Source organism: Mustela nivalis, assembly GCF_964662115.1.
Source record: "Mustela nivalis genome assembly, chromosome: 8".
NCBI classification, from domain to species: domain Eukaryota; kingdom Metazoa; phylum Chordata; class Mammalia; order Carnivora; family Mustelidae; genus Mustela; species Mustela nivalis.
Window position 1 is genome coordinate 57330467 of NC_139027.1, and position 128212 is coordinate 57458678.

At 41.2% G+C, this 128212-nt stretch overlaps 3 protein-coding genes across 11 annotated transcripts in view; 2 read left to right on the forward strand and 1 right to left on the reverse strand.

Moving 5' to 3' along the window:
- The window catches only part of SERTAD2 (SERTA domain containing 2), a 117902-nt gene extending 89534 nt beyond the window's left edge, over positions 1 to 28368 (forward strand). The window contains exons 1-2 of one of the 3 annotated variants that reach the window (XM_082746701.1): positions 5862 to 6195; positions 23112 to 28368. In XM_082746701.1, the coding sequence (XP_082602827.1) occupies positions 23116 to 24045 (930 nt within the window). In that variant the 5' untranslated portion in view covers positions 5862 to 6195; positions 23112 to 23115 and the 3' untranslated portion in view covers positions 24046 to 28368. Of the gene's footprint in view, positions 1 to 5861; positions 6196 to 20163; positions 20319 to 23111 lie in introns of those variants that run through there. The other 2 variants (XM_082746703.1, XM_082746702.1) reach the window with 2 other exon arrangements.
- A 2232-nt stretch (positions 28369 to 30600) lies between these two features.
- LOC309872475 (uncharacterized protein) lies at positions 30601 to 73296 on the forward strand. 4 transcript variants are annotated; one of them, XM_082746711.1, is made up of 5 exons: positions 51287 to 51359; positions 54042 to 54165; positions 56246 to 56441; positions 71946 to 72058; positions 72907 to 73296. In XM_082746711.1, the coding sequence occupies exons 1-4, from the start codon at positions 51312 to 51314 to the stop codon at positions 71968 to 71970; spliced, it is 393 nt and encodes a 130-aa protein (XP_082602837.1). In that variant the 5' UTR covers positions 51287 to 51311; the 3' UTR covers positions 71971 to 72058; positions 72907 to 73296. The 4 variants fall into 4 exon arrangements, 2 of the variants coding, with proteins under 2 accessions (XP_082602837.1, XP_082602836.1); XR_014315879.1 differs by lacking the exons at positions 51287 to 51359; positions 71946 to 72058; positions 72907 to 73296 and adding exons at positions 30601 to 30806; positions 57018 to 57105; XM_082746710.1 differs by lacking the exons at positions 71946 to 72058; positions 72907 to 73296 and adding an exon at positions 57018 to 57105.
- On the reverse strand, positions 57688 to 121481 carry AFTPH (aftiphilin). Of its 4 annotated transcripts, none has more exons than XM_082746644.1 (10): positions 119504 to 121481; positions 93894 to 95857; positions 83249 to 83400; positions 81379 to 81505; positions 80908 to 80964; positions 77569 to 77691; positions 70934 to 70994; positions 69307 to 69390; positions 65110 to 65233; positions 57688 to 58825 (listed from the first exon to the last, which is right to left on the reverse strand). In XM_082746644.1, the coding sequence occupies exons 2-10, from the start codon at positions 95823 to 95825 to the stop codon at positions 58681 to 58683; spliced, it is 2805 nt and encodes a 934-aa protein (XP_082602770.1). In that variant the 5' UTR covers positions 95826 to 95857; positions 119504 to 121481; the 3' UTR covers positions 57688 to 58680. The 4 variants fall into 4 exon arrangements, with proteins under 4 accessions (XP_082602770.1, XP_082602769.1, XP_082602772.1 ...); XM_082746643.1 differs by lacking the exon at positions 119504 to 121481 and adding an exon at positions 119096 to 119438; XM_082746646.1 differs by lacking the exon at positions 69307 to 69390.
- Between the last annotated feature and the right edge of the window lie 6731 nt (positions 121482 to 128212).

Here is a 128212-nt window from a genome sequence, read left to right on the forward strand (position 1 = left end):
TGTACACACACACACACACACAGAGCTTAGTGAAAGGGTAGTGAGAGGAAAACATTAGCAGGAAAGATTAACCCCTTGAGTTTATGAAGCTGGTACAAACTTTTCAGCATTCTTTAAATTATTCATTCAGTGAAAACTCACAAATACCAACTGTGTCAGGTGCTGTTCTAGAGGTTAAAGACAAAGTGATAAACAAGAATGCCAGTTTTGTGAACCATATCAGAAATGAGTGAGGGGTCTGAAGGGCATATTGAGTTTTCTTTTTTATTGTATGGGTTATTAATTCTGTGGGCTAAAATAGGATGCTAACAAAGCCAAGGACAGGCAGATTTGGAGTTCTTTGTGTAAGAAACAGAATTGTTATTTCAGAACCCTAGTATAAGGTCAAAGCAAAATGGTGTCAGGACCCTGGCCCAGCACTACCCTCCTGGTGGCCTCTACATGTCAGCTTTGTACCTCCTGCCTATAAACCGTCCTCCCTGCTTAAGAAGTTCATACTCTTCTCAAGACCCTCAGTTTCATCTTCTCTGGCTTCCACAATTTCCCTGAATGTTAGAAATCTCACAGCCTCCAGACCTTCTCTGTCTCTGAGAGTCAGCTTGATAAAGGAGTTCAGTTGGCAGGTCCATCTCCAAGCCTTTGTTTCCTCTTCTATAAGATGTGAGGAGTCCCTGTCCTGCCTTCAGCACAGGGAAGGTGCTATGAAGAGTGAACCTGTAAATTTACACAAAAATGCCTTGTAAACCATCCTGCTTCTCTCCAAACATTGGGGGAGGGATGGGGTGGGCTTCAGATTTCCCAGATAGGTTACTTGAACCATAATGGGTAACAGATCCAGGAGAATATGGATCGCTGGCTCAAATCTGTCTTCTGGATACGAAAATAATTCCAAGAACATATCCTACTGAATAGAGTATATTATCATTATTTGCATTTCTCTTTTCTCTTGGAAATGTGTGAACGTGAAGTTGGTTTTATATTATTCCAGTTTGAGCCGATTATTTCATTTGAGCCCCAAACTCCAAGTTCTACATTGGAATCACTTTTTTATAGACTCCTAGCTCTGGTAAGGGGCTATGGAAATCTCTGAGCCCGAGTGTCTCCTTTTGAAGGCGAAAGTAGACCCTGTGATGCCAGGGGCCTGATTCAGCCTCACTACTGGCTCTGGCTGAGAAACTAGACCCAAAATCTCCTGACCAAGCTGCTTTTTCCCCCAGAACCAGAGCTGATCCTAAATCTGTGACATAGAGGATTAAGAAACCAAAAAGTCAACAGTTAATCATAGTTGAGTGATTTATTTGTACAAGATCTTTGTACTCCTACTCCAGGAATCATCATCTCCTCAGGCTGGTTCCCCAGGACAAGGAAGGCCTGGAGGCCATGCAATTTCTAACATTTATGGATGTTTTCGGTAGATGCCAGTAGTGCCAAGTATCTGGAGAAGAGTATGAACTCCTCAAGAAGGGAGGCTGGTTTATATGCAAGTAGTGCAGAGTCCACGTGCAGGGGCCCCTGGGAAGGCAGTGCTGTGAGGGGAACTGGGGATAAGGAGATAGGCTTGCAAGAAGCCACCGCCAGTCTCTAGCGGAGCAGCAGCCAGCAAGAAGGGAACACTGGAGCTGTTACCAGGAAGGGCCTCCACTTTCCAGCTGAGAAAAGGGGGAGACCAAAAGCTGGAGTCTTTTGGGCTGCTTCAAATTGGACCTCACGGTTTATCTGAAGATGTTAATGGAGAAGAGTGGCAAATGGAATAGGAAGGACACTGATGCCCAACAGAAGCTATCTTTTCTAGTGATGGTTAGAAAGGACTAATCAACAATGTTAGAGTGAAAAATGTTTTTATTTTTTATTTTCTTAAAGATTTTATTTTATTTATTTATTTGACAGACAGAGATCACAGGTAGGCAGAGAGGCAGGCGGAGAGAGAGGAAGGGAAGCAGGCTCCCAGCCAAGCAGAGAGCCCGATGTGGGGCTCGATCCCAGGACCCTGGGATCACAACTTGAGCCAAAGGCAGAGGCTTCAACCCACTGAGCCACCCAGGTGCCCCCCAAAATGTTTTTAAAAGCATTTTCTTCAAATATTATCCGTATGATCTTGTCCCAAATTAGGACTTAAATATTGTCAGATTTTTAAAAGAGAAGAAGGCGTATCTCTCACAGAACAGCCCCCTAAGGGGCTGTCGAGGCAAAGCCGGCCAATAATAATTAGGGAAGCTGTGCAAAAGCAGCCCTTCCCTGGAGTTGAAGTTCTGCTTGTGTGAACTATGACCTCAGGGAGAAAGAGGGGGAAAACCTGACAAAGTAGGTAGAGGAACAGCTGGAGAGCAGTCTGCAGAAGATGTGTTAGCATGCTCCAGTGCTACAAGGAAGTTTTCGGTTGCCCGTGGCTGCAAATACCATTTGTGCCATCTTCGTGAGAGAGTTGCGTTGTCCCAATCATGTGTCCAGTATCAACTCCTTGGGAATCAGTTAGGTGATGTGACTTCCAGAACTTTATTTTGAAGTTAATGGTTTTAAGTTATCAGCGAATGGGAAGTCCAGGTTCAGTAAGGATGTCTGTATTTTCCATGAAAAGATGATTGAGCCCAGCTGGCTGCCTACAATATGTTTCAAGAACTGAAATATTTTTTGTTTTAGTTTTTTTTTAAAGATTTTATTTATTTGGCAGGCAGAGATCACAAGTAGGCAGAGAGGCAGGCAGAGAGAGAGGGAGTGGGAAGCAGGCTCCCTGCCTAGCAGAGAGGCCGATGCGGGGCTCAGGACCTGAGCCACAGGCAGAGGCTTTAACCAACTGAGCCACCCAGGTGCCCCTAAAATGTTTATTTTATCTGATTTTATTTTTTTTGCTGTTAAGACCAGTATTTCCAGGGGGCACCTGGGTGGCTCAGTGGGTTAAGCTGCTGCCTTCAGCTCAGGTCATGATCTCAGGGTCCTGGGATCGAGTCCCACATCGGGTTCTCTGCTCAGCAGGGAGCCTGCTTTCCTTCCTCTCTCTCTGCCTGCCTCTCTGCTTACTTGTGATCTCTCTCTGTCAAATAAATAAATAAAATCTTAAAAAAAAAAGAAAGAAAAAGAAAAAGTGATATTTAAAACTGTTTCAAAGTCTTTGTTTCTCAGTTTATATGGCCAGCTTGTCCTGGTGTCATTTCTTGGGTATATGCTAATTTAAGTGCTAAAAGTGGCCTTCAGTTAGCAAAGTTGTCTAGTAGTTTGCAAGATGTGAAGGCCCAGAAACTTTCAAAGAGAAGCAGTGAAATACAAACTAGTATCCAGAATACAATGTTGAGAAGTACTTCTCTGAAACTAAACTAATGAGTATTTTTGCAAATTACCATCACCATTCTATACTTTAAAAAACCATGTTTGTTTTCTCCCTAAACAGATAATGTGCCCAATAGTTAAATGTGGATGCCTGGCCTGATTTCTTATATGTGAAAGTGAGAAGGAGAAACTCTAAACTCTAAATCCTGAGGGTAGGATTATTTTAAATGGGCTTTTAAATGTCCCAAGGAGTGAAATGAAAACCACACTTATATTTTCACAAAACATTTCTTGTTCATTTGCTAGGAATGAACAATGATATATATATATATTTTTAATCATGCCACTGCATACCAAAGGGGGTGGACTTCAAAAGCTCACGGAGGGCTTTTCCTTATCTTTGTGGAGTTGGGTTCCCAGTGACAGGCAGGGGTTGCTGGCCGGCTTATGGGGGCTCAGCCTGGGGGAGGGGTGGTTAACCACCTTGTGTGGGACCACATTATGAACTGCCACTTCATGCTTTGATGAAAGATACCAGAATCTAAAAGTGGGGGAAGAGGAACTCTTATATACTTGTGCACTCTTAAGAGGCTACTACCTTCAAAAGTGTGGAAAGGTAAAAAAAACCTTTTCCCTCGAAAACTCAGGTTGCTCTCCTAAGAAGTCCGACCTTTCCTGAACAACCGGCCTTAGCAGAATCTCAGGTCCACTCTGGAGACACAAAAGTTGTCACTTTTGTGCAGGAACACTGCATTTGGTAATCCATTTGCTCGAAAATATCCAAGTGTCACAAAAATCCTTTAAGTCTAACTCATTGCTAACTTCAATTCATGAATAACAGTTTAAATTCACTTTAGATTCAACAGAGCCTCTGGCCTTTGCTACAAAGATATCACAGGAAGAGATTATTGCAGCTTCTATTTCAATGGCTTTTCCTTAAAGTGAGCGCTGAAAGTATAAGTGAGTGGGTGGTTAGGAAACTGTTAGTAGTTAATGTTGTCTCTAAAAGGCAGAACTCTGGAAATGAAAAATATCTTGGCTTTGCAGCAAAATGTTTGAATGCTGTGCCACCCAGGCGCAGATAGCAGGACCTGCAGAGGGCCCTGAGCACTACTTCCATGATGTGTAATTTGGAGCGCCACTATAATGAAACTTTCCAGAGATATCCACAAATAATTAGCTTTTGGCATCGGTTATACTTAAAGAAAAATCTATAAGATTTTAATTATACTGAGGGTGAAGTACATACCTTTTTTATTCTCCTTCAAGATAAAACAAGAAACACAGTCTTCTCTAGCAACATTTTACCCCAGCTTTAATTTCAATAAGATCATCAGTTTGATTGATAACAAATCATTACAGAAGAGTTGAATAGGTCTAAACTTGTCTTGATGTTAACGACTTATAATCACCTTTATGTTCGGTCTTAAAGCTTTATTATCCTTAAATATAACCAGTACAGTGAACCATTAAATGCCAGATATCTGAGATATTGATTGGGGTGGCAGCCAAAATTTTATGGTGCCTGAATTACTTTTTTAACATCTTTACACTGAACGTGCATGTAATTTTTAAAATAATCATTAATTTTCCAGGGGAGCTGTCTTCTTTTCTCTCACCACTTAGGCATACACACCTCTCCCAATTAGTATGAATTTCCCTGCTACCTGTAAGTAGTTCGAAGCCGATGCCTTTCTAAGGAGAGGGGAAAGGTTATCCGCAGGAAGCTTCTGGGCAGAGGACGGGGCCTCTGACCCTCCTGCGTCTCCAAGCTTGGCTTCCCTACCTGCGTGGGCTCTGCCAGCGCGGGAGGCCGGCTGCCGGCTCTGCACCGCGTCGCGGCGGGCCACGAAGAATGCAACTCGGCTCCGTCCTACTCCGAAAGTACTGTTGACTTGGTGACCCATTTCGAGTGTTGGGCCGAGGTCGCCGCGCCCAAGGGGCATTTTCTGGGCCCGGTTCCTGCTGGAGCCCCCGTCCTGCCATTGGAACATCTCTGCAGGCCACTGGTGCGTCCGGAGACGGGGGCGTCTGGGAGTGTCCCAGCTGTGGACGCTGCTGGCCCCCGCTCTCCCGGGACTCCAGTCTCGAAAGCCGCGCAGGCAGCGTGGACGCGGTGCCTCGGGGTCGAATTTTTGCCCCTCACCTCCTATCTTCCCCCTCCCCCGCGGGACCCTGCCCGCCCTGCTGACCGGCCCCAAGTTGCCGAATAGCTTAGATGCTTGTCATATTTGCGGTCGCGCGACTCAGCGGGCTGTGCGCGCGCTGCACTCGCCGCCGCCTTTGTCACTAGCCGCCCGGTCATTTGCATGAGTATTTTCTGGAGTGTGAGGGATTATTGGTGGTTAGTTGTGGTCCCCTGGCCGGAGTGTCTCTTCCCCTCTCGCCATCTCCTTAAGCCTTTCCTTAAGAGAAAATAAAGGGCGCGCCGGCTGGAGAGGGAGCCGTGGGCGGCGCTGCCACCCGACGTCTCCCGTGCTCTGCCTGCCCCTTCCTGCTCCTGCGGCGGCCGGGGCCCGGCTCGGCATTTATCTCGCCTCCCGGGACCGCCGGGGGAGGGGGCGGGGCCGGGGAGGGGCGGGGCCTGCTGAGCCCGGGGCCCGGAGCTCGCGGGAGGCTCGCTGGCCGCACGTCACTCCTGCACAGCGAGTGCTGGAGGACGAGCTGCCGCTCGCTCGGTCAGGGCGCCCCCTCCGCCCGCCTCCCGCTTCCTCCTCCGCTGCCTGCCGCCGCCGCCGCCGCCTCCACCATTGTATAATGCTCCGAGCGCGCCGGCAGAGGACTGCGGAGTCTTAGCTTGGGTCTCGCCTCCTGCCCGCTCCCCGGCGCCACCCTCGGGCCCCCGGAGCGGGGACTCCGCATGGAGAGGGAGTAGCTTGAGGAGTGGGCAGAAACCCCTCCTGATGCGTTAGTTCCCAGGTGGAGCTGCATGTGGTAAGTTCTCCCGGCGCCAGGCTGGAGGGGATCCTCGGATGCGCCGGGCTCCCGATGGGTGGTGGGCGGCCCTGGGACCCGGCCAGGGCCGGGAGAGCCCGGAGGGCGGAGGAGGGGCCCGGGCGGCCGCAAGGGTCGGGGGCGCCTCGGCTAGACGGACCTGGCCTGGTGCAGGTACCTGGAGGAGCGCTCCCTTCCACTGCTTTCCGGCCCTGCACCCTTAGACCCCCGGGGCGAGGGCCGGGAACCCCCCCCGCCCCCCTCCAGCCACCAGCGTACGCGGGCAGACCTGCTGGGGGAAGGGCAGGGGACGGGCAGTCACGGACCCGGGTCAGGAGGGGGTCGGGAGCTAACCGGAGCCCAGCAATGGGGCGGAGGGAGCTTGGAGCTGTCGCTTTTACAGCTGAGATGTGTGTTTGTGTTGTGGCCGTTGTGTTGTTGTGAACGTAAGAGACTTCTTTTTTTAAGGCTCGGATTGCTGGAGTAAAGGCTGCTTCACTTTTGGGTTCCGTGACCGAGTCTGCATCCAACTTGCTATAGTGTGTTTCTGTGAGTTTCTCTGTGTTTTCAGCTTGAAAACATCCCTCTCTACCCTCCTCTCACCCGTGACAAGTGAATTGATTTTGAATATATGTGTGTATTAAACTTAACGTCCAATTGGCTTTTAAGTTAGAAATCTACAAGTCATCTTGGTGGTAACAGCCTATGACCGAAAGGGAGGGGGCCGAGGGGAGCCAGCTGTCCCTGGCCCTGGACTTTGTACCATTAAGACAGAGGGTGCCTCAGAGGGCCATTGGATCTAAAGAAAATCATAAGTTCTAATTTTTATTCTTGGCCATCAGTTAGCTTACCTTTAGCAGAAGTTGCGGTAATAGATTGAGATGGGAGAAGTTCACAAAAAGATTAGATATAGTTTGTCTTAGAATAACTTTCTGCTTTCAAACTGGGGAGTTTCAGGATGTTTTGAGTGGTAGAAAGTAAGTTTTTAGAGGCACTAAATGGGGAAGGGCAACCCGCAGGGTGAGACACACAGCCTCCGGAGATAGCAGTTTTTATTTTAATTGAATTGGGCAGCCCCAGTCAGTCTTAAGGAAGACAGTAAGTGTTTTCAAGCTTTGTTCTTGAAATATGCTTTTTGATTTCCCAATATATGTTAAGAAATGTCCATAATGTGTGTAAGGAACCTAGAAGTTGTAGTAGCAGCCAATAGGATCCCTGAGGCCTCAAGTGTTCAAAGTAGCATTTTATAATTGGGGTCTAGTCTCTGACAAGATTGAAGTGGGCTCTTGGCCCCACTCAACCCCTGGAAGACAGTCCACCTGAGAGCCTCTTCATTGTTTTGCTTTGGGGGGGTGGTGAAGGGGATAGTTGCTCAGCTAACCAGAAGGCATGCCTCACTCTAGGAGCTCCTCCCATTGCTCCCACTTTTTATAGCAGTCTATTCTGATTTGAGCAAGGGAGGGTGTGCTGCGAGGGTGAAAATACTCATCGCAAGACCCAGCTTCTGGCCTGAGCAAGAATAGCTTGTTCATGGATCTCTGCTTTCCTGTTAAGTTTATCAGTTTCTTTGCAGGAGAAAAAGAGAGACCTGTATTAGAAAGTTTTCCTTTAGCCTCATTGATCTACTTAGAGGAATTATATGTTAATGTAAAGTTGTTTATGTTGTTTACCAAGTTTGGGAGCCCTGAAAATAATTTTTGCCCCCCACCCATAACCATGTTGCTGTCAGGTGAGAAATCTGATAAAATGGATTTGATATATTTTTTTCTTTTTTGACACTCAGTCTGTTCCTTGCTTTATTACAACAGGTAGGAGAGAGGATTCACATTTTATAAAACCAACTAAGTATACAAGAGGTGTCCTAAGGAACTGTGTTATTGTCAGGCAAGTGTCACAGCTTCTTAGGTAATAGCTGCTCAGGCTTGTTTCCCTTTAGGAACCAAGAGAAGGATATTAATTCAGATTTTGAAATTCTTTAGGCTCCTGTTTACTGAATTGTCCCCGTTGGGAGTGTTTTTAGTGAGAAATTGAAATCTAAATTTTATCCAGTTGCCACACACTGAATTATTAATAATGAGCATAGAAAAGAGTAAAAATTTTGCTAATTTAAAACTCACTCAAATTTATGTAGCAACTGACATTTTTGGCATCCACTATTTTAAATAATGCTCCAGTGGCAGAATAAAAGTAGTTTACTTTAGAAAGACATACACAAAACATAAAAAAGGTAGGGGGGAGGTAAAAAATATAGACAGATGCATAAAGGTTTTTTTTTTTTTTCTTTTTCTGAAGTGGCATACTACAAATGATCAGTATAAAATTATATTACAAGGCTACTCTGTCAAAATATTTTACACTTTAACTCAGAAAGGTAAAAGCTACAACAGAAACTTTTTGAGTTTGTTTTTTTGCTGCCGTTTCTTGTTAAAGAACAATAGTAAGAGCATGGCACTTTATTTTATATTTCATTTACATCAGAAAAATCAAGATCACTGTCAATATTATATGTAGATTAAAAACATGGTATTTAGTAATATGAACTTTAATTCACTTGTAGAATTGTTTTAAAATTTTGTTGCTACAGAAATTTCATATTTATTGTGATGGCATATCCTGTAGGAGATGGCTCTGGTTGAAGTAGTTTATTGGCTAAGGACAGAAAGAGAAAGAGGTCTCTTTGATCACTGAGTCCAAAGATCACATATATGCTAAAGGCACCAAAGAGCAAGCTTCAGTTTTAAGTGAAAAGTGGCCTTACGGGAAGGGTAATGCCTACCTTCATAGGTTTTTCCATTAATTAATACAGACCAACAGAACATACAATATTCTCCAGCCACTTGCGTATGCGTAAACCATAATTTTCTACCTACTGTTGATATCGTTACTTAAACCAATGATAGAAACCCATAAGCTAGGACTCCTGATTAGAAAGTATGTGTATATTTAATTTAGTTTTAATATTCTCGAAGGAAACAGCTACTAACCAAAGGTGGCGTGTCTTTAAAAAAAAAAAAAAATGTCTCCAATGGCCAGTGCAGTTGGTATGAAAAGCAAACTTCTGCCCTCTGTGCAGATGCTGGGAAACCCTGTGAACAGAACTGTCCCCTGGAGCGCCCATCACTCATTGTGTGGAGCAGTGTCTTTCTCCATGAGCACTGTGTGGCAGTTCATTCTTTGTATGAATCTGTGAATGGCATATGTCAGGCCAATAAGACGACATTCCTATTCTGGGTAATAAATAGATGCCTTGTGTTTTTTTTTCTTTTTCTTTCTTTCTTTCTTTTTTTTTTTCCTTGAAGATCATGAGACAAACAAAACATGCTTGGCTGTCTAAAAATTTTCATTGAAACACAAATAAAAATTTCAAAATAAAAACATCCCAAAATTTTTTGAAAATGTATGACTTTTAACAGGGCAAAACAACTGCTTATCATCTAAACGAAGCACTTCAGACAGACAATGCAAACTCCCTTTTGGAAATCTGCTCTCTTCGTGGTCAGAGGGCTCCAAAAGCTGGAAAAGCTCATTTGTCTCCTCTCAAGGTCTTCTGTCCCCCATCTGCACTTAATTGGAAATACCTGCCGGGATTCACTGACACAAATATCACAGTTTGATTTATTTTCGAAACCCGGGATCATGGAAGCTGTGTTCTGTACCCATGGCCGCTCTCAGTTCAGAATGGAGTCAGCATCTGCTGGCCTGGCTAGCCTCCCCTTACCCTTGCACGCTGGCTGTGTGTGCAGCTCGGGCCCTGCCTCTGAGCAGGGATGGCAGAACGGGGGGGGGGGGGGGGGGGGGGTGAGTGTGCCGGGCGTGGCACCGCCTGAGTGGAGTGAGCTGTGCTGATGCGTGGGGTGGGGGCTGGAGGGAGGGGAGTGGAGGGCAGAGCTGGAGCCACCTCGCAACTGCTACAGCAGGTCTGACTAGTTTAGGTGCCCAGAGGCAGCTTTGTTTCTCTAGTGACTCCAGGTAGCAGCAAACCTAAGTTCTTAAAACTAATTCATGTCTAAATTACTATCTTTCTGTCTCTTTGCAGAAACTATAACTTTGCAGAATGCCTGGTTCAGAGGCTTTTGCTTTAACCGTCTTCATAGGTGGTTAACTGACCAGAAGCCCCTAAACCAAGCATTTTTTGTGGTTCTAGGGAGTTCCATGTAGAAGAGTGAAGGGGAAGGGATTCGGGCGCATCTTACATATGAACACGCATGTTTGTAGTGGGCTGTGTGAATCTGTGGAACAAAAGGAAAAAGAACGACCTGAATGTGGCTTGGTCAGAAAGTTACATGCGGATATGCTCCTTGCTGCAAACGAACCTTTAACTCCTCGCTCTCCTCTCCTGGCTGGCTGCTTATCAACCCATGGCACGCTGCAGCTCCTGGGGCTTCCAGCAGAGCTGCCAGAGCACCCCACCCTGGTGTTTAGACGTGTTGCCCGAGTTAAAGTCAGGGAATCTGAAAGTCCCAAGGTCATCTCTCCACCAGAACAGGTTTGCATAAAATTCTAGCCACACAAGTGAGATAATGACGTGGCAACTGTTTTAAACTGATCCTCTCTGCGTGGTTATCCCATTTTATAATAACACATGATACAGATTTGCTTTTCAGATTTGTCTCTTTTTTGGAGGAGGGAACCTCCATATACATGTATGTGTACTTCTCTGCCTTTCCTGCTGCCAGAGAGAAGTGAACCAGCAGAGGGATTTGAATTCTGTGGTTTGCAGCTGAAGAAGACATTTTTGGCTGCCTCTCTGCTTGTCATGAACTTGGTGATGGTCTCTTCTGAGTAGTTTTTAAAACAAGCTGTTTTTTTTTTAAATTTTTTATTTTTTATAAACATATATTTTTATCCCCAGGGGTACAGGTCTGTGAATCACCAGGTTTACACACTTTACAGCACTCACCAAAGCACATACCCTCCCCAATGTCCATAATCCCACCCCCTTCTCCCAAACCCCCTCCCCCCAGCAACCCTCAGTTTGTTTTGTGAGATTAAGAGTCACTTATGGTTTGTCTAAAACAGGCTGTTTTTTTAAAAAATATTTTTTACCACACCCAGAAATGGAAAATAAGATAGATTTCATCTGATGATGATTGTTAGTGGTCTAATGGTAGCTGACTTACAAAGTCAAAGTGTGGATTCTTCAGGTGGCACCTGCCTTCTTGCTTCTGAGACTCCTGAAGATAGGCAGGGCGAATGGAATGTTAGGGGTAGCAAATGTGGTAGGCTGGAGGCAGGCTCTCCTTAGGGATCATCGAAGAGCTTTGAAATGTTGAGAGGTTGGTTCCTTAGAAAATAAATATTTATCACATTCAGTGAGGTACTCTATTTTTATTGTCTTTGACTAAGTGACTTTGTGTTCCATGGGTCACTAATTGCCAATATGCAGAGGTTCTCAGAAAGAAATACATTTTATCTCAAAGTAGCCCCAAAGTAATTATTTTTAAATATGAATGGCTGGCATATTTTACAAAGTATTATTCACTGCTCTCAAGTTTAGTGTGTTTCCTCATTTTCTTTTTTCTACTTTGTGAGTTATTCAAGTATATGATATGAAGTTTAAATTGTCTTTGTAAAACTTTATCACTAGCCTACCTAATTCTTAGGAGTAACTAAAATAAGATGTTGATTCTGAGTATGGATGGACTGCGATGCACACAGTTGAATAGTTTCCTCCCATTTATGTGTCTCTTAAGTCTATTTCTGTTATCTTGTACCTTCAGTTTTTATCCTCTCATGTATGTCATGTAGAAATTTCTTTTAAGGAATCCAGATTTAGACCATACAGTACAATGTTCGGTTTTACTCATTAAGTAAATTAAAATAAAATAATAACTAGACTGCATGTAGAAGTTAAGATGAAATGTTTGTTATTTTATAACACGTCTTCTTTAAAATGACTTTTCACAGTATTAAAGCGTTCTGCATTCGACTCAAAGATGAAAAACTACTCATTGCCTTTAATAAACACTTCTATAAAAATGCTTCCTGATGTAGTATACATACTTAGTTTCCTAGTTTCATTCAGTGGCAGGTAGTTGGCTAAGAATACCTGAAAGGCAACCGCTTGTTTAATTAAAGTTTATTTAATTTTATACATATTCATTCTAACAAATTACATTTGCCTGTTTTAGTGTGACTGTTTTATAGATCTGATGATCCTCTTTGAAAAAAATACAAAGAACTGTCACTTACTCTTGGCAAAGCATTGGGTTTCTGCCCTAAGCCTTTTATTCCCCCTGCCATTGTTTATTACGGGTCTCTAATGTGAGGGGAAAAACAAGGTATCTTTGGGGAAAAGATGCTACAGGAGGGTTGAAACCAGAGTCCCATCCAAGCAATTATAAATACAGGAGAAAAAAATATTTTCATTATGCACGGGAATGGGGGTGGGGCAAGCAAGGCTGGCTATCCTTTACAGGCACATTCTCTGAAGGGAAAGAAAGAAATTAAAATCTAAGAATGTTTTTCTGTAATTGATTTTAAGTCTTTGGATTCAGCATGTTAAAGATGTTCCTGACACCAAGTTAGTATGAATTAGCGTCATAATTTAAATGATTATAAATTATCATAAATAATATGTTTATATTTACAGAGTTTCAAATGGAAAGATTGGTGTTAATAGTTAATTGCTTATGGACATTAGTATATAGAACCTCAACATGGAACCTCAATTTATAATTTGAGTAGAAAAAGTTTCAGCAAGTAGTTACATAGTAACTGGTTTCATTATCTAAGGTTAACTTTGTTACATTTTACAATTAAATGGCTCCTCCCTAGTATCCTTTATGAAGTTTTCCCAAATAACTGCCTGAAGCCATAGCTGTTCAGTCTAGAAGTAGTTTCTTGTTCTTAAGAGGCAGTAGGATTATTGAAGGCTTTTCAATACTGGTAAAATTCTTAATGCTACCATTGAGACTAACTCACTGTGTGGTTGGGAGTCTACTTTAGGACCCTTGCTGGCAATGTTGAACTGTTGGCTTTTCCAGGTCCTCACCTTATGACTTGGGTTTGTATGTTTGTCGTTGTTGTATGTTCTCACTTCAGGAACCCTCCAGGGGCTTTAACCATGGTTTTGGAAACATCAGTGTCACCTATATACAGGCAGCAAACTTTTCTACGTACAGTATTTTTAGAGCCTGCACCATAGCATAACATAATTCACTTTGGTCTTGGCAAAGCCCTTGGCTTGCTTAGCACTGTTCTGTGTAGACTGGAATTTGGGAAGAATCTCGGAAGTTTGTATACTTTGAGAGATGAATAGGTAGAATTGCAGTAATAATCAGACTTCAGGGGTGCCTTATTGCTCTTCTGCTCCCCCTTGTGGCTGGATGTGATGTGCTGTCTTTCAGAGTTTGAAAGGAGTTGACTTGTACTGGGCATGCTTGTTTACATGGAGCGTTAATATTAGCTTTCTTCTGTGTAAACTAACCTATCAAGTTAATAGAATAGTTCTCGCTGAGGGTGTAAATAATTTATTGTGCTTATTTGATTTTTTGAATTCGTAGCATTTTAAACATATGTGTGTGTTTTTAACTTTTTATTACGGAAAATTCCAAACACTTAAAAGTAAAAGAACAGTGTAATGTATCCCCTCATACTTATTATCCAGTTTCAGTAATTGTCAACATTGTGTCAGTTTTGTTTTATCTACAGGGCTAGGTTTTTTCCTAGAGGATTTAAACGTAAATCCAGGCATCATGTATTGATTGTGATTTTGCTAACTTACGTTCAGAATCTGTATATTTCTGTTCAATCTTTTCCTTTAAGGGTGTGGTGCTTTTAGCCAGAATCCTTAGGTAAAATAAAATAATTGTTAGAATTTCCATTGTCTTTGGAAGAAGGGGACTGGTCTCTCACCACCGACACCCCCCCACCAAGCTTCTTAAGACTTAGACTTAAAATCTAAAATTCCGAGCTGGTAGAGGATCCAGTAAGACAGGATGTTAGAAACATTTTATACTACTTAACAGTTACATTCTAAAAAGCCCCTTTTTCTTTCCAGCTGTTTATTAACAAGGCCATGGTATAGTCCAAAGAAATATTCACCCGAAACATTCTCTCCCAGAATTTAAGTCTGGTTTGCCAACTAAATGCAGTTAGTTGTCCGCGTTTACATTTTCCTTTCCTTTTTCCAAGAGAAAAGACGGTATTTGACAAACCAACAGTGTCTGAAAGGGTCTTCAATTTAATGGAAGCATAGAGGTGAAAATCCTGAGAGGGGAGAGCTAGAGTTTCTTGAAACGTGGACTTTAGAAGACATTCCCAAACAGTGAAAGTTTTTGTTTTTCTTTATTTATATTTTTGGTTGAGTGAGAGGTGGACTTCCTGGCGGGATTTCGGTTTTATCTCTAGGCTTTGGGGCGCTCTCTGGAAGACAGGGAGGATTGTTCCCTGGGTCTTCGTGGCAATGCGGTGTGTGACCAGCGGTGAGCAGCCGGTGCCCCACGGCCCCAAGCCCCCCGCGCAGCGGGCAGAGCCAGGAGGAGGCACTGCCGCCAACAGTGGTGTCGGGTTACAGCTGCAGACTAGCGCCCGAGTGCGCCTAACTGGCTTCATCTAGTGACTGGCTTCATAATTACATTGCTGATTTGTTAAGGAAGGCTTTGTCTTACTTACCAATTAGCATGGATGTTACTGCAGGGACTTCATCCTGGATGAGCTTTGCTTGGGTTTTGTTTGTTTGTTTGTTTGTTTTATTTTGCTGTTTAAAAAAAATAACCTTTCCCGAGGCACGCAGCTTTAGGGGTTCTGTTACTAACATTCCCCCCCTCCAAGTGTCTTCTGGGAGTCCTTACCCTGTCTGTAAATAAGCAGAGAGGCTTTCTCCCTGTTGGAATTTTGTCCCTGTTTCCGCCATTCCCTGAGGCCAGAGGCAGTCACTTTGGGGTCTGAAGGCAGCCTTTGGGAGGGCTGATTCCATAGCCCCCACCCCTTTCTACACCCTCCTGTTCTCCCCCCCCCACCCCCCATGTCACCACCCATCCCTGCACTCGGGTTTCTGGCCCTTCTGCGAGGAGCAGTGAGGCACAGGGCACAGCCGTAGATAGTGAGCCCTTGAAGGACCGGGTTTGTTTCTGTTTGCTGTTTCTATGATTCTGCCCCCTCTCCCCTCACCTACCATGTCCTTTTCAGGGTGGCCTTTTTGTTCTCCCGGTGTGTTTTGTTGTTACTTGTAGGAGGGAGGGTGTTAGAAGGGTAGACATTATCAGAGTTCTGAGTCCTGTGTGTTTTTTAAGGTGTAACATTTTAACAGCATAGAAAGTTGTCTAAGCAAATGTGGCTTCCTCCCATTAAAGTTGGATCAGGCTTTTCCTTCCTGCCTGGGAGTTGCTGTGTGACAATCTGACAGACAGTGGAAGAACCATTTCTCAGAGTTGTGCCCTGTGGCTCTTGGGAGGTGTCCTCTCATGCACAGAAGCTCTCTGTTTGAACCACCTCAAAATACAGGATCCAGAATACATCTTTTTTTTTTTTTAAAGATTTTTATTTATTTATTTGACAGACATAGATCACAAGTAGGCAGAGAGGCAGGCAGAGAGAGAGAGGAGGAAGCAGGTTCCCTGCTGAGCAGAGAGCCCGATGCGGGGCTCGATCCCAGGACCCTGGGATCATGACCCGAGCTGAAGGCAGAGGCTTTAACCCACTGAGCCACCCAGGCGCCCCCAGAATGCATCTTAAGGCAAGTATATATGGGGTGCGGAGAAGAGAAATGAGAATATTCCGTGTCTCAGAAGTTGTCTCAGAGCCAGTTCTCTGGCTGGCCTCTCTTTGGGTCTTGGAAGTCTGTCACACACACAATAATTGTGCCAGGGACACTCCTTCTTTCTACCACTCCCCCCAAAAGAAACTGAAAGTGTTTTTCCACTTAAAGGGCGGTGGGTTTTGGCAGCACAGGATGTCAAATGGGGAAATAGCCCCTGCTAGCCTTTTCGAAGACACTTGTCACACATTTTCTCTTAGCTTCTTTTTTCTTCAAATAAGCTTGATCCTTGAGGACAAACCATTGTTCTGAATTGTTGGTATCACTGTAAATATCTCATTTTTATGATTTTTAGTGTCAGCATGGGTACTTCTGTGCCCTTCAGCAACCGGTCACATTGGAGGTCACTCTGGAGGATGCAGATGAAAAGATTAGGGATGTGGCTTCTAAAAGCTCCCCTTTGAACGGGGAGCCTTTTTTTGGAGAGCTATTAACTAGTGTTTTTAAAGCATTTTTACTAAAGTACAGTATTATTACAGATATGTACATAGACCCTAAGTATCCAGGCTGGTGACCAGCTCCAGCCGTGCCCACCTCTTAGCCACCCTTCCCTGACTGCAGATACCATGGCTTACCTCTGCCTCGTTAACTGACTTTTAAAACAACATGTCACTTAATTGTGAAGCCTGCTACAATTCCGAGAAGGGAAAACAGTGGATTTCTAGGTGGTTTTTTTTTTTGTTTTTTTTTAAGATTTTATTTATTTATTTGTCAGAGACAGAGAGAGAGAGAACGAGTGAGCATAGGCAGACAGAGAGGCAGGCAGAGGCAGAGGGAGAAGCAGGCTCCCTGCCGAGCAAGGAGCCCGATGCGGGACTCGATCCCAGGACCCTGGGATCATGACCTGAGCCGAAGGCAGCTGCTTAGCCAACTGAGCGACCCAGGCATCCCGGATTTCTAGTTTTTATTTACTAGTACAAAAGGAAATTGGAACAGGCTCTTGAAAATGTACACAAGGTATGAACCAGTTGGGCCTTGAGGTGTTTTGAAGTAATGATTTACATCCTTTTTTGACCTATACATAGAAAGCGAGAAAGTCAGCCCTTATGGTGGGCTGAGGAGGCTTCCCATTCAGACCACCACAGGACGTGGTGGTGATGCTGGGTCAGCAGCACTGCCATCCGTGGACCTGTCTGTGGGAGGCCCCAGAGGGCTGTGGAGAAGCCTGCAGGTTTAAGCAATGGGTTGTTGGGGGGAGAATGACGGAAGTAGTATTTAGCGAAAGCAGATTTAATAATCTTAATTTAAATGTAACACTTATTTTTGACAGTTCAAATAGCATCAAAGGAGAGGGTTTTTTTTTTTTATTTAAAACATAGCTTTTAAAAAGTTGAAAAACACCGAGTTAAAGAGAACTTTTGATTTTTTTTTTAAGTTTGCATTTTTCCCTTAATGCCTTAACAATATAAAAGCTATGAAATGTTAGCCTTTTAATATATGGGTAACACATAGGTAACATGTAGGTACTGTTTCAGTTCCTTTTTGGTTGCTGTGCTTGAGGCTTCACTACCTTGCACTCTAAGATCACAGCAAGAAGAATTTGGGTCCCACTGAGCTAGTGAGATCTGGTGTATCAGGCTGAGAAGCTGGACTTTACCATTAAATTGAGCCAAAGACACCTTAATTCTGCAAAGAGTTGGGTTTGTTTTATTTTTTTAAATGCCATTTGCCAATTGCCTTTGCAAAAACTCTGTTCATTTCTCTTTTTTCCCTTACTTGCTTAGACACAAATAGGGAAGACCTTTGGACTCAAGATTAATTGGGTAAAAATATCCACAGGCTTAAATATGAAGACGTTGGAGGGGGAAAAGAGGAAGTTGTGGTTCACGAAATAGGGTCCCCAGACCACCATTACCTGGAGACCTGGAAATGCCTTCTTGGGTCCCACACTTGACCTGTTGAATGAGAATCTTGGGGGCAGGGGGGCAGCATTCTGTGTTACTCACCTCAAGGTGAGTGTAATACTTGCCCAAATTTGAGGAGTGTGACAGGCATTTGTGAGACAGCCTTCTGAGCTGAGGCTTCCCTGCCCACCGGATGTGCCTCTATCTCACCGCTTTGACTTACCGACATCCCATCCTGTACGGCTGCCTCCCCTGAGGTCTGTTCAGTTCTCCTCTTTCTCAGACCCTCCCGCCCATGCACTGTTCACAGTCAGGGACAAAGACACACACATCTCTATGTTTTTCAGTTCCCGGGCTGTCCCTCAGACTCTTTACTCATTCTTTCCATTCACCATTCATTTAGTCGGGGGGGGGGGGGGCGGTTATGGGGCGTCTTCTGTGTGTCCGAGACTGCCCTGTCCTGAGGATACAGAAATGAATGAGACAGAGTCTGCCCTCATGGTGCTTACTGTCAGGATTAGGAAACAGGCCTTAAGAGACAATCCCGCCTTAAATTTAAATCTCAAATCCTATCTCCAAAAGTTTCTCCTCATCACCCCAGCCCATAATAACCTCTCACATGCCTTGCTCTGGGCAGTCACTCAGAATCTGGAAATACAGGGGCGACTAGGTGGCTCAGTTGGGTAAGCCGCCAACTCTTGATTTCAGCTCAGGTCATGATCTCAGGGTCCTGAGATTAGCCCCACATCCAGCTCCAGGCTCAGCAGGGAGTCTGCTTGAAGATTCTCTCTCCTTGCCTGTCTGCACCCACCCCTACCCCTGCTCATGCTCTCTCCTCTCAAATAAATAAATCTAAAAAAAGGAGAAAAAAAGAATCTGGAAGTGCAAACTCCGCCATAGTGAGGTAATAATAGGCTCCTATGTTTCTGCTCCTTTTTCTTCCGAGGAATGTTTTAGTGACCCTTTGTGACTTTTGATCATTTGCCCACGCAGATTGTAGCCTTTGAGGGCAAGGTCCTTTCTGATGAAAGTTGTGCAATTGAAAGCTGGGTTTGGTATATAGAGTTGTATCAGTGTTAAGTTTACTAGAAAACTCTGGAAGAGAAGTTTTCATTATATTGCTACCCATGGGTTGCTCTTTATCTTCAAAGCTCAGTTTGCCGTAGTAAATACTTGCTAAAATTTATGTTAAGAAAATCAGGATGCTAGGCATTTGTTTCCTAACAGGTTTATTGGAAAGAAGGGTGTTTTATCATGAACCTTATATTAAAAGCCACCAAATATCCAAGAGAAGTGTTTGTGGTTGGCTTCAGGCTCCTTTTTGGAGGGGCAGAAAGGGGAGGAAGCAACCCCCTCCTTCCTCCATTGTGGAGGATGGGGTTGTCTCTTACCAACCCTGAAATTCAGGGTCCTTTTTGGATTTTTTACTGAAAAATGGGTAGACAACCTGTGGTTTGGGCTAAAGTCATCCCAAGCCAAGAGAGGAGACAAAGACTGGTGTCAGGTCTCTGGGTGGCCTAGAAGCAACACTTGTCACAAGCTCCTCCTTTCGGTGAACTTCGGGTCCGTCGTCCCGGTGTCGGTTGTCGGTGTCAGTGCTGCACAGCTAGGGTCTGGGAGTCAGGAACAGCAGAATAGCCTCTCCTCCAGTGTTAACCTTGAAGCACTTAATGAGCCCCAGCTGGGAGGCCTTTTCAAAGGTCACATGCTTCTCCAATCTCGGGCTTTAAAGAGCTATTGTTATTTTCTTAGTTTGCCTGAGAAAGAGGCTTCTGAGGAGCTGCTGACCCTGGATTTGGCTAGCCCAGCTCCAGGCCGAGGGACACCATTTGCCCTCAGGTTCTTGAGTGGCTGGTCTTTCCTTCTCTGAACCTTGCCCTGCTCCAGGAGGTGGGCATTAACACCTGCCCTGAGAGAGAGAGAGAGTTCTCAAAACCTCCCACCCCAGGAGTTGGAGGCCTCTTCTGAATGTGGTCAGTGGCAACACTTGACTCAATGTTTTACTCAAACTCTGGAAAAACTTTAATCTTTAAAAAAAATTTTAAATCTAAAGCCTCTAAGCAAAAAGGTGGACTGGATTTTATCATGTTGCATGTTATTCCTTTCTATAAAAATCTCAATAGAATCAGGATTACAAATCAGTATTGTGTGCGTTTTGCAGTCTCGATGGGTGTGTGGAGCCAGCCTGGCCTCATAAAATGCCATAGTGAAATGAAGGCTAACCTGCTTGGAGACACTCTGTCATGGGCTCTTATTTACACTTTTGAAAAGCATCCAAGCTTTGATTTGTCTGTCCTGCCCTCAGATTTTGCTTACAAGGGTCCTCCTCCTTCCTTTTCCAGCATTACAACATCTTATCAGGCTGTTCCTAAATCATTAGGATTATCACACAGCTATGACCAGCTGGATCATTCTAATTGGAAATTAAGTGCTTCTCACATTGCAGTCTCTTTGAAAACATCACCACCGATCTCCTTCAGCTATGGGAATTCTGCTAAATGCCTAGTACTGCATGCTTGGTAAATATTCGAGTTTTATCAATTCATTGATAATTTCTAGAGAAGTAATCCTTATTGAGAAAGTTATTGAGAAAGCCCTATTGTTTATTCTGGCAACCAGTATTTAAAAGACAATCCTATATTGATGACTAGAAGACAAAGAAAAGCCTACACTGTTTTAGCTATTCCCTCTCCTCCAGAAAACCAATAAAAATTCCAAGTGGCATTGAGCTTACTAATTTGTTTTTAGTTGTTTGGTATTTGATTTTGGTTTACATTTAAGGACAGTGCTTCTCAAACTTTTTGTGATGAAGAACCGTCTTGTTTGTTTTTTCTTTCATAGATGAATACTTATGTAAAATATAAAAATACTTAATAGAGAAATGAAATTTAAGTACAAAGACAAAAACAGAAGCCTCATTTTAGAAATTAGACATATAGTTACTCTGTAAATATGCTGTTAAACATTTCTAAATAATATAGTATCTCTGTTTAACTCCTCATGGGCCAGTAACAATTCACAGATTGGCACCTTCTGCAGACCACACTTTGAGCAACACTGTTTGGGAGTATATTTCTCTGCATTTGTGTCGTCTCACACAGATTTACATGTATTGGGTACTATTACATTATAACCTATAACACAGACCATCTACCAGCTTTATAATGAGAATTAAATGCACTTGGTGAGCTCTTTGGCAAAACTGAAGTTTTCCTAGAAATGAATATTTAAATGCTTAAATTTTAGGCAGATAACAAACAGTATAACTGTTTGAAAACATAGTCGTCCAGTAACACTTCTAAGGCATAAAGGAGAAAGTGTTTTGTAATGTGAAATGAAATCACCTCCTCTCTGATTCACACTCAAGTTAAAATGAGTGCAGATACTTTAGGTGGGAAATGTTCTATGCAAAGTATATACACAAATGAGACTTTCTAGCACTAAACAATAGGAAATGTTTTGTCATGTGAAGTAGTAGATACAAGAGTTATTACCACCGTATCTTCCTTGCCTCATAGAAGATTATGGGACTGGTCTTTGGTCCTTGTGATCGACATCCATTGTCTTAATGTTTCCTTGAGGGAGAGCATTCCATACAAGTAACTTAGATTCTTTATGAACATTAACAAATCCTCAAGCTGACTGACATTGCTGGGTTGTGGCTGTTCTCTCCCAGGGACTGAGGCGTGAGGAGGCAGTCACTGCAGGTGGAAAAGTGTGCCCCGTGACCACCCGCATGTTTGTCTGCTTGGGAGGCAGTGGGGGTGGGCAGCGAGGTCTTCCTCAACAAATTGTCTCAAGGAAGATCTGTGAGTTTTATTATGGTTAGCCTTATTCCTTTAGGATGAGACTCAACTCAAAAAATGAGAATGAGGTGTAGGAGATGATTTTCACCCCCTTGAAGACCAGGCTTTATTCATCGGCCGACTACCCTTTTTCTGGCAGAGTGCCCAGGATAGCATAGATGCAGAATGAGTAAAATATAAAGGATTCAGCGAGGCTGCACGTGAATCAGCTGAAGCAATTCAGTAAAGGCAAGTCGCTTTTAGAAGAAAAGTCAGATAAGTACAAACTGCTTGTATATGAAGAGATCAATGAGTGAGTGGCACTGAGGGGAGGATTAATACTCCTCTGTGGGTAAGTGCTGCAGAGGTTGGGGGTGTGGGTAGGAATCACAGGCCTGAAGTAATGAGAACCATGTCTCCTGGTCTGGATGGCAGAAGAACAACTTCCGTGATTAATGGTTAGCAGGTGAGGTCTATGAGGCGAAGGCCAGTGGTCTTGATGGTGGAAGTTCTGAAAGGAAGGACCACTCTCCAGAAGGTGCAGCCCCCTTGAGGGGGTCTTCACTGAGGCAAGAGCAGGCAAGGAGGCGGCCTAGGTTGGGAGCAGCACGTGAGGTGGGGCAGGAGTTAAAACTCAAGCCATTCGTACATACTCAAGGTCTGAGATAGGAGGTGGTGGTTTTTTTTGAAATAGTATGTATCTCTGGAATCACAGTAGGTATTTGTTATGAAATGTCTCCCGTACTCAAACAGCAGTGCTTATAATCAGAACAAATTACTTTTGAATTTGTCCAGTGCGTTCAGAGGTAACTGTATGTAGTCAAATTGAACCATTGGCACTCGGGCTGGGAAAGCCACATTCCTCCACTTTATTCTAGGCTGAAAAGCGGTGGCAGCTCCATCACTGTGGTCATTTGACACAGGCCAAGAGCTTCACCACATGTCACCAAACAGGCAGAAAAGCTCTGTGCATAATGAGGAAGGAAAAGGCATTTTGAAAGCACACGGGGTTCTACGAAAATTGTCCATGCCCTTCTCCCCACTTCTCCACCTAGGTTCTTTTAATCATTCAAGATGTGTTCAAGTTATAATCTTTGACACCTTTATCTGTTAGGTCATAGCATTGCTAGTGTTTTCTTGGGCGTTAAAAATAAATCTGTTTGGGGGAGGGAAATGGAACCTGCATGGTAATGTTAGGCAAGCCAACGCAAGCGCACGAGTGGAGCAAGTCAAAATCATGGTTTCCATGGTAACGTTTAACTTGCCTGTGTCGTACACATTTCTCAAGAAATACATTCACCAGACTACCTAGTGATAAAAATTGCTCCACCAGCATACAAAGGTAGATTTCCCAATGCTCTCACATTCCAAAAGATTTCCCCCAATTAATTCATCTCTTCTAACCAACCTTGGGTAAGGAACTCAAGTCCCAACTCCTGACCGCCGAGTCAGCGCCTTTTTTTTTTTTTTAGGGGAGAAATTCGTTTTCATGTGATTAATTCCACTTCCTTCCTTTCCCCTTTGCAGATATATGTTGGGTAAAGGAGAAAAACGGAAGTTTGATGAGCATGAAGATGGGCTGGAAGGCAAAATCGCGTCTCCCTCCGATGGTCCATCCAAGGTGTCTTACACCTTACAGCGCCAGACTATCTTCAACATTTCCCTTATGAAACTCTATAACCACAGGCCCCTCACCGAGCCCAGCTTGCAAAAGACCGTTCTGATCAACAACATGTTGCGGCGGATCCAGGAGGAGCTCAAACAGGAAGGCAGCCTGAGGCCGGTGTTGGCCGCCGCTGCCTCACCCCCGCCCGACTCGCTGAGCGCCAGCTACCGGGAGGCGCCGGCCGCGCTCAGCGCCCCCGCGCCGCCTCCGCCCGCGCTGGCCTGCGACCTCGGAAGCACTACGCCCCTGGAGGCCTGCCTCACGCCTGCCTCGCTGCTCGAGGACGACGACGATGCCCCGTTTTGCACTTCCCCGGCTGCGCCGCCCGCGGCTCCCGCCAGACTCCCGGCTCCAGCGCCCCCGCCGGAGAAGGACAGCTTCTCCTCCGCCCTGGACGAGATCGAGGAGCTCTGTCCCACATCTACCTCCCCAGGGGCCGCCGCGGCTGCGCCCGACACCTCCCGAGGGGGCTCTGGTGCGCCGAGCGTCCCGAGGCCCGACGACCCCAAGCTGATGGACTCTCTGCCCGGGAACTTTGAAATCACGACGTCCACGGGCTTTCTGACAGACTTGACCTTGGACGACATCCTGTTTGCAGACATCGACACGTCCATGTATGACTTCGACCCCTGCACGTCCGCGGCAGGGACGGCCTCCAAGATGGCCCCGGTGTCGGCCGACGATCTCCTCAAGACTCTGGCCCCGTACAGCAGCCAGCCGGTGGCCCCGAGTCAGCCTTTCAAAATGGACCTCACGGAGCTGGACCACATCATGGAGGTGCTGGTCGGCTCCTAAGAGCCCCAGACCGGTGCCTGCGCCGCCCAGACCCTGCGAGTGTCCCCGCACCCCCCAGCTCTCCGCACTGTGCATGCACCCTTGCTTGCCTTTTTCAGAGAAAAAGATCGTTTTACACAAGGATCACACTAGTTTTTGCTTTGAGCAGAGTTGGAGTGCCTTCATCCACGTATGACCACTTTTAATATGCTTTTTTGAGTGGTTCTCAGAGACCTACTGCCCTGGAATAGGAAAGACTACATTGGAAGACAATGTTGCTATGCTGAATGACAAAAATAAACAGTTCAAGTGAAGCACAAGGAATAAGTTGGAAAAGCTGTAAATTGCATGTGCATATTTGTCTATTTTTTCTATAAGTTTTATTGCAAGAGGTAAAAAGAGAATATATATATATATATATATTATTTAGATAATCTCAGTACCTTTTCTGGCATTTTCGCCCTGTATAGGTTGACTTGGCAATTCAGCCTTTTTAGAGGCATTAACTACTCCTCCTAAGTGTTGCATTTACATGGCTGTTTAGAAACTGCTGCCCAAATTTATTTTATATTTTTGTACAGATTCTGCAGTTTATGATATTGTTTTTCTAAAAACAAATGCTGTTTATACATATGAGATAGCTATTTTGATAGGATTTGCTCACATAGTTCCTGCAAACTTCAGATGTACAAGTTGCACTTGTACTTTTATAGAGTTGTAATGTTTTATATGTGTTTGGTGCAAAGAGAAAATTGGATCAAATTAACCCGCAGTCGATGTCCCCAAATGCAACACACACACACACACACACACACACACACACACTGCTTTAAGAAAGGGCCAGGCGATATCACACCCAAATTTCACAGGCACCGACCCCCTGGCACGAACACCCGCCAGCACTGTGACTTCCAAAGCCAGAGCCACGTCTGCTCATCAAACTTGCATTAAGCAGTTGGCGGGAGATGGCCCATGGAGCTGGAGTGGGGGGAGGTTTGAAGTGATGGTTCTCTTTAGCTCCCTCTCTTGATATCGAATACTCACTGTATTTATGCCAAGTTTGTGCTTTTAATTGTTCTTATTTTTTTTAAACAAAAACCCAGATCTTTCCCTTTTGGCATAATTTTTATGATGACCTGAAATTTTACATGAGAACAAAATTTTCTGAAAAGTAACTGACCTCTTTGTGGAACTAAACCCTGTTTGCAATGCTTAGAGCTCACAAGGAAGAAACTACCCCAGAAGGCATCCACTGTGTTGCTCAGTTGTCTTTTCCAGCTTCCCTTCCCTAGAGCTTTTGTTCCCTCTGTTGCTAAGTGCTGAAAATGGCATCTTCGTGATCACCACAGTGAGCATAGCTCACCTCGGCCCAGCCTGGGGTGCTGTCTTGTAACATCCATTGGCTCTTGAACCTGGAGTTGGTACCATTATGTCACAGCTTCCAGTCTTGTTGCTTTCTCGATTCAACTGCTTTAACTACACTTTACAAGGCTGTTTTACCCAAATACACAGACAGGACTCTCTATGCATGTTCCTCTTCCTTCCCCCTGCTTCCCCTACACCCCACCCCCACACCCCACCCCCAGGACACTTGAGAAGTAGCTTCTTATTCCTAGTGGTGTATATTTAATTTAAAAAAAAAAACATTTGCAATGTATCATGCTTGTTGCCGAAATTGTTGATGGCCTTTTCGTTTCAGTTTTTTTTTCTTTCTTCCAATGGTACTTTAGCTGGTTACAACCTATATTGTTGAAATGCAGATGGCTTCTTTAGGAATAACTTTTATATTTATTTAAGAATTTTTAAATTATGGGATTTGTGTTATTGTTGTTGTCTTTGTTGTTGGTCATTTGTCAATATCCAGTCACCAATTCTGCTCACTTCTTGCCATGGATAAAATTGAGTCTTTCTGGCCAATTAAAAAAGACAGCTTTATAAAATGGCACTTTAAACAAGCCATAGATAGTTTTATTTTTATAATGCACATGGCAGAGCAAATACATTTGTGATGAAGGAACTGCTCATTTAAGCAAAAGATTTGTGTATGGTATGATTGAATTCTTCTATATTCGAATTTACATTTTTCCCCACTTGAATGTGTTTTCAAAGGCTAATCGGCCCCTCAGTAGAGCAGTGAGAGATCAAATTGCACTTGTTCTCCTACAAGCAGCCTCCACCTGGACACCTCTCCCTGCTGCAGATGGGGCATTTCCTTTGACAGGACCAGGGACCATCTAGCTGAGGTGAGGCCTGTTGTAGATGCTTCCGGTGTCACTGTGCCTGTCCATTTTAAGAGCTTCCTCTTCCTGTGGAGAACAAGGCAGCCCAGGCGCCGCACTTCTGATAACCGGAGGCCCTGGCGAACTCCCCACATGCCGCATGCACATACATACGTGTACAGACACAATAGTGTTGATTATTCTGAACAATACCAGGGTAAGGCAGTTGATTTGCCATTGTTAAAAACTGATTTACAGTAACTTAGAACAACTGTACTTTGGTTGGATTAGCAAATCGTGTGTTTAAACAAATCCCATATGTTGGGCAACAGTTCAAATAAGCGTAACAAAGTGTTGCCCAAACATGGTTCTCTGACTCTCTCGTATTTGTAAGGCTGGGCTTCCAAATCAAAACAAAAAACCCCCAACAACAGCAGGCAAATAAATGCTTTTTAATGCTGGACCCTCACCATAAATGCTTGCTATTCCAGGTCTGTTGAGGAAGATGTGGGAAATTAGGGGCCCATTTTTCAAAGAGCAAAAACATCCAAGTGTCCAAGTGACTGCTGTCTTATTTTCACAAAGTGAGGTCCCAACAGGGAAGAACGCGGGCCTGGGTGTGATCTCCAAGCCCCAGGTTGAGTGTGGGAGTGCTTCCAGATGCCACCTGGCTATTGTGCCTTTCCCCTTCCTAAAGGACATTGCGTGGCATCCGGACTCAGCCTGGCAGTTGGAGGTGCCTTTCTGAGAAAGACATGCTGGGTGGGGCTGGGAGAGGAAAAATTGACAGTGATGTGCAATGAAATGACAAGATGAGAGCAGAATCATAAGAGCTTTGAATTTGAAGTGATTTTTTTTCATAAGTTATTTATTCCTTTTTTTTTTTTCTGTGTAAATATATTTATTTGACTGTGGAGCTCTAACAACATCTGGATCGTACCATGTGCAAGAATGTATGGTAGGAATGTATTCTCTTGTAGGAATGTCAGTTTGTGTTCCAAGGGGGTCTGACCAGGCCCCTGGATCTTCTCTCGTATGCACGGTCCACATCCAGTTTTCGCCTCTTCTCTAATGTAGGTCTATTTGAAATATGCAAAGGGTATGGATGAGGAATGTTTCAATACCTCCAAATTTTTAAGAAAATCAAGCATCAAAGGGTTGATATTTTTAAACTTTTTTTAGTAACACTTTCTCTTGATGACAGAAGGGGCAGCCACACTGACACCCTCGTTCACACCAAAGGGTGAGAACTAGCCAGAACCTCCGCTATACCTCGAGTGTCTTTATCAATTGAGCTTTTTATTGCCATATCCCCGTGGAGAATCCCAACTGCCCTGAGGTCAATCAAGGAAAATTTCTTAAATAAATAAGCTCCAAAGAGCCAAAGTATCATCTTACAGATCGTTTTTAAAGCTTAAATTTATTAACCACCTTTGTGGTAAACAATGAATTATGAATACCACAGGGCAGCCTTCTTAAATGACAGATGTAAAAAAATAGACAACAAAACTCTACTTTGTGCAGCAGTTGTACCCTCTATATGAATTGTCTTAATTTCAAAACCTTGCTGTTACAAATTGGACCTTTATACCTTTTCTGAAAATATTGAAAAGAGCATATTTAACCAGTTCTGGCCGTGAATGGTTAACTTCCTGTCATTGCCGAAGGCAGCGAACTGTGTGTGTCCTGCTTGTGTACAGTTGTCCTCAGTGCTTCTAAGAATGAGTCTGATGGTTCTTGAAAATTAGCCAGGATCAAATGCTGTGGCAGACAAAGCCAACAAAAATTGCAGACGTGTTTTGGGGATAACAAGTTTGGAAGAGAAATACAGTCCAGACAAGCAAACAAATACAAGATTTTGGAAAATATGTACATAGTGAGATGTTTGGTGCATGGTTTTTGAAGAAGGCTTTTGTCAAAAAGGAGGTGTAACCTTTCCCCCCACAGACCTGAGAGCTGTGCCTTTTCTATGCAATATTACAGACGTTACATCGGAACCCAGATAGCTGTATTCACATGTAGGTTTGGGCTGTAATCTAAACAAATTGGACAGATTAAATGTACATGGAAATGAGCAGTCTTACTTTTGTAGTTTTATATTATACAATAAACAGTTAAAAGATGAGCGAGGCGTGTTTGCAGTTTGCTTCTGACTGGAGCACAACCAGCTCCGATGTCACAGTTCGCTGGTGTGAAGGAACGGCCCACCCTCAGCCTGTACTGGGGTTGGTGCAGTTGACCTTCTCACCCTGTCTTGGCCTCAGGAGCACATTTCCCTCCTGGTTCTCTCCCGTGCCTCTTGGACCCTTCTCGATCTCCTGGTGCTCACTTATCTTCCCCAGCTCTCTCTTTCCCGGTGGGATCCAATCCACTCAGGACAACAAAGACCTGTTTGCCGCTCCTGCCTCTCTCTCAAGCTCTGGAGTTAAGTTTATCTGCCAAGCTCGGCCACCCCACACTCACCATGCTTCCCCTCAGGGCGGATCCTTCTCCTTTGGTCCTCCCTCTTGTCCCACACTCTGTTCCCCAATGTCCACGCTCCCTGGCTGCCTCCTTTCCATCCCTGCCACAGCTTCCCCAACCCCGGCCCTCTTTCCCTCCTGCAACTGCTTCCTATCTACTGTCAATGCCACAGCGGTTTCTTTAACATCCTTGATGCTAGAGTTGACAGAGTGCCAGTGGTCCAGGCATTTCTGGCCCATCATACCAGCTGGCGAGGGAATGGAGCTACATGTGAAGGTCCTGTAAAATGAGGGTTCCATTCAACCACCAGTGGGATATTTGGGGGTTGGTGTTAGGGAGAGGTTAGGGGTTGAATTCTGTGCTCCAAAATAGATGTTGACGTCCTAACCCCCAGTATCTCAGAACGAGACCTTAATCCACAAATAGGGTCTTCACAGAGATAATCAAATCAAAATGAGGTTATTAGGGGGAGCCCTAATGCAATATGACTAATGGCCTTATAAGACGCGGAGGTGTTGACGCACAAGTACCCAGGGAGTACACCAGGTAAAGATGAGGGCAGAGAACAGGGTGATATGCCTCTAGGCCAACAAACACCAAGGACTGCCAGCCAACCCAGAGAAGCTAGGGGATAGGCGTGGAGCAGGTCTGCCCCTCCCCACCTCCCCCAGCCCTCAACAGAAACCAACTCTGCTGACACCTGGATCTCTGACTTCCAGCCTCCAGAACCACACATTTCTGTTTAAGCCACTCAGTTTGTCGTATGTTGTTACAGCAGCTGTAGCAAACTAATCTAGGGGAGGAGAACAGGCAGGAGGAGCTCTTTCCAGACATTGTGGTGGAAGATACTCATTAGGCAGCTAGAAATAAGAATCTGCTGCTCAGTAGAGAGGTTTGTCTCCGGAATATGAGCAGCTGCTATTAATTAGAGATAGAACTTTGGGAAATTATTCACTCTGTGCTTGTGAGGGCAAGATAAAGTCACAGCTCCTAAATCTTTTCGAAAATGTTCACAATGCAATGAAGATGCAAAATTGGAATATTGTCTTTCCTCGTGCCCCCAGCAGTGCCTACCACAAAGTATGCACCCGAAATATCTGTTGAATTAAAAGAAGGAAAAAGGGCTATAGTTCTCTTTACCATATGGGAGAAGCCCAGAGCTCAGCCTTCCTTGTCTGGGTCCCTAGCCAGCTCCTATCCCAACCTCTGGATGCCCCAGTCCCAGCACACATATCCTTGCTCACACCCCTCTCTCTGCTTGTAGAAATTTACCCATCACTCCAAGGCCAAGTTCAAGTGCCTAGCATGAGCTTTCTCTACCCATACCCCCCAGTCAGAACTGACATCTTCCTCTGCTAGAGGGCTCTGGAAACGCCTGGAAATGCTCTCAGCAAGTTCTGCCAGGTCTTAGGTGAGCTGTGCACCCTTTGTTTCCTCCACTCCCTTCTGCTCTGTGACCTCCTGATGTTCACCTTTGCCAGAGGTCTGCAAACTATGGCCCTTGGGCCAAATCCTGTGGACTGCCTATTTGTTTAAGTAGAGTTTCGTTGGAATACAGCCACATTCGGTCATCTGTGCAGCTGTCCTACTGCAATGGCACCGAGACCCTAAGTCTCCCAAGATCTAAAATATCTGGCCCTTCTCAGAAAAAATCTGCCAGACCCTGATGTTTGCAAACCACATAAAGCCTCAGTTGGTGTCTGATCCTAGCTGGGGCCCCAAAGTGCCACAGGGCCCGGCCCCTGTGCCCAAAGGCACTTGTGAACTGAATACAGTAGGCATTCGGGACAGGCATCTCCGGGTGCTGGAGGAGGGGCTGCAAGGGCCAAAGGAGACAGAGCGGTCCGCGTTGTCTCCCGAGAGCGGCCATCTTCTAGAGCTAAAGATGGCGGAGGAGGCGGAGACACAACGCTCGCCCTGAAAAGGCCCCATTTTACAGAGATGAAAGCCGACACGCGCAGCGAGAAAGTAATGACTGTCTGATGCAAGCCACAGTTCACGGTATCCAGGTTCGGAGTTTGGCTCTGCAGCCGGACCGCCTGAGCTTGAATCCCGGCTCCACAAGCTTCCGAATCTCTCCGTGCCGCAGCTTCCTCACAGGTAAGACGAGGGTGACAGCCGGGCTTATTTCACACAATGGTGGGGATTCGATGAGTCCATATGTGTAAAGCACTTAGTTCTGGGACCTTAAAGAGAAGAAGTCCAGAAATGGCAGCTGCAGCTTTAACACAACCGTGGGCAAGGCTCATACCCGCGTCTCGGCTCGCTGTGGTGTTTTAGTGTTTCAGGTCGAGCCATAAAGCAAAGCTGGGGCGTCTTAATGCTGAAGGCGTGTTTTGTGGGGACACCACCATTTCCCAACACCGTACTTGTCGTCATGGTGGTCAGCTGTTTGTTTACCGAGGACTGTGCTCCCAGCCTGTGTGGCAGTCTGGGGGCTCAGAGTGCCTGTTGCCTTTTTCCTCTTGCTCCGCTTGGAAAGGAAGCTTTGACTGAATCTCCATCACAGTCTCCAGGGTTACCACTTACTGAGCACTCGCGTGTGCCAGACACCCATGAGTACCGGCATGTGTGACCTCATGGTCGCTGCCCCAGCCCTTGGCGGTTTATCCTACCTCCTCAGCTTTGCAGAGGAAGGAGGCCAGGCTTCGAGAGGCTAAGAAACTTCCCAGAGCTCACACAGCCAGTAAGCGGCAGAGCTGGGATTGTGATTCATCTCCATAACCCCATTCGGCAGCCTCTCCTGGGGCCCATCTGGTGTCATGGGGGATGTGGGGCCAGGCCGAGGCCTGGAGCCTGGGCAGGGGGGAAGGAGTCAGGAGATCTCATCCCAATCTGAGCTTTACCTCTTTCACTTGCCTGACCTCCAACAAGCCCTTCAGCTCTCCTCTTCTTCGCTGGGGTGTGTATCCCACTGGCACACTGAGGCATCCCCTGGAGGGACAAGAGGAAGATGGCCCCATGAGGGGCAGGGAACCAGGAGTTAGGGCTGCTCTCCAGGGCTGAATCCCCCTACCCTTTCTCATCCTGGCTCTGTGTGACCCTGGACCAGGCACTCCCCATTTCAGAGACTCAGTTGGCTCAGTGGCAATGAAAGGGGACAGGCCTACGTATACTCTGGGGACCATGGTTCTCCCTGGCTGCAAGTTAGAAGCCTGGGGGCTCCAGCAGCATCACTGGGTGCTGGGGCCAGGCCTGGGGGATTTTACAGAAACACTGGGTGGGAGGAGCCCACTGTTCTGAGGGCACCAGTGCCAGCCTTTGGGGCATCAAGGAAGAGGGCACAGTGTGTACATGACCGGGGAGGAACACACGCCAGCATTGTCCCTGGAGCTGGGAAGCCCCTCAGAGCCTCCGGCTGCCCCAGCCCCACAGCCTACGGCAGTCTCCACGCCCCCCCCCCCCCCCCACAGGGCCGAGCTACCAGCTGCTAGCAGGGCCTATTGTTCAGCACTGACAAGCGATGGCTGGAGGAGCAAAGGCTCCGGAGGCTGGTGAGGGAAGGGGGAAGGGTGGGGCGCAAGGGAAATGTCTCCCAACAGCGCTGTCGCCCCAGCACAAACACACCCAACCCATGGCTGGCTTTGCTTGTCTTCTCAGGTTGGGATCCTCGCTGGACGTGTGTGTCACTGGTGCTGTGGGTTAAAGTACAGAGTCAGGCTGCCTCTAGGAAAGGAGTTTCAGTCACTTTTCTCCCAGCCAAGAGCCTGAAAACAGGGCCAGGTGGCTGAGGGCTTTTGAAATAGTGTTGTTGGAAGGCAGTGTAATCCGTACGCTTGTCGTGGAGACCGCGTCCTGGGGTCTGGACAGGTTCCAGCTACGGTAATAATCAGCCCGACACTTGTGTGCAGCTTGGTCCCGTCGTTCAGTCACTCTTTGTGATTTTCATGACGATTCTGATGGGGTTGGCAATGGGGGAGGCTGAGCAGACCTGAGGAAACTGAGGTACCCAGAGGCACCCAAGGCTGCCAGGTGCAATGTATGTGTGGAGGGGGAGGGATGCTGTGTCAAACTCTGGACTCCAACCTTTATTACCCTCAGACATTTCAAAGAAACTGGCCAGAAACTTAGTTATGAAAGAATAGTGATCCACAGCAAGGCAGGGAGCTCAAAGTCACCCCTTGTCTTGGAGCAGACTCAGGGGTAATTGAAGTCATTCACAGCTTCCAGACATCCTTTCCTCTGAAAGCCTCCCTCCTCTTTCCCCAAACTCACACATTCCCCAGAGCTGAGGGGGGCAGAAGCAGAGAAGGGGACAGCCAGTGGTCTACCTCAGTTCAGCTTGTCAGACCTGATTGGGACCCCCAGTGCCATCCCAAACATCAACTTAAAACAGAGTGAGCCACTTGCTGAACTGTTCGAGTTTAGAGACAAATCGCAAGCCCAGCACCCCCACCCCGCCACCCCAGATGCTGCCCCAAAGCCTTGCTGGTGCCGAGCTCCTGCTGTCACCTGCCCAAGGACTGGATCTTAGTCTTTCTGTCTCCGTCTCTCTCTCTCTCCTACTCTCTCTCTCTCTCTCTCTCGGTCTCGCTCCCTCCTTCAATCTCTTGACTCTCAGTCTCTTGGTCTCCCTCCTTGCCCCTTCTGTCTCAGCCAGTCTGTCTGCCTCCGTCTGTCTGTCTCCTACATTTGTACTTACAAGCCAGCTTTGCTGCCCCCGAGTCTGTGGATAGCACAGTCTCTTCGCCCTAGGATTTGGGGAACTGGGTAGACCCTTGAGTGATCCTGGTCGGATTGGGAGGAGGAGGGGGAGCTCTGAGTGGGGCTCACCTGCTCATCAAGGGCCTTGGTGCTGCCTTTGAGTCCCCAGCTTCCTACCTGGGGGCCCCTGGCCACCTGGCTGTGGGGCCAATTAGAGTAAGAGATTTTTTTAGCTTTGTTTTCCAGGTTGGCCTGAGCAGCTCTGACTGGACTGAGTGCAGTTGGCCTACAGACAGGGGGAGAGATTCTAAGCAGAGGGGAGGCCTGGCTGAGCTGGTGGGGGGTCAGTGCTGGGTAAGGTGGGCTCTGAGGAGCGGGGTCTACCTGGCAGAGGACAGGAGCCAGTGGTGCTGGCAGGGAATGGACATTGGATGATTCTTGGGTCATTCTGTTCTAAGTGATCTGAAAATAGACTATGTAATGTGGGCAAGAGCCTGCTTGGTACCCCAAGTGAGGGCTGGCTTAGGGGTCAGGCCGAGAGCCCATGTTCAGGGTGATAAGGGGGGGAGACTACCTTCTTTAAAGCAACTTCTTTCTGCTAGACACTGGACTCATTGGTCCCACTCTCACTAATCCGCCTAGGGAAACTGAGGTCCCCAAAAGTTAGGCAAGTTGTCCAAGGTGGTATAGCTGGTAATGAGGGTCTCAGAATAGAGTTCTATGTGTGCCTGTAAAACTCTGTTCTGCAGTGGGGACATAGCCCACTACTGTCCAGACGGTGCAGGCCATCCTGTGGGTGATTGTGGAGATGCTGCCAGGTGAGGCTTGGACATGGTCTGTAGCTGCCTTGGGGGAATGTGGGGCCAGGAGGAGGTTCAAATCCCCAAATCATAGCAGCTTGCCTCCCTGGTCTGCCAACAACCTCTGCTGGGCTCCAAGGAAGAATAGGATGGATAAGAGAGGAACTTCAGAGGCCAGAAGGGGTCCCACCCCATGAGATTGATCCCCGTGGGTCATAACAGACCAGGGGACAGATCCTTCACCAGTCAGAAACAACCTGTGAGCTTGTCTGAGGGCCGGTAGCAGCAGGAAGTCTTTGGGGGCAGCTCAGGCCAGCCAGCCTGCGGGGCTCATTTGTTCTTTCATTCAGCTAGCCTTTATTGGCTCACCCCCAGTGTCCCCAGTGCAATAGATGCTGCCACCAACCCCTAACTGATGGGGCCCGAGTCCTCAGAGTCCTTCTTGAGCCCCTCCTTGCCCCACCTCCACCCCGTATATGCTCTGCCCTCCACATAGTTGCTGCCCAGTGGCTCCGCCTCCTAGCTTGTCTTCCTGCCCCCACCCTCGTCTGGATCCTCTGTCTTCAGCAGAGCCTCAGAATGACCCTTTAGAAATAGAAATCATCATTTTGCTCCCCAAAATGTACACGTGGATCACCTGGGGGCAGGCCTGGAGTGCAGGCTGAGCACCTGTGTTTCTAACAGGCTTCTGGGAGACAGCAGTCCATGAACCACACATGGAGGTGCCAAGTGTGGGGTTGAGGACAGGCATGGGGTTGAGTCACCAAACGGTTGTGGTCGGTCAGTACTCAAGTCTCTTCTTGGGTCAGCTCTGGGTGAAACGTTTTCTGTGAAATATCTCATTTAACCCCACTACAGCACAGTAAGGTAGGTGTCATTACCACTGACTTCCCATTTCAGGGCGGCCTCCTGTTCACCCTTTCGGGATGTGCTTTCTCCCCCCCCCCCCCCCACCGCCTCCCCACGTTGGTGACCTGACTTCCTCACCCTTCATCCCTCATGGGCAAAGCTGGGGCATCCTTCAGAGAGGAGAAGGGGCTATACCTGCTCCCTCTCCGTGGCCCTGTGCTCTTGGGCCAGGGGACCAGTTTCAGGTACCAGGCACCAGGCACTTGTCCAGTCTCCCCCACCCCCATCCTACCCCCACCACCTGTGCTGCTGAGGGATGGCATGGTGGGGTTCCAGTGGCTCCAGCCTGGAGGGAGCAGGCCCAAGGGCCATCACCCTTGGGCAGGTAACTGATTGGGAGAATGATGTATGTGCTGGGCTTGTTTCCAGGTAGGCAATTTCCCTTTCCCAGCCAGGGAAGTTTTATGCACTTCGCCCCAGCCCTCCTCCCCTGAAGGGCTTTGGCTAGGGCGGGGGTGGGGGGATGGCACTGCTGCTGCCACTGAGGGAGGTGGGTGGGCCAACCCTGCCCTGAAGGAGAGAGAAGTGGGTAGCAGAAATATTTTTTAAACTACTTTTAAAGACTTTTTATTAATAAAGTTTACTTTTTTAGAGCATCTTTAACATTTATAGAAAAATTGTAACCAAAGTACAGAGTTCCTAGGGGCTTTGGTGGCTCAGTCAGTTTAGTGGCTGACTCTTGATTTCTGCTCAGGTCTTGAGATGGAGCCTGGCATCTGGGTCCGTGCTGGGCATGGAGCCTGCTTGAGACTCTCTCTCTCTCTCTCTCTCTCCCCCTCTCCCTCTGCCCCTGACCTTCTCAAAAAAAAAAAAAAAAAAAAGTACAGAGTTCCCATATATCCCCTCTCCTTACCCCCCTAAAATTTCCCCCATTTTATAATTTTGTATTAGAGTATTACATTTGTTAAAATTGACGAGCCAATATTAATGCATTACTGTTACCACCTAAAGTCCACAGTTTATATTAGGGCTCACTTCTTGTGTCGTACACTTCTATGGATTTTGACAAAATCCTAATGTAGTGTCCACAATTACAGTGTCATACAGAATACAGAATAGCTTTTCTATTTTTCTGTCATACAGAATAGCTTTTCTACCCTAAAATCTGCCCTCCTTCACCTGTTCCTCCCTTCTTTCCCCACTGGGCCCCTGGCAACCCCTAATCTTTTTTCTGTATCCATAGTTTTGCCTATTCCAGATGCCGTGTAATTGGAACATTATAATATGTAGCCTTCTCAGACGGAATTCTTCTTCTTCTTCTTCTTCTTCTTTTTTTTTTAAGACTGTATTTATTTATTTGGCAGAGAGAGAGAGAAAGAGAGCACAAGCAGTGGGAGTGACAGGCAGAGGGAGAGGGAGAAGCAGGCTCCCCACTAAGCAGGCAACCTGATGTGGGACTTGATCCCAGGACCCTGGGATCATGACCTGAACTGAAGGCAGATTCTTAACCAACTGAGCCACTCAGGCTCCCTGAGAGTATTCTTTGTAAGAAACTGCCAAACTGGTCTTCCCAAGTGGCTGTGCCACCAGCAGTAAAGGAGAGTCACTGTTGCTTCACATTCTCATCAGCATTTGGTGGTGTCAGCATTTTGGGCTTCAGCCATTCTAATAGGTGTGTAGTGATACCCCCTTCATTTGCAGTTTGGTAATGACAAATGATGTTGATGATCTTTTTGTATGCTTATCTGTCATCTGTTATATTTGTTTATTCAGATCTTTTGCCCATTTTTAATTAGGTTGTTTCTTTTCTTATTGTTGAAAAGTTCTTTGTATATTTGAGATACTAGTTCTTTATCAGATATGTGCTTTGCTAAAATTTTCTTCCCTCTGTGACTTCCTTTTGTTCTCTTAGTAGTATCTTTTGCAGAGCAGAAATGCTAAATTTTAATGAAGTCCATCTTTTCTAATTTTTTCTTTCATAGATCACACTTTTGGTGTTTTCTCTAAAAAGTAATCACCAAACCCAATGTCACCTAGATTGTCCCCAGTGTTATCTTATAGAAGTTTCACGTAGTTTTGCATTTTATATTTAAGTCTATAATCTGTTTTGAGTTGATTTTTGCGAAGAATCCAAGGTCTGTGCTTGGATTCGTTTTGTGTGTTGTGAATGCTCAGTTGTTCTAGGATCTTTTGTTGAAAGGACTATCATTTGTCCATTGAATTGCCTTTGCTCTTTTATCAAAGATTAGTTACTATATTGGGGTGGTCTGTTTCCAGGTACTGTGTTCTCTTCCACTCATCTGTGTTTCTTCTTCCCTTTATAGCGCTGTCTTGATCACCGTAGCTTTATTGTAAATCAGGAGGTCGAGTGGTCAGATTCTAAATTTTTTTTTTTTCTCCCTCAATATTCCCAATTCCTTTCCTGACCAGTCCTCCCCTCCAACCTCATTCTTCCTAAGTCTTCCCCTTGCTTGGTGCCCCATGGCTCTATTAACCTTTCTGAAGTTGGACCACCACTCCAAGCTTGGTTTTGCCTCAGGACCTTGGCATTTGCTGTGCCTTTCCTCTCTATCCTTGTATTTTCTTAAACCCTATAAATTAGTATTTTTGTAGACCCTCCCACTCCCAAAAGGTTAAATCTCCGTAATTACATGGGGATCAACCTAATACATTCCGTTGTTTCTCATCTTCCAAGATTCAGCTCTTAATGTCACCTCCTCAGAGTGGCCCATCCCTGACCACCCTACCCCACCCTCCGCCAGGCACATAGCTTTGTTTTATTTTCTTCATAACATTTATCGGCATGTGAGGTCATCACATTCATTTATTTATTTCCTTGTTTGTTACCCATTTATTTCCTTTGGCATATAAACCTCCTAGCAATAGTCTTCAGAGACCTAGATATTTGTACCATTCTGGGAAGGGGGTTGCCTCCTCCCACCCCACTCCAAAACTTGACTGATGTCATATTTCCGACCAGCAATCCTGTTGGGCAGGCAGCCCGATTTATCTGACAGAACAACAGAGAAATATGTCTTCCCCTTAAGTATTAAGGACCAAGTTCAAAATCTCTACAACCATGTAGTTGGACAGTAGCATGGATTGTTCAAGAAAGGTATTCTACTGCAGGCAGAGGGCACTGAATCAGAACCATCTCTGTACCAGCAACACCTGCCTGTTTCCTTGGCTACCACCTCTATCTACCTGTCCTCCACTGAACAACAGAATAGCTTTCCTTACACCCCACCATGTTCCTCCAGATCTATAACTTTTGGTGGTTCCTTATGGCCAGACCCTGCTGTCTCCTGCCCCATGGACTCTTTCTGGAATCCTTTCTCCCTGGGTACCTAACCAGACCCAGCCTGTCCTTTGGAGCTCCGAGTAAGCTCTGTCTCCTCCGAGAGCCTTCCCTGCCTCTCTGACATTGCATGTCTCCTGGCAGTGACCTGTTATCTCGGGAAGCTCACAGGGTTTCTTTGAGATTTGCTGGGGTCTGTTTCAGAGGTCAGGCTCCAGAAGAACAGGGACTGAGTCCAGAGACTGAGTGCCAGCTGGCCATGCTGCCCTGTTGCTGAGGAGTGTGACTTGCTAGAAAGGGAAGGAGGAGAGACTGAGGGGCCTCCCAGCAAGGGGGGACTTTTGTCTCCTCCTTGGTGGAGTCAGACCCCCAAGAACACACCAGCTTAGAAAGGTGGGGCATGGTTCCCCCCACCCTCGCAGAGGGCCTCCGCCCTCCTGCCTTGTGGAGCTGGGTTGACTCAAGTGGCAGGAAAATACGCCCCCCCTTCCAAGCTGCTGCACATCTGTGCCCAGACAAAGCCAGCTATTAATCCTAGCTTTTGTGTGAGTGTTTGGGTGTTGAATTCCACTTGGATCTGCTGGCTTTTGGAAAGGGAGATTGGAGGGGATTTAGTGACAACAAAAGGAACCCACTGAGGGGAATGGGAGGGGGCCAGGGGAGCTAAGAAACCCAAGTGCATTCACTCTGAGCCTGGTGGGGGCTCCTGGGAGCCCAGCTTCAGTGAGAGCCTAGCAAGGCTCCCAAATTCCCAGAGTCTGAGTCACAAAAAGGGGCCACTCCCCAAGAAAAAAACACCAGCTTCCTGGGCCTGCCTTGTACTCCAGATGCTGTCTGGTGCTGAGGCTAGGCCTAGCTTGACCTGGCCTGGGCACTGCCCCTGATACTGCCCCTTTCAGACTGGAGCAGCCCATTGCTAGGGGAGTCCAAGGATGGGAGACAGGAGATCGGGACCAGGCAGAAGGCTGGAGCCCCTGGGACAAAGCCAGATTGGGGAAAACCTCAAAGCCACCCCAGCTGAGTCAACAGAGCAATAAGGCCAGAGGCTCTGAGGCAATACGTTGCCCAGTGGCTTGTGTTGGGTTCTCCCTAGAAATTCTTGGGCACTTGGTCCCATCCAGGAGCTCCACCTCCAGGGAATCTAGTCTACACAAATCCTAACTCTGGCTCCAGCATCCAACACTCAGAACAGCCCAGGACAGAGTCAGAATGTCAGGGACAGGGTCAGAGTGTCTATGTGGAGAGGGGTGGGCTGTGTGTCTTAGAGTGTCAGGCAGTTATGAGGGTGGAGGGGCGGGTAGTGACTCATGGCCCAGACAGGTGTTACTGGATTCTCTTACTCAGCAGGATTCTCTTACTCTCTTACTCTTACTCTGGGCTGGTTACTAGTGGGTCAGGAGAGTGGCCTGTGGGGCCAGTGGAAATCCCCTGACCTGCCCCGCCCCTCCTGCTTTGTTAATTTCACCTTTTTAAAGGAGCTTCCCATCTGCGGGTGCTTGACTCCAAATGTTCACCACCTTTTCAGGTCATACCAGCAAGTGCAAGTAGTTTTAACTCTGGAGGGTGTGAAGACACACCCAGAACTTCCTCCCCTTTTCCCTGCCTTATCTCAGAGGTCTGGTAAAGTCATTCGTTTTTCCATTCAGTAGCTGGTTGAACTTCTGTTCTGATTTAGCTGCTGAGCAGCAAATGCAACATGTAACTCCTGACTGACATTTGTGTGTTCAACCAAGCTTCTGAGTTTATTTAACTATTTGCTTTTTTTAAAAAAAAAGATTTTATTTGTTTACTTGAGAGAGAGAGAGCGAGAGCGAGGGAGAGTGAGAGATAGAGAATCTCAAGCCAACTCCACGATGAGTGAGGAGCCTGTCATAGGGCTCTATCTCACGACCCTGAGGTCATGACCTGAGCCTAATGAAAAGTCGGCTACTTAACCAATGGAGCCACCCAGGTGCCCTTGTTTAACTATTTTCTAATGGTTAGCACACTTACAGATTTTTTTAAAAACAGTTTTTATTTGAGTATAGTTGGCCCACACCGGGACATTATTTCCAGGTGAACAACATAGTGATTCAACATCTGTCAAGCTGTGCTCCCCACAAGTGTAGCTGCCTTCTGTCACCATACAATGCTATTATGATATCATTGACTGTATTCCCTATGCTGTCCCTTTCATTCCCATGACTTATTTATTTCATACCTGGAAGACTACGTCTCCCATTCCCCATCCCCCATTTTGCCCATCCCTCACCTCCCTACTAGAAACCATCAGTGTGTTGTCTGTACTTACAGGTTTTAGATTCCACATATGGTACTTGTCTTTCTCAATCTGACTTATTTCACCTAACATAAAACCCTCCAGGTCTGTCCATGTTGTTGTAAATGGCAAGAGCTTGTGGTTTTTTATGGCTGAATAATATTCCTCTGGAGATATATACATATATATATATATATATATATATATATATACAACATCTTATTTGTATGAGTCTTTTGTTCTATGTTAATTAGCTCTAGAAATATAAAAAATAATCTCCAATAATTCATTTATTCATTCCCTCACTCATTCAGGATAGATGAAGTCAGGCTGGCCTACCAGGTCCTTTATACTAAAAACCCTAGTTGTTTCCCCAACTCTTTCCTGGTCTTCAGGGAAGAGGCTTTCACAGGTCCTCTGTGTGGTGCTATAAAAGCTCTCTCCTCCCAACTGTTTCCGAGGCCCTGTTTGGACAACCCTGCTCTGGATAGGGGTGAAGAATGGGTGGGCCAGTTGCTGCCTCCAGGGACTGTGGCTTCCTCTGTGTCAGGGAGTGAGCATAGCTTCTCTCTCTCCTAGATGGAACCTTTTAGAAGACCAGAGAGTCACTCTGTTCCCACTTTTTTCAGAGGGTGGCTGTGCTATTGTTGAGAAAACTCTTGAGCCTGGGGGACAGGTCCCAGCTGCTGCACTGACTGCTCTAGACTGCAGAGCTGGGTCAACTCCGTGAGAACTTTCTTCTGGGTGGATAGCATGGGCTTGGCAGCACGGAGATGGTCATGGGGGTTTGAGAGGATGAGCAGGGGAGGTTTTTTTGAATCCCTTAGTCCCACGTTGGGTGGTGAACAAGATAAGTTCACAAGCCTTGGGTGGTTCTGAGGCATCCCCAAGTAGACTGTGATGGATGGAGGTACTGTGGAAGAAGGGTCAAGATGGTGACCCCGGCTCTGTGGGCAATTACAGGAAGGAGGGATAGAGCATGTGGGGAAAGGGCTACAGTTAATAGCCCTCACCATGAGCAGCCTCCTAGGTGATAGGTCCAGCCCAGAGTCTAGAAGGCCCTTCTGGAGTCTGTGGGTCAGGGATTTGGCTTCTCTTCCAGTTTCCTTCCCAAGATGGCTAGAAAGGCCTCAGTAAATGAATGTCAGCACTGTCAGAGGCTCCCTGTGTGGCTCTCTCACCTCTTGGGCAGGAAAGAGTCTGCCTTCCCAAATCCGAAATGATCCAAAGTGCCATTTACTGAGTGCTTTGTGCCAGGCAATGTGCTAAACCCTTTACGTGCCATTATCTCAGTAAAGCCTTATTGTCACCAATGAGGTCAGCACTATTATTACTCCCACTTGATAGCAGCAATGCACACTGAGGCTTAGAGAGGTTAAGGATTTCACCCAAGGTCACATAGATAAATAGAGGTAGATCCAGAACTTCAAACCCTGGGTTCTTCTCCATGCTGGTGGGGGTTCCTCAGACCTCTGGATCCTCTTCTTTCCCAGTGCCAACTCCCTAGCCAGTTCTCACAGCTCAACAATGTGGGAAAGGCCTGGAAGGAGAGGAAAAATCCATTTGAGCCTCTCTTTTGGCTTCTTGGTCAAAGATGAGATTCTAGAGGAAGATGAGTAGTCAGGGGATTATCTGGAGATTTCCTGGCTCCAAGACATTGACCCTGCCCCTCCCAGAAGAAAACAGATTAGCAAATTTTGCTCTGGTAAGTAAGTTTTAAAATTAATTTTTTTTTCCTCTTGACAAAAACAAGTATGTCTTTTCTAGGGCAAAGCTAGAAAATACAAAGAAGCAAAAATGAAAATGTAAAATACTCATTTTTGTGTTAGAGGTGATGACTGCTGAAACCTTACATAAATTTTTGTTAAGTGCCTTTGGAAGTAGGGACACATAACACTGTTTCATACTCTATTTTTCTAACAAAGCAAAACTGTTACCATTATTATTTGGAAACTTTTTGCATTCAGTGTATCTAAGCATTGTCCCAAGAAGGGACATAGTTATTCATCTACTATATCATATTCAGTGGCTGTGTGGCATTCTGTTCTGTGGCTACACTGTAATTCATTGAACTAATTTCCTAATGTCAAATATTTAGGAATTTCTGATTTTTTTATTCTTGCTATGATTAACAACTTTAGTTAAAAATCTCAGGACATCCTTATCTAGAATCTTGAAGTGAAGTTGATGAGTCAAAAGATGTGTACCTATTGCCAAGTTCCCTCTGCCCGCTTAAACAGTGCTTGAAACCCGCCCCCCCCCACTCACTCACAAGGCACTGTTGCCATTCCTAGGAATATTCTTCCATTAAAAAAAAAAAGGTTGATAATTTGATACATGAAATGCTATCTCATCATTGTTTTATTTAGCATTTCTTTAATTATTAATTGGGGTCAACAGTTTTTCATGTGCCTATTCGCCATTTTTATTTCTTCTCTGAATTACCCATTCACATCCTGGGTCCATTTTTCTATTGGATCATCTTCTTTTTAACACAGTTGTCTTATTTATGTGAGTAGTTCTTGCCCCTGGTGTATGAGAATCACCTGGAAGTCTTTTTAAAGAAAGGAAGAGAGGGAGGATGGCAGGAAGGAAGGGAGGGAGAGAGAGAGAGAAGGGAAAAGTCCTCATCCTTGAGTAAATATTTGTTGGAGCCTGGCTATCAGTATGTTTTAAAGTGTCCTCGTGCTTCTAATTTGCAGCTATGGTTGAGAACCCTTGTTATAAATTAGATTTCTCCCTGTCTGGCTCCAAAGGTTTTATTGCAGAATCTATTCTCCTTTCTTTGACACCCAGTTTTCTCTTGTGAAAAATGGGCAGCAGAACTGGGAAACAACACAGCACCCCCCCCCCTTAAATTCTATAAATCCCATCAAGGAGGCCAGAGTTTCAGGAGAAAGGGTGAGGCAGATGCTGTGGTCAGGCTCTCTGCCAGGTGGATTGGAAAAAATTAAAAATGCTCACTCAGGCAACAAGGCTTTCCCTGAAGACAGGCTGAGCTCTAAGCCAGGGGTTGGGGTGGGGGCAGGGGGTAGTAAAAGGTTGGGTTTCTGTGGAACATATTTGCTTCTCTGTTGCATCCTCCCCTTCAGATGCACAGCAGTCTTGCCCTCTCTGGGGCCTCAAGTTTTCGAATGAAAGTCTTCTCTGAGGCATTTGATCTCCTTTCAGTTGTCAGCGTGAGAGAGGAGTGCAGGCCCAAGGAATCAGGCCATCCAGGAGGGAACCATTCCCTGGCTCCTACTGCTGCCCCGAGGGTGGGAGAGGTCGCATGGGTAATGGGAGGGCTACCTCCACTACGGTCTGGTCCTCTCAAGGGGCTGAAGACATTGTCAAAGCAAACTTACTTAATTCTGTTAAAACCCACAGGACTGCCGTGGTATGGACTGTGTAGGTCCTACCCGGTGGACAGGATGAGGGTGAAAGGGTCTTTCTGGTGAGGCACTCAGGAAGTTCCCTGGAAAGCCCCAGGCTGGCTTGGTGCCATGCAAGGTGGTGTGGCTGAGGCATTGCAGAGTACCTCCAGAGTGGGTCTTCCAGGTGCTACTGCTCCCAGAGGAAGGGGGAAGCCACATGTGGATCCTAGTCCCCCTTGTGCTGGTAGGCGACCCTGAGCCTCAATGTGTTCATCTGTAAAATGGAGGTTGTAATGCTGATGCTCAGGATCACTGAAAAGACCAGAAAAACAGTATGTAGCACACTGTGGATTCTGAGTATAAGCCAGGGGTGTTCCGTGCACGCCCCTCCATGCCCTTTCCCTACATTCGCTGGTCAAAGCCAAACTGAAGGCTCCGAGTCCAGCTTGAGTCCCCACCCTCCTTTTCATCCTTGGGACGGAGGAGGCAGCCCCCCAGAGTCCCTCCCCCACCCCTGCACTGAGCCTCTCCCACACCAGAAACTGGACCCCTCTGCCTGCACTCAGCCCCCTGCCTAATTCCTCCTCCCCCAAGAATCCCATACTCTCCCATCCATTCCCCATAGCCCTAGTGCTTCCCACCCAGACTGGACTAAAGTTTTTACTGTAAATCTAATTTTTATTGAGCTTACTTTGTGCCAGGCACTGTGCTTCATTTCCCTGACCTTAGGAACTATTCACAGGAACATTTTTATTATCCCATTTTACAGATGAGGAAAGTTAGACTAGTTCTGCATAGCTTGCCTAAAATCACAGGGGATTAGGGAGCAGGATTGAATTCTCACGCCACTGTGCTCTGTGTTCCAAGCCATATACGCTGACCTTCTCCTATTCTCCTATGTGCCTGGCCCCAAGGAGCTTCAACTCCAGTAGGTGTTCCCTTTCTCTCTCCTGTGCTCCCACTCTGTCATGCTCATTTCTTCAGGATTCATCTTACCCTGCCTTGAATTGGTATTTTGGGGGTACCTCTGTCTCCTTGGACCATGAGTTTCCCCCAGGGCAGAAAATATGCTTTTGCTATCTTATGCATCTTTGAGTCTGGTGCAATGCTTAGAACATTGTAGTCTCTTAAATTATGTTTTCTAATTCTAAGGAAGGTCTCATTCTAGAAAGAGGAAAACACAGAAGAAGTGAAATAGAAAATAAATATCGCCTGTGATCCCACCACCCAGAGAAAACCTTTGTTACTACTTTGGTGAATTTCCTTTTAGTCCTTTGTTTCCTTTATAAATAAATAAATAAATAAAATAATCTGCATCTTTAGACAAATAATATGTATTTCAGATAGAACAACATATAATACCATTTAAAAAATATTTTATTTCCAAGTAATCTCTACCAGTATGGGACTCGAACCCACAACCTTGAGATTAAGAGTCACACACTCCACCGACTAAGGCAGCCAGGCGCTCCAATGATACTCTTTTACACTGCTTTTCAACCTTATATTATGAGCTTATATTATATAATTCCCAGATCATTAGGAATGATTTGAAATGGAATGTTTGATGGCTGTAGATTGTTCTTCTATGTGGCAGTGCTCCTCCTATTTAAACCACTCCCACCTTGTTATGGTCCATTTAAGGCTTCTCTGATATCTCCATGAAGAGCACCTGAAGTGGAATCATCGCTGGGACAAAGAGAAAGGCTCTTTGCAAGGCTTTTGACATATCATAGTTGTCTCTGAACAAACCCCTGCTCTCTCAAACCCTCTCTTGCCTCACCTAGCCAGGTGCACGCATTGACCAGCTAGAGGCCCAGTTCTCTAGGGCCTCCTCTTATTCCAAAAGCCCTCTGACCTTTCAAATGCTCAGAAGCAAGTGGGAGGGTCACCTGGAAGATGGGACTGAAGGCCGTGGCCAATCCCTGCTCAAATCTACCCCTCTCTGGTCTGGATTCCATCATCAGAATTATTACTTGGATGAAGGGCAGTGTGGTTCAAAGGTTGCTGGTTGTAAACTGGTTGTAAAATGTCAAATGTCTCCAGTTGGAGACCTTCCCTCTAAATCACAGCTACTAGGTTACCCGTCTCTGTCACTAGGTTAATAGCCAAGATTTGGGTCTCGGGGAATGGGACATCTTAGAGTTATGCATGTTTAAAATTTTATTGAAAACATTTATATAAAAATATTGAAGATGATTCTGGAAAAAAGCTATCTTTTTCATCCTTCCACATTATTCTAGGTTAGTGAAGTAGTCTCTTCTTGTGGAATGGGAATGACCTTTAGTGAGCTTTTAGATCAGTATCTTTAAATGTATTCAGAACTCCTCTTGGGGAGATTTTCATCCCGCCTATGAAGGACCTCCATAAAGCAACGGCCCCGGCCCCCAGCAAAGGCTGGATAGACAGTCACGCCGGGTGTTTCGAGCTCCTCAGAGGCCCGGACAACAAGAATCAGAGTGCTCTTCCAGCTCTGTTGTGAACAATTTGGGGTTTAATCTAGGGAAATGCTATGTGGATCCATTCTTTGAGGAAATTTGGGTCAGTTTCCAAGTCCCTCCTGGTCATCATCCAGGAAAGACGATTTTCATTAAAGAAGCCAGGGCTGCTCTGAGGAACACTTCTCCCGCAGTCATTCAAGCCGCAGAGGTGAATGGCTGCGCCTAACAGTCCGCTAACCGAGAGGGAACAAAGACGGGACCGGCATCCTCCCGCAGACCGAGGGGCACGGCGGGGTCCGTGCCCCGGAGCCGCGCTTCTCAAACTTCCGCCGACGTGCCGGTGTCCTGCGGGCCTGCGGAGCGCGGCTGCCGCGCCGCCGACACTCGGCTGCTGTTGGGGGCTGGGGGGGTGGTTTGTGGTCCGGGCGGGCCCGAGAGCTGGCACGTCCCGCGGTCCGGGGTCTGGCAAGGGCGGGGGACGAGGGCGGCCTGGGAGTGCATGGGGCCAAAGCGGGGTTGGGGAGGCAGGCAGCGTCGCCCCCGGGCGACGAGCGGGAGCGCGCTAGTGGGCGGCAGCTGCGGCTGGGGAAGGGTTGGTGGGGTGGGGCCCATCGAGGCGAGCAGTGGGGGCGGGCAAGCCGGAGCCCAGCGTGCGGGATTCAGGCGAGCGCAGGGGCCAGCGGCTGAGGCTTCCCTGCTGACTGTCCCTCCTGAGCTTTTCGCCGCCTCTGCTGCCTGTGTCTGGAGAGTGGGGCTCGCCCTCTGGCCCACAGGACCAGACCGAGGCATCAAGCACCCTCCAGCCCCAGACCACGGGTCTAGCCACTTGGATCCTATCTCCGGGGTGGTCCCTCACAGCCATGTGGCCTTCTACGGCTCCCTTCATCTCTCTGGCCTCAGTTTCTCCTGTGTAAAGCAACTGGGTTGGAGGAACATGGTCTCTGAGGTCCCCTCCAGCTGTCCAAGGCTCTGATTGCCCACCTGGACCGTGTAAGTGGGTGAAGGTGGGCTCAGGTCCCAAAGAGGGCAGAGGACAGGGGTGAGGCTAGGTGGGGAGCCATGCAGTGGGGGAGGGAAGTAGGATGAGGCAGAAGGCAGGCATCCTGGCCTCCAAAAGGGGAGGTCCCTGTGGGAATCCCCTCACTATCTGGGTGCCTGGTTTAGTCACGTGTTTGCCTGGGGATGAGGGAAGGAACAGGAAGGAACGCGCACACTTGACTGGAAAATCCAGCTGGACAGGAGACAGCTCCTGGCTGTACCTCCTGCTGAGGCTGAAGCCTGGCCTGGTCTTGCCCCAGTGCCACAGGAAGGCCCTAAGGGCCCGAGCCCCCATGAGGGCTGCAGGCAGCTGCTACCAGACTGGGAGCTCCTGGACACAGTATCTAGGAGCCTTTAGCTTTGAGGCTTTGCACCTGCTCCCGAGACTGGGTGGAAATGACATTATTTTCAACTTAAATCCATTTTCCTATAGATTTACTGAATGAGTTTAAAGACACTACTTCTTAACTTATAAGCTTGGCAGCAGTTTCCAACAGATTAATCCAGAGGCCTTCATGTGCTCCCCAGCCCATCCCTACCCCCATATGCAAGAAGGGAATCTTCTACAAAATGTCCAGATGGCTCAGAGAATTATAGAACACAGTCTGGTTGCAAGTGGCAAAAAGGCCCTGGCAAGTAGCTTAACGATACACAAAAATATAGAATGTATAAATATGTGTACTATTTTGTTTGTATATTTGTTTCACAAAATCTAGATAAAGGTTAAATACCAGCAGGAAGGGCAGGAATGTGAGGGGTCTTGAATGCAGTGGGACTTGGCTGGCATCTCCCAAGCTTTGAGACTTGAGGTCTCACTGTAACTTTTGTCCAAACATCTAGAGCAAGGGAATCCTTAGCAAACCACAGAGGACATTTGAGAAAGGTCTGCTGAAGACCCTGCTGTCTTCTGCCAGGCCTCTCCTGCAGAACTGTAAATAGGTACCTGGTCAGCAAAAGTGGGACAGCAGCCTGAGGAGGAGGGTTGAGGTGGGATGCAAGCCAGCTGAGGAGGCTTGTGCATCTCTCTCTCCCCATGGAAGGCACTCCTCAGAAGACCCTGTGACTTGTGCGCAGAAGAGAGAGTGAGAGGAGATCTTAACCTTGATGCCAGGGCCCCACCTCATAAGCCATCTCTTCCAGGCTGGGGTCTCTGGAAGGAGGCAAAGTGATGGGACCGGGATGAGGAGCCCTGCTTGGTGGCCCCCAAGAACTGTCCTAGAGGCCCCCTGCAACCAAGCTGGACGGCCTTCCAGTGTCCATTACTCCGTGCCCAATCTTCCCCTCGTCACGCCTGCCCCGAGTGACCTCTTGCCCCTCAGAATTCCTCTGACTTTCTTTTTGGCTCTCAGCCCTCCCAGCAGGAGGTCTTGAAAGCCCAGGGTGACGTCTGGCAAGTTACCCAACCTTAGTGTCACCACCTGTGGAATGGAAATCATCATCGGAGATACTTCAGCAGGGTGGTGGGGATGCTCCCAAGAGATCAGAGCTGGAGCAGTGGTGCCTGCACTGTAAACTCCAGGATTCAATCCAGTCTTCTCGGTGCTTTGGGCAAGTTACTTGAGCTTTCTGGGCCTCAGTTTTATGGTCTGTAAGGTGAGGAATTCCCAAGGAGCAGTTCCCAGGACTGCTGGGAGAATAAGTGAGCAAATGCACGGAGGGCACTTTGAGCTGAGCCTGGCCCTTACCGCGGGCTAGGTGGGTGCCCACTGCCAGAGAGCTGTGTGCATGGTAGCCCTTGCAGGGAAGGAGCCCCAGCACCCCAATCCCACTTCTCACTTCAGGCCTCCGCTCCCCATTAGCTTACGCTCCTGGGTGGGAGGGACACAAGGCAGGAGTTTGATGCAGCTTCGTTGATTCACCATCCAACAAGCTGCCAGATGCCCTCTCTGTGTTTTCTTACTTTTATTCCCCCGTCTTTAGTGGGAGTAGAGGTTGGAACCGTGTCACAGAGTCTGCTGGGAAACTGATGAAAGCTCTGGACCGTCTCCCCATAAATGCACTCAGAGGCAAGTGTTCACAGTATGTTGCACAGGGTTTCTGGGGATTCCCGGACCCCTTGAGGGCCAGGGTGAGAAGCCCCTCTTTATTTATTTATTTTTTAAAAGATTTTATTTATTTAGTAAATAAATAGCAGGGAGAGCAGAAGAAGGAGAGGGAGAACCAGGTTCTCTGCCAAGTAGAGAGGCTGATGCGGGGCTCAATCCCAGGACCTTGGGATCATGACCTGAGCTGAAAGCAGACATTTAACTGACTGAGCCACCCAGGCATCCTCAGTAGCCCCTCTTTAGATGAAATACCTGCATGTGTTATTTGTTGGTTTCACTCCAACAAAACAAAAGCTGCCCCTTTTCCTTTACTCATCAGTGGGTGGCTGCTTGGCTTCTACACTGGCTCCCACAGCCCCCCATTTCTTCTCCACAGGCCCCCTGGCCCACTGAGTACATACTCCAGGCCACGACCCTTGGCTTGGAGTTAACAATAGCACCTACTCAACGTTTGAGGGTGAAGAAGAAAAAAAAGGAGGAGAAGACGACAACGCCAAAAAAAAAAAAAAAAAAAGGCATCATCCTCTAAGCCCAATGCCATAATTCATCGGCATTTATTCGCTGAGTGGGACTAAATGATATTTATGACCAACAGGCCCTGGGCTCACCCTGAGTTGAGTGATTCAGGAGTTACCCAAACTCTGGCAGCAGGGAGGAAAGACATGGGGCTGGGGAGATCAGACAGCTTGCAGGGGAGATTTTATTCACAATTGGTGTGATTTTTTTGATCCACTTAATGTTAAGTGTAGTTTCAGAATTTTCATATGAGTTTCTGGGAAGACAATAACCTCAGTATCTGTTCGCTTGAGGTCAGTTGCGGGCTTGGAATTGGGCTGTATGCTGTGGGGCCCAATTCATTCATTCATTCGAGATTTATTAGGTACCTTCCTTACACACAAGGAGCTGTTCTAGGCACTGGAGATAGAGCAGTGCACAAGGCGGCAAAGCTCCCTATCCTAATGAAGTTTACAGTCTTGGCAGGAGAGACAGATAACCAAATAAACAGTAACTATATGTCGGATGGTAATTACTGAGTAGATGGTAAGTGCTGAGAAGAAAAACATGGCCCCTAGTGGCTAGACAAGGTCATGGGACACTATTTTAGCTAGTACTCAGGAAAGCTTCTTTGGGCTGAGGCCTAAAGGAAAAGACCTGGAGCCATGCGGAGGTCTGGGGAGGTCCCCAGGAGGAAGGAAGGCCATCTACCAGGTGGCCAGTCCTGGTTGGGTTGGACAGCCCAGCATGACTGAGGACCCAAGGGCCAGTTCCCACAGCTGGGGGTTTCTGGATAGCCAGGTGGCTGGATGATCCGCCCCCACCTTTGCTAGAACCTTCCTGGGGCACATAGGTCCTTCCTGGCTATGTGCTCAGTCCTCTCTGCCATGCTGAGAGCACATTTCTTCTAGAGCCTTACCCTTCCCTATTGTACCTACACTTCGCAGAGCCCAAAGATTTCTGCTGAAAGTTGGATGGAGTAAGATGCTGACCTTAGGGAAGGCTATATTGTTTGCTACAGACTGAATGTTTGTGGTTTGTGACCTCTCAAAACTCCTGTGTTGAAATTCTAAGCCACAGTGTGATGGTATTCAGAGGTGGGATCTTTGGGAGATGATTAGGCCTTTGGGATGAGATTAGTGCTTCCCTGTGACACCCCAGAGAGCTCCCTCACCCCTTTTGCCATGTGAGGATGAGGTAAAAGACAGCTGTCTATGAAATAGGACACGGGCTCTCACCAGAACCTAGCCAAGCGGTTGTCTTGTCCTTGGACTTTTCAGCCTTCAGAACTGTGAGAAATAATTCCTGATGTTACAAACCACCCTATCTATGGTACAGTTGTTTAAACAGGCTGAAGGGACTCAGACGCTGTTAGAGGATGTATGGGGGAGAGAGAAATGAACAAGCTGCGTGACACCAGGAGGAAGCAGGTACATCCAGAATGTGGGACATTCTGCAACACAGCTGGCCTGGCCTCTTAAAAATGACAGCAGTGTAATAAAAAATAAGGATGGGAGAACTGTTCTAGATTTAAAGGAATAGATAGTCAAAAGGGATGCATCCACATTGAGCAGACCCTGGTTGGAACAGGGAAGCTATGACAGACATTTTAGGGATGCTTTGGGGAATTGAAATAGACTGGTTTTCAAATATTATTGTTTATTTTGTAGGTGTAATAATAGTATTGCAGTTCGATGAGAATATCTCTGTATTTTGATGATGGTGGTGTGGGGGGAGGGACATGGGATGACAGCCCATGTCCTAGTCGGCTGAAGCCGGTATTAGATAAATACCAGTTGTCACCGGTGGGCTCTACCCAGATTTGCTACCCTTGAATGCATCCTTTCAATAGGTGTTTGGTGACACAGGGCCCATGAGGTCCTGCCTGCCTCACAGATGTTAGGTTCTAGCCACAAAACCAAAAAAAAAAAAAAAAAATTAAAAAAAAGAAAGAAAAAATCTGGGGTGGAAAGAAGAGTCCAGATTTCACTGCAAATGAAGCTTTGCAGAGCTGCTGAGTAAGGGTTTTTTTTTCCCAAACATCTGAAACAGCATACAGACTGTAAATTAAGAGGGAGTTACAAGATAGTAGCTGCAGGGAAACAACGCCTCCCTGTTCTCTGGATCTGAGCTGTGGCTGCACTGTGGGCACAGGCCACCAGGGAAGGTGACGCGCCAGGCTCAGGAACAGGGGTTGGAGTCCAGGATGGCCTGCCACAGGTAGGAGGTGGCTTCAGAGAGAGTTCTGGGCTCTCTTTGAGCCAGGGAGGGCTATTTTCTTCTGACAAGAGGTGGAACACTGTTCTATGTCGTTCTCTTGAGCCAATAAATTAGTGACTCCCACCCAGATCAAAGTTCAGGCTCCCAAGGCAACTCAGCAAAAATAAGTGAAATAAATTGTAAGCTCCTCAGATGGATGTTTCCCTGAGCAGAGCCTGAAGTGGGGGGGGGGGGGGCGGGGCGGGGCAGGGAGTTGGATAGGCCTTGGGCCTCACTTCTCCTACAGAGAAAAAAATACTGATTTCAGTAAAATGTCTGCATTCCATGGAGGCTTGAGTTCCTAACGGAAGGCGAGCCCCTGGGGTAGCTTGCTCTGGCGGCAGTCCTGCTGGATTTGGGGTCCTGCGGCCACGATGGGAACCTGGGCCCAGAACCACACAGTCAGAAGCAGTGCTCCCCACCAGGCAGGCCTGCACCACCGCAGCTCCGGAATGGAAGCCTGCTTTGGAGAACAGAAGAAAAGGGGTTGAGTAAGTGGGAAAGCCAAGGCCCGAGAGGCAGTTTTCGTCTTGGAACATGCCTTCAGGCATCCTCATTGTGTCCCTGGAAGGTAATGACAATCAGCGTATCCGCTTTCAGGGCTATCCAGCTTTGTCTGAGGACCCAATGGCATGGTCATGTGAGCCCCTCTGAGTCATGTCAGGTCTTGCTCGAGACTGAGGCATCTTTACTGATTTCCCATTTCCCAGATAACCATCTGCTCAGGGAACCCTCTGGGAAATGGTCAGGATCATTCTAGGTTTGGGAGTCTCCTAGAGAGCCATGTACTTCTCAGCCAGGGGCTGCTGGGGGTGTGTGTAGGCTGCAGAGTTGTGCCCCAGGAGTGGCCCAGATCCCTGTGTGTTCAGCCCCTACTTGCTGCTCACCCAAGGCAGGGATTGATGCAAAACCAAACCCAAACAAATAGCTTTTGGCAAAATGGAGCCCCAGTGGTTTGGGGTGGTGTTTGGGGGTTGCTTCAGAGCTTGAAGGGTTGAGTCAGTGATCAATAGAATAGGGTATGTTTTGGAAAAAATTCAGATGGGCCTTGAGGTGGGGTTTAGAATATTTGCAGATAAAGGTGAAACACAGATTCTGGAAGGATCCCCATCCATTTCACTGGGAGGCTTATGCATAAACTGGTTTAGGAAGCAAACCAGGTGAGAGTTCGCCTACGTGTCTGGCACTGTGCCAGGGGCCAGGGGGACAAATCTGGGCCAGACACTGATCCTGCCCTCAAGGACCTCACAGCCTAGAGGAGAAAGAAGAGCAAATCGGTCATCATAAAGCAAGGTGACGGGTGCTGTAGGGGCCCTCATCATGCCAAGAGGCTGATACCCTGCGGGGGAAGCGTTCAGCCTTTGGGATCAGACAGACTTGGGTTCTAGACTTCCTCTTCCTGGCTGAGTGACCTTGGGAGCGTGACATCCTGTTCCTAGTCTTGGTTTCCTCACCAGTAAACTGGAGCTAGGTAAAGGTCAGGTGCCTCTTAGGGGTTGTGGGAGGATTCGGGGAGAGAATGTGTGCGAAGCCCCAGTGTCTGGCACTCAGGAATGCTTGTTATGAGTGCACACTGGGTTTATTACGAGTGTTACATTATCAGAGCGGCTTGCTGAGCACTCTGGGAGAGCAGAGAGCGGCTGTGTGGGGTGAGGTGGGACCCGGGGTGGGAGACGTCCAGAAAGGCTCCCAGAGGGAGGGGTGTGCTGGGCAGCTGGTGAGGAAGGGCATTCCCTGAAGAGGTGCTAGCCAGGATCAGTCTCCAGGAGCCCGGGCAGGGGCAGAGAGGATGAAGATCTCAGGACCTCACACATATTGTGCCAAGTGATTGGAAATGTTCTTCTCCTTGATAGGCCAGGCCCAAAGGACCAGCTACAACATTGGCTAACCGACACGGAAGGCTGTGGATTCAGGCTGACTTACCCATCAGGACACAACTGCAGGAGGATGTGGGAACCCTGGGTGTCTGCTCTACCAGTAGGTGCTGGCAGCTGTCTTGTGAGATTCGGAGCTCATTTGAGGTCCCTGCGAGTGTTCACAGGTGGGCCTGGCCACCCCTTCAAAGGGAAGATGCAGGAGAGTCAGGAAAACCGGGTTCAGGTTGTGCCTCTCTGGTTATGGATGCATAAGGCTGTGCAAGTCTGTTTTCTGTGTAGACTTCCCATCACTGCAGCTTGCAGAAGGGAATAGCCTTGGCTTTTTCAGATTTGGAATCTGCTGCATGCCTGTCCCTCATCAAAGAGTCCCATAGAGTTAGTAGCCTGTGCCTCCCACTTCCCTGCCCTGGTCACTGCAGGGCCGGCACTGCAGGGCTCCCTGGGGGTGGTTTCCAGGCACCCAACTGGCTCATCTTCCAGCCCTGGAATTCTGTGATTCTCCTTCCTACCTTAGTTTTCAATTCTGTAGACGCCGAAGTACCAGAGACTTAGAAAAGGGATTTATTTGGCATCTTCCAGCTGATTAGTGGAGATCTGTATTTAGAGGGCACAACTCCCAGCCTAATCCAGGGTCTCTTCTACCTCCCCAAGCTGCTCCTTACCACCACCAACGATTTATCTTAGCATGAGTTCCTTCCAGGGCCCAGGAAACCGGTGTTGCCCTGTATAGATTCCTTCCCCTCTGACAAGAAAACACCAGAGAGCCAACAGATCCAGCTCTGAGATGATTCTGGAATTCATTTCTCTAGGTATGACTTGAGCTCAGTGAAATTGTGTATGAAATGTGAAGTGAAAAATGAGGCCCAGCTTTGCAGTGGTCCTACAGTATCCTCCCCTTTTTGCCACGTGCGCACTGTTCACATGGCTGCCTAGAATACGGGAACTTCCCTGTCTCTTTTGTAACCAGATAGGGTGCTGCAACGAAGTTCTGGCCATGAAGTAATAATTAGAAATATTTTGTATACCTTATGGAAAGTGTTTTTTTTTTTTTTTTTTAAAGATTTTATTTATTTGACAGAGATCACAAGTAGGCAGAGAGGCAGGCAGAGAGAGAGAGAGAGAGAGGAGGAAGCAGGCTCCCCGCTAAGCAGAGAGCCCGATGTGGGACTCGGTCCCAGGACCCTGAGATCATGACCTGAGCCGAAGGCAGCGGCTTAACCCACTGAGCCACCCAGGTGCCCGGAAAGTGGTTTTTTAAAAAAAATATTTTATTTTCTTGATAGAGACACAGTAAGAGAGGGAACACAAGCAGGGGGTATGGGAGAGGGAGAAAGCAGTCTTCCTGCTGAGCAGGAAGCCCAATGTGGGGCTCAATCCCAGGATCCTGGGATCACGACCTGAGCTGAAGGCAGATGCCCAATGACTGAGCCACCCAGGCGTCCCATGGAAAGTGCTGGAGAATGTTCTTCTTTGCTATTCCTTCACTGATGGCTGGAACAGAGGGACAGTGGCTGATCTGTCAGCAGCCACCTTGGACCATGAAGCAGACACCGTATGTGGGTTGTGGGTCATGGTAGAACAACAGGGTAGTCAAGAGCTTCAGTCACTGATGATCTTCTGAAGCCCCCTCGCCAGCCCTAGACTGTGAGAGAAATGAACTTCTATGGTTTAAGCCACCATTACCACAGTTCAGCAACTCTGGCCATCAGCTCTAAGACAGCATTATTTTGTACATCACTAACAAGAAAACCACTGCCAGTGAAATGGGATGCCTCTCTGATTGTAGGGCACATTCCAATCTCAGAAGTTCAGATGTGACAGAAGTATGAGTCTTATTACATGGAATGCAGTATTTTGGGTTTTTGTTACTCACAGCCAAACCTAATCCTAACTGATTCAAGAAACATGAGGGAACAAAAAGTGGCAAGTTCTAAATAAAGAACATGATTATCACGTAGAGGGAGGAACAAGTTTCTATATAAAAGAATGACTCATAAAAATAGTAGTGACACATGACTCAATTTAGGGACATTTCTCCTTTACTTCCCAGTCTGGCTTGGAATAAATGGAGACTTAGGTATGGCTACTTGGATTTGGCTGTGAGTTGAGCTACCTTTAAGGTGTCAAGGACACAAAACTGATTGCTAAAGCAGTTTCCACTGTGTGTGATTGGCTTTTAGGGTCTCTGCCTCTTCAAAGCCTTCACCCTGACTCTGCAGTGTCCACCTGGTTGACTTTGAGAAAGGACCAGTGGCCAGCAGCTGTGTGCTGCCAACGGGCTTGGTTAGCCGAGAGGCTCCTCCCTCAGCAGCCACTGCTACTGCTTTTTGGTGCAGCCGGAGCCCTGGTTTGGGGCGAACACTTCCTGTCCTCAAGGTGAGTCCTGACTTTAACCTGTGATAATCCAGTACTGATGTGCCTGTTGTGATTAAAACATCAAAGGCCAATAGGACAAACAAAAGGGCAATCTTGCTTATCTGAATGTCGCTCTTAGATGAAATATCCATTCTGTGTATCATTAAAGCAGGGTCATGTTCATGAGGAAGACCCACTTGACTTCGTCTAAGTAATACTGCAATCACTTGTTACTTTATGGGATCCTTTCTCCCGGGATTGCTTCTTGAATCTACTGGGACTCCGGAGGCCATCACAGGTTTTGCTGACTCTACATTCTGACTACCATTTATTGATGCTTTCCTCACGTGACAAGTGTTTTACATTTATTATTTAGTACATCAACCCTACAGAAAGGCAGGTTCATTCCCATTTTCAAATTAAGGCTCTGAGAAGTTGATTAACTTTCTCACAGTAACGCAACTAATAAATGGGCTCTGGACTTATGTTGGTAAAGGCCACCATTATAGTGCAGTTGTACTGAGAAGCAGCACTTTCAGCTTCACTTACTGAAATGTGTAAAATTCCGCTAAGGAATACTTTTATCCTTCCATTCAGAAGGGTCACTGGACAAGAGGACTTGGGACTATTCTGAAAGAGACTCTTCTCTGAAATGACAATGACGATGACAACAAAAACGTTAGGTAAGTGGCGGGAATGGACCAGACAGGCACCGTTACTCTAGGCCAGACTCCCAGTACACTCACCAGAGGTTCCCACAGCCCGTGTGATAACCTGCAGCGCAGGAATCTGTCAGTGAGGGAGCAGCACAGGTTCCCCTGGCAGAAGGTGGACTACCCGTCAGGCGGACTACCTATTCCTAATGAAATGTCATGTGACTCTGCTGATGCAACAGCTACTTAACAATATTTAAAAATTACCTTGGAGAAATTTCCTGCTCACCTTAATATCATGCATGTGTTTACTGGAAAAGAAAAAATTCCCTAGAAATGCTTATTTAACCTTGCCAGTTCTGATGAAGATATAGTATAGCGAATCATGGGAATTTCTTTTATGATTTCATGTTCTACATAAAAACGGCTCTGCCTTAGTACTGATCCATTTCCTATGGGGCCTCAGCCTAAACCCGTCCGCTTTCAAAAAAGTAGAAGCCCGACTTACCAAATGATTTCCTCTGGATTGAAATACATTAAGATAGAATAAACCTTCGCATCCAAACTCATCATGTTTTCCCTCAGATACCAAAGTACAAAAAGGCCAGGCTGAATTTCTTTTAAATTATTTTATTTTTGTGTAAGCTAAAAGGAAATTTACACACTGAAATCTCAAAAGACCTTAGGCATGCATATTAACCCTGTCAGAGGTTCTTCTACATGTCTTTCTTTTTTCCATAGGAATTTCCCCAAACATTTAAAACCCATAGTTTTTACTGTATATACAGCCTAAACCATAGCAATCTATGATTATGTCATTTTACACTGTGCAAAATCCTCAAAAAATAGTGGTACGATAGAACAAAAAATCATTAACAAGTAAATTTCATTGTAAGACATGTAATTTGGTCCTTCTCCAAACCAAACTGATTGAAAACAGACACAACCTCTTTAAACCCCTCCAATCAAGTTCTGACAATGATCCACACCCTGTGACAAAACAGCAATCGATAAAGTACCTTGCAAAAGGTCAAGCAGCAATATGCCAGATTGGAAAGATTAAAAAAAGAGCGCAAAAATGTTAACAAAAGCCGGATCTGAAACAAACCCATCACACATGAAATTGAAAAAAACCAACAAACAAAAAAACGGGGACTTTGGAGCTTATTTATGATTGCAAAAGTAATTCAACATATGATATGAAAAATTAATAGAACATTCAATGCAATCTGGAAAGACTGAAGGGGATTTCAGACAGTGGAGATTTGAATTTTTAATTTTCTTTTTTTTATTTCAAAAGTTTTGTAAGAAGGACACCACCAGTGTATTTCACAAAGACATAAATGTATACACCCCAGCAACACAAAAAGAATAAATCTTCAAAAATGTTCACCCCCAATTATTTACATTTTTTTCTAATATAAATTTAGGACTTCAGTATGTAAATAAATATACATTACTATGTATACCTTTCTAGTGCGGCTTACCAACAAATCAGCTGAACTTTTTTTTTTTTTTTTAATTAGAGCAGGTATGCTTTTGATGGGAGGGAGGGATGGGCGGGAGGGAAGGAAAAGCAATTGAAATTGTCCAATTCACATCAGTTATCAGTCTGCTTTCTCTTGGGACCTTGTGGAAGGTGTTAACGTGGCTGGGAACATCAACACCTTGGCATGCATGAATGTTAAGTCCGGAAGGCTCGCGATCACCTTGATGGCTTCTTCACTCAGGTGCTCTTCTCTTTTTGGTTTCCTATTGACAAATGAAAAAAACGTGTTAATGTGGCTTTGCTGTAGGACAAATGGGAGAAAATCCTTTCTCAGGGTAGACAGCGATCTGTGGGGCTTCTCTGCCAGGTCCTGAACCTTATAACGTGTGTGTGCATGCACATGTGCGTGTGCTTCCAGTGCCAGAGGCCGAATCCCTTACAGAGCTGCATGCCCATGTTATGTGTGCTTGTTATAGCTGGGCACAGACATACAGACATTCCCATGTACCTATGGACAGCTCAAAGATTTGCTGAAGGCTCAAAGCATCTACCCGGGCCCACTTTTAAAATGTTCTAAGCAGAAATAGAATGCTGGAGCCCTAATAAAACTTCACCCAACCAGATTTTCCTCTGGCCCCTGTGAAATTACTTCAACATAAAGTATATAAACATATATGTTTATATATATATAATATACATAATATACATACATAATTATATATTACATATATTATGCTTATATGTAAACATAAACATAAACAAGACCCTGTAAGTCATTTTAACCTCAGTCTCTCTCAATCTCCTAAGGGGAATTCCAGGAGAAAGCCCTTGGCTCAAACACCCAGGCTTGACCCTGCTGGGACACAGACAGCAGGTCCAACAGGAGCAGCGCGGGAGCTGGTTGCAGATGCTGAGAAGGACATGGGCAGGAAGTGCGCGGGGAGAGGGGAAATCTTGAAATCCTAGAGGTTCTGGAGACAAAGTACATTTCACTCACTGCCCCTGGTATTAAAGGTGAGCATGTTAGTGCCTACCATAGATAGGAACAACTCCTTTTCATCCAGGGCTTTCCAGATGGTAAGCTGCAGAAATGTCAAGAGAGCCTCAAATGTGGCTCAAATTGAACATATGACTGTAAGCCAACCTTGATTTTTTTCCAGAATGTTAAAAATATTCAAAGAATAGATGTGGTCATACAGATACTAATTTTAGACTAAAGTTCATTTAAAACTGTTCATTCTAAAAAGCTCAATTCTCTTCTATGGTAAAATAGCTGGTACTATATTAGGTGTGGTCCAAGTTATTTCTTCCACCTAATTATTTTCTTTGTTGTTGGGATGGGGAACAGGACATCATGAGATGAGGCAAGAAGGGAAAGATAGATACGGGTCTTTACTTCATACCTAGACTTTGCTGTTAATCACTTTCCAATTCAGGCTGAAATGAAATGATTTATTAGAATGACGGAAAAATCAGACATCAGAATTTTAGGACCAGAGTTCTTCAAAAAGGGGTGGGCTTTAAGCACACCAAAACCATCAGATCAACCAATATTCAGGTCTGCGGTTTCTCAGAAGAATGGAATAGCAATCCAGTATTTTCTACTTAAAATCTACAATTTTCATTGCATTTCATTGCATTTAAATGGTGGCAAAATTACTAGGTGGATGTTTGATGAAGAAAACCCAGAGAGTAAAGTGAAAGACTGGAAGTGTCTGCATAATGAAAAAGGCCAGCCTCTCACCAGTGGTCCATCTTAGCATCACTAACAATGGAGTCAACCAGGTTATTATGCAACTTCTGACACAGTACAACACCTGTGCTGTCGTCCAGCCACAATGTTTCACCCAAGCTCATTAAACTTGTGGATATAATTTCTAGCTTACAGGAAGTAAGGGGAAATGAGAAACATTAACTACTACTTGAGGAAGCCGACAGATAAATCCTGAGGTTTGGGACATTCTGCAGGACATCTGGGCTGATCTTTTCAATATGCTACTGCTAAAACTGAAAACAAACACAAGGGTTAGGGGTGGATAAGCTAGGTTAAAGGAGGTTGAAGAGCCATAACAGCCAGGTACAACAGTTCTCTGCTGAGAACTGCTGAGTCCCCTCAACTCAACCAATATTGAGTTGAGGGGACATCTGAATATAGCTTTGGTATGAGATGGACTAAAAATGCACTGAAGGTGATAGATGGAGATCACAGGCTGCAGAGGTTGAATTTCGTATGAACTATAAAATCTCATTTTGGTTAAAACAACACACATACATATGTATTTGCATAGAAAATGATCTGAAAGGAATTATACTGATCTGAGAGGTAAGAATGTGAAACTAAGTTTTAATTTTTGTATTTTCTAACTTTCTATATATATATATCTTACTGCTTCTGTAATGACAGAAAGTTAATTAAAAACAGTAACAAGGAGAGAGACTCCTGACTCCAGGAAACACACTAAGGGCTGTGGAAGGGGCGGCGGGTAGGGGGATGGGTTAACTGGGTGATGGGCACTAAGGAGGGAATGTGATGTGATAAGCACTGGATATGATATGCAACTAATGAATCATCGAACATTATATCAAATACTAATGTACTGTATGTTGGTTATTGAATTAAAAAGAAACAAAAAAACCAGTAACAAATAGGGGCACCTGTGTGGCTAAGTTAAGCATCTGTCTTTGGCTGAGGTCATGATCCTGGGATCCTGGGATGGAGCCCTGTGTCAGGCTCCCTGCTCAGCGGAGAGTCTGTTTGTCCCTCCCCACCGACTTGTACTCTCTCTAATAAATCTTAAAAAAAAAAAAAAACAAAAACAGTAAAAAATAAAAACTGCACCTAAAGCAACTTTCTCATTTGTGAAATGCAGTTGGAGTATGGGGAAGGAGAGCAAGGTAGAAACTTTTAGCCAAGAAATGGTTGGTAAAGAGAACTCTAGACTTTCTACTTAATGGTCTTGTTTCAGAGGCACTACTTAGAGGCAATAGTAAATTGAAATAATAGTTTACAGAGCCGATAGTCTGTATATTTATCTATAGTCACTGTGCACTATGTGTTCTAGAGGAGGATTTGAAAATAAAAAGTTGTATCATGAACTTTTCTCAAATCCCAAAGCAGTGATCTAATGCTGATTTATATTCTCATTAGCCAAGATTTATCCTTTTTGTCAGTGGAATACAACTGACAGTCCAGAAACAAACCTATATATTAATGGAAAGTTGATTTTCAGTAAGGGTGCCACGACCACTGATGGGGAAAAAAGTCTTTTCAAATAGTGTGGGATATAGACATGTAAAAGAATGAAGCTGGACCCCTATCTCAGAACATATTCAAATATTAAATCAATGGATCAAAGACCTAAATGTAAAAGTTGAATCTATAGAACTATGGAGAAAAAAACCTAGGTGCAAATCTTCCTAACCATGAAGTAGGCAATGGTTTCTGGGATGGCTGTAACCAAAAAGACAAAAACAAGCCTCAGTGAGAATGTGGAGAAACAAGAATCCTTGACATATGTAAGAATATATAATGAGTATGTATGAATGTAAAATGGTGGCACTACTTTGAAAAACAGTTCAGCAGTTGTTCAAAAAGTTCAACACTGTTACCATATGACCTGGTGGTTTCACTCCCAAGAAAATGGAAAGCATTTGTCCACACAAGAACCTGTACATGAATGCTCATAGCAGCATTAGTCATAATAGTCAAAAAGTGAATACAACCCAAGTATCCATCAACTGATTAATGGATAAGTAAAACGTGGTATAATCACACAAAGGAATATTATACAGTTGTAAAAAGGAATGAATAAAACTGATACACACAATAACATGGCCAAACTTGAAAACACACTAAGAGAAAGAAGCCAGGGACAAATGATTCCATTTACAGGAAATAGCCAGAACAGACAAATTCCTAGAGACAGAAGGCAGATTAGTAGATGTCAGGATGCCTGGGAAAACTGACAGAAAAGGGAGTAACTGCTAATTAATGAGTATGGAGTTTCCACTGAGGGTGATAAAAATGTTCTGGAAATTAGTGGTAATGGTTGTGCAATGCTATCAATGTACTAAAAATCACCCAACTGTACACTTGAGAAGGGTGGATTTTACATTATGTGGACTATGTATGTTAGCCAATTAAAAGGTCAAAGGTCAAAATTAAAAGGTTAAAAAAAAAAAGACAAAAAACATATGTATCTCTTTTGGCAACTAGTCCTTAGGCTTGTATAAACTTGAGTTCAAGATCTACCACTACTAACTAGGTGGTCACCCACTGATTAAGGAAGTTATTTTTCTCTATACTAGAAAAGGTAAAGCAAGTAGAAGGAACTATTTTAAAACTAAGAACGTGCATTTCTTTAAAAAGTGAGAAGTTACTTTTAACAGGCTGTGTACGGAAAGAGATGAGCTCATGCATGTCTTCCTACATATGCAGCAAAGGCACTTGGAAAAGAGTATGCTATTACCCGTCAACTTCCTCTACTTACACCTTGGTTTCTTAACCTTGCAGTACCCTACATCACTCTACCTTCTGTGTGTTGTCAGTTGTCAAGAAGATTTTGCTGAGCTTTACTTTCTGTAGTTTATTCCATTCAAAACCAAAAACAGAACGATGTAAAAAACAAACAAACAAACAAAGACACTGACATTTTCTGAAACGATGCCTGCCATCTGCCTTTCTCTTACCGGTGCAACTGAGAATCATTCATGGGTACACTTTACAGTAATTGTAAAGGCTTGTGAAAATTTGCATTTCTTACCATTTTCAAATAATTGAAATGAGTTGGCAACTCATCCCCCCCCCCCATTTGTTATGTTTTAAACACGAAGCTGGACAGATACTAGAGAGCAATTTGGTGCAGTTATAACACTCACCTTAGGATACACACAATGGTTCTAGTTCATTCTGTAGTAGTATGGAATAAGGGAAACAATGAAAATAATTTCTTAAAGTGATAGGAGTTGTTCAAGTTCCCTGGTGTACTTGGGATGTTTCAAGGATGAGTTACAGTTGGGAGAGCAAGCAAGCTAACAATGCGGTATAGAGCTCCTCCTAATGGCACAAAGACTGAATTCTCATCATGGGACTTTGGAAACTCTACCATAGTTCATTCAGTGACACTGCAGAAGGACAAGGGTAATGAAACAGTAGTACTGTCCTTAGAGAAGGCTGCCCTAAAAATGACAGGGGAAAAAAGCCCAAACAATAAAAGCATCAGTATTTTTTAAGTCAAATGTTAGCTTTTGGCTAACATATATAGAACAAATGGACGAGAACTTTGAGAACTTCAATTTGAGAAAAAATTTGAGAGAAAAAATTATAAAGTGAGCAAAGAGAATCCACAGAGGATTCATTTACAAATAGGTTCACTTAAGAGGAGGCTTTACCCCAAAGACATGGGAGCAATGAAAATAAGAGAATCTGTGGTGTGTGCATTCTGTAAATTATTCTAGGGAGAAGTTAAGAGTATCCACAATTGTAAAATACATAAAATGCCTCTTTTATAATTATAAATATTATTAATAATACATATATGTTGAATGAATGGATATTTAAGCACACAATACAGTTTGAAAGGCAATGGGATAATTCAAACTACAGTTTGAAGCCTGGTAAGCATTTATAATTTATAAGGAAAAAAGTTTTTTTGTTTTTTTTAAAATGGTTGTTTTTCTACAGAAGAACTGCTTCAAAAGATAAATCTGAATCTGACATAGAGTTTATTTGTTGAGGAGTAAGGGCTATAATACTTCTGCCAAAGTGGGCCACTAGCAGGTAAATATGTCCACTTGAAAATGCTGATGAACAATGCATTTGGAACAGCGAAGCTGGTGCTCCTATCAGCCAGTATTTGCTCCAACAGTAGTGGTCTCCGGTTCCCAATGACTACTTCTTCTGAGGAACTGGCCTATTCTTATAGCTAACATGTCTAAGCAATGGCTTACTGTTCGGTGCTAAATTACGTAAAACTAAAGGCTTCCTGAATCCTGAGCACAGGGCCCAAGTGACATTCCTTCCGTTTGGTTCCAATACTGCTTTTCTAAAGGCCATGTCCCTGAGGGGCCTCCCAGAAAGCTTGGCTAAGCAAGGCTTCACATCCCAGAGGTGCTGCACATCAGCAAAAATGCAGAAAATAAGAGTGGCCATTGCCTCACCTACTCCAGCTTAGCTCAGGGGTAGAAAGTTTAGCCTAAGTGATCGGGAGTGTGAAAGTGATCATCATCTCAGTGGTTAGGAAGGGAAAGAGGGACAGTTTCTAAAATGGCTTATGATCTCAATACTTCATCAGAATTCTTCTCAACAAACTTTGGCCGAGGGTGGGAGGGTAAAAAGAAAAAACCACATCTGCAGCCCTTTCCAGCTTCTTACGAAATAGCTCTGCTCTAATAAAGTCCATAATTAAACATAATTTGATAACTTTTTTGGAATTAGGGATCATCTGATAAATAGAAAGTGCGTTTTAATACACTATATTGAAATACTGTCAACTTACTTGCTTTCCTAAATTCAAAATTTAGGGTATAATGAACACTAGCTGTTTACCTGGTAGATGTGCTTGTCTTCTCTACTGTGGACATGAGTCTTGCAAATGCATCAGTCACTTTGAGGCTTGAGGTGGAGATTTCCAGCTTAGAAGTTGTTAACTCATACAACTCTGGATCCACACCTTATAGTATAAAACGACAGTCAGTGAGGGCAAGCTGCACTGCGTTACTCATCAGCCACGATCCAAGATGCAAAAGGCACTCATTCTGTAAACATCTGAGTCTTTTAGGAGCATGACATGTCTTTAGACTAATGTTGCATTTATTTTTTAAATTATAGATTCCAACTTTCAGAATATTTAAAAAGTAGGAAAATACTTTAAAAATCTCACTTAGGTATTAAATACAGCCTTAATTCATCTAACATTTATGTAGTAGATATGCAAATACTTCTACAATTTCTACCTGCTGTAGAAAACTGAATTTGGGATTATTAGTGATATGAAAGTTATCAGTGTTTTATAGAAAGCACACATGATTTGTTACAGGTACCTCAAGGTTTAAATGGACTGATTAACTTCATTTTTGGAATTTTCTCCCCTTCTACACCTCTTTAACAATTTTACATCCATTATACTTTTTTCCATACTGAAAGATTTAGGAGCTAGTCTGAAGTCTCAAATACAGTAAATGACTTGGTTAAATATATTCTGACCACCGGAGGACATAAACTATTACTCAGTGTCAAAATTATTACTAAAGATAAATTACGTACCACATTGTTCTTTCTTCAGGTCAGAAGTAGGGAGGGTAAAATATTCCCAGAAAAACTAATAAAAAGCACTACTTTTAGACAAAATGAAAACTGTCTCAAAGGTTTATTTCTTTGATTTCATATTTGACCTGGTTTTAAGGAATTCAAAATGAAGCTGAGTCTCTTAGATCTGACTTCACTAAAATATACATTTTTACATTTCCAAAGAATATAGATTTATATTAAATAACTGACTACAAAAACAGTCAAAAGAACAATAAATATTTTCAACTCAAGCTCAAGTTTGGATAATAGAGACTCAGATTAAAAAAAAAAAAATCCCTTGGGGCACCTGGGTGGCTCAGTGGGTTAAGCTGCTGCCTTCGGCTCAGGTCATGATCTCAGGGTCCCGGGATCGAGTCCTGCATCGGGCTCTCTGCTCAGCAGGGAGCCTGCTTCCTCCTCTCTCTCTCTCTGCCTGCCTCTCTGCCTACTTGTGATCTCTCTCTGTCAAATAAATAAATAAAATTAAAAAAAAATTAAAAAAAAAAACACCTTACTCTCTATGGTACCAGCAAATTACCTGAGGTAAAACGTTTAGTAGTTTCAGATTATAGCAGAAATGCAGATTATAAGAGGAGAATGTCTTATTAGTTTAATTAATTTTTACTTATTATTTCTAAAAAAGTTCTGAAAATCAGCAGAGAAAATTATAAATGTAAATACTAGTGTTATTAATTTTCCTCCTTTTAAGATATTTTAAGGTTAAGAAAAAAAAATCACGAACTGCCTTCTATTAACCAGCTTTGCAGATGAGTGGCAGATGTAAATGCAGATCTCAGATGTTTACAGAAATCAAACAAGCAAAAGCAGCTTCCACAGTTATCATGTCCAACAAGGGGAGGAAGGCTATAGAAAATGTTTGTTGACTCTCCCAAGTTCTTAATATTTCATTAAGGTACGGTTTCAAAAAATACTTAATGAGGCCCTTTCTTTGTATCTCTGTAAGGATGTAAGTTTCAATTAAAACCTAAAAAAATTGTAGATACCTGTAGGGGACCAAATGAACCCAAAGTACCTCCTTCCTCCACTGCGAAAAAGATTAGATTCCAAGTAACCACAATATTGAAGCTGATGTCTAATACATAATGCAGAATAAACAACTGTATTCTGACTGCCAACAGAAAAGTGGTAGTAAAAATTTGGTCGGGTTTGTAAAATACTGGCCACTTGGCTGTCAAAGAATAAAGTGGGAGATTAAAAAAAAAAAGAGAAAAAAGACAACAAAAAACCCAATCCCCCCTTGCCCAAAACAAAACCACCACCATCACACAAAAACCAAGTCAAACCAAACCAAGACAAAAAACCCAGGAAAGTGCCATGACTATATTTTTCAAAAAGGGATAACTACTTAGTCTACACTAATAATTGGAGAGTAATTTTTTTTTTAATGGAAGAGTCTGCTTGTTTTTGTTTTTTACAGAACCTTAATGAGGTATAGTTTAGTTACATAACTAAAGCTAGCCAACCAAGTTCTATGCCAACCTCCTAAGTCTCACACACAAAATAAATAAATAACCGCAAGCTAAGACAAAATGACTTTCCCAGAAACAAGTCGGAAAAAGTGCAAGCAAGTGGTAAAATGGAATACTGAGAAAGGTGTTGATACCTGTAGGTTGATGGTAAGTTTTAACAAAACCCAATAGCAATAAAAAGAAGCCAAAGCAAATTTATAGTAATCAAGTTTATACAGCAGCTAGAGCATATTAATGAAAATATGGAACAAAAATACTTAAAGGTTTCAAAGTAATGAGGACTGCATTTCAGCATGCTAATTTCACTTCCATTACAGCTCTAAGTTTCTGAAACCACTTGCTCTTCTTGAAGCTGTGTATACTGAGCCTAGTTATCATGTAATTTCTGTATTTCTTTATGTTCTTAACTGAGTTTGAAATGTAATCAAGAATTAAATTTAAACCAGGTTTTAGGTGTCCAAAAGCAGTGAACTCATGTAAATTATAATACAGTTCATGACAAAACAAATCTGAGAGCAAATTAAAAATGGAGTTTGGTAATTCATTCTTGGGAATAAGGTAATAAGGAAACTGATACATAAACTTTTGTTGTCTTTTCCCCCCACTTTAGAATTAAAAGCAGCTAATTAGGCTCACCCTGGTCATTCCATAGCTCAAATGTATTTAAAGGTAATTTGAATAAACAGTAAAATATCATTTTGAAGTCAAAACCAGACATAAGATTGTTTTTTTTCATATGCTTGCAAAATCCTCGAAGTAATGAAAATTATTCAGGGGATTAGATTTGAGAAAGCCAGTCATTCTACCTAAAGGCCTTGGAACTTCCTTAGAGTAGGAACAGATTTCCATGACCAGATTTTAGAGAAGGATGTTCTGGGTTCCAGGCTCACCCTTATCTGACTCTCTTGGTCTCCCCCATTTCCCACCATGGCTCCTGAACTGCTGGAAGTGAGTGGTAGGATATCAAACGGAATAGACAAAACCAGCAAATTCTCAGGAACAAGGCTGGCTGTGTAACTGGCTGCTAGTGGGGCTAAACGGATCCTTGCTACGCATTCTGGGGATCAGTATCTATACAGCACCCCAATAGCTGTCTGGTGATCAATGGGCATGATTACCAGATCACAAGGAGGGATGACAGGGATTCATTAAAATCATATCAAATAAAATGTAAACATAAAAATGCCATTATATTTTAATCTTTTATTCAGTTAAAAAAACGACAAAGTACATTAGTCCTTTGGTCAATAAACTGAATTTCGCAGGGCTGAACATTAACAGGCACGCCAGTAAGTTTTAATTTCTAGCTTTTAATATCTCATAGCAATGATTTTTTATTAACTTCTGTAACATTTCTTTTTTCTCCATGGAAAACTAACAATACTTTCTATTTAAAAGCTACATAAAAACTACAGAAGTTCTATGTGGGATCTATATAGAACTAAGTGCTAGACTCTTAACATTTTGGAACCTAATTATACACTTAGCATTAATAAACAACTAACTGAATGCTAGAATTTTAGAGGTTCTGTTACCACAGGCACTACAATGTAAAGTCATCTTTGTATACTAAAATATTCTTGTATCTCTAAACCTGTATTTTTTTCAAATGGCTTTATATAATATGCTTTCAAAAATAAGCATATAAAATACACATTTTCCATTTACAGGAGCCCCTTGCCCCCAAACAAAACCCTGCCTTTAACTGTCTAAGGACATTAGGGCTACTTTACTCCTAGAAACTCCTCTCAGCTCTGACTGGTACACTGAGAAAGCTTTCCTTAAAACACATTTCACAGAAGTCATTTGTTATAGTCAGATACTAGAAAATAACAATAGATAGATAAAGGAAAAGTATTAGATATAGAGAATACAACTACTTGTTTCCTTGTTTATAGGAAAGTCAAGTGATGTGGTCATGCTTTTAGTAATTAAACCAGAATTGTGGTTTTAACACTCTGCTGACCTGGGATTGTGGTGCTGCTGCTAGAGCTACTGTCATCCACGGGCCCAAAGAAATCAAGGTTCAGAAGAGTGGAACCTCCACTAGCTTGAAATTCAGTGACCGTGTTGGTAGGCAGCCACACAGAAGGTAAGCCAAGGGAGGAGGGGTTATGTGTAAAAAGGGGTAAGACACACACTTGAACATGCAGGTTATAATTAGTAGTCATTACATATTTTAAAATCAACATTAAAACAATGTGTACAGTATTAGTTTTTCATTACTAAGGACATTTCTAAAGTAACAATTTAATAATTCAATGTACATTTTCTCATGTACAAAGTAAAAAATTTAACACTTAGCAAGGTTTTAGTTAGGAGTTCAGTTCTTTCAATCAAAACTCAAAGCCATACCAGAAAGACCAAGGGGAAAGTGTACCCGTTAAAGGGAAACAATACTTTAATCTCAGCCCAACAGTAAATTACTGTACATGCCCAAATCAGTCTTCCATGTTAGTAATGTTGGTTCTGAATTAATGATTTTTAAAAAGTGACAAAGTTGTCAGTTTCAGGACACGCACCAATACATTAACTTCGTTTAAAGTAACATTCGTAAGGACTGTCATAACTGCCCTACCCTGATGTGCAACCTCAAGCTGTACTGTTCCCCTTTAACTCTGAAACAGTAATCAGAAATAGTGTACAGTTTTAAAGAAGTTGTTTGTTAATAAAAAGCATGATGATTTGACTGAATATTCAAGACACCAGACAACAGCAAAAGGTGCATCCAGGCTTTCCTTCAGCACTCTTATTCAATTGGATGCTTTTCAGAAGTCCTAGGACCCCTCATCTAAGGCAAAGCTGATAGAATGACAGGTGTTTTAGACAATGGCTCAAATAACTTATGAAGTATAAGGAGTAAGAATAATTGTATTTTAGGGTCCAATTAAAATTTGTGGTGTCAACGCACTGGAAAAGTACTATTTTGTGTCATTTATTTTAAAGACCCACATTACTAGGATGTTATTCCTTTTTTAGGATTTTCTCTTAAAGCCATGAGAGAAACCAATTATTTCTGGAACTACCTACTAGTATTTTGAGATAAGTTTTAGAAAAGGATCATGAAAATCATTCATTTTCCATTTGTATAATAAGTGCACTATAAAATATTATTAAATCTGAAAACTACTTTTAGTCAGTAAATATGGATCTATTTGCACATTGTTTTTGGTTATATAATTGTGCTTTGTGCTTTTTTTAAGCAGCCTCTAGCCACAAGACTTTGCATCCAAGAAAATTCCATAAATTAAAACTACAGAAACAAATTTCAAGTAAACTGGTCCTACCTAAAATATCATTTCGCCTACTTAGATACCTGTAAAAAATAAAGATGTTTTTTTTTTTGACTTAAGATAAATTAAAATTTTACCTAGCTATTGCTACCTACTTATTATGGACATTATTACTGTTAATAATAGTAACAGCTGTTTTTTTTGAGCAATTACTATTCAGAAAGAAAGCCTGAATTTCCAAAGATAAGAATAAGAAGTTATGTTCAAACAAAAAAGGAAATCAGCAGAGAGAAGTTTGTCTGAACTTTGTAGCTTTCTTAACTCTAGCTCTGGTGCTAGAGGCTCTACGGAGAGACGTACCATCTAAAGGGTTAGTAAGGCCACTGCTACTCCAGTCAAACTGGACGGGTGGTAGAGACTCCTAGAGTTGGAAACCAAAAAATCAAAATTAATCAGTACAGGCTGTAGCAACATAAAGAATTCTTAAAAAAACAAAACAAAACAAAAAACCAAAAAACCCCCCAAAAACTATTATAGCAAGATCATTAGGCAATAAAGTACCTAAAGACAAAATAGGGATAATTTACAATTTCAGAAGATTACCTAAAAATATGAACACAAACTGAAACTGAAAAACTGACAAACAATATAGCTTATTGATATCAAAAAACTATCTTTGAGAAATGGAATTCACTTTACATTTTCAGATTTTTATGGACTGATTCTATATCAAGATTTCAAACTATTCTCAAGTTATGATTTAAACTATTGGCTAGATTATAATTCAAATATTTAAAAAAAATCAGACTTTTATCACTAAAGAGTGATCTACTCTATATTAAATGACTAGCCACTTAAAATTTCTCCGTGGACAGTCTAATGGAATAGATAAAGTACCACACTGAAAATAAGATTTGAGTTATTCAAGACCAGGTAATTGCTAAATAACTAGTTGCATGACCATGTGTAGCTTAACTTAGTTGGTCTCTTTGAAAATAAAACGAGAAGGTTTAAAAGACCAAGGTCTCTGGTTCTTCACAATTTCCCAAATTACAAAGAAAATTATGGGCCAGTAAATAGGAACTAAATTTGAAATTAAAAAAAAAAAATGTAAATCAACTTCTTTAGCAATTACTTATAATCAGTATCAGAACTTAGTTTTTAAAATAATGTATTTAAAAAGTATACTCAGAGCTCATTTGAATATTCTAGGTTTTTAAATTTTGTTGACTGCCAGACACATAAGGATAAATTGAGCAAACGATACATATAAGATGGAAAATACAAAACATTTAAAAAATGACCATTACTTTAAGAACAATCTTAATAAGAAAAATTTGGAATTCTGATTTTCTTTCTTCTTTTATTTTAGGGTGGTGCTGACAACACTGAAATAGCCTGTGTTCTGACAGACTCTCAATACCAACATGTTGCTGCTGTCTTCTTTTTTTTCTGATATCGCTTACCACTATGCTTTATTTTAAGGTAGGTACTATTAAAACTTTACATTCATTTTTTTGGTGTGTAGATAAAGACTTGTTCCCTGTAGGAAAGGAGCATGAATTGGTTATTTTTTGAAGTCTAATCCCATGACATTATAATATAGTTGTCTTGATAACTGGGATACCAATGACAGGCATGTTACTTTTATGCATTCAGTTTTCCTAAATCAGGTCAGGCCTGGAGGTTGAAGAGGGAGGTATAAACAAAGCAAAATCCTCACATTAGTGGTTGCCAGGGCATTAGGGATAGTTGGGGATGGAGACAGCTGTTAAGACAGTTCTTTATGGTGGTGAAGAGTCATGTATCTTGCTTGTGGTGGTGGTTATACAAATCTATCCACATGATAAAATGACACAGAGCTATATACACATTGTAATCAAGTCATATCCCTTGTTTTGATATTATGCTATAATTAATTTAAGATGTAATTAAGGGGAGAAACTAGTGAAGACTACAAAGCATCTCCTCTGTACTATCTTTGCAAGTTCCTGTGACTCTATAATTATTTCAAATAAAATCAGAAATAATGCTGGTGAAAATCTAGTTTATAACCTACCTACAAGACTAATAAACATTTAGAAAAGATCTTCTTTAGCTGATCTCAAAAACAAACAAAAATCTCTTAAGTATTCCCACAGATTCAACTCCTATTATTCTCCTTAGAGATTAGTGAAACCTTCAGTCCTACTGACTGGATGGTAACACCCAGGTTTATGCAATAGCAAAATTTCTGGCTAAATGGAGCAAATCTCTTTCATTAACATGTTTTACCTAAACGATGTCAAGTAGCTGGTTGCTTAGAAACATTTCATGATTTGCTGAAATTTTAGATTCTTATACAGGTGTATGGCATTTTGAAGACATAGCCAATATTATAATAATGAGGTGCTAAAACACGAATCAACATTTAATGGAAATAAGACAGAAGTAAAACAGAAGACCTGAGCAATTATAAGCTAACAAATGGCACTGGTGAGGAAGGCTACTTAAAGAGAAAGCACTGAATGAAGCATTTTAAAACAACTTCAGACTGCCTGGGTAGCTCAGTTGGTCAAGTGACTGCCTTCAGGCTCAGGTCATGATCCCGGAGTCCTGGGATCCGACCCAGGCCCACATCAGGCTCCCAGCTCCATGGGAAGTCTACTTCTCCCTCTGACCTCCCCTCTCATGCTCTCTCTCTCTCTCAAATAAATAAATAAAATCTTTAAAACAACTTCAAACAGTGTGGTATGAATGATTACTACAGCAACTAAAAGCACTAAAGGAAGAAAAGGTCTTAATAAAAAAGAGCAAAAACACTTTATGTTAACTAACTGGAGTTTAAATAAAAACTTGAAATAAAAAAGAATGAAATGAGAAAAATTAAGTACATTTAGATTTATTCCTAAGTATTTCATGGTTTTGTTGCTTTGGTAAATAATGTGCTTTTTATTTTAATTTCCAATCCTGGTTTTTAATATATATAGAAATAGAGGTTCATTTTTTAATATTGATCTGAGACCCTGAAATTTCGCTAAATTCACTAACTGGCATTACTGTTGTTTTTTCTTGTAAATTCATTGGTATTTTCTGTGTAGATGATCAGATCATTTGTGAATAAAGACAAAGAATGGTTATTAAAAAAAAAAAAAAAGCCCCCCCCATGGGGACTAGAGATCACAGACTTGGGTTCTAGTCCTAGCTGTACTACTGATTAATGATTTTAGGTCTACTATTTAGCCTTTCCAAATATGTTCCCTTGATGTAAAAAAGAGCACAATGCCACATAATCATTTTTTTCTTTCTTCTAACTTTAAAATTCTGATTCACAAATGAAAGAGTCACATCAAGAGGAAATTTGCTAAGTAGTGACTAGCTGGGTAACTGCTAGCCAGAGAGCTGACTACTCAGCAGTGGCTGAAGTGTGGCTAGCACACTGATCTTACCAGGGAGGTCAGTAATAGCACTGTGAGTGATGTGACCCTGAAATTCAGCGAATAAAGCTTTCTGAAAAACAAAACAAAAGAAGTATCACTACTGCTTTTTGCCCAAAAGCTCTCTTTTCAGGTGAAAGTATCCTGAAAAAAACACCAGGAGCAGTGGTTAGTAAGTCATCCAGCTCCTAAACATGAGATGTACTGGTTATTAGAGTAATGAGTATAAACTAATTTGGAAGAAATAATAAAAATCCAGTGGGTACCCAAACTGAAACAGAACAGACAGATTAGAAAACAGGCAGTCATAATGAGAATTAAACAATGATGCTAAGTTTGAAAGTCACTGTTAGTGGTGGCAATATAAAAACATAAAAGCAAGGTTTGGTGTATGGTTGACAAAACAACAAAAGAAACCAGATCTTTCTTGATACATTTTGCTGAACTTCAGCACTAAAGTCTATGGCCGTTTCCTCGAGATATTATGACTAGTGGAAAGACTTAAGAGTATTACTGCATGGCCAAAATGTAAAGTAAAAATAATATACACACTGACTGCCAAAGAATAGTGGTAAGAAATACTGCTTTATATAAAGAGAATCTTACAATTCATTTGAGATGTTTTAAAAATAATTTAACTTGACTCAGAGGTAAGGAGTCAAGCAAAGATCATATAATTTAGTGAAGGTGAGGCATCTCAGCACAAAATTCTGATGTAAATACTGAAATGTTCAGTTTAATTGTATGTTAGAATGAAGACTGAGAGAAGAAGCTCAAGGTGATTCACAACTAAGTTTGAATAACAACTTCCACAGGGACGTGCTCGCTTCGGCAGCACATATACAACTTCCACAGGGAAATATTATTTTCATTGGCTCCCAAAAAAGCCTAAAAGTGAAAGCTAGTAAGGATCATGAACTACCACAAAAAAGTACAGAATAAACTTTTTAAAAATTACACCTAGGGGCGCCTGGGTGGCTCAGTGGGTTAAACTGCTGCCTTCAGCTCAGGTCATGATCTCAGGGTCCTGGGATTGAGTCCTACATCGGGCTCTCTGCTCAGCAGGGAGCCTGCTTCCCGCCCCCCCTCTCTGCCTGCCTCTCCATCTACTTGTGATCTCTGTCAAATAAATAAATAAAATCTTAAAAAAAAGAAATTACACCTAAGTGTATTAACAAGAGAGATGTGGGGACGCCTGGGTGGCTCAGTTGGTTAAGCAGCTGCCTTCGGCTCAGGTCATGATCCCAGCGTCCTGGGATCGAGTCCCACATCGGGCTCCTTGCTCGGCAGGGAGCCTGCTTCTCCCTCTGCCTCTGCCTGCCATTCTGTCTGCCTGTGCTCGCTCTCCCCCCCCCCTCTGATAAATAAATAAAATATAAAAAAAAAAACAAACCAAGAGAGATGTGTTCACTAAACGGAACAAAAGGATGTGATTAAGAGGTTTTTTTTTTTTTTAATATAATTAGCAAGAGATCAAAGTTCCATGTTCCAGCAAAAAAAGTAAGATATACTTAAATGCTGTTGAAAACTTCTATACTTGCCTATGACTAGGGGGACAGTAGTCCTTTGATTACAAATGTAGAGGTGGGTGTGTACATGTAAAAGGATAGCAGCAGCTAAACACCTACCATGGAGCTATGACTGACCTCCATTAAATTAATACACATTAATTTCCATTAAATGTTCCATTAAATTAACACACTTTTAAAATCATCTAGACTTCTAGTCATTTATAATTAAATTCTGTAAGAAAGGTAATAAATATGAGGTGTGACTAGAATGAAATATTATGAGATTGCATAAGCCAGCTAGGGGCAAAAATGACAGGTGAGAGCTAACTCTGACAAAATAAGCAAGTTTATGGGGCTGTAACACAGAGAAGTGCTTGGATGGGGGAGAAAAGGAGGAGGTGGCGTCGGCAAGCAAAACTACCAACAAGTGGCTTCATTTTCAGTAAACAGAGCAGGCAGTTTGAACCAGGTAGTTCAAATTATTATCCTAACAACCCAGCACTGCTGGAAGAAAAACCTTGCTTAAGGCCGAAGTGAGAAGGTGCTGTGGAAGAAGTAATTTTGGAATCTGCTTATGCAGGGCACACCTGGGAGGGAAGCTGATAGCCAGAGAACAATATACCGGCAATTAAAGAAAGATAACTAAGGACAGAGACTACCTGCTGAGACATATGTGCCCAAACCTCCTTGCCTGTTGCCCAACCATCAACAAGGCCAGGCATTTTATGCCTCAGGCCTCCTTGCCCACTGTTTCAGGGCTAGTAATAAATCGACTTCAAAGGGATGTTTAAGCTATGCTCAAGTATAAACCACAGTGGCACACAGTAATTTTAGATGTTCCCTGAAACACATGTGAAAGGGTAGGACTTTGCTTTGTATTATTATTTTCTAAAGCATATTCTTTAAAATACTAATTCTTTGGGTGTCATGACTCTTTTCCTCTGGTCCCTGCAGAGACGGGTCCTGTGGCCAAGTAAATTTAAGAAATAATTAAAATTAAATAAGGTTATTCACTGCAGGATTCTCCAGAGTCCTTAACTGTGTGCTGAGAATTTCCAAGGGTGGTTAAAGAATATGATATGAAAAATTTTCCAAACTTACTTCCCCTTGGAACCCTCCTTTAGTGGAGCATCTCTGGGGATTAATGTTCAATGGAACACACATTTTGGGAAAGACTGTCCAAATACACATTTTTGTGTTAGGTAAAACTGAAGATGATATTGAAGGTAAGGAGTGACAAACATGGCAATGTTCACATATTAATATTTTAACTTTTATTATTAATCAATAAATATTAATACAAATATTAGTGGTTAATATTAATATAAATATTAATATAAAATATTAATCTTCTAAAAACCTGAGTTTTCTAATTTGATGTGGGAAGAGTAAGCAAATTTTTTCCCAGATAAAAAAGTGAGGGGGGGTGGCTTTCATAATAAACTGAAAAAAAAAATTGTGCTTAATGGTGCCAAGGTGGTAAAAGAAAGACAGATTTTTTTCTTAATTCAAATAATGTTTTGTAAAGGCCACATCATTTTTACCTTAAGTAATATTTTTATTCAAACTCTCAAAACAATAGTTTTTGATGTAATAAACACACCTAATTTTATTACTTTACAAAATTTCCAGGCTTCCAGAAAAACACACATTAGCAGATTTGAAGAGCTGGTGTAAATGCAGTGTTTCCCAATTATTTTGAAAATCAGTACTTAACCAGATTGGTGTGTCAGTAATTATGATCATACAGTGTTCAGGCTGTAAGGGATTTTTATAGACACCTGCTTCAAACTCTTCATTTTACAGGTAAGGAAATTAGGGCCTAGAAAGGTTTAAAGAACTTACCCAAAACCAGCCAGTTCTCAAATTGTGCCTTTTTTGAAAATTAAAGATAGCTTGTTTATTGTATTGCAAGGGATGTTAAGTAATCAAAATCATGTCCATCTCTAAATCAATTTTTAAAATATTTTAAACTAAAAGTTATATATTATGGGAAACACTGTGTCTTTCTGGACATATGTGTGTGTATACATGCATAAATGTTCAATACACGTACAGATATTTTTACCTGGAACTGGTCAGATGTACATGTGTTCATTTCTGGTGACACGGTGTTTGTCTGACCAATGGAAGCAATTTTTTCTGCAGCAGAGAGTGGTTTCAGTGGTTCCTTGGTGGGCTCTAACATACCCTGAAAAAGGCATTTAGCCATTAGAGGAAGACGGAGAGAACTCAACTCAAACTTTATGAGAAAGTCAGTCTAGCAGAAAGTAAAAAACCAAGTCATTTGGAAAGTACTAAAGACAAAGAGGAACTGGAACTATACTTAAATTTTGTTTAGAGATGATCTTCTAGTACTGTAATGGAAGATGTTTTACAATAGAACTTTTGGAATCCCAACTGTATTTGTTTGGATTTGTATAGTTATCTCTGCTACACAAAAGCATAAGCAATTTGGGATGGCGGGGGAAGGGGAGGGCAAGCACCACAGATTATATCAAGGCTCTAAGACTCCCAACAATATTGTGATGTTTCAGTCACTGAAACTGCAGAAGAGGACACCCTTTGTACCCTTTATACCATGATGGTGCTTGGAGAAGCGAGAATTCTAGAACATGCCATCTAATGTGATGATGTCTACATGCTTCAATGTAAACTTAGTATTTGATCCTATCTACACTAAAGGATGGGAGTCTTAATACTTAGCTTCTGGGATTAGCAAAGCAGAGACACAACCATTTCAGAGGGGAAAACATGTTACATGTTCCTCTAGATGTGTTATAAATCTAACAGAAGGCATTGTGTTAGGGAAGGCATTCAGGAAGGTGGAGGTAGAAATAAAGAAGGAAAAAAAAACCACCCCAACATTCTGTATCAATACTTTACCAAACTAATAATACTAATAATAATGCGTAATCATCAGTTAATGGCCTGAAAAAAAGCTAAGCTTTAATACATTTTAAAATAATATTCAAGGTGTGTTTGGGTGGCCCAGTTGGTTAAGCGTCTGCCTTTGGCTCAGGTCATGATCCCAGGGTCCTGAGATCAAGCCCCACATCAGGCGCTCTGCTCAGCAGGGAGCCCGCTTCTCCCTCTGCCTGCCACTCTGCCTACTTGCAGTCTCTCTCTGTCAAATAAATAAAATCTTAAAAAAATAATACTCGATAAACTCTTGAATATTTATCAACCAAACTAAACTAAAGTCTTCCTTTACTGTGGGAAAAATATCAAAGCAGTTACGACAGTAAGGTCAGAATCTGTAAATTTTTAAGGACAAGTTTTCAGAACAATCCCCCTTCTCAAAAAATAGGGCAAATGCTAACTAAAGCAATTTACAGATTCAATTCTTAACAATGGCATTTGTGAAAGGCTTTACTCCAGCAGCTTGAACGAAAATAAATTACGAACTTAAGAGCTTATACATCATACAGGCTTTCTATCAAGTGCATCCTTATATAAAGACGATGCAATTCCCAGCCTGAGCCGACTTTTCTAACATGAACTACCCCTTCTATCAGTGGTTCTCAAAGTGGTCCCCAATCAGTAGTTTTTGTACCACCTGGGAACTTGTCAGTTGTGCAGCCTCACCCCTACTGTATAAGAAACTTGGGCGGGGTAGTGCCCAGCATTCTGTTTTAACACGTCTTCCAAGCAGTTATGATGCATATTAAGGTCTAAGAATGAGTGACTTAAGCCATCATTTCAGGTCTTAGTCCTCCAGATGAGAACAAAAGACACTGAATACTTCATCTGTGTGAAGCACCATGGAAAAAATTCTGTTACAATTAAAATTTGAAACCAGATATGAAAAAGAGTAAGTCTCTAAGTGTAAGTTATCATAAAGATGGAGTAGGAGAGGTGTATTTACTAAAACTTTGGTATTAAAAGCTTATAAAAATGGTAAAATTATTACTAATCAAGATTGTAATTAAAGTAGGAAAATAAAGCAAAAATATTAGTCTCAAACTCCTCACAAAATTCAAAGGACTGGCTAATGTGCTGAGCCTACACATAAGGATTAAGTAGGTTACTGCTCCCAATGTGCTGAATGAAAACTTGTACAAACTGAATTCATAGTTTCTACTCAGAAGTGACAGTAACACCAACAATCTCTAGAATGCTGCTACTTGAGGAAAAAAGAGATACAAATAACCAAAAAGTTGAAGAATGTTCTCCATTATATTTACCACAACAGAAGTAAGTATAAGGATAATTATGGTGTTTTGAAAATATCAGATAAGTTACATTTATATTTATAAAGGAGCGGAAACTGATTAAAAGGCTGAAGCACAGAAAAGTTTTTGTCTTGGGCACCGGGGCAGCTCTTTGGCTCAGGTCATGATCTCGGAATCCTGAGATGGAGCCCCATATCAGGCTCTCTGCTCAGTGGAGAGCCTATTTTCCCTCTCCCTCTGCCTACCGCTGCCTACTTGTGGTCTCTATCTCTCTGTCAAATAAGATCTTAAAAAAAAAAAAAAAGTTTTTGTCTAATTCTTTAAAAGAAAACTACAAAAATAGAAATGAAGTAAAACATTCCAATTCATTATCAATAATCAGAACTTATTCAGGGGGAAAGTCTATACATTAAAGAAGGTCAAGTTTCACAGTAAATTCATTTTTGCATGCACATAAAGGGTTGTATAATTTAAATCCCATACCAAATTAGTTATTTTTTCTTAAACATGTATTTTTACCTTATTTTCAAGTTATTGATAAAAAAATATAAAAATATCTTGTCTAATAGACAGAACATTTTTTTCACCAATAACTCAAAGACATGCCAAAAACACAAACACATCTAAAGTGTGAGTCTTGATAAGGTACGGAAAGAAAATTCCTCAGTTATCCTGGACTACCTGGCCTCCGTGAAAAAACAAAACTGAACACATTTAAAAATTTAAGGGAAAAACTAAGAACCAGTTATGGGTCCTGGCTCATTTTCAATTACTATCATATGGTATTCCCAAACTTTTATATACATCCATAGCTTCACTAATGCATCATTTAAAATTTATCACAACTGGACTCAAACACACGATATCTAAGCCCACAGGTATTTCAGCTACCACTTTTAAGCAAATTTAGAAAGAAAAAAAAAAAAAAAAGGAAGAAAGAGAGAAAGAGCAAGACCTCCAAAGGTACATTTATAGTTATGAGCACCATTACTACTAGGATAAAAATAATCTTCAAACTAAAACAAAACAGAATCTTTAATTAAGAAATATGGAAAAATGTCCTTAAACCAAGACTTGAAGGGATTTATGACATCAAAAAGGAAATTAATAGTTAATCATTTAATGTTCTCACACCAAGTGCCCCATAAAATACACTTTCCATGTTATGCCAGGTAAGATAATTTTACAGAATGTAGCAATGATAAATTTGTGGAGACATTTTTTGTACTTACCAATCCTGCTGCATACATGGGCACTATTACAGGCTGCTTCTTATTACCCGTGAAGAGCTACATACATGTGTTAGAGAAAAAGAACACATAGTTAGAGAATGCTATGGCATACAATGAAACAGTTAAAATATGCTTGGAATGCTTTATTATATACACTGTGAAAAATAAATGCAATAAATTATTAAATTCCCATATGGGATTATATTTTTGATCTCTTAGTCCAATCCCTTCATTTTATAAATAACAGAAAAACACTAAACGACCTTTTCTTAAAATAAGAAATACTGACTGGAGAAAAATTTAGACTTATGTTTAGAGGTTAGCATAGTCAAAATACCTGAGCATTTAAGACAACTAATAATTAATTTTTCTGAACAACTAGCTTATCGCAACTTAATCAGAAGTTGTAACAGAATTCAAAAACACGCACAGGCCCACTAAAGGATTTCCCAAGGTATTAACAAAACTCACAATGTTTCGAGTATCTATTCCTAAGGAGCACAAAAGCTTCTTGTTGCTATGGGAGCCGCCCCACTGATATCTCAAGCCATGTGCATCGTGGATATCCTGGAGCTCGGTCCACACATCCAGCAGTTCCCTGCAAAGGTCATGACAAAGCCACCATGAATTCATCATGGATTCTAGTTTAATGTGATAATGAAATGTTACACATTCCAATCAATCTTGGATTTAACATGAGTATACAACTACTATTTGAATAAAATCAACAACTACCACTTAGTCATTAGAGTAGCTAAGTTAAACTCATTTGGAACAATATGCCAGTAAACAACCAAGATTTAGCCTTTTCTTTTTTAATCTGTAAAACAAAAACATTTAAAAGAAGAAATCACTCAACCTTCCACCAAATTACTAGAGCCATTTAATATTGGTGCTTTTTTTCTCTTTGAATCCTGACCCACAAACACAGCTGCAATTATAATATATAGAGAATTTTATAATCTTTCTCAGATTTTAAGCATTTCTTCATCTACATGTATAGCTTTTTCAATAGCGGTGTAGTATTCTACTAGACAGAATGTATCATTATTTATTTGGCCACAACCATATAGTTTAAGTAAGTTGTTTTTAATGTTCAGCTCCTATTGTTAGTTTAGGCAAATATCATCCTGTATTTTATGGTGTGTTTTATTGTAGAGTTGTGTTATATCCCAAAAATGAATCTCCTGGAGAGATTCCTGGGTCTATTTGGACAACTAGCATATTTTAAAATAACACATCTAAATGGTTTTAAGATGGTAAAGCATAAACCTTTTTGTCTCCTTTTCTTCTCAGAAATCACCCTCCAAAACATCAAGAAGCAAATCATAATCTTCATCTTTAAAGAAATTAAGAGGTACTTAAAACCCTGAACCACAAGCACCGAGGTTACAAAAAGAGATGGAGAGACTTGCACAGAGGGAGAGAATGCGTCCAGAGGTGGAGAGTAATGAAATGCAAGAGAAGAGTACAGGAATAAGAATAATTCTGAAATTAAAATTAGAAAATCAATCTAGATCCTCTAACATCTAATAATTAATAGGAGTTCCAGAAAGAAAACAATCATCAAGGAATTTTCAGAATACCAATAACAAAAAATCCTAAATTATAAATTTAATGTGAGGGCAGAATAAAGTAAATATTTACCACCCCTGTACTTCATTTCTCAGGAGGCTATTAGAGGATGTGTTCCACCAAAATGGGCTATAAGTGAAGGGAAGTCCCAAGACAACATGTGTTTAAGAAGCCTAGATTGAATCCATTCCAGATTGGAATAGGAGGATGGAGGACTCAGGAAAAAAAAGGAATGGCTAGCCTGACAGGTTTGATCACAAGTATTAACAGGCTGCTGGAGGGTAGGAAAAGACTTAGTAAATGAGAAAGAGAGGTGATTATATATCCAGGAAGAAGCTCTAATAGTGGACAATGAACACGATTTACATGATTATAATAATGAAAATACTAAACACCAGCTGAATGAAAAACTATGATATAAATATAATGACATACTATGTGTTGGGTAACTGAATTTAAAAAATAAAAAAATATATATAGGGACCATGAAGGGAGCAGATGTAAAGTCTAAATTCTCATCTATCACACCAGAAGTCAAAAGATAATATATAAAATTGATGAGAATATTGATCTAGAAATATTTTAAAAAGCATTCAAAAATGGAGCAGGGAGTTTTTTGAATTTTAATAGCACAATCTGACTTTTAAAAATTCACAATGTTACAAGAATATTTCAGAACCCTGATGCTTTAAGATAAGCTTCTAAGTTAAAAAAACAGTTGAAACTAACAAATAGACATGCTGTCTAAAAACTGTCTACTACTTACCCACTTTCAGCTAAGGCCTCTTTTGATTTTATTGGGAAGGTGCTTGTTTCCAGCAAGTGCTTCAGGGAAGTAACTTCTTCTTCAGTACCAGGGATAAATATTGAAGGAAAACATGCTTCGAAAATTCGCTCCAGGCGGTTTAGTAAAGCTGTCTGCATCAAAACACCCCAAAAAGTTTATTTTCATTTCTCTAATTTCAATGATGTCAGTTTAATCATCAACACACACATATACCTCTAACCCCACACCCTCTCCACTACTATGAGAGGTTAACTACCACTCAGGTAAAGGAAACACTAAGTGAAAGGAGCAAAACTTACTCACAGAACAACTGTTCTAAATGATTACATTAAGTAACCATGATGATATAGTGGTGACTAACGTAGTTAAAGGCCAAGCAACATATCTGGTACTTTATAAACATTACCTTATTTAATCTATTACAGAATTCACAAAGAAGAAATTATTACTCAATTGTACAGTGAGAAAGCAACCTCAAAGTGTGCATAATCTACCCAACACAAAAATAAAAACAGACACATTCAGAAAAACACACAAGCAGCATTCATATTCCTTCGATCACTAGATGTTCCAACTACCACTCATGTACATTAGATTTAAGAATGATTAACATGAATGTTTATGAAAAGCATTATGCTATTATAGTTGAACAGAACTTTTTTCTTGAATATAAACATCTGAATTCTAAAAGCCTTTTAGAAATATCTCTGCTGCTAATAGAAACCAAAGTAGGAAAGAATGCCTCAATCTTTACTAAGAAATTCAATAGTACATTTAGCATTTTGATGATCTATGTTATCTTTTAAAAATTCTCTACTCTTCTATCTATGGTGTGTTTGAATGTATTTTTGAATAGAACACTGCCTTTCCTCCAAGCAAAGACGGAATATTCCTTAGAGTATTTTCACTGAAAACACTGGCATTTTGGAGTATGTTCATTAATTAAAACTTAATAAATTAGATTAATTTACATTTTTGGGGGTACTACTAGGTTGTTCTACACGTGTAGCCTATGAAAACATTTATTCCCACTTTCCCAACTGTATGTCAGATACATGTAAAATATTTTCAACTTAGCTCAATTTACTACTTAAATATCAAACAAGAATACAAACTATTAAGTTAAAGATTGTTGTTAGTGTACTCCTGAAAAGATACTGAGTGTACAAGAAAACGCCACATCATGGTGGTATTTCCTGCCAAGTAACAAAAATAAGTTAACGCTTGATTTCCATTGTTTAGCATAGTCAGCAAACAGGAAAATGAAAAACAAAAGGAAAAATCTTCACAAACATGTTTTCCAAACCAAAATCTCTCTTCTGAAAGCAGTATCAGAGCAAAAAACTTAACACTGAATAATTAGTCTCAGGGTACTCTTCTGCTATCTCTACAAAAGTTACTCGAACACCTTCATTATATTCCTGTGTGTGATATGGGAAAAGCTTCTCAGTATCAATTATGAAACCTACAGTAAAGAGTAGACTCAAGATCCCCAGGCTTGTGAAACCTGAGTGTGTCAAGGGGACCTGCACTTACTTGCTTCAACAGAGGGAATGGACAGACACTACTTTTAAAGGGATCAGATAACCATCTAATTGGAAACATGATGAGCCCTGGCTCCTTCTGGGCAGGGAAGGTAAACAAAAACTCACATATGACTAAATTTTACTTCTCTGTAAATTAAAACTGAATCTCTCTCATATCCTCTTTGTTATCCTTTTAATGGGAAAGAAAAAATATTTATCAAAGGAAGGAAGAAATAACCCTAAAACACCTCAGTTAATTGGGCAATATTATACCTAACTATCAGTCTTATGTACACCAGTGAGCAAATTGTCAAATCAGTGGAATGTACATGAACAAACATCATCACATCACCTCACCTTTTCTCATACAGAATGTAAATTACATGAAAAGCTTAAAAGAAAGTTCCATTTATCTTTGCGGTTAGATATTACACCCAATTGCTTCAAATATTTTGTTGAATGAAGAGCAGGGATCAGCAATTCTTTCTTTTCTTTTAGCTATTCTCTCTTTTTTTTTTTTTTTTAAAGATTTTATTTATTTATTTGACAGAGAGAAATCACAAGTAGAGAGGCAGGCAGAGAGAGAGGGAAGCAGGCTCCCTGCTGAGCAGAGAACCCGACGTGGGACTCAATACCAGGACCCTGAGATCATGACCGGAGCCGAAGGCAGCGGCCCAACCCACTGAGCCACCGAGGCGCCCCTTAGCTATTCTTTTTAATATAGGGCCAGATAGTAAGTATTTTCAGCTTTGTGCCATCTATAAACAAATAAGTGAGGTGTGTTCCAATGAAACTTTATTTACTAAAACAGGGAGCAGGATAGATTTGTCTCATAGGCCACAGTTTGCTGACCCCTGAGGTAGAGCAATAAATAACAAAGATTCAAATATCAGAATCCACTAACTACACCACTAACAGCACCACCCACACCACAAGGAGGAACTCTTAACAATTCAAAAAGAAAGCAGCTAACAAAATTAACAAAGATTGTGATGAAAATTAAATTTCCTGACATTTTCCTTTAAAAATACAATTCCCAGCTATGCACAAGACTAGTCTGATGGTAAAAAGGAATCCTCTAAAAAGAGTTTCTTACTAATATGTTGTTCATGATAATACATGCCAAATTTCATTTGCTACTAGTTAATTCCAGGAAGTTAAATGGCTGATTAACTATAATACTTCAATCGAGGGCTGTGGACCTAGAGAGGAGACTCAGCTTCTGGACTTATCAACTGGAAATAGCAGGGGCACTCTCACAGGGCAGGTGATGAATTACAGGATTAAATGTCTGGCACCAGTGTGTGCCTAAGAAGTAACTTTTATCACTACTATTGTTGTTATACAGATGGTACACAAAACACAGTACCCTACCAAGGAATAAAATAAATGTCAAAACTAGGTTCAAATCTCACTAGGGATGTTTCTCTACCACTATTTAGCATTCTAAATCATTATGGAAATACCTGTTTCGATCAATTTCTACCATAAGAAGAAATTAAATAATCCAAATTTCTGTACCCTCCTTAAGATCCTCTTACTGAATTGGAAAATAAGTACCAATTTAAAAATGTCTATCATTAAGAGCCACTTATATAAATAAAACCTCTTACTGTTACTCCTTGTGGATTTTATTTTTTATGAAAAAAAAATTTTGGGTGGGGGGACGCCTGGGTGGCTCAGTGGGTTAAGCCTCTGCCTTTGGCTCAGGTCATGATCCCAGGGTCCTGGGATCGAGCCCCACATCAGGCACTCTGCTCGGCAGGGAACCTGCTTCCTCCCCTCTCTCTGCCTGCCTCTTTGCCTACGGGTGATCTCTCTCTCTCTCTCTCTGTCAAATAAAGAAATAAAACCTTTAAAAAATTATTATTTTTTTTTTTGAGAGAGAGAAAAGAGGGGGGTGCAGAGCAGAGAGAGATGGAGAATCTTAAGCAGTGCCCAGTTTAATATCTACAACAGCCTTAAACCAAATGAGTAATAAAATATTATATCAACACTAGGGTCAACAAAGTGAAGTATTATTTAAACTTGGACTTACTCTTCTGTGTATAAGTGAAAAGGAACTTAATATTACCCTGCTTATAAGAATTCTTATTTCTGTATAGAGTATATCTAGCCATAAGAGGCAATCAACTCCTGGTTTTGATTAAATGGAGACACTACATACTTTTAAACTCCTTGTAGCTGATTAACTCAGAAAAAGATGTGAATTAAATAGTAATATTTATTAATATGTTACAATACATGTGGACTTGTATTAGATATAAAATTCTAAACGACTGTATTTTATTATTTGGCATTAGAGGTAAAGTCAGACTGTGTAAATGAGTTTCCCTAGGCAGACAATGCAGTATGTATAAATCAAACAATATCAGTATAACCCTAAACAGTTCAAGAAAGCGAGCACCTAAATTCAGTAAAATATCAAAAGATGTTCTCTGAAACATAGTTAGAAACTGCAACAGCCTGATATAGCTCATTATGTTTTTTATTTAATGCTTACACAGTGCTCACCACATGCCAGGCATTATTCTAAATGCTTTACAAATATTAACTCGAAGAACACAGAGGAACCACAGGTGGAAGGTGACAGTCATACTATTATCCCCATTTTCTAGAGGAGAAAAATGGAGCACTAAGAGGTTAACTCGCCCACAGTCAGATGAGTATTAAACTCTGAATCCTAATCTAGGGAGTATAGTTTCAGAGTCTGTGTTCTTACATGCAGTATTAAAGCTGTCATCAAAGCAGTTTTTTTTTTTTTAAGATTTTTATTAAAGATTTTACTTATTTATTTGACAGAGATCACAAATAGGCAGAGAAGCAGGCAGAGAGAGAGGAGGAAGCAGGGTCCCTGCTGAGCTCAATCCCAGGACCCTGGGATCATGACCTGAGCCGAAGGCAGAGGCTTTAACCCACTGAGCCATCCAGGAGCCCCCATCAAAGCAGTTTTAAGCTCAATCTCTAAAAATTATAGGAGCTTTGAGGGCAGGGAATGTGTCTCATTTTGAATGTCCAGTACTTAGGTTTCTGTACCAGCCGATACAGAAATGTTAGCGAGATCAGTGTGCACTAGATTTAAAATACAAAACAAAATACACTTCACTTTTATTTAAGACTGCAGGGGGCATATTTGTTCTACTTATGAAAGTATATCTTTTTATAAGCCATCTAAACCATTTTTGTACATAGGTTAGATATATTTATATAATTTAACAAGTATAAATAATAACTGAATCCCTTACATACTAGGTACTATTGCTTGATACTTACATATATTACTTTATGTATCTTTTTTTAAAAAATCCCCAAAGCTAAGTATCATTGTTTCCAATATTAGAGATGAAATGAAAGCTCAGGGAGTAAATTTTTGGTTTGTTACCAGAAAGTCAGCATTCAGGATTTGGGGGAGACTTGTAACCTGTTTGTGACTGGGGCCTACCAACTGGGAAACTCTTCATTCAATAATATGGCTTGTTTGCATCAGTGGGTGAAATGAAATGGCTGCTTATATACCTCCTACCCTAAACATGGAGATATGACAGAACTCAGAATGAGTATAAATGAAAGCTATACAGAGACAAACGTGCTCCCTCTTCTGATGGTTAATTTTTTTTTTTTAAAGACTTAATTTATTTGACAGACAGAGATCACAAGTAGGCAGAGAGGCAGGCAGAGAGAGAGAGGAAGGAAGCAGGCTCCCTGCTGAGCAGAGAGCCCGATGGGGGGCTCAATCCCACAACCCTGGGATCATGACCTGAGCCAAAGGCAGAGGCTTTAACCCACTGAGCCACCCAGGTGCCCCAATAAATAAAATCAACAAACAACAACAAAAAAGAAAATCTCATTCAGTTTTCCAAAGGGGTGTATAAGACCAGCACCTATGATCCTAGACTCTGGTTCTTATGCCACTCAAATGTGTGTCTTCTTTAAAGTATCTTGTATTTTTAAGGTAGTTCCTAAGGTTCTTTCAACATATTTCTAGTTTTCTTTCTTTCTTCTGAACAAAAGTTGATTAACATTAATAGTTTTAACATTGATAGCAATAGATCTTACTCTTAAGTGGAAATTTAGAAGAAATATAAAATCCACTGGGTAATTTTATCTTCCATTTAAGAGGTTACTTTATGCCTTGCCACCATTAAATATTAAGTAAGATATCAAGTACAATCTACAGTCGTACACTTTACCGATTCCCAATTTCAAGCTATAACATAAGAAAAGTGACTAACTGTAATATTCACCATGCTCTAAAAAGATGGTTTGGCCCTTCTGCACAGTTTGTGGATAAATCTAATAAGATATTTCTACCTATTTTTGCAATTAAAGATGAGAATCTTCCAAGGGAAAAATAACAAAAGAAATTGCTATCCAGATACTTCAAGTAAGCAAAGAGCTATAAGGCCAAAATCTCAATTTCTTAAAAAAAAAAAAAAAACAACGGAACTGAGATATAATTGACATACATTACATTAGTTTCAGGAGTACAGCATAATGATTTATATGTATATATTGCAAAATGATCACAGTAAGTCTATCACCACACATAGTTACAAATTTTTTATTTCTTGTGATGAGAGTTTTTAAGATCTATTTTCTTAGAGATTTTCAAATATACAACGGTATTATTAACTAAAGTCACCATGCTACACATCTCCAGGACTTATTTATTTTATAACTGGAAGTCTGTATCTTTTGACCACTTAATTTATTTGGTTGCTTATGTTTTCAGTAGTAAGTTCAGGTGTTCATCCACAGAAAGGAAAACATGCACAAATCTTATGCAGATGATTAAATAAACAAACTAACCCCACATTTTTGTGGTGTGGGTTAGAGTCAGTTTGAGAATGCTGACTTTCTGGTAAAAAACGCAAAATTTACTTTCAAAGTAAAATAGGCCAAATTATTCATAATTTTCTTCCTTTTTCTTTTTGTGATACTCTTAATTTTTAAGGCTCTCTAAACAAATCTTCATCTAGTAACACTTTCCCAGGAACATTATCAAGTAGATGGCTAATAAGGAAAACTTGCTCATAGCTTCCATTAATATAAAGAGATTATTTACCAATTACCTAAACTTTCAAGTAACATCCACAGCAATATTTTAAAAATTTTATAAAAGTTCAGCGTTAAATGCAGTACTTACAATAAATCTAAGAAAAGTAATCTTGGTTATTTCAATCAAATTTCCTTTCTGGAATATTAATAGGTTAAAGAAAGAAAGAAAGGGAGGCAGAAAGTAAGGGAGAAAGGAAGAAAGAAAGAAATCTGGAAAAAAGGACTGCTTTGAAATTAAGGAGAATTTTTTTTTGGTTATCATCATTTTGCTTTGAATCTTAGCCCAAAAACCAAAGAACCGTTTAAACCTCTTTTCCAATTTGTACAACAGAGATACCACTACTTGTTTTCTACAATTTATAAGAATGTTAACAAGAAAATGAAATATATTGAGCTCTGGGTTCTCAGAAAAAAATATTCAGTGAGAGGGAAGAATATTTCTCAATAAATGGTCATGTATGGCTTTTATATCAAGGCTTGAACCTCTAAGGCTCACCAGACCCACATTTATGAATTAATTTGACTAAAACCATTTTATAAGTTTCTTTTTTTTTTTATTTTTTAAAGATTTTATTCATTTTATTTGACAGAGGTCACAAGTAGGCAGAGAGGCAGGCAGAGAGAGAGGAGGAAGCAGGCTCCCCGCTGAGCAGAGAGCCCGATGCGGGGCTCGATCCCAGGACCCCGAGATCATGACCTGAGCCGAAGGCAGCGGCTTAATCCACTGAGCCACCCAGGAGCCCCCCATTTTATAAGTTTCAAAGATGTCTTCTTGGTTGATTTTTCCCTAAGTAATAAATTATTATAATAAAGCTGCAATAACTGACAGTCTCTTGACCCAAGGAAGATATATTTTATTAAAATATTAAGATATCTATGGGTAGCCTGAAAAAAGGAAATTACTAAAAAATAGGGACCCAGAAGATGTCACAGTGAAAAGTAAAAATTTGAAAGGACAACTGCACCATTTGTCTCATTTCTTAAAACCAAGATTTGTTCCCCATGTTTGTTTAACTGAATTAACTGAGCTATGAATTCTAAAAGACTCACAACATTCTGTCAAGGCAGAATTTGGACAAAATGACTTGAAGGCATTCTATTCTGTCCAGGACAGAATTACTGCATCCAGGTAAGATTCAAGAGGAATAAGTCATTCTAAATTTTACCATTAAAATCCTAATGTTTACTGTCATTTGAGGCTCCTGGGTAGCTCAGTCAGTTAAGTGCCCAACTCTTGATTTCAGCCCAGGTCACGATCTTAGAGTCCTGAGATCAAGCGCCACGTCAGGCTCTTACATTCAGTGGGGAGTCTGCTTTTCTCTCTCCCTCTCTCTCTGCCTCTTTCCCTCTGCTCCTCCCCATGCTTGTGCATGCTCTCTAAAATAAATAAATCTTAAAAAAAAAAAAAAGAACCCGACATTCACTGTCATTAATAAGTGAGGATTCCTGTTCTGTCCCCAACACTGTAGCAAGTAGGAGAAACATTTTAGGAAAAATACCAGTAAATCTAATCCTCTCCTAAGGGACTTACTCACATTAATGTACTTTTCCAGCATATTCTGGGAGAGGAAGAAACTGCAGGCCACAAGCTGCCTTCACAAAAGCAGGGTAAGAATGAAAATCACTTCCAATTCAGTCATTTACTCAGCAGGGCTTACCCAATTCCCTACCTCAATTTCCTTCTAAACTTCTCTTCCAGTCCCTTCCACCAATTTCTCCTTTCCAAAATCCATCTCTAAATTCTATTCATTTTCCAAACCTATCAGCAAAAATAAAAGTCTGATGAGTGAGCCAAACAAATCTCAGGAAGTCTTAAAGGTATCTTGCCACATCTACACAGTTTTTGCTCTATCTTTACAAAACACAATCATACTACAAAATTTTTATTTTTCAGTGGATTTTTTTCATTCACTTCAGAATTTACTGTCATTTTATCTTCACAAAAATCCTCTGAAGTGGATTATCTGTCTCTCTTTTTTTTAACAAGCAACTGATCTCAGAAGTAACTTGTCCAAAATCAGAAAGCTTGTAAGAGGCTGAGTCAAGACTCAAACTCAGATTTGTAAATTATATAAAGTTTATATACTTTATTACCTCTTATATCTAGTTATCAAGTTATAAACAACTTTAATCAACTAGTGTAATGCAAAAAATTCCTTTTGAAGTGGTCATAGTTTAAAAAATTCATTATCTCATGATGTTGTAAGTTCTAGAGCTATAAAGATCATTTAATACCAGTGTCACCTTATAGTAAGATGAAACTAAATAGGAAAGGATTAGGTCAAAGTCAACAGTCTTGGCTTTGTATAATTAGTTTACTCATTGTTTAAAATGGAAACCTTCTACTTCAATAATAAATTCATCAACAGGAATAATACACACGAGCCAAATCATATAATAACTGAATTAGGGAATTAAGCTCTTCAGACTCTCAAAGTCAAATGAAAAGTGATTAGCTATTTCCACCACCTGGTAATACCATAATAATATCTTCATGTATCAAAGCAATGATGTATAACCATTTCAATTAACACTCAGACTTTGGAAATACTTCTAACTGAAAATGGTTTGCTTAGCGTAAGATAACTGGAAGAATTGGCAGATTCTGATCTTGTGCTTTGTGTCTTTAAAAGAAGCTCATTGAGATGAGTGTTATTTTTATCAATTGCCACTACAAAGCAGTGATTTTCTAGGAGTGCTCTTTTTGACACCTCTGGGGTTGAGGAAAAGTTAGGCTTAGCACAGGGTATAACTCAGGATTGGGGAACAGCCTGGATATCAAACTGTGTCTTTAGGAGATAACTTTAAGTCCAAATAAATCGTAGTGCTCTTCTCTGAAAGAGTCTGGAACAGAGAAGGATAAAGTACAGGTGCTGGGGGGCTAAAAATATTCTCCCTGACACACCTACTCCCCAGAAAGTGTAAACATAAATGGACATTTGCAGGATATTATAAGTAAATAAATACAGCCACAGTAAATCAACCCATGACTGTTCCTTGTTCTAGGTCTACCCTTAATTCTTCTCATCCCTCATCCCAGGTCTTTAGTCGCTGTCAAATTCCGAAGTCCAAATCCGCTTTGTTCAAATTCTTTCTAGCCTTCAATTCCCTACAACCTTTAGCAGAGGCTGAGGTTTCAAATTCTGTTTGCTCTCTCCTGAACTCAAAACTACTTCGGGGGCACCTGGATAGCTCAACTGGTTAAGTGGCTGGCTCTTGATTTCAGGCCAGGTCGTGATCTCAGGGACCTGGGATCAAGCCCCTCCTCCATCGGGCTCTGTGGGGAGTGTGTTTGAGGGTTCTTTCTCTCTCCCTCTTCCTCTGCCCCTACCCCAGCTCATGCACATGCTCTGGTTCTCTCTCAAATCAATCAACCAGTCAATCAATCTTAAAACAAACTGTACTCCACCCTCCTAGGTCTTTTGGTGGGCAAAATTAAGAGACATTATTTCTGAAACTTAAAAAAAAACTTCTGGGGGCGCCTGGGTGGCTCAGTGGGTTAAGCCTCTGCCTTTGGCTCGGGTCATGATCCCGGGGGCCTGGGATCGAGTCCTGCTCTCTGCTCAGCGGGGAGCCTGATTCTCCTCATCTCGCTGTCTCTCTGCCTATTTGTGATCCCTCTCTGTCAAATAAATAAATAAAATCTTTAAAAAAAAAAAAAAACTTCTGTATTTCAGTTTAACCTTCTTCTGAATAATCACCATAAAGGTAAAAGCGAAAGGATTCACCGGATAGTTAATTAGCTAAACAATGAATTTTTATTTAGGTGCTATTTATGTTAATCAAAAAGCCAAGCTGATGAATTTCTGTAAATATTAAGCTCACTGAGATAAAGAAAAAGCTTTCCAAACACTACTTACTATAGGACTGTCTATTTAAAGTTTACCAAAGGGTTGTGAAAAATTTAACTGACATACAAATCCAGCAAGCATTATGTATCATGAGAGACTCCTTCAGCAGGTACCCAATCTAGAAATACTTTCTGAAAAGCCTCCACAGCAATTAATTTATCATACAAAATAGAGAAAATCAGTAAATACCTGAACTGAAGTGGCTGTTTCCTGCAAATGGCCACCAGCAACTGCTCCTTTGGAAGTTGCTGAAGGGACACTGTGCATTTTGGGGGTTCCTGGAGTAGCAATCTTTTCATCTGTCCTATGTGACTGCCAGGTTTCCTTTCGATGGTGAGATTCAGTAGCCTGCTGGTCTCCAAAAGCAGCCCAAGAGCAACTATCTTTCTGTCCACCCTCAAAAGCATTCCAATCTACAACTTGGCTAGGCCCAGCCGAACTGAAGTCCGCAAAATCATCAGAGTCTTGAAAAGCACTGCAGTCATCTTGTATATTTGGCACAGAATCGAAATCTCCAAATTCACCTTCTTGCCCAATTTCCAGTTTTGAAACAGGATCAGTGCCTGTCTCAGTAGACTTTCCTCCCAACTTACATTCCTCTGATGAACTATCAGAAGTCTGTTTTAGGTCAGACTCTGTAAATATAATTTCATCTTGGCAAGAAACAGCATTCGTATCCCCAAATTCTCCGAAGTCATCACCTGGTTCACTAAAATGTGGAAAATGCTCTGAGGACTCTTCAAAGGTGATATCGCTCATTGAATCTTGAGTACCAGTAACAAAAGGTGGAGTTGTGCCACTGGCTGTGCCGAAGTCACCAAACTCATCCTCATTAGTATCGTTGCAAGTCACAAAGTCATTACTACTATCACCATTTTTTACACTTATAGAATCATCCAGAACATTTTCTTCTGTAGGATCAATGCTGGGGCTTTGGGAATAAGTAAACTTTCTATTTTCTTCTTTGGAAGAACCAACTTCATTATTAGCATCAGAAGCTTTAATAGAATCCATACATAGGTCAGCACACTCAGGAGTAAACAAATCAAGTTTTTCCTCAGTTTTATACTCTTCTCTCATACTGGATTCTGAATTATCAGCTGAGTCTGCCAAATTCCAAGGCTTTGACTGAACACTTGATTTTAAAAATTTGTCCTGTTGCAATGCTGGAAGGCCTTGTTTTTCAGTACTGAAAACTCTGGTACTCATTATGCTTATTTCTGAAACACAAACCTGATCCTCTGCATCCATGTCTCCTTTATCATCAAAACTTCTACCCAAAGACACTACTTTTACAGAATTCAGTTCACTGACTCTGTTAATTTTATTGTTTTCCTGAATGGTTAATGCTTCTCTATCATTTAAAACTTCATATCCTATTTCTTCTAGTTGTATCCTTTCCTTTTTGGAAAATGTGGCAAAATCTGCAAATTCCTCAGCAGGACTAGGTGCACAGTCTAAGTTATACTCAGTACTATGAGTGCTAAGAGGCTTTCTTCCTTTTGAATTGGCTACAGTGTCCAGATCTTCTGTTCCCTGAGGATTTACAGTTTCCAGTACTGCAAACCCATTTGTCAGAATCTCCAGACAAGGAGGCTTTTCACCATTGCAGCTCTCTAACTGCTTGTTTTGATGAACAACATTCACATCAGTTCTAAAATCTCCTGGAGAGAAACCTTCAGGTGTTCCAACATTCTGTCTCTGCTTCACTATAGTATTTAAATCTCCCAGACTTTCTACGCCATCAATGGAAGTATCTAACGTTTTAGATGAAATTATTTCTTTGCTGGTGGTAGAAAGTAAAACATCAGACTGTCCTTTTACAGGAGAAGAAAGTTCAGCTGTGATGTCTTTATCGTTACCATTTTTAATGGACTTAAAGCTAGTAAGGCTATCTACATTTTCTGAGAAATCATGAATTGGCATAAAATGGTTTGAAGGTACAAACTCTTCCTTGGGACGAGTATAATCTGGTGCATCAAAATCAACAAACCCTACACCAGAAGGGCTAACTTCTGAAAACCCACCAAATTCCCCAAATTCATCATCATCATCATCCTCGGCTCCATTGTCTAGTGGTGGTGGGGATGAAGAGTACATTCGAATGATGTCTGGCTCCATTGCTCAACTGCTTTCAAATAATTAATTTACACCTGAAAAAAAAAAAAACAGAACAGGGTTGGTTTTTTTTGTTTTTTTTTTTGGAGGGGACAGGTTACATATATTAAGGTCTTCCAAAATTCTCTCAAAGCTATTTCAAAACAATGCAAATTCACAGTGTTCTGTTTTGTATCTTTCAAATTATTTTTCTCTTAGTTGCGATTACTTTACACAGCTATAATAGCAAAAAAACCCCAAAAAACAAAAAAAAACAAAACCTCTCCTCTAGTATATGTTTCCAAAAACACTGGTATTACATTACTGAACTTGAGGTTTCCAAAAAAGTTGGAATAAACGCAAAAGTATATTTACAAAATACTCTCTCAGGGAACTTGCTTGTTCGCTTAAGTTCTCTTTCCAGTCTGTCGGGGATTCAGGGCCTGCCTTATGGATTTGTATGACTTCTTTATAAATAAGACATGAAAATTTTATCTCTACTAATTGCTACAATATCCTCACTTTGCTTTTCAATGTTTATTTCTGACCCAAGTTAATTTTCTTTTTAAATAGACTAAAAGAGCAGTTTTTTAAAGAGCAGTTTTAGGTTCACTGCAACACTGAGCAGAAGGTACAGTAAATTTCTATATATTCCACACCCCTACTCATGCATAGCCTCCTCTATTATGAACATCCTATACCAGAGTGGTGTATTTGATACAACTGATGAACCTACACTGACATATACCACAACACTATCACCCAAGGTCCATAGTTTATATTAGGGTTTGCTCTTGGTGCTGTACACTCTTGGTTAGGACAAATGCATAAATATGAATCCACCATTAAAGTGTCACACAGAGTAATTTCGATGCCCTAAAAATCCTCTGTTCCACCCATTCATCCTTCCTTTTCCCCTGCCCCTAGCAACCACTGATCTTTTTACTGTCTCCACAGTCTTGTATTTTCTGGGATATCATATAGTTGGAATCTTACAGTATGTCACATCATATGTAGCCCATACATACTACATGACTGGTTCTTTCACTTACTAAGACGCATCTAAGCCTCCTCCATGTCTTTTCATGGTTGATAGCTCATTTCTTTTTAGTGCTGAATAACATTCCATTGCCTAGATGTAGCCCAGTTTATTTAAGTCAATTAAAAAAAAAAAAAACTTTCAATACTGAAGTTGTTTCTGACTTAAAGGAATTTGCAAAAACAATCAAGTTCTCACATATATCCCACCCAATTTCCCACAATGATAGCAGGGTAAATGATGATAGTACATGACCAAACCAGAAAACTGACATCAGTACAACACTATCAACTCAGCTACAGACCTTATTTAGATTTCACCAGTTTTGTATACGTGGGTCTGTGAAATTTTATCACATGTGCAGATTACATTCAAATAACCATCACTGTAACTAGGTTAAGAACTGCTGCAAAATAGTGCAATAATATTCATCAATATAAAGTAACTCCCCTTCAGTTACCTCTCAATTACTCACACCCTCCCCGAAGCCCTAACTCGTGCCAGCTGCTGATCTATCCTCCATCATTATAATTTTGCTACTTCACAAGTATTACCTACATGGAATTAAAGAAGATGTAATTCTTTGAAGTTTTTTTTTTTTTTCCATTTGGTTTAATGCCCCTGAGATCCATGTTGTTGCATGTCAAGAGTTCATTCTTTTTTATGCCAAGTAGTCCTCCATTGTATAGCTGCACCACAGTCTGTTTCTCCATTCACTCAATGTAGGACATTTGGATTATTTCTAATCACAAATAATTACAAATACAGCTGCTATGAATATTTTTGTACATACTGTTATGTGAGCACAAGTTTTTAATTTTCTAAGATAAATTCTCAAGAGTGCTAATGCTTGGTTACAGTAAGTATAAGTTTAACTTTATGAGAAACTGCCAAACTGTTTTCAAAAGTTTAATTTTTCAGGGGACAAACTGATCAACTTCTCATTAGTAATTTTCATTATTTTGCTCTCATATAAGCTTGAGATTTAATATTCCTTTTTTTCTTTTACTTTTAGTTGGTTTTCTTAAAATTTAAGTTCAATTAGCCAACATATAGTGTGCATCATTAGTTTCTAATGTAGTGTTCAGTGATTCATCTGTTGCCGCAGTTAGTTTTTTTTTTTTTTTTAAGATTTTATTTATTTATTTGACACAGAGAGAGGGATCACAAGTAGGCAGAGAGGCAGGCAGAGAGATAGGGGAAAGCAGGCTCCCTGCTGAGCAGAGAACCTGATGAAGGGCTCCATCCCAGGACCCTGAGATCATGACCTGGGCCATGACCTGTGCTGAAAGCAGAGGCTTAACCCATTGAGCCACCCAGGTGTCCCTGCAGTTAGTTTTTAATACATCTAGAATTTATTTTGGTATGTGATCTAAGGCAAAGGTCTAAGTAACTTTTTTTCTAAATAGCCAAGCAATTATCATAATCCCGTTTACTCAATAATCCTTCCTATACTCATTAGTTCATGATACCTTCTTGCTATAGACATTTAACTCTCAAATGGAAATCTCTATCTGGATTATCTTGTTCCTTTGTAATAAAAAGTCAATAAGGCCACAAGACAGATTTACATTAAAAGCAAAGGCAGAATTAACAACAAAAGTCCTAGAATAAAACCAGCCCATAAATTGATACTTCCAATGAACTGAAGCCCAAGGAATATTCCCTGCAATTCACAGTTGCAAAATTAGATACATGAAGAAAGTATTTTACTGTAACAGTCAACCAGTTTTGTAAACTCAAAAAACAAAACCACCACTTTCTTCCAACTCTCAGAATAAAATTTTATAAGATTTTCTAGCTATAGGAAGAAGGTACCTTAGAAGCCATTTAATTTAATTAGATATGAAGACAATGAGGCCTATTAGTAAGCAACTTTCCCAAAGGTCACACAGTTGGTTAGTAGAGAATGGCTTCAGAATTTTGAGAAGGATCTTTGAGGTCAATGACTGGTCTGTCACTGAGAGTTATTTGAAAGAAATTGAACAAATCATAAGAAAAAGATTTCATTGTAATATATCTATTTTAAACTGCCCTCCTTACAAAATCAGCATCATAAAGAAGAAAATGATGGCTTTATGAAATACCTTCTTTTCTGCTGATTTAAAGAGAAAAGGAGGGGCGCCTGGGTGGCTCAGTGGTTAAGCCGCTGCCTTCGGCTCAGGTCATGATCTCAAGGTCCTGGGATCGAGTCCCGCATCGGGCTCTCTGCTCAGCAGGGAGCCTGCTTCCTCCTCTCTCTCTCTGCCTGCCTCTCTGCCTACTTGTGATTTCTCTCTGTCAAATAAATAAATAAAATCTTAAAAAAAAAAATAAAGAGAAAAGGAAAATAACAGTAAGATATATGTAAGCCCTACTTTCTTCCTTTGTCCAGAGTCTTGATAACCCCTTCCAATATTTAGGTATACAGGGTAATTTGACCTCTAACAGTTTCCTTGTGATTATGAAGTTCCTATTTTTAAAAATTCTCTAATTGTTAATGAATGTGTGGAGAAAAAGCCATTTGCACACACATATTGCTGGTGAGTGTGTAAATTGTTAGAAGGCTTCCAGAAGGCAATCTGGCTATACTATACAAATTGGTTTTTTTTTTGTTTGTTTGTTTGTTTCCTTAAAAGTAAAACAAAATGCTCCAAGGGATTGTTTAAGCAATCATGCTTTGTCCTTCCAGTAGGATACTATGTAGCCATTAATATCGTGATTCTTCTTCTTTTTTTTTTTTTCAGTTTAAAAGCATCCATAATGATGGCAACATGTCAAAAGGATACAAAAGCCAGCTTAAAGGAATTCTCAGTGGTAAAATCTGACAATTTGAGCATCAAAATAAAGATAATACTGGATTATAATCTACTGAATAAAAGAAACAACTCTCAGTTCCTAGATATAAATATGTAAGATAACTGAAGCTTCAAAATACCTTCCCAAAACATAATTACAAAGGAAAAAAGTGTAACTTTACAGTGGTGAAGGGTGACACTTCATCAAATGATCAAAGTGAACATCATTAGTAACGGAAATACTGAAATCATGTATTTATCATCTGACAAGATGCAACAAGAACACCAGACCACTCCTGGAATAATTGCTGCCCCAAACACAGAACCTCAATCTATTCATGAGGAAACTTCAGACAAATTCATATTGAAAGACAGTCTACAAAACAACTGGCCTGTGATCTTCAAAAGTATCAATGTCAAGAAAATTAAGGAAAATCTTAAGAACTCTTCCAAATTGAAGATGACTAAAGAGACATGACAAGTAAATTCAACACCTGATTTTCAACTGGCTTCCCTTTCTATACAGGTCATTATTGGGACAACTGTGAAACCGGAATAGAAGCCAAGAGCAATGTGTTGATGCTAATTTCTTGATTTTAAGGGTAGTATTGTGGTTATGCAAGAGAATGTCTTTGGTTGTCAGAAATGCACACTAACATACTTGGGCGAGGTGAAAATAGTAGACACACCCTTTGTCTAGCTCCCCTAATGGTGAATCGTATATAGTTCTAGCACAAGAGCAAACCTGGAAATTGACCATGTTGGCACAGTACTATTAACCAGACTACAGACCTTATTCAGTCTTCACCTTTATAAAACAAAACAAAAACTTGCATCCACTTGTGTCTGTGTGTAGTTCTGTTCAATTTTATCCTATGTACAGATTGGTGCAACTACCACAACTACCAAAATACAGAACTGCTCCCTCTCCTGCACCCCATCCTTGCGCAACCACCGATCAGTCTTCCACCTCCATAGTTTTGTCATTTCAAAAGTGTTATGTAAATGAAATTATATAGCATGCAACCTCTTGAAGGTGACTTTTTTCACTAAGTATAATGCCCTTACGGTCCTTCCTGGTTATTGCATGTATCAGTAGTCAATTATTTTTATTGCTAAGTAGTATTCTGTGGTACAGAATACTCATCAACTGAATGACATATGGGTTATTTCCGATATTATAAATAGTACATAAACTACATTAATAATATATGTATCAGTAACGTATTTAAATAGTACACATATTAAAGACGATGACAACATTTATATACAGGTTTTTGTGTTAACCTAAGTTCTTATTTTCTGGACAAGTGTGATTACTGGGTTCTATGGTAAGTGCATGTTTAGTTTTGTAAATGCCTATTTTTCAGAGTGCTGTACCATTTTACCTTCCATAATACTCATAATACTTTACTTTTTTTTAAAGACTTTATGTATTTGTCAGAGAGCGTGAGCACACAAGCAGGGAGAGCAACAGGCTTCCCACTGAGCAAGGAGCCTGATGGGGGATGTGGGACTTGATCCCAGGACATGAGCTGAAGGCAGACCCTTAACTGAGCCACCCAGGTGCCCCCATAATACTTTACTTTTTAAAGAACCACCTGTGATGTTTCTTATTAGTACAATCTGTTCATGGTTAACCTACTACTTTTCTTAAAACTTTTCATTATTTGAAAAATTAAGTATTTTACTTAGCTTAAGCTTATTTCAAATTCGGATGTTAAGGAAATACCAAGATCTGAATCAGAAACTTTGTAATCAAACCAACAACATAGAAAATACTACTTCTTGTCACATCTTGAAAAAGTACTCTGTTTCTCCTTCTAGATGCAACAGGATCTGTCAGCCTCCCAGACTATGAACATTTCCTCCTTTTTCAAAACGGTGTCACCTACCAATGGGAAGAACTTGGGCTACACATTCCCCTTCGGCAGGTCTTGGCTTTGGTCCAATTCACCCTTCAAAAATCTAAGAGAATACTATTCTCAAGTTTCAGTTAAGAATGCCAACCAGCCAGAGGGGAGGAGGCTTGAAATTTTCCAACGCAGTAAAATTTGTTAGTTGAAGCATTATGTGTTAATTGAAGTAGCTGTATGATTAATTAGCATATTAAGTCTGACTTAAGACAAATTCTTCTTTTTTAAACACAGAAAATATGGACTTTAAATGGCTATTCCTTAACAGGAAAAAGAGCTAGATGAGCTACTTTAATACTGTGCCTGGCACACAGCAACCTTAATAAATATTTCTTCATCCCTCTTAATGGACTACTTACTTCACACCACAAGTTGTTTTCTAATTTTATAATCTTAACAAACACATGCACGTGAGTATGTGTGTGTAGGAAGCTGTGTTCAACTTCCCATTTTTATGCCTGCTTATTCCAAGACCTCTTAAACAAGTAATTGTTTAAACAAGTAATGGGGGTATCTAGGAAAGATTCAAGCTATAGGATACACAAAAAGTAGACACGGGGCTTTCAAGCTTGCGTAATAAATGGGGTATCCTGAAGTTAGTTAGAGCATGCAGATAGAGAATCTGGCAGACCTTCTATACTTTGGAGATCTGTCCATCAGAAATCACATCGTTAATACAGAGCCTAGGGGACAACATAAGTGAGAAACAGTGAATAAAAATGCAAATCAAAGATGATCTTCAGGGTTACAAACCATGAAAACCAAAGGATCTTTGGTTTGGTAATTCTTATAGGAGTCCAATACAGAGGGGCCAGGGGAATAATCCACAATCCTAGTAGCAATCAGCAGTGGAACCCGGAGTCCTGTGCCAGATTAGCAGCCAGGGTAACAAGGCATACAATGGGTAAAAGTGATTCAATATTAATCTCTCATAAGAAAAAAAGTTGTACCTGCTCAAGGAGTTCTAGCCTCAGGTCTGAAATGGTATGGAAAAGAAGAGGTGGTAGGTCTGTAGGTTGAAAACCCTGGGGTCTAGTGGAAAGGGAGGCTTGGTAACACAGAGGAATGAAAGGAGGAATGGGGCTAACTATCTTCTAAAACTACCTGGCAATTTAAAAATAGTTTCCCAAAAGGAACAAAGTTGGAGCACTTAAGTTACCAGATATCAAGACCTGGTTTAAAGCTACGTGTCATGTGATAACAAAGATGCCACTGCAGTGTGGAGGGGGAAAGGACAAGCCTTTTTTTTTTTTTTTTTTTTTTTAACAAATTGTGCTGGATCAAGTGAAAACCTACACAGGGGAAACAAATCTTTGATTCTACATAATAACTCACAGAAAAATCAGCTCCAGACAGACTGTAGGCCTAAATGTGAAAGATGTGAAAACAATCAATGTTCTAGAAGAGAAGTTGAGATTATTTTCATGACCTTAGAGAAGGCAAGCTGTTTTAAATAGGGCATAGAAAGCAATAATCACAAAAGAGAAAAATGATACACTGGACTTCATTAAGATTTAAAACTTCTGTTCACCTAAAAACAACATTAAGAGGGGCACCTGGGGGGACGCCTGGGTGGCTCAGTTGGTTAAGCGGCTGCCTTCGGCTCAGGTCATGATCCCAGCGTCCTGGGATCGAGTCCCACATCGGGATCCTTGCTCTGCGGGGAGCCTGCTTCTCCCTCTGACTCTGCCTGCCACTCTGTCTGCCTGTGCTTGCTGTCTCTCTCTCTGACAAATAAATAAATAAAATCTTTAAAAAAAAAAAAAAAAAAAGAGGGGCACCTGGGTGGTTCAGTGGATTGAGTGATACAAAGAAACGAATCTTAGTTAACTTTCTGGCTTTTGATATATCTAGAGATGACTGGACCATGCGTGATGTCACAGAAGTTTTCATGCTTCTAAAACTGAAAATCTACAAGAATAATCATCTTTATACTTCCTTTTTGAGTGATTTGTCCTCAGCATATTATATTAGCTCTACGGTCGTTAACAAAACAAGGAAAGCCCCTAAAAAGAGATGCTTTTTAGCTAAGAATTGAGAAATGTTTTGTTGTTGTTTTTTTGTAGGACTCCATTTAACATAAGCTGCAAACTTAAGGCTATTTAATCAAATTTCCACTAATTCTGAAGCTGAGTATTTTTAAGAGACCTTGTAATTCCTTATAAACTTGCCAATTTAAAAACAAAAATCCAAGACATCATAGACATCAACTGCCAACATGCAGTGTTGTTTAAAATATTTGTTGAGGGGCATCTGGGTGACTCAGTTGGTTAAGCGTCTGCCTTCAGCTTAAGTCAGGATCCCAGGGTCCAGGGATTGAGCCCCTTGTGGGGCGGACTACCTGCTTAGCCAGGAGTCTGCTTCTCCCTCACCCTCTGCCTCTCCACCTTGCTTGTGCTTTCTCTCTCTCACTCTCTCTCTCAAAAAAATAAATAAAATCTAAATAAATAAATAAAGCATTCATTCAACAAACAGTATATTCCAAGTGCTTTCATTTTCTGCTTACACCAGTATCAAGTTAACATTTATTCAACGCTATGTGTTGAAACTATGTGAAAAGCATTCATGAATTATTTCACTTAGTCCTCATACTATGCGATGAGATAGGGATTATTATCTTCATTTTACAAATAAAAGCTTAAAAAGCTAAATAATCCCTCATGGTAGTGTAATTACTAAGCCGTGAATCAGTCACAAGCTAATAAATAATTGAAAAATGTCTTACTGCAGAAATAATTGAGAGCAAATACTGGAATTACAAGAATCATCCCTTAAAGGTTTCTGAGTTGTTCAGAAAAAAGTTTCTGAAACTTCCACAATAATTTGGAAGGAGAAAAAAGATGCTTACAACCTAATAACCAACAAAAAATGCCAAGAGGTGAGTGTTTTCTTTTAGTATTAATGTACACAGAAGTAAAAACGTGGTGAAGAATGAAACAAGCAGCAAAATATCTTTATAACTAAGCTGATTACCCTCAAAAGGCCGGACTGCCAAAAATGACAACCAAATTTTGTCTTCCTGATTTTGATGTCAATAAGGATGATTCACAAAAGTACAAATATCATATGTACAATGTAAATGAGGACATAAGCAGCAACTCACATTCACTCTTCAATGAATGTTGCTAAAAAGCAATGAGTTACTATTTTACAAAAGGCGGGTCTCAAAAATTCCTAAGAAAGAGCTTTCCTTTTACTGTATATTTAACTTTTTACATAAATCCGTAAGGCTTTTTATTTGTGTTTGTATGGTTCCACAGTAAAAATTAAACAAGATAAATAAAAACATCTGAAACTGTTTCACCTTTAATTCATTATATCAACTGACCATATTTGAGAGATTACTATTATTCCCCAAAAGGTACTTCAACTTGAAAATGAATAAATGATATTGGATAACTGCTGGCAACAAAGATAACAAAACAGAAGCAGCAGTGAGGATAGATGCATTAGCGCTGGTAAACACTTTTTTCCCCAGTACTCTGTGCTCTTACTACAGTTACAGAATAAACTAGCCACTCTAATTTTCCCTCTAATAACCCCGAACCTTTTCAACAATGAAAACAGAATCTAAAAGCAGGAACTACTTCAGTTTCATGTCCTTTCACTAAAATCTTGCTTACATCTACAATATTGTCTACAGATAACCCCTGGACCTTCTGTTCTCTGAACTGCTTGCTCAGAGGACCCTTTGAATTTCTCCATTACTACTGATGCTTTCTCATCAAGCTTGTGAAGGTTCAAGAGTCTTCCAATCTCAAAACAAATCAGAGCAAAACAAAACCAACTCCTCCCTTCTGTGTCCTTCTACCTCCCCTCCTCCTCACCATATCAAGCTTCTTTTTGCTATCTCTACTTCCTAACCTCCCACTCACTCCCTCAACCCAGCACAATCTGGCTTCTGTCCTACCACTCGACTGAAACTGCTCTTGCAAGAGGTACTTTACTTGAGCTCAAAAGACTGGAAATGTTGTGCAGGAATAGGCAGGCCTCTGTTGTCAGCCACTGCATCCTCAGGGCCTGGTGCACGGGAGGAACTGAACATATGATTATTGTTCTTGCTGGGACATTTACTCCAATGACCACTTGTCTCCTCCTCCACCTCACACTGGGTTTCTAAACCCTAGCTCTGGTGCTCCACCAAGTTAGGAAACACCAAAGTTCAGTTAAGGTAGTAAGTGTGATCTGAGAGAGGCTGGTCTGAAATGTAACACATGTAAAAGAGAGCAAACCCAATCATTTGTGCTGCACCTGTTTGAAAAAAGAGAATGTTGAGAGGGGTAGTACTTATATGCAAGCTAGGAGGAAAAAAAAAAATCTGCTGAAGGACAAATTTTTGTTCATGAGTTTTGAATAGACCAACTAGTATGACTCTCTGATTTGAGGCAGTTTCACACCCTAAGTGGAGGTGTCAGCTGGTGTCTCTGGAGCGTGATGAGACTCTGGATGGCCCAACTAATTTCCCCTGCTCTCGTTCTCTGCTCCCAGCAACTTTAATGCTCCATGTAAAATTTCCCACAGATTTGCAATCAGCTGGCATGAATAGCTGACATGTTTTGAAAGAAATTTCTTGCTGTAAAGCTTTAGATTTAAATTCTGGCCAAGACTGATGAGTTTAAACCTCAAGATCCCATGGTATTCTGAAAAAAATAAAACCCCAAAACACAAAACCTACTTTGTGGACTTTCAAAACAGAAACCCCCCCCCTCTAGTCTGTAACTAAAATACATACATGTTGGCAGGTCTCTGGCAGCTGCCCTTCCTGATAGTGCTACTCTCTACTAAATGTCTACTATGAGAGCAGCTCACCTTTTAGAGAAAAAGCCATCTAGTATAGTTCTAAAATTGCAACCAAATGCAGTTAAAATTCAATTATCTAAGCTAATGAGAAAGGGTGCTATGTCCTACATAACCTATAACTCACAAATTTGGCTTTAAAATATGACCTATGTAACAGCAGATTTACCTCACAAATTGTCTTTGCTAAGTGCTATTTGTTACTTTAATTTGTTCCCTGACCACCCATCAATTGAGAAAAAGATAACCTAGAAACATGTGAGAAGGAAATCAGATGATGAACCAGACTTAAAAAGAGCCATAAGTCATCCACAAATAGCAACAAATAATGACATTTTTGGGGTGAGTTATTATAAAACTTAAGTTTTGTATATGTGAAAAATCAAATATAAACACACTCCAAAACAGTGCTCAGGAGTGTATGTGTGTGTGATATACACAGGTAATGCCACAAGTAGGGTCCCCTATACTGATAACCTTCATGGAAACTATGGAAGGAATTCTCTTAGCAAACAAATTCTAGGTGGTTGACCTTTCAATAGTGTTGTTTCTTGGTTTAAAGTTTTACTTTCTCCTGAGAGGCAGAAAGGCTAAAGGGTAAAAAGAATTTCACCAAACAGTACTTACCCTTATTCTCTGGGTACTCTTGATAGTTCTATACCATTTTTTCTTAAAAGCTGGTCAGGATCACCTAAACTGATTTTATAAACTTAAATTTATAAAACAGGAATAGGTCATAACGCAAAGTAAAAAAAAAAAAAAAAAAAAAAAGACAAAAAGGACACTGAAGAATTTAACAAAAATGACCAAAACTCATAGTCAATTTCCTCTAACTACTATTAGTACCACTAAGGTTAGGGTCCCTCTATATAAATGCTATGAACAATGTCAAGTAATCAATAAAAAAAAAACACCTGGAAATTTGTCCGTATTTTTTACCTTTAAACTATTTAAGCAGCAGGATTTAAGCAGACTTAAAACTTCTGCAGTATTTCTATATTTTCTAAAACATCTATTCTCTTACGATCAGTTTTATAGGAAGCTCATTTTATAGTCTTGCAGGCATTGCTTAAAGTTTGCTACAAGAAAAAAACCCTCAAAATTATATCTGTGCAAAATCTTAGCACAGAATTTGTGTTAATAATGTATGTCTATCATAACAAGAACTGTTTGCACGCACCAATTTTGTTCAAGATTTAATCCCCCTCACAATAATACCATCATTCTCTTTCCTTCTGATCCACTTCCTCTAAATCCAATTACTGCTTCCAGCATATAAGAGGAGGGAACAGAGCTTCTTTCAAAACAAAGAACCCCTCCTTCATCTGGTGCTTACAATGACAAAAGGCATTCTTAAATTACATTATTTGAATGAACTAAGTAATTTGATAAAATGAAAGCATTCATTTTCTCTTCACAGAATTTTACACATAGTAATAAAAAATACTATTTGTTTTTAAAATTCATACTATCCCCAAACTAGGAAGCAAGCCACTTTAAGAATAAAATTAAAGACACTATTGGTGGGAGTAAATGTTGGTTCATACTCCAGGCAATTCTGCAATATACCAAAAATTTTAATGCATATTTTTTGGACTAAACAATTTCATCCACAAAAATGTATCCTATAGAAGCATTCACAGAAGTATATAAAGATCATTCCCCCAAAATGTTAACTCCTACATATTTTAAAAAGCAACTGAAAATAACAAATATTTACCAATAAGGAATAGGGTAAATAAAAAATATAGACTATATTACTAATTGGGAAATGTTTCTATAATATATTTTTAATTGAACAAAATATTTCTGAAAGGCATTATTCTCTCTTGATTCTCCTCTTACTTACCACGGCCTTCTCCTACTTCAATGGATCTGCTTCTTTTGCTTGCCTCTCAAATTTCAGTGTCTCCCAGGCCTCAGCCTCCCCATATTCTCATCCTGGACAGATCTCATCCACCTTTTGTTTTTATAGGTTCATAATACCGAAAGCCCTATCTCTCTACAGGCTGCCCAACCTCCAGATGTGTCTACTCAAATGCCTTTCTGAGTATCTCTACCTGGATGTCCCAAAGATAGCCCATATTCTCCAATTCCAAAACTGAAGTCAACCTCTACTCAAAGAACAGAAACCACTTCTTCCTACACAACATTCTGAATTCTAAGTCCAGAAATCTGTTATTCCTGACCACTCCCATGAATTTAATTGACCACAAATTAAATCTTCTATATTGCTTACTATATTTGTTTTAATATCCCTTGACCAATAGCTCCTTTAAGGGCCTTATTATTTTTGGCCAGGATTACGACAGTCTACTTGAAACTCTTATCCAACATGGCTAAGATACTCTCTCTTTGCTTCAGTCAGACAAAAGTACCCCCTGTTCCTCCACTGGTACTGTTACCTCTAGGTTGTTACATGTCATTTTTTCTAACTTCCTGTCCTTACCTGTTTGGAGAACCCATTTACTATACCTTCAAACCTTATTCAGTCATGAAGTTTTCTGTGAAATGAGATCACCAATACTTATCAAGGTGTTATGTCATAGGTACTATGCTTGGTGCTAATCATACACTATCCAATTTAATCTCAACCACCCATTGTTATAGAGGAATAAAACAGACTCAGAGAGGTCAAATAATCTGCTCAAGGTCCCATAAAGACTAAGTATGGAAAGTAGGGCTCTAACACTACAGCCGGTATTCTTTTCACTATGTCAGGTTGCCTTTCTGAATTAATTAATCCTTCTTTATATCTACATCTTTTATTACATCTGACAAAGTAAATCAAATTTGTTTCTATGTTTTTCTCTTCCAATAGCCTATAAACCCACACTACTCAATCTTAGCTCTGTATTGTTTTCCTTTTTTAATAGAACAGGTGGACCTAAAGATCGGTATTTTTCAAAAAGTTTGAAAGATGGTGCTGATTGTCAGCAAAAATTGAGAGCCACTGAGTTATATTTCCAGACGATAAGACTATCACCAGGGGCACCTGGGTGGCTCAGTGGGTTAAAGCCTCTACCTTCAGCTCAGGTCATGATCTCAGGGTCCTGGAATCGAGCCCCACATTGGGCTCCCTGCTCACTGGGGAGCCTGCTTTCCTTCCTCTCTCTTTGCCTGCTTTTCTGCCTACTTGTGATCTCTGTCAAATAAATAAATAAAATCTTAAAAAAAAAAAAATGACTATCACCGGACTTTTTACCTTGGGGGTGACATAAATGTCTATAAACTTCACTGCTGAACTCACTGATACAGGTAAATCAATGAAACTGTAATTTTTCTTATAAAAAGTTTTCCTCTACTTAAAATGATTTAAATGTATAAATGTTTCTTAAAGTTCTGTCATACACATTTATCTGAGACCATCACAAAGAAATTTCACACTCAAGATTTAAAAGAGTTCACAATACAAAATTTTTGATATTTTTCTTAAATGAAACTTGGAAAATTTCCTTAAAGGATCAAATTTAAATTACTGTAATAATCCTTGAAACAGATGCAATTATGTATATAATTTAAATGTTATAGAACCCTTGGAAAAAATAATGTTTAAAAAAATTAATCTGTTTCACTTGCAGCTGAATATTATGAAATGAATGTGAACAGCAACAAAAGAAACTTTTCTCTACTTCCAGAAACCAAGATCACTGGTAGTCTGATTAAAATCTATACTTTTTATTTAGGTGCAACACTTGCACTGTTTCAGGAAAACTTCTGAAACCTAATGTGATGGAAAGCTGTCATCTGCTGGCTCATTATGATATAGCAGAATGCATCTGCAATATGAAAGGAGTAAGAAAAAATGATGACTTGACTATAGGTAAAAAGTAATGAATATTCTTTTTTTTTTTTTAAAGTAATGAGTATTCAAACATTCCAGTTTGGGCTTCAGGAAAGAAAATTTGGATGTGATACCTGAAACTCTTGATATTTCTTCTTTTTTTAAGGAACAAAGATGCTATTAAAACTATCCAGTACAAAGAGTTAATTTATCTCTTAATGTAAGGTCATCACTTTTTATAAATTGCTACTAAAAACAAAAGCCATAAGAAAAGAAATTAATGCCTCAGATTTTGAGTGTCACTGTAGCAGAAATATTTTACCTGAAAATACTCCAGGTCAACATTTCTACACCCAAATAATAAACAATTAAGATGAGAAATGATTAACCACAGCAAAATAGAAAATACTACAAAACATAAGCAATGACTAAAAAGAAAACAACAAAAACACCCACCTTGGAGGGTATGTGAAGCAGAAACATTATTCACTTTATCTCTTTAAGTAACCGTGGTCTCATTAAGATATATGCAAATATCAAAGATCCTATTCCGAGAAGTCTCGCTTTGAAAAGTATCATTTAAAGTTAACATTTAGGGGCACGTGAGTGGCTCAGTAAGTTGAGCATCTACCTTTGACTCAGGTCATGATTGGGATAAGTCCCATGTTGGGCTCTCTGCTCCGCGGGGAACCTGCATCACCCAATCCCTCTGCCTATTGCTCTGCCTACTTCTGCTCTCTCTGAAAAAAAAAAAAAAAAAAAAAAAAAAGGAAAAGAAAAAGAAAAGCCAAAACAAAAAAAAACAGCCCAAAAACTTAAAGTTAACATTTAAAGACTAAGATGTGAATTAAGAATCATATCCTCGGGCGCCTGGGTGGCTCAGTAGTTAAGCCGCTGCCTTCGGCTCAGGTCATGATCTCAGGGTCCTGGGATCGAGTCCCGCGTCGGGCTCTCAGCTCAGCAGGGAGCCTGCTTCCTCCTCTCTCTCTCTCTGCCTGCCTCTCTGCCTGCTTGTGATTTCTCTCTATCAAATAAATAAATAAAATCTTTAAAAAAAAAAAATCATATCCTCTATTACCTAAACAAAGAATTGTTAAATTTAACATAAAAATTCAATGTTAGCAATGCAGAATTTTTACATTTGTTGTTAAATGTTAGGTTTGATTTTTTTTTTTAAATTTTATTTATTTATTTGAAAGAGATCACAAGTAGGCAGAGGCAGGCAGAGAGAGAGAGAGAGGGGGAAGCAGGCTCCCTGCTGAGCAGAGAGCCTGATGGGACTTGTTCCCAGAACCCTGAGATCATGACCTGAGCCGAAGGCACAGGCCTTAACCCACTGAGCCACCCAGCTGCCCCTCTGTTAGGTATTTTATCTTTTTTTTTTTTTTTTGCTGCTCATGTGAAATGGGGTCTCCACTTCCATCTTATTTTCTAACTGCTGAGTACTATTTATAAAATTGAAAGTTCCTGTTACTTGTAAAATTTACCATCACAACATAAGCAAACTGGAATAATCTGACCATTTCCGTTCCAATTCTTATATCTCTCTTTTTCTTTATTGTGTTGGCTAATGCCTCCAATACCAAATCTAATGGTAGTGGTGATAGCAGGCATTAGTATTCCCCCTAAATTAAGATACTGATTTTTTGATTTGAGGCATATACATTTAAAAAAATTAAAAATGAGTTTCAAAATTTAGGGAGTTAATAGTATTTATGGAATTACATAATTTTTCCTTAGGTCTATCTGTTAAAGTAACCAAAAACCCAATACTTCTTAATTGTTTTCAATGTGTTCATAAGGGAAGTCCAGTTTGTTTTCCGCTGCAGGAAAAAGGTATGTTTCCAAATAATCAGATAAGCTTGTGTTAGATTATTTGCTCGGTTACACACATGTCAAACAAAAACATTTAAGTTGCTCGATCCAATTTACTCCTTACTTTCACTTTTACAAACAGGTCTCAAAACAAACTTAGATTTTCTTAAGTATGAACATAGTCAAATTAATAGGGTAAGTTCTTCCAGGTTTCATCCAGGCTCTTTTCTTACTCAACTTCCCCCACAAACAATCTCATCCATCTAGGCTTTAATTATCACATTCTAGAACTTGCAGATTGATCACTATAGCCCAACTCTCAAACCTGAGCTTCAGACCTCCCAGGGCTACTCTCTACTAGTTCTCTCCAACTGAATTCCTCAACTCAAACTGAGCTTAACAGTAACAGAACTTAAGTCAGAAACATGAGAGCCACCCCTGACAAAGCTCCTCACCTTCACTTATTTTTATCTCATAAATCTTTCAATTCTAGAATATCTGTACCTTCTTTCACCTCCTATGACTTGTTCTGGTCTAAGATGCCATTATCATTTTAGCAGCCTCTTCCTGACTGGTATTCAATCATATGCAACCCGACTAATCTTCTAAAAAGCCAATCTGATCACACTGATTCCCTGCTTGTGATAAAGATTTAAAAAAATATTTAATAAAGTCTATATAAGCCATTCCTATCTCACCAGTCACCTCCTCTTCCCTTTCCCCGTTTTTTCTAATGCTCTAAATTAGGCCCTCTTTCATTTATTGAAAGGCAAACATTGTTTTGTGCCCCAGGGCCTTTGCACCTATAGTCCCACTGCCTGAAACACTCCCATACATCCTTCAATTCTTAGATGAGGGAACAAATTTTCACATAAATTTTATAACACCCTCTCCCAAGTCCTATATTTCTTTCAGAACATAAGAACTGCAGTAAGTTATAGTCTGTAATCAAACACTTAATAATTTGAAAGTTTACTGTGCAAATTGTGTATCCTATGAAACACATACTGACAACCTGAAATACAAAAGTGATTTTCAAAAATCTTTTTTACTGCTTTCCAGAGTAGCGAATTAATCTCGTATTTCTATTCCATATATAAAAATAAGTCAGTGTCATGCTCCAGAGCAGCATGTTCCAGTCCAACTGAAATCCGACATGACCCCATGTATACGATTTTAACTCTTCCAACAGTCAATTAAAAAAGCAGATAAAATTATATTTTGCTTAATCCAAAGCATCTGAAATATTATTTTAATATATAATCAACCTAAAATAGATATCTTAACATTAGTTTTTGAATTCTGGTGTGTTTTTTTAACTTAGAGCACATCTACTTTGGACTGGCTTTATTAAAAAGTGTGACATGTGGCTAGTGGTTATTATACTGCACAACATATCTCCAGAAGATAATATTGTATTTCTTGTACTTAAATAGCTTACTAACATAATCAGAGTTATTTTAAAAAGAACATGGCATTAAGCAATTTTAACTTCATATCAAATAAGGACACATCTCCTGTTTAAACCATTCAAAAATGTTTAAATTATGCAAATATTCCAAACTCCTGAAAAGCCTAAATCCAAAATAAAAATTCAGGTAAACAGCTTAAAAAGTGCATTTTTACTGATAACCTGAGGAAATTAAAGGAAGATGGGTACTCTCAAACACTGCTTGTAGGTAAATTACTTTATTACAATCTCTTGGAAAGCAAATGGTTTCCCCTTTGATTTAGTAACTCCACTTCTAAGACTTAGTCCTATGGAAATAACCAAAAACAAAGTCAAAGATCACAAACTTTTTCACCAAGATACAGTATTATTCATGTATACACGTGTATATGACACTCATACCCACAGGGGGAAAAACTGAATGCAATCCAAAATGTTAAGTTATCTCTTTGTAGTGTGATTACTAATATTCCTTTTAACATGTATTATTCCTTTCAATAAATATTTATTGAGTGTTACTCTGTGCCAGGCATTAAAACAGATGGGTACCTGTCATTAAGGGCATACCTGTGTTCTTTAGATACTTTTCCAAATTTTTCAAATGTCTATAGTAAACATATTATCCTTTTGTAACTTTAATAACCAGAAAAATATAATATGGAGTGGATGCTGATTTGGGAAAATCAACTGTAAAGGGACATCCACCTGGGGAAAAACTTGAATATAGCCTTGAATATTAGTTTAGATGAAAGTTTTCTGAAATGGTAAGGGAAATTTAGTTGATTAAAACAAAACAACCTACAAAATAGTCTGTACGGAAAGACTGCAGTTTGTTAAAAGGGCAATACACACACACAGACGCGCGCGCGCATACACACACACACATAAATAATGTGGGGAAAGATACATGCTAAACTGTTAACAAGGCCATTTTTTGAATAGTAGGAATGTGATTTTTTCTTCTTCTTTTTTTTTTTTGCTTGCAAATTTTCTACAATGCCCTTGTAATTAAAGACTTTCAAAAATTAAAATATGTATGAGTGCTGTGAAGTGTGTAAACCTGGCGATTCACAGACCTGTACCCCTGGGGCTAAAAATACATTATATGTTTATAAAAAAAAATTAAAAAATTAAAAAATATATACACCCACTATTTCTGAGGATCTACTACATACAAAACTGCTAGGTTCCATAAGAGGTAGAAATGAATAAAAGGAGTCACAATCTTAAAGAAAACTGCAACTAGTTAGAAGAAACAACATAAGAGAAAAATAAAAGTAATTAACACAAGCCAGAATTTAAACATCAAATGAAGGAAAATATAGTTACAAAGATTCTAAGAAAAAGATCTTACTTGATTGGGAAGAGGAGGAATGGTGAAAATGATAAAAAGTTTTGTGGAGACAGAATTTGAAATTAAAAGGATTTTAACTGATAGAGATAATGGCAGGCATTAAAAATAAAGTATGGGGCAAGTGTCAAAGAAGAGTAAGTCACATAATAGTTTGGTCAGAATGTAGGATATATGAAGGAAGTAGGCAGTATGCTGGAAAAGCTGACTGTGAAGGCCTTGAATTTTCAGAAGAGAGTATCTCTGTAAATTTTTTGAATTTAGCAATGAGGAAATTACCAGAGGTTCCAATTCAAGAAAATGCCCATATCACTGTAACCACCTCCTAATAGAATCCTCCTGCTTCCACTCCTGCACTCCCATAGTCTATTTTTTGTACAGCAGCCAGACAGATCCTTTTTTTTCCCCCAGCCAGATCCTTTTATAACATAGATTATGTCACATCTCTACTCAAAAGCCCTGCAATGGCCTCCCATTTCACACAGTAAAAAGCCAAAGTCATTACAATTTCTACAAAGCCCTTCAACACTGCCCTCTTACCCTCTAACTCTGTGATCACATATACTACTTGCCCCCTTGCAATTCTTTGAATATTCCAGGCATACTTCCGCTTCTACCACTCTTCCCCTGTATTCTCCTCACCAACTTCAGGTCTGAGGCTTCCTCTGAGCCCATCATACATAAAACAGCAAGCCCCAACAATCACCACCTCCCACTCCAGTCTCTAAGACAAAAAGTTTGTAATCCCATACCCCTTCAAATGGACTGCTTTTCTCTGTGATACTTAACATCATCTGCCAGCTCTGTATTTTATTTTTTTAATTCCCATACACATACACACACACGCACACACTCAAGTGCAAGAAAATGAAGCTCAGTAAGGGCAATTTTTTCCTTATTTGTTCATTTCAGTACCCCCAGCATCTACAACAGGGCCTCATATATCGCAGCAAGAATGAAAGGAAGAGAATACCATGGTGTTAGATATTTAGTTGAAATGGTTTATGGCACTTTAAAAGTATTTACATAAATAGAACCTACAGTGAATATATTCTAATTTACTACTTTATTTTCCTCCGGGAACTATTCACCAAAACAGTGCTTATAAATTAAGCTTTGAGCATACAGACAACCTTTAATTTACTAGCAATTTATCTCTGCAAGGTTTACTTTAGTTATTAGAAATAGGGATGGTGGTGACTGAGGAAGAAAGGAGAGAGCATTAAACCTATTTTCCTTCATTTTCCATTCTCCCAAACTAATGAGCAATGATTCCCTACCTCTCTGCTTCCTCCCCAGTGTATAGTTTCTCACTTTTTCCTTTTCCCAGGGAATAGCTCTAACCCAGACCTATGTGTCCCAACCCCAGGGTAAAGCCAGAAATAGAAACCAGGAGTGTGATACAGGGCTATGGATGGTTGACAGAAATAAGAGGAGAGCCCAAGGCAAGGGAGATTCCTGCAGAGGAACCTTGGAAGGGGAACAATTCTTTAAATATTTTCAAGTTAGAACCTCCTTATATTTTAAAGGGAAGTCAATACAAAGTAACACTTAACTACTTCCCTATCCTTTATTTAAATACACAATACTAAAAGACAAAGTAATGCTTTACTTTAAAATGAAAAAACTGACCTTTTATTATGATTTCACGCACACAATTTTAGAAAAAAATATAATGAATGATCGAGTACCAACTAGCTGTGTTAAATCTTAATCTTTTACCAAATTGCTTCAAATGTACACTAAAGAGAAAAGCTACAGTTGAAAAACACAGGTCCTTCCTAGATCCTTTATCCCTCTTCAGTTTTTCAGAAGTAATTTTGATTCTCAGTTTGTATTTATCATTCCCATGAATGCTTTTGTACTTTTGCTACATATTCCATGATTCCCAGAAAATATATTGTATAGTTCTGCATGTTTTAAAAACTATATTAAAACTAGTTAAATATGATAAATAACTTTCATATTATATCCTGGTCTGTTACCAGCTGTTTGACCTTAGGCAAGCTACTTAACATCTGTGCCTCAGTTTCTTTTCTGAAAAATGGGATACCACATATAAGTTTATAGGGTTGTTATGAGGATTAATGAGTTAACATACTCTATATAAATCACTTAGATAAGTATCTCACTCATAGTAAGTACTGTATATCAATGTTACTAATTATCATAAAGTTGTAAAAGCACCTGTGACTGTATTATATCCACACTCTGAGAAAAGACTAATTATCGAATTGATAGATACATATAACCCATATAATGGCAGACATTTTTCGAAGTGTGAAAAAACTATAAATACTTATGAAGTTCAGGCTGGAAAGATTCACTAGCCTAATTAAAGAGGAACTGAAACTGCTAAGAGAGAACAAAGTCCTTATTTTTTAACTTACAAATTTTAGGTAACATTAAATTACAATATAAACATTTATTTAAATAATTTATGACAGTTTAAAAATATCTAAATACTTAATGGCCTCCTTTTATGAGTTTTGGGGAATAGGGTTAGGAGAGAAGGAGTACTTCCTCAATGAGAAGCTATTCAAAGACTTTTTAAACTGTTAAGGGAAGCACTTTAGGTCTCACACAAAAATAAAACATTTGGTACTCAAATTTCACTTGTTTTCTGAAGTTTTAACTGCAAGTAAAACAAATTAAAATTTTTAAAGTGATGTTTTATAATAGGATTCACCTAGATTACAAAATTTTCATAAAGACAACTGCATTCTGCAAAATTTATTAATGGAATTATGGACTCAGTATCTAATTATGGACACATTTGCTACAGGATTATTTTTATAATAGTCTCTAGGTCAAAAATCAGAAAACAGAAAAACAAATGCCCTATATATTATGCGAATTCTAATGAATTTCTCACAAAAGCTTTTTTAAAGGTTTTAAAATATATCTATACTTTGAAGCTCAATTCACAGATCTAATTGTTACACAAAGGAAATCAGTCTGATGAGCATATACTAGGTGTCATTTACAGAGCGAAATATTTTATACAAGATCTTTAAATCCATGTGCAATATCTTCATGGACAAAATTTACAAGGCTACCACAGGTACTCTTCTATAGAAATACACTCCCGCAAAGAGTTAAAAATGACTTAATAACTTAATTACCAAAGCCAACATTTAAGCCAGCAAAGCATATAAAAATGTAAATAAACTGCAAATTATATCAATGGAGTGATGCTGAAACATTTGTTTCACTAGAGTTTGGCATATTTTTCAATGTCTAAAAGGTTAACTGAGAGTAACAATTAAACGTAACATCAAGGCTCTAACGGTCTACCCCTCCCACCCTCAAAAGAATAAACACACAAAAACCAAAAAACCCCAATTCGGAGTATGAGAATGTACTCCGTGGAAGCCAGTGAAGAGGGAAGATTAAAGTTCAAAAGTAAAGTGTTACTTTTCTTCCCCTAAAGTGAGAACTCTGATATGGAACCACTGCTTTTGTTTAATTTGCCCCCTTCCCACGTCCCCACTACAATATTTAAAAGTATGAGTTAGTCTTTTCCTCGGCCCCCAAAGAGAAGATTCAATGGGAAACTAAGCTAAAACTTGCATTAATCACTAAGAGAAAAAAACCTAGCCACTCTCAGTACTTTCCTAATGGAGAAAAGACCCCTACCACTGTTCACCCTATACTCTTGTCCTTTGCCCAAGCAAGACACACTGCACCTGACAAACTGGAAGAGTAAAGAATAATGGTCCAATTTTGCGAACGCAATCTGGGGAGGAGACAGATTATTTCTTGAGGAGTGCAAGAAAGAAGCAAAAAAGATCCTTTCAAGGAAGGGATGCATGAGCTCTGGGGCTCTTCTCTGCCAGTTGGGAGGACTCAAAATCCGCTTGCTTCAGAGACCCTTGGAAGCAGCTACACTCCGGTCGCAGCCGGCCTCAGGCCTGGGAAAAGCAGAATGTTTACACCTGTCACGAGGATGGGGGAGGGAAAAAGAGGAAGCCGGAGCAAAGCCCCAAACTTCTCTACAGCTCCCGAGAGGGAGCGGCGGGCCGGAGCTTTGGCAGGTGGAAGCGGAGAGGCAGGGCGAGCCAAAAGCGGCCCCGGGGATGTGGGAACGGCTTACACTTCTCCGGCTGGTGCCCGGGAATGCAGGGAGGGATCTGTGCGCTTTGGACGCTGCCGACGGCGTCCCCGCACCCGCCGCGGAAGAGGGCAGAGCCCAAGTCCGGAGCCCGCAGGCCCGCAGAGCCGGCACCGTTCCCGTCTCCGCAGTCCCAGGCTCCGCGGCAGGCAGGTGCTCCCGACCCGGACAAGGGTCCGGCCAGTGGGCCGGGCCGGGTCCCAGCACCCTCTTACCCCGCGCGGCCGGGGAAGCGGAGCGGTGGCGCTTACCTGGCTCGTTCGGGGCGGCCGCGATGGGCATGGCTCAGGGGCCCGGGGAGTAACTGGCTCCCCGGGGAAGGACCGGCTAGTCCGACGCGGAGCTGGTGAGAGCGGAAGGCAGGCTGCTCACAGCCCTGTCAGCGAAGCAGCGCCATGGACGCCCACCCGGAGTTTCAGCGCTGTCGCGGGACCCCCATCCCATTACCCTCCGCCCTCTTCCGCCGCCGCCGCCTCCACCTCCTCCTCCGCCGAGACCCCCCGCCCACTCCACACACTCTCCCATCATGCAGCGGGGGAACCGCTGCCGCTGACACGTCACTTCCGGGCGCAGGTGGCTAGGTCGGGGCCGGGCGCTGGTGGGTGCAGGGGGGGGTGGGGGAGGACACTCCAGGGGAATTAGTGTCACAGAACGCTTACCCCTGCGCAGGCGCGGTGGTGCAGCGTGCCGGCCGCCATTTTGGGTGTGGGCAAGTTGCCCTTTTCCTTTACTTCCTTGCGAGTCATCGAGCTGTTGCGGGGAAGGACGTCTTTCCGCATTCCGCCTCCCGTTGAAGCTGCGCTCCGGGCGAGGGACAGGTGCTTTTCAGCCAATTCAGTTAGGACCTAGTTAAGTCTCTTGCTCTCCGAATAAAATTGCCAAGATTTTGAAATACAGAACCATATCTTCTCCACCAAAAACCTACCGGAGAGCCTTACCACCTTGCCCTTTTCGCCCCGAAAGACGACTTTTCCTTCAGTCCGCGTCCCTTCCTCTTTGTAATTAAAACTGACAGAAGAGGAAGCTGGTGGTTGATACATAACAAAGAGATTGTTATAAATCAACCCTAAGAGGGAAAGCACCCGCCGAAGACTGACAAATCGGCTTTGAGATCAACAGGGAAAAAAAAAAAAAATTGGGAATTTTGCTAACAGATGGAGACGGTGGTAATTTTTCATAGATGCTGCGGGAGAATACCCAATGAAGCTAAAGATACCAAATCAACATGCATTTCTCTAGCAGGGGTCATAAAGGATTCTTTTTCTATCATCAATCTTGAGTAGTTAATCATTTGGGTTTTTATAACCTTTCCCTCTTTTTTTTTTTAAATCAAATATGTGTTAGAACACCGGCCACTGTAAAAATCAGTCTACAAAGGTTTCAGAGATTATTGTTGTCGTCCGGGGTGATGAGCCCTGCTGAGCGCTCATTCTGCTCACTTTTGCCAAACCTGCACCAATAATTTGAATAATTTAAAATAGTTCCAAGATAGCAAAGCTCAACAGCTACGCAAAGAAACGAGGACGGAAAACACCCCCTCAGCCACAGAGAAGTGTCCACCCCCTTGAGTGGAGAAAATATACAAATCAGGGGAACGATAAGGACAAAAGCAGTTCATCACGGTTTATCCCGCCTCTGCAATGTTCTAGACAAATTAACTTGGAGCGCTAAAATAGACCCGCATTTGTCTTTTTACAACTCAATCGCTGCAAGAAATACGGAGACTGCATCAGTTTAAGTTGGAGTACCAATTGCTTTGTGGTGGTACTGGATTTTTTGTTATTGCTCAGTCACTAAAGAAAAATCTATATGGCTTGTCAAATTCCTATTGTATTTCGCCCCCTGCTGGTGTAGCTTGCGTGCAAGGGTGAAACAAAGTATGTGTGTAGGTCACTATAAATGTTTATTGACCAAGGAAAAAAATAAATGTGTAGAGAACTGGAAATGAATTGACTTTAGGTGAACACATGCTTGTTTTAATTTGATAGCTCTACTAAACAGAGATATTGGAGTAAGAAGAACATATGATAAAATCCTAAAGCAGATCCTACACCAAGAAAATGTTTAAATTGAAATAATGAATTGAAACATCAAAACGTTAAAAAGAAAACCCTGCTTTAGGAAAAATATCTCCCTGATCCATACATAACATGATTTATAATGTGATGATTTTTGTCAGATAAATGTAGAAGCCAATTCTATTTACTTAAGGACAACAATTTAAGAATCAGTGTCCAACTTTCAATATGGAAATTGAGTAGCTATTTGGTCAGATGATATGTGAGTGCAATCAACCAACTTGTAATTGGTAATCTTACACAGGATTCTGAAGACAGCATTCCAAAGCCTACAAAAATGTAGTACAAAATGACAGTTTTTGCTTCTGTTTTTAAGATGATGAACCTGTAGGAAACAATTACCAAAATTCATTGCATCTGAAAAAATTGCATTTGGATCTAGTGATGGTATTATTTTTGTTTATTTTTAAAAATCATGACCATAACTTCATTATCTAAGAATTTGCATCAAGAAAAGAAAAAGTAAATGATTATTTATCATTGTGTCGTATTTACTTCTAGTTTTTCCTCCTGTGCAGATTATTTTTACAAAGTTGTAATCATAATAAAGTTATGTAAACATAACTTTCCACTTAATATTATGCTCTAAGGGTTTCCTTCTTCTTTATTTTTATTTTTTTATAATTTTTTTTTTTTAATTTGACAGAGAGCGATCACAAGTAGGCAGAGAGGCAGGCAAAGAGAGAGGAGGAAGCAGGCGCTCTGCTGAGCAGAGAGCCCGATGTGGGACTCGATCCTAGGACCCTGAGATCATGACCTGAGCTGAAGGCAGAGGCTTAACCCACTGAGCCACCCAGGCACCCTAAGGGTTTCCTTCTATTGCTTAACATTTTATAAAACCTTAACTTTAATTGTCTACATGGGATTCAATGGAGTGGACATACTGTGATTTATCCATTATCCTATTAGTAGATATTTTCCATTATTACAAATAATACTCTAATGAACATTGTGTGCATGCGGCTTTGTCCAATTGTAGGATTTTTTTCCTCAATATAAAAATGATTGAGCCAAAAAGCTATTAAGGTTTTATTGGCACTTTTTCATATTATTTTCCAAAGGAATATACCAATTTACAATACCACCAGTAATGTAGGAATGTACCAATTTTACCACCTCCTTACCAGTAGTGGATAATAATTAAAACAAAAAAAGATGGAATTATACTTTATAGACTAAAAGTTGAAAGGAACTTAACTCATATTGTATAAGAAATCAACAAGCACAAAACCCCAGCACTGTGATATTCTGGAAAAGCAATAATATAGACTTGGATTTACAAATAGGTCTATCATCACTATGATTCTGTATAAATTACTTAACCTCTCTGGACTTCAGTCTTCTTATATGTCAAATGAGAGGGTAAAACTAGATCACAGGCTCTCTACATCTTTAGGACAAGTAAATGGCACATGTATCTCTTTGAGGATATGGTCAAAGCTTCAGTCCTTTCTGCAGAAAATGCTCATCCCACAGAGATTCAGATTTCTTAGACCTCCTAAAGCTCATTCACAAAAGAGGGTCTGTGAACCTCAGCTTCAGAAACCCTGCATCAGATGCCTTCCAAGGTCCTTTGCATCTGCACATTTTCCTAGGATTTCATTTTATGATCCAGTAAACACTTTCTGGCTAAGTAATACTTTTTAGTGGACAAATAAATGGTAATACATTCATAGATTGATTACTTTTCAGCACTTAAATAAACTAGGGTATAGGTATCAATATGGTTGGATTATAAAAACAAGAGTGAAGCTTCAGAATGGGTAAAATGTGATATGAGTTTTATAGTGTCTGTGAGTTTTAAAAATGAATGAATGCTTTATGGACATAAATTTTATATAATAAAGTATAAAAATATGGACTGGAATGATATACACAAAACTCACTAGGAGCAAGTATGGAATGGGTCAGAGAACACTAAAGGAGACTTTATCTGTAATTGCAATGTTTTATATCTTAAAGAAAATCTGAAGCAAATATGACAAGCCATTTACAGTTTTTTTTTCTAGCTTTAACTGACAAATAAAAATTGTATTTACTTAAGATGTGTAATTGATGTTGTGAAAAAGTCATATACATTTAATTCTAGGTGGAGGGTACATGGATGCATGTTATCTAATGCTCTGACATGCTTTGTATTCATTTTTACATGAATAGCTTTTCTAGAGCTAGTTAGTTTAAAACCATGAATTGTGTATAGCATTCTAGAGAGTTCCTGATGTTTTGTGCTAATGCTAGTATCTGAGATTTGTACAACTTTTCAAAGCTTTTCACTATACTATCTCTCCTGATTCTCACACAGTCCCTGTAGAGCCTCTAGGGTCCCTCCCACAAACTCTAGGCTCCCCCAAACTTAAAAATCATTCCAGGAGCCAAACTGCCACACTGGTTTTCTGGAGAGCTTCCTACTGGCATTTTGGGCCTCTACTGGTATATCAGAACTGACAGAGACAGTAATTCTGACCTCTGGTTCCATATTAAGTATGCCATACCCTAAATTCTTACAGCACTGTGGACCCCTGAGGTAAATGTTGGTGTAGTACTTTCCTAACAGGAAATCAGGCCAGAATCTCCCAGAACAAGGCAAGAGGCACTTGAGCAGGGGCTATGCTGGGAACTTAACTCTTCTCTGGGGTAGAGGAGGACTTGTTCTCAGACTGCAGGCAGGATCTTTGCCTCCCGTCATTAATACCATCAAGATGAGTGTCTCTCCTCTCAGGTAATCAAGTCAGTCTAAGGCTCAGAAGCAGAGAGCAACCCCATGGAGCTGGCTGTCACTTCTCTCCACACCTTTAGTCCTGCTGTAATCCTTTCTTAGACTATTTTGTCTCACCCAGCCTGTGTGCATTATTTCTGTTTGTCCCTCCCCCACCTGAAAGACAAAGGCAATCGGACACAATGAGCCCCTAATGTGATGCAGATCATAGCTAAAATACACAGATCACAGAAAGTATGGAGATGGCAGAAGTACATAGTATTCTCGCCAAATACATTTAATCTGAATCTCATTAAGCCTTTAAAACGACCTTCCAGTTTATAGGAAATACTGGAGGAACGAGTTAAGCAGGACTGCTGAGAAACAACTGTACCAGTCCAGTACATGGATTATTCTACAAACAAATAACTCATTCTCTTCAAAAGGGATAGTCTAAGTTAAAAGAGACTACTTAAGAGAAATTACAACCTAATGCACTTTGTGGTTCTTGATAGAATCGTTATTTGAATAAACCAGTTATAAAAGACATTTTGGGGGGCACCTGGGTGGCTCAGTGGGTTAAGCCTCTGCCTTCGGCTCAGGTCATGATCCTGGGATCCTGGGATCTAGCCCCGCATCTGACTCTCTGCTCAGCAGGGAGCCTGCTTCCCTTCCTCTCTCTCTGCCTGCCTCTCTGCCTACTTGTGATCTCTCTCTGTCAAAAAAAAAAAAAAAAAAAGACATTTTGGGGAGAGAGGAAATCTGAGTATGTACCGGCATTAAGTGTTCTGAGTAATTATTAATTTTTAAAATAGATTAATGGAATTATGGATATGCATGAGAAGGTCCTTACTTTTTGGAGATGCCTGACATGTAATGATATATATATATATAATTTATTTTAAAATGGTTCAGGAAGAAATGTCTAGGTGGCTCAGTTTGTTAAGCGTCTGACCCTTGGTTTTGGCTCAGGTCATGATCTCAGGGTCCTGGGATTAGCACCATTGTTGAGCTCCCTGCTCAGATCAGGGAGGGAGACAGTCTTCTGGTCTCCCTCTCCCTTTGCCCCTCCCCCTGCTTGCTCTCTCTGTCTCTCTCAAATAAATAAATAAATCTTTATAAATAAAGAGATAATAAGATGGTTCAGGTCTTTACGTAGAGATAAAACAAATATGGCAAAATGCTAGAAATTATTAAATTGAATCTAGGTGGATGTCCTAGTGTTTATTATGCTGTTCTTTTTACTTTTCTGCTATTTTGAATATTTCATGATAAGAAGTAAAAGAAAAGGCTATTAAACAATACCACCTATACCGATGAGGTCTGGGTTTCCCTTACATTTATTTCCAAATGACTGCATTCCCTAGGCAATCAGTATCTCATACACATTTCTGGTTCTGGAGCAGACCTTGTAAACTGTGGTCTTGTAAGGGGTTTTAAAGATGTAGAAAGGAGAAAACAAGCAAGGACTGCAACTTCCAAATCAATTGTAATTAGTTTAAATCCTCTAATACGCACAAATACAGTAGAATTACAGCTCTGCTCAACAAGGAGCTGTTCTAATGCAGTGTTAGCAGGGCACAGAAGGAATTATCAAGAGTAGAGCACTATTTAAGTGGCAGTCTCTGCCGAGCCCTCTCTGACTTTCCAAGACTGTTTCTTCTGCTTGAAATGCCTTTCTTCCTGATTCTTTCAGTGGATGATTATCTCTTTCTTTTTTCTTTCTCATTTTGAAGAGCTCAGAATCTGAACCCCTTTCCTATGTTTGGGAAAATTACCAATATATGAGTCTAGGTGGGAGGCAACGCCTTCCTCCCTGTTTAACGGCTGAAAGGGCCAATGTAGGGAATTAAGGACCCTGCAGATTTTTGCCACTCTGCAATTCTGTGATGGAGTTTATCAGTCTTCTTGAGTGTGTAGTATGTAGCCTGTGGCTTAATTTGACCCACAGAATGAATGGATGGGGTGCTGCGTAAGTTCTCAGGCTGAGCATTAAGAGAGCTGAAGCTTCTCACTTTGCTGCTTGGCACGACCATCCTGGAAGAGAGACATCACATAAAACATACAAGTCCCCTGACCACAGCATGCTGTGGGAAGCCCAATCTCCATGAGGATGGGAAAAGTGACCTATGCTGAACTCCCAGCCAACAGCCAGCTATGTAAGTGAGCTGTCTGGGACCTTCCAGGCAGACGAGTGTTCAGATGATTTTTAGACCCAGCAGGTACAGCTTAGAGCCGAAGAGCAAACAGCTGAGTCCAGTCATTCCATAGACTCTTGAAATATAATGGTCATTGCTGTTTTAAGCCACTAAGTTCTGTGGTAGTTTGTTACTCAGCAACTGGCAATGAAAACAGGAAGAAACTTCCTTTCTCAGCTTCCTTTGCTGCTGCAAAGGTGGAGCATGTGATCCAGGCTTTGCTGAACAGATGCCCCTCCCCAGACTTGGAATTAGAAGCTAATTAATAATAGAAGCAAGAACCACAGAGAACTTCCTCTGAAGGTGATGGCCGCTCTCTTGGTGACACTGAGCTTCTGAGGCAGCAGGGTCCGGGACTGCCTCATATCCAGGGTCAGTGGCGTGGTCGAGACCAGTTTCTGCAGCCTCCTCACTGGACCAGATCTATGGCATGATTTGGGGGAGATGTTTCTGGCTGTTTGGACTCTAAGCCTGGTTCTGGAATCATATAGGAAATTCTGTGAGCTACCTAATATTTTAAACAGTTAATGTCCATTTATGTTGCTGGAGACTAAGAACTCTGACAGATAACCTTTAACCTCTGTGGCTTCTGTTTCTTCCTTAAGATAAAATTCAAACCACAAGAATTACTCCTCCGGGAAACCTTCACTGACCTCTTCCCTGTACTCCCTGCCCCCCTCAAATTTGTTTCTTCTCTTCTAAGCCCTTGTCGTGCTTTGTGTGTATCTATAATATTGTTCTTATCACATCCATTGTAATTTCTAATTTCCTGAGCTGTCTCTCTCACTAAACGCATAACTTTAAAGGAAAGAACTATGTTCTTCATCTCTGTATCTCTAGTGCCTAGTATGATGTTTATCTAATATTTGTTAGGTGAGTGAGTAATTGAGTGCATGAAATTGATGGTATGAAATTTAGTATGTTTGTAACAGCTCTGGACATAAATTGTTACCATTTCTAAGGTTGTTTTTTTTTTCTTTACAATTTACATTCTTGTCATAATAGAACATCGATAAGTTTCTCTTGACAAGAAAAATAGAGCAAATTTTGGAGTATTGCTTTTATAAAATACCACTGTAAATTCTTTGAGTACTACCGATACCCATAATATTAATGGATCCCTTCTTAATCTAGTAACTATTTCCCTTTTGTGCACTGCCAGACATTTTCATTGTTATTCCAATGATTACTTTTATTCTTTTTTTGATGTAAAAATGTTGAAAGTGTGGGTTTAAGAAACCCTTTTAGTGGTATCCCCTAGAGTACTTTAATTTAGGCACTTGAGATAAAGAGTTGTGTAAAAAAGTAATTTTATTTTTATTTATTTTTTTGTTAAAGATGTTATTTATTTATTTGACAGAGAGAGATCACAAGTAGGCAGAGAGAGAGAGGAGGAAGCAGGGAAGCAGGCTCCCCACGGAGCAGAGAGCCAGATGCAGGGCTCTATCCCAGGACCATGGGATCATGACCTGCCTGAGCCGAAGGCAGAGGCTTTAACCCACTGAGCCACCCAGGCGCCCCTAAAAAAGTAATTTTAGAAGTAAAGCGATGACAGATACACATTATGAAGCTTCTAACCATGTGATTTAGTGGAGTCATAGCAAACTGTTCTCATTTGAGAACAGCATCAGGTTAAAGGTTAATGAAAATATTTATATGGCCAAAAATCCAGCTACTGAATCAAAAGTTTCCCACTGTATCAGGATCCCCAGGCTTGGAGCATAGTCAGCTGTGTCTTTCAAAGTTCCACAGATGATGGGGCACCTGGGTGGCTCAGTCATTCAAGCATCTGCCTTCAGCTCAGGTCATGATTCCAGGGTCCTGGGATCAAGCCCTGCATTGGGCTCCCTGCTTAGCAGGGAGCCTGCTTCTCCCTCTCCCACTCCCCCTGCTTGTGTTCCCTCTCTCACTGTCTCTTTGTCAAATAAATAAATTAAAAAAAAAAATCTTCAAATTTCCATAGATGATAATGATGTGCCAAAAAGTTGATAACAAGACAAGGGACTATTTTTTTTTTTAAAGATTTTATTTATTTATATGTCACAGAGAGAGAGAGATCACAAGTAGGCAGAGAGGCAGGCAGAGAGAGGAGGAAGGAGGCTCCCCGCTCGGCAGGGAACCCGATGTAGGACTCGATCCCAGGACCTGAGATCATGACCTGAGCTAAAGGCAGAGGTTTTAACACACTGAGCCATCCAGGCGCCCCCAAGACAAGGGACTATTTATCCACTTTTGGCCATGAGCTTATTATTTAACCATGTAACAACATTAGCCACTGTGTTAAGGCACTGTCTCAGGTGCTGTGAAGACAAATATGAACAAGATAGTTCTTTTTTTTTTTTAATTTTATTTATTTGACAAAGAGAGATCACAAGTAGGCAGAGAGGCAGGCAGAGA

Coding starts and splice junctions, on each gene's coding strand:
- LOC309872475 (XM_082746710.1), top strand. CDS start 51,312: ATGGGGGAGAGAGAAATGAACAAGCTGCGTGACACCAGGAGGAAGCAG. Junction 54,166..56,245: donor CCTGGGTGTCTGCTCTACCA/GTAGGTGCTGGC, acceptor ATTGGCTTTTAG/GGTCTCTGCCTCTTCAAAGC. Junction 56,442..57,017: donor GAACACTTCCTGTCCTCAAG/GTGAGTCCTGAC, acceptor CCTTCCATTCAG/AAGGGTCACTGGACAAGAGG.
- AFTPH (XM_082746644.1), bottom strand. CDS start 95,825: ATGGAGCCAGACATCATTCGAATGTACTCTTCATCCCCACCACCACTA. Junction 83,401..93,893: donor AAACAGCCACTTCAGTTCAG/GTATTTACTGAT, acceptor GTTTTGATGCAG/ACAGCTTTACTAAACCGCCT. Junction 58,826..65,109: donor AAGACAAGCACATCTACCAG/GTAAACAGCTAG, acceptor ATTTGTCAATAG/GAAACCAAAAAGAGAAGAGC.